Here is a 141179-nt window from a genome sequence, read left to right as displayed (position 1 = left end):
CCCGCTTGGAGGCAGGCTGTGCAGCATGGCCTTTCCCAGTTTGAAGAGACACTTTGCCAACAGTCTGAGGCTAAGAGGCAAAGAAGGAAGGCCCATAGCCAGGGAGACAGACCAGGGACAGACTGCACTTGCTCCCGGTGTGGAAGGGATTGTCACTCCCGGATTGGCCTTTTCAGCCACACTAGACGCTGTGCCAGAACCACCTTTCAGAGCGCGATACCATAGTCTTTCGAGACTGAAGGTTGCCAATACAATACTAGGAGATGCACAGCTCAAGCCTATGCATGTCTACGCAATAGAGTCAGTGGGGCTTACTCCCAGGAAAGTGTGGATAGGATTGGGCAGGTAATCACTTCATCAATGGCTGAAAAGTAATAGCAAGATTCATCACTTTAAAAATACAGCCTCTGCTCTCCAGTCAAACAACAAGATTAAAAAATCACTTTGAAAACAGTCCCCTTTTTCTGCTCCTGGCCAAGTAAAGTGTGTGCTTGTCTCTCCCCTCCCCCTTTGCCAACTGCATGGAAACAACTTTAAGACCCCTGGGAAGTGTTTTATTTGGGGAGGGGGAGGAAAGCAGGAAGGTTTGGAGATTGAAAGGGGGGGTTGGAAGAGGGAGGGGGTTGAAAAGAGAGATTTCACTTTGATGAGAAGCAATCACAGGCTGGGAACTGGAAACCAACCAGACATGGATCAGCGAGGGTTAAGGACTGCAAGCTGAGCATGCTCAGTACTTGCCAGATGGGGGTTGGAGTCAAAGAGATTTGGAAACCACATGCAGCGAAGGTGCATGTGCCACAGAAGGTGCCACAGAAGGTGGCAGCCTTGGAGTGGAGGGAGACTGGAGTGGGCGGGCAGCAGCCGCCACTCTGGCAGTCACTCTTGGAGGAAGCAGCTGAGCAACTCCAGTTTCTTCTGCTTTAAAAAAAAAGCAAAGACGACCAGTAGAAGATGGGCTGGTATTCTGCCCAGGGTTGAGAGGACATCCCTCACCTCCCCTTTGAGTTCCTGGTGCCTCCCTAAGGAGCCAAACCTCACAGTTTGAATAACACTGTCAGATGGTAATGAATTTCATGAATTCATCAAGTATGCTGTGCAGCCTCTAAACCCACAGACAATGATGAACTTGCATTCAGACCTTTAAATGTGACAGTCCTGCATCTGGCTGCTGGGCTCTGGGTTCCTGCTTTGGGAATTTTTTGTGTCTTCCCAGCACATAATGCACAATCATCCAAATATAAGGGGCTAACTATGGGGAGGATGGAAAGGCTTCACTTTTCCTTGTCCTTCCATTTCTACTGCAAATCCCCCACAGCTGCCTCCCTTCACAGGATTCCAAAAGCATGTTTGTCTTGGAGGAGAGTAGCAGCCATGGGGAAAAGGGGTTCAAGCCCCCTTCCCATTTCCCCATGGAAACATCCCAGTCCCCCAATGGAAAGTTGCATTCCATTCACTACCACCACCACCCCACATATTGCAGCTTCATTGCACACAGAACCTGTGTGGGGTAGTGGATGGTGTATTGGGTTTATATGGGCGAGGCAGGGTTCAAATAGGATGTTTGAGCACACTGGCCTGATCCAGTATCACTCTTCTTATGTCACCACCATTTGTTGTAACTACTGAGTGACCACTGTTACTACCATCACAGCATAGGCTAAGCTTGTAGGTACATATATGGCTCAAGCACAGACCCCTTGGTAAGCTCCCATCCTATACACCCTTACCTGGAAGTTAGTCCTCTAGGACTCAATGAGATTTACTTCTGAGCAGTTATGCACAGGATTGCACTGTAAAATAAAGATATGCTTGTACACTTCTTCCAGACACCAATGTTCACTGAACAGCTCTGCTCCCCCTCCCCCAACCACCAGTAATAAACTTTGCTTAAGAAGGATCCTATTCTGCCAGTGACAATTCAGTCCTGGTTTCTGAAGCAGGCCTCAGGTGCTAATTGGTTCATTTTGTGCAAATTAAGACTTTTTAATTGAATTTTAATCTTGCATGGGCTCTGGTTGTGCCTGGCCAATTTATTCTTTTGCTGGTTAATAGTCCTTAGTGGTCAGTTGATGTCTGTTTATGGAAGCCAATTTCTCGGATACACAGCACTGAGATCTACCTGAGTGTCTTGCATGGCAACGACATCAGAGCCTATGGAAGATGATACATCCCACCCGTACAACTAAAGGCATGTGTGTGAGTCTGAGTGACATAGCTAAAGGATCTGCCCCCGGGGGCAACAAAATTTTTTAACACCCCCCATAGCATCCCTGGGACCAGATGCTCAAAACACCCCCAGGCCTCTCCGGGCTCAGAGTCCTGCCAGAGGCCTTAAAAAGGCACTTCCAGTTTTCAGTAAAATGGGAGCACATGTGACAGTTCATGCTGTGCTGTAAACACTGCTGTAGTTATCAGAAGCTTTAAAAATGAACCACAACAAATGCTTTTGAAATATTCTGCTTTCCAGCAGTTTAATCTTGACTGTATCTGAGGGCAGGCCTTGAACCTTACCATGACTTAAAGGGTTCACCAGCAGAGCCCTCCCAAAGATCCATCTAGTCCAACCCCCCCCCCCAATTTTTATCATCAGTGACCATCCAGGTCCATCCAGAAGCACGCAAGCAGGACCGGACAGCAGGAGGCCTTCCCTGCCATTTGCTCTCAGGACCTGGAATTCAGAGGTAGACTGTCTCTGAATCTGGAGGTTCTATTTAGCTATTGGAATGAACTGCTGTTACCATCGATCTTCTCTATTATTCTTGTCCCCTGCCCTCAAATAGTGTCCCTTGGAATTCTGGCTCCTACTACTCCTACTCCTACACCTACTAATGGAACTTGTTCCTCCTCCTCCTCTGCTAGGCTGTTTCCTCAAGTAAAAGTTGTCTTTGCACAGAAGGCTGCATGGCAGGCAGAGAAACACCAATTAGCATGATAATTAAACAAATATAGAATATATCTGCATAGCAATGGACTCCATTTGCAAGGGAAGAGGCCTCAGGCTTTTGTGCATGATTAAAAAAAATGCCTCAACCATATTTAATTCTTAGAGCTATGTTCATATCTAGCACATCCTAATTCTGTCAGGTACCACTCCTCACAGAATGTGGGGAAGAAGTAGATTCTATGGGGGATAGCCTCTTGTCCACCCCTTGCTAAAAATATGTAAAGTTGGGTTACAGTGCCTTTGCACTGGCTAGCCAACTGACCAGAAGAAAGTCCAGTCTGACTGCTCTTGTGCTACTTTTAACAGTAGCTTAATGTGCTAAGATTAACAGGTGGAATCTTTTCACAGCACAATATCACCTACTAATGCTAACAACTGCATATCTCGCAGCCGTTTAACGGCACAGCTACTAGTTAAAAAGTTGACCACCTACTTCATTGGCTACTGCTTCTGTAAAGTGGGAGGGGATGGACACTGCCATGATGATGTCATGATGATATCATAACTACCATAATGATGTCATATCCTCATCAGAGAGGGGATGACATGGCTCAAAAGCCATATATCTCTCTGAAATGTGTACTCTGAGCATTCACATTCAAAGTATTTCATACACATTATCTTGGTAACTAACCCTTACCACTCTCTGTAATGCAGAGTTGTATTATTACCCCCATATTGCAGATTGTGGGTGGAAGAGGTGTGTGAGCTGAGGCTGAGAAAGTGTTGTTTGATGAAGCCAGCAATTTTCAACCAGTGTGCTGTGGCACATTCCTGAGCCACAAAAGGTTCACAAGCGTTTTGTGGGAGTTTGGAGGACTGGTTGACAATGGCTGAAAAACTCCTCTGGGTTCTGCAGCTCTGGTCCTAGGGCAACCATTTGCTCTGCTGGTGGAGGAAGAGGGACAGACAATTTGCTACTATGGACAGTTGTCCTAGAAACAGAACCCCAGAACCTGGAAGAGTCTCCTGGAAGCCGGAAGTGACATCATAAGAGGCAGACTTATGCGCTCTGTGCTCTGCGCTCTGTGCCTGGGTTAAGTGTGCTTGAGCACCTCCCATGGTGGTGGTGCTTTTCAAGGGACTCCAGCAGTGAGGCTCTGCCTCACCTGCCTCCCCAGCCACTGCACATCCCTTTAAAGAAGACCATAGTGGTCAGTGCGCCATGAGGAAAAAAAAATGTTGAAAATGGCTGGACTAAGCTAAGGTAATCCAAGGAGTTTATGTAACAATGTTTTAAAGACTGAAGCATTGCAAAGAGTCTTACAGCACCTTAAAAACCTGCCAACTGTCATTTCAGTTCTGGTACTGAAAAACGCTTCCTGGGCTGAGAAGAACCAGCTGCTGGCTTCAAACCCCCCCCCCCATTTAAAATGAAGGCATTTACATCCCACCCACCAACCCATGGGAGGGCAGAAAGTTCAAACTGCCCCTAGTCAGTGGTGTAGCTAGAGTGGGTGCAAAGCACTAAGTTTTGCAGGGAACCTCACTGCGGCGTTCAAGTGGCCCCTCCCTGTCCCTTTTAGAGCCATTCTAGGCTGCTGGAGCAAAACAGAGGCTTGCATGCCATGCTGAGGCTCCCTACAAAACTTAGTGCTTTGCGCGCGCACACACACAAACCCAGCAATGCTACTGCCCCTAATCACTTGGCTGGAATGATTGGGATCATTATCCCCCCAGCCATGTCAGTTTACATAGCAAAATGGTCTTTTGGGTTGCAGGAGGGGGCATGGGGGCAAGATTGTATTTTTAATCATGTGATGGGTGGGCAGAGAACTGTGTCCTCTGGACCAGCTCATCCTGGTCCTTGATTCCAAGTTCGTTCCACCTCCTGCATTAGTGGACCTTGGGGGACGGAGGTCTAATAAACAACAACATGGATTCCACAAGCTTCATGTCTGCCCATCAGTGAGCAAGAGGATGTCATGCATACCACAGGAAGCAACAAACTGAGCATGCCAGCAACCACTATTAAACCCAATGAGGCAAATAAGTGTGTGGCTATTATCTCAGCAGCATAACTGCCAATGGCTGTGTCTCCTGCTGCCCTGGAAGGGTGCAGAGCCATCCTGAAGGGGCCTCAGAACTCACCTTCTCTCTTGCCCCCCCCCCCCACTTCTCACACACACACTATTGCCAATTGTGGCCTAGGCCCCTGCATCCCCTTTGCAACTCTTGTTGCCACGGAAACTGCCTCCACAGGATTAGGCACTGTGATAGCCCATCACTCCGCCCGGCAGCCAATCGGCACCACCCCTGAGCCGACATCCTCGCAGTCGCCCAGGCGACCAATAAGCATCTTACCTGCTCCGGGGAAGTCCTCAGCCACTGGAGCAGCCAATGAGCATCCACACCTGCCCCAGGAAGCTCCCAGTCACTCAGGCAACATCGCCTGCGCACCTTTTCCCCTCTGTGCACTTGGCTCTTCCTGCAGCAAGCAGGCTGGGCTGGAAACAAACGACCAAAGGGGGAACTCTTTTAAGTTGCAAGTGATTAATGTTCACACATCTGTCAGCCCCAGCAGTGCGCTCTCCACACTCAGCAATCTCTGCCTCTTGTCTCCATCTGAACAGAGCCAATGCCACCTCTGGATGATGGTTAGAATAATACTGGATGAGAACAATACTGATGAGCCCTTCTTCCCTTCTGTCTGGGCCTTTGCCTAAGCAGAGTCTCTTTGCCTTCCTCTAAGGAGCTCCGTTGCAGCCCTCTTTTTAGAATGATGTTATAACAGGGATATGTGATGGGTGGGGAGGCAGGTGAGGCAGAGCCTCCCCACCGGAGCCCTTCAAAAAGTGCTGCCGCAGGCTGTGGGTGCTTGGGTGCCTCACACGGCGGCCGCACTTTTCGAAGGACTCCAGTGGGGAGGCTCTGCCTCACCTGCCTCCCCACCCATTGCATATCCCTGTGTTATAATTGTCTGAGAAATCACAGGCTCTAAATTGGGAAGTGATTTTCAAAACGATGTGACTGAATTTGGTAAAGAAGAAGAGAAATGCAAATCCAAGGCATCCATCTTTTGTTAGGAGCTGGAAGTGTGGGACTTGCGATCAGTGGAAGAGGCACCTTCCCTGACTCAAAACATGGCTATGGGCCAGCGTTTGGGATGTTGTGCTACTGACGAGCTGAATGCATCAGTAATGGGTATCAGAAAGGAGACAGAAAGAAGATGTTTGGATTTTTAGGAGCAAGAACTACACCTACCCAATGGGGGTTGTGTAGGGGAGGTAATAGAAAATAAGGAAGTCAAGCAATACTGAAATCTACATTGAATACCAACTGAAGTTTTCTAGATGTGACATGGAACCTGTGAAGAATATCTTCAAGCTCCCATCACTTTTAAAAACATTCATAGCAACTGTGGGGGGGGGGGAAGAATTAATTTCCCACCCTGTAGTTTCCTATTAAAAACACCACTGTCATCCCCCCCAATGCTATTTGCCCCACAAATCAAAACACGAGTACCTGTAGGAACATCGGTCATAGAGAACTGTGAAGTTGCAGAGCACATGGCAATCTTGATGGTGTATGGCTTATTGAATCTGGGAGGATGGCAGCTTACACCAGGCTCCTTCTAATGATTCAACTGGTTTTTTCTTACAACTCACTGGGAAGACCCAGGGCAAGAAAGCCTGAGCTGGACAGACAGCAGGTACAACTTACCTGAAGACTGTCCCTGGCAGGGATGTGCAGAGTGGGGCAGCAGGTGAGGCAGAGTCGCCAACCAGAGTCCTTTGAAAACTACTGCCGCCGCTTTCGCGGTGTGAGATGCGCAAGCAAGCACTCGGTCTACACGTGCTGCAATGTACTAAGTGATGCATAGATTTCTGCCTCAGGCCTTCTACTTATTGTGGCATTGTACAAATCGATGGTGGTAGCAGCACCTGGCCTAGATAGCTTTAAAAAGGGATTGGACAGATTTATGGAGGAAAAGTTCATTATAAGTTGCAGGGCAGAATGACTGCATGCAGCCTCCAGGTTTTAGAGGTAGCCTATCTCTGAATCTCTGCCAAGATTTTGGACTGACAATCAGCCTGAAGAAAACACAGGTCATGGTTCAGGATGTGGACTCACCTCCCTGCATTACAATCTCTGAGCATGAACTGGAGGTTGTCCATGACTTTGTGTACCTTGGCTCAACGATCTCCGACACTCTTTCTCTCGATACCGAGCTAAACAAACGCATCGGTAAAGCAGCTACCACATTTTCCAGACTCACAAAGAGAGTCTGGTCCAACAGGAAGCTGACGGAACATATCAAGATCCAGGTCTACAGAGCTTGCGTCCTGAGTACACTTCTGTACTGCAGCGAGTCATGGACTCTTCACTCACAACAGGAGAGGAAACTGAACGCTTTCCACGTGCGCTGCCTCCGATGCATCCTCGGCATCACCTGGCAGGACAAAGTTCCAAACAACACAGTCCTGGAACGTGCTGGAATCCCTAGCATGTATGCACTGCTGAAACAGAGACGCCTGCGTTGGCTCGGTCATGTCGTGAGAATGGGCGATGGCCGGATCCGAAAGGATCTCCTCTATGGAGAACTCGTGCAAGGAAAGCGCCCTACAGGTAGACCACAGCTGCGATACAAGGACATCTGCAAGAGGGATCTGAAGGCCTTAGGAGTGGACCTCAACAAGTGGGAAACCCTGGCCTCTGAGCGTCCCGCTTGGAGGCAGGCTGTGCAGCATGGCCTTTCCCAGTTTGAAGAGACACTTAGCCAACAGACTGAGGCAAAGAGGCAAAGAAGGAAGGCCCATAGCCAGGGAGACAGACCAGGGTCAGACTGCACTTACTCCCGGTGTGGAAGGGATTGTCACTCCTGAATTGGCCTTTTCAGCCACACTAGACGCTGTTCCAGAACCACCTTTTAGAGCGCGACACCAGTCTTTCGAGACTGAAGGCTGCCAACAGTACAGTATCTCTGAATGCCAGCGTGGCATCAGAAAATGGGTACCTTGTTGTCTTGAGTGCTTCCTGAAGCCTCTGGTGGGCAGCTGTGAGATCCAGGAAGCTGGACCAGGTTGGGCCCTTGGACTGATCCAGCAGGGCTCCTGTTCTTATGCTTTTCAGTAGCTGCTGCAATATTGAAACTAAGAGCCCAATCCTAAGCATGTCTACTCAGAAGAAAGTCCCATTATACTCAATGGGAATTACTCCCAGGAAATTGTGGGTAGGACTGTAGCCTAAATCAGAAACCAAACAAAACCACTAGACAGCAGGTGTGAAGTTGTGCTGCTTCTTCCTCTTTAGTGGAAAGGGACACACACCAAAATTAGAAGGGCTCATCATGTAACAGAATGTTCCTCCGCTTGGTGCCTGGCCCCTTAAGCGTACAAGGAAAGGAGCACTCTGGAATTGCATGTGCTCTGCAGGGACTTCCTGGTTGTTTTTAATTTCTGTCATTTATGATTCTGTTTAATTGTTCTTATATACTTTGTTGTTTCTAAAATGTTAAAATTGTTTTGAAATTTTATTTTATTTTAAAAGTGAGGTATAAGTACGTACATTTCTGCAGATCAAGCTGCTCTTAAAAGTATAGGAGCAGGTCAGACAGACTCTTCAGGTCAGCTGGTAATCCTAGTCGGAGAAGGGATGGGAGAAAGATTCCTGAAGAAAGAGACAAAGGGGGTGGGGAGGGAGCTACCTTGAGCTGAAATGAACTGGAACAAAGGATGTATTCAAGTCTTTCCTCCAAGTCTCAAGACAAGTCTCAAATTCTTGCAAGATAGTTTCAAGTCGAATCTCAGGTCGAGTATAAAGTCTGGGAGCCAACTTTAACCAAAAAAAGATGGTGGGGGGTGTGTGTGTGTATGTGTAAGTGAGAGAGAGAGAGAGAATTTCAATAACTTGAAAATAAAGAAGACATGCACAAAGTTAGGTAAAAAATCAAATTATCACAAGCAAATTCAGCAAGGCTTTATTTAAACCAGTGGTTCCCAACCTCATGGACTACTGAAGCAAAAATTGTAATTGTTGTGGACCACATGCAGTTGTGGATGGTCTGGCCTCTGCCCTTTCTGGTAGTCTTGTCTCCCAAGCATTTCCCTACAGACTGCACAGGCCAACACACATTTTGCTTCCTTAAACCTTGCACCAATTCCTGGGTATATTTGGGGTACTGATTCCAAAAATTGCATCCATTTTGCCCTATCATGTCTAGTTTTGGAGACGTGGCATAGCCTCTTTAGTAAATGGTTCAAGCAGCTTCCTCATGAGGAAGCCTACACCATGGCTTCCTCATGAGGAAGCTGCTTGAACAATTCACTGATGAGGCTATACTATATCTCCAAAACTAGACGTGATAGGGCAAAACAGATGCCATTTTTGGAGTCAGCAGCCCAAATTCATATCAAACCACCATAAAGTTTGGGAAAAACTTTTCAGACCCTCAATTTGTAGGCCTGTGCTATCAGAGAGAACAGAGAATGGACTGCCCACAGCCACAGCTGACACTCAAGTGGTTGTGGCTGTGGGCCATCTCCACCTTCTTTGGTGATCTATGAGAGACTGCTTGCTTGGCAAGACACTGGAAGTGATCAAAGTGATTTTTTTTTCCTGACACCTCGTGAACTACTTCTCAGGGTCTCATGGATCTCCTGTGGTCCAAGGACCACAGTTTGGGAACCAGTTATTTAATCAAAGCTGTGCTGTTAATCAAATTGATCAATATGGCATTTTAGAGCCCCAGACAATGATCAAGGCCAGATCATGATCTTACTTACCAAGGCCAGAAAGTCAGTTGTAAAAAAATATACAAGTCAGTATGCAGAGTCAAGTCCAAGTCAAGTCACTGAAGCGAATCGAGTCTGACTTGTGTCTGAGTCAGTCGACTTGAGTCTACATCACTAATTAGAATTGAGTAAGATGGATGGCAGACAGAAGTTACAGAAAGGATTGCTGCCTGCCAAGTAAGACATTTGCTGGAGATCTTCCAAGCAATCCAAAGATAGGGATGGGCAAGGCTGAGTTCATAACTTGGCATTCTATTGAGAAACACACACAGTGTGTAAAACTAACAAATACAGCAGAGCAACAGATTCAGCATAATCAGCTCTGACGTGAAACCCAACTGAAGAATCATTTACAGCACAAGCCTATGCATGTCTACTCAGTAGTAAGTCCCAGAAGCAAGTAAGTCAAACCGTAGCCAATGGGGCTTACTCTAAGGAAAGTGTGCATAGGATTGCAGCTTTACGACCCAGTCCTATTGTTTATGGTCTAGAGATGGAACGTGCATCCCATCAGTGGAAGCACCACTGATTTGCAGAATTGCCTGGATCCGGCACACATTGCATGATGTTGTCATGTTCTCCTTGGCTGCAGCATGGTTGGTGCACACACAAGCTGGAACAGGTTGAGAAAGTGAACAGTTTCCATCTCTATCTCAGGCTTGTCGTCAGCTGCTACGCTTTTAATATGCATAACAGCCTAGGACATCAAACACAGATTGTGAGCCCAATCCTATCTGCTGCCATTGGTACCCACACCAAAGAGGCACATGCTGCCTCCATCAGTGGTGGGGCAATCACAACAGCAGCCCAGCTTTCGCACTGCTGTGAAGGGCCTAGAACACACTGCCGGAACACGTTCCAGCAAAGCAAGGTTGGATTTGACCATGTGCATGTTATTAACCACCTTTCAGAGCGCGATACCATAGTCTTTCGAGACTGAAGGTTGCCAACAACAGTTATTAAGCTCCCCGGAAGCCACAAAACCACCCCTGGTGGGCTGCATTGGTTAGTTACAAATTGTATAGAATGCCCGGTATGGCAGACCTGCTTGTGCTTTCACTGAGCAGCAGATTGTGAACCCCAAGGCTGACCACTTCAGCTCATTTAAAAACTGTCCCCACTTCATGAGTGGTGTACGACAGAACTGTTACGATTAACAAACAAAACAATAAAGCAGAAACATAAAATCAGCTTATTGACGTATATACATTATTTATGTGCACACTTTATTGACCTGTTATACAACTAATAACATTGTGCTGGTCAGCTCTGGGCAGTTACACCTGTAGTGCTACAGAATTAATAAAATGGAGGCATCCTCTGTGATGACCTGAATACTGGCCAAAAAAGGCAGGTCTGCAATAGATGAACCTGCCAGGAGATCAATGAAAGCCCTTTGCAAGAACCCCTGTTGCTTCCATCAAGGCAATGAAAAAAGAATAACAAAAGCTGTTTGTGCGTTAAAGGCTGGTTGAATGCCTTGCAGGACACAAATTCCTGTGCACACCAATTACAACGAGCTTTCTCCAGTGAAGTTGCAGGATAAAAGCAAACCTCTTTGCACAAGACCATAACTCCTTCATGTTCAGCAGGACATGACTTGCAAAAGGTCACTTGCAAATCAACTACAATTAGCAAGGAGTCTCAGTTACAATCCAACACACACTTTCCGGTGTTCCATTAAATATAGTGAAGCTCACATCAGAATAAGCACACATACAATTACGCCGTTCAATTACCATCCAGTTCAACTCTAAGATATAACAGTAGGGAGCAGCTTCACATTTTTGGTTTTGTTTCTTAGTAATGCCCCACTGTAACGAAGCCCCGGTACTTATATTTGGATTAAATACATGTTCTCCCCCTGCCTCCATCTCTATCCCCTTCCTCTCTTGTCTTCCCTGTGTCAAATTTTAGACTGTAATCTCCCCAGAGCAACCTTTCTCTTTTCTGCACCGCTTCACACACTTCACTTGTGTGTGTAAGGGTGGGTGGGTAGGGGCAGCTCCCATGACTGAATGCATGCAAATTCCCCGCACACTGAAATGTAGCATGTCAAGGAGAAAGATAGGTTAGAACCCTCTCCCCAATATCTATCGGTAGTTTTTGTTCCCTCTTGCAGCCCTCTTGCAATTTGTGTCATGCATATTGATGGAACAATATAAATAAATAACTGATAAAAATTCAACAGTAATAATAACTAGAGTGACAACACTGATAGACTTGAATTGATACAGATATTACAATTTGATATTTTAATCTTTTCATGACCTTGGTTTTATTATTCTTGTTATTTTTATTAGTTCTTATGCTTTTGGTTAGCTTCGTTTCCATCAGCCCCACCAAGAGAAATGTAGACCTACAGCCAAGAATGGTGGTCCACTGAGGATCAGAGAAATCTGTTTTTGCTGTTGGGCTGACACAGCAAAAGCAGGGGTAAGTACTAGTGTGAGGCTTCTGGCATCCCATAAATTGTATGGCTGGCTGACCACCAGCTACCTAGGCTGCTCCTATCAAGGGTTAAGTGGTGGGGGCAGGGCATGGGGACTCAAGGGGGAGGAGCAGGAACCCTTCTCTGCAAGGAGCAAAGAGAAACTGAAAAGAGTGATTCTCAAGGTTTATGTGGGTGGAAGATGCTTGCTGGGATTCTTCTGGTACCTTCCACCTTAATATCAATCAAGGGACTCCTAGTTGACTTGGAGAGCGCTGGGCTTAGGTGCAGCTGCAAGGTAAGGGAAGGCATGTTTATCATTGTTGGCTAGAAAGATCTGGGGACTGGAGGAGGAACAGAGCCACCAGATCAGGGGGGCAAAGTGCGGAAAGGTGGGAAGGCGAAGAACTGTGCAAAATGCAAGGTGGAAACCAGCACCATCTTGGAAGTCTGGAAATCATCTAGGACTCACCAGACCAAAACTGTTTGCAGTGCAGTTATCAATGGAATGGGACCTACAATGGAAAGAGATGTCTTGGTGGGTTGTGCCATAGAATAACATCTGTTGGTGAGCCAGTGTGCGTATGTCACTTTATTTCAAAACATTTTCATCCCGTCTTTCTTCCAAGGGGCAACCCAAGGCAGCTTGCAATCAAATAAAAAAAAAAGCACCACAACAATTTCATAAAACAAAAGAATTTAAACTATTTAAAAAGAAGCAAAAACATACCAAACTCCATAACTGGAAGAAAATGACAATATTACTCACCCACCACCACTCACTGCTAGACATCACCCCATCCCAAAGCAGAATGGAAAAGCCAGGTTTTTACAGCTAGGATAAGGGCTGACTAGGCTTCCAGGAAGTGGGGATGCCACAAGATTAGTGCTGCCACTGAAAAGACCCTGCAAAGGCAAGGGCACCCAGAGCAAGGCCTCAAAGTACGGCCAAGGAGTACAGGAAGGTGGCTAAGGGAGGAAGCAATCCTGATGGTGTCCAGGTCCCAAACAGTGTAGGTTTTTAAAGGTGACATAACCAGCACCTTGAGCTGAACATGGAAATGAATTGATAAGTACTCACCAAGCAGCCCAAATTTAAAGCCTGGCTCCTGCATTTTGCACCAATGGAGGTTTCCAAATACTTTTCATGGGCAACCCAAGCAGAGACAACAGTCCAACTGGGGATGATCAGAGCATGGATACCTGTAGGACTCCTCTAGGAAATACCAAAGCTGTCAAATCAACTGGTGATAAAAGGATGGCCTATTGGGCCTCCACGAGAAGCCCTGGATCAAGTAGCATCCTCAGACCGTGAACCTGAATATAAGAAGAGCCCCACTGAGTCAGGCCAAAGACCCATCTAGTCCAGCTTCCTGTATTTCACAGTAGCCCACCAAATGCTTCAGGGAGCACACAAGACAACAGACACAACCTGTGGCCTGGTGCCCTCCCCTGCATCTGGCAATCAAAGGAGCTTGCCTCTAAAAAGAGCTTGCACATACCTACTATGACTTGTAACCTGTAATGAACTTTTCCTCCAGAAATTTGTCCAATCCCCTCTTAAAGACATCTAGGCAGGATGTCATCACTACTTGCTGTGGCAAGGAGTTCCACAGACTAATCACACAGTGGTTAAAGAAATATTTTCTTTTGTCTGTCCTAACTCTCCCAACACTCAACTTTACTGGATGTCCCCTGGTTCTGGTGTTATGTGAGAAGGAAGAGAGTGTCTCTCTATCCACTCTGTCCATCCCCTGCATAATTTTGTATGTCTCAATCAAGTCCCCTCTCAGGTGCCTCTTTTCTAGGCTGAAGAGCCCCAAACGCTGTAGCCTTTCCTTATAAGGAAGGTGCCCCAGCCCAGTAATCATTTTGGTTGCTCTCTTCTGCACCGTTTCCATTTCCACTATATCCTTTTTGAGATGCGGTGACCAGAACTGGACACAGTACTCTAGATGTGGCCTTACCATTGATTGTATAACGGCATTATAATATTAGCTGTCTTATTCTCAATACCTTTTCTCCCAAGCATGGAATTAGCCTTCTTCACCACCGCTGCACATTGGGTCAACACTTTCATCGAGCTATCCACAAGCACCCCAAGATCTCTGTCCTGATCTGTCACAGACAGCTAGCCTATATGTAAAGTTATGTCTATGTCTACACAAAGACAGATTGCCTATATGTAAAGTTTTGATTCTTTGTCCCTATGTGCATGACTTTACATTTACTTACACTGAAAACACATGTGCTATTTTGCTGCTCAGTCTCCCAGTTTGGAGAGATCCTTCTGGAGCTCTTCACAATCTCGTCTGGTCTTCACCACTCGGAAACGTTTGGTGTCATTTTTTCCTTTGTTCTAACTCTCCTGCCAGTCAATTTTAGTAGATATCTCCTGGTTCTGGTGTGGTGTGAGAGGGAAAAGAACACCCCCTCTATCCACTATCCATTTCCATGCATAATTTTGTACATCTCATCCAGTCCCATACAGCTGCCAGGGTCTCCAAAGTGAGACAGAGCTGGTTGTCATCAGTCTACTGATGACTCTATCATCCAGCTTTCCAGATGACTTTACTCAGTGGCTTCACGCAGGTGAAATGCCACCAGAGATGGAAGCTGAGCTTTTCTGCATGCAAAGCCATGCTCTGTCATTGAGCTGGACCCCCACAAGAGCAGAGCTAAGAAACAAGAATGGGACTCACTAGCAAGCAACTAAATTTTGGTGCATAAACCTGTCTCCAGTCACATCTCAGGACCAGGAGGAAAGATAGTGCTGTAAAAACAACCTAATATAGTCAACAGTGAGTCACCTGCTGAAAAATAAATGCTCTTTATTATATTGTCAAACAAAACACCCAATATTGGTTGATTAATTAATGAGCCCACACAGGAAAATTGTGCAGCATTTCTGGAAAAGGTTTAGGTCCAGCCTTTGGCAAACCTACATATGAAGAGAGACGTGGAGTTTTGTTATATTCCCCCATCTCCGCTCCATTTTCACAGATGAGTTGTCAACAGTTCAGTGCTGGGGTCTTGGACTGATGTGGCCGGGCTCTTTCTAGACCAGTGATTTTCAATTGGTGTGCCATAAAAGGTTCACAGGTGTGTTGTGGGAGTTGTAACCCAGCGTTGAAAATGGTTGAATAACTCTTCCAGGTTCTGTGGCTCTGTTTGCAGGGCAGCTGTCTGCAGTAACTGGATTCCATTTTAGCCTGTTCTCCACCATCCATTCCCACACAGCTACCAGGTATTGGTTCAGGGTTCAGAGCGACTAAGATGATTACTGGGCTGGGGCACCTTCCTTATGAGGAAAGGCTACGGTGTTTGGGCCTCTTCAGCCTAGAAAAGAGACGCTTGAGGGGGGACATGATTGAGACATACAAAATTATGCAGGGAATGGACAGAGTGGATAGGGAGATGCTCTTTACACTCTCACATAATACCAGAACCAGGGGACATCCACTAAAATTGAGTGTTGGGCGGGTTAGGACAGACAAAAGAAAATATTTCTTTACTCAGCGTGTGGTTGGTCTGTGGAACTCCTTGCCATAGGATGTGGTGCTGGCGTCTAGCCTAGACGCATTTAAAAGGGGATTGGACAGGTTTCTGGAGGAAAAATCCATTATGGGGTACAAGCCATGATGTGTATGCGCAACCTCCTGATTTTAGAAATGGGTTATGTCAGAATGCCAGATGCAGGGGAGGGCACCAGGATGAGGTCTCTTGTTATCTGGTGTGCTCCCTGGGGCATTTGGAGGGCGGCTGTGAGATACAGGAAGCTGGACTAGATGGGCCTATGGCCTGATCCAGTGGGGCTGTTCTTATGTTCTTAGGGTCTCCCAAGTGAGATAGAGCTGGGTGTCAATCAGCTGCTCTGTTGGCAGAGGAAGAGGGAAAGACAATTCATTACTAGAGTCAGCTGTCCTAGAAACAGAGCCACAGAACCCAAACAAGTCTCCTGGAAGAAGCCATCAGTGACATCACAAGAGACAAAGACCACAGAGAAGATCCTAGAGGTCAGTAGGTCGTGAGAAGAAAAATGTGGAAAATTGCTGTTCTTGACCAGTGTTTCTCAACCAGTGGTACTTGTACCACTGGTGGTACTTGAGGTGATTTCCAGTGGTACTCACAGGATCCCCAGACGCTGCAACAAGACCAGTAATGCAATGTGACAAGCTGCAGCAGGAGGCTCAGCTCAGCAGGTAGAACTCCAGGATGCGCTGTTCTCATGCTTGAAAAGCCCTCCCATCTGCCCTGAGCCTCTCACTGGTGTTTGTCCTGTTGTGTCTGGCCTCCCATCTGGAAGTAACTGGCGATGACATAATCACCGGGTGGTACTTACTATAGGTAGACCGTGTGAAGCGGTACAGCGGGGGACAAACGTTGAGAAGTGCTGGTCTAGACCCCAGATGCTCCAGAAGTTCCTGTGCCTTGGGGGAGAAGGATGTTGTACTTACAGAGATCCCTGCAGTGAGAGCAAAACATGTTCTCTTTCCCCCTAGCCACAATCCCTGCTATACAAAACATGCTGACATAGAACGATGCATGCAGCATGAGCACCCAGTCCCTGCTTCACCCATTCATCATCGCTGATACCTTACATAAGAACAGCCCCACTGGATCAGGCCATAGGCCCATCTAGTCCAGCTTCCTGTATTGCACAGCAGCCCACCAAATGCCCCAGGGAGCACACCAGATAACAAGAGACCTCATTCTGGTGCCCTCCCTTGCATCTGGCATTCTGACATAGCCCATTTCTAAAATCAGGAGGTTGCGCATACACATCATGGCTTGTACCCCATAATGGATTTTTCCTCCAGAAACTTGTCCAATCCCCTTTTAAAGGCATCTAGGCCAGATGCCGCCATCACATCCTGTGGCAAGGAGTTCCACAGAACAACCACACACTGAGTAAAGAAATATTTTCTTTTGTTTGTCCTAACTCTCCCAACATTCAATTTTAGTGGATGTCCCCAGGTTCTGGTGTTATGTAAGAGTGTAAAGAGCATCTCTCTATCTACTCTATCCTTCCCATGCATAATTTTGTATGTCTCAATCATGCCCCCCCTCAGGCGCCCTTTTTCTAGGCTGAAGAGGCCCAAACACCGTAGCCTTTCCTCATAAGGAAGGCGCCCCAGCCCAGTAATCATCTTAGCCTTGCTAAGATGATCATCATTGGCATCTTTCAGTCTCGGGAGACTATGGTATCGCGCTCTGAAAAGCAGTTCTGGCACAGCGTCTAGTGTGGCTGAAGAGGCCAATTCGAGAGTGACAATCCCTTCCACACTGGGAGCAAGTGTAGTGTGTCCCTGGTGTGTCTCCCTGGCTGTGGGCCTTCTTTCTTTGCCTCTTTGCCTCAGTCTATTGGGCAAGTGCCTCTTCAAACTGGGAAAGGCCATGCTGCACAGCCTGCCTCCAAGCAGGACACTCAGAGGCCAGGGTTTCCCACCTGTTGAGGTCCATTCCCAAGGCCTTCAGATCCCTCTTGCAGATGTCCTTGTATTGCAGCTGTGGTCTACCTGTAGGGCGCTTTCCTTGCACAAGTTCTCCATAGAGGAGATCCTTTGAGATCTGGCCATCATCCATTCTCATGACATGACCAAGCCAACACAGGCATCTTTGTTTCAGCAGTGCATACATGCTAGGGATTCCAGCACGTTCCAGGACTGTGTTGTTTGGTACTTTGTCCTGCTAGGTGATGCCGAGGATGCGTCAGAGGCAGCGCATGTGGAAAGTGTTCAGTTTCCTCCCCTGTTGTGAGGGAAGAGTCCATGACTCGCTGCAGTACAGAAGTGTACTCAGGACGCAAGCTCTGTAGACCTGGATCTTGGTATGTTCCGTCAGCTTCTTGTTGGACCAGACTCTCTTTGCGAGTCTGGAAAACGTGGTAGCTGCTTTACCAATGCGTTTGTTTAGCTCGGTATCGAGAGAAAGCGTGTCGGAGATCGTTGAGCCAAGGTACACAAAGTCATGGACAACCTCCAGTTCATGTGCAGAGATTGTAATGCAGGGAGGTGAGTCCACATCCTGAACCATGACCTGTGTTTTCTTCAGGCTGATTGTCAGTCCAAAATCTTGGCAGGCCTTGCTGAAACGATCCATGAGCTGCTGGAGATCTTTGGCAGAGTGGGTAGTGACAGCTGCATCGTCGGCAAAGAGGAAGTCACGCAGACATTTCAGCTGGACTTTGGACCTTGATAATACTATATATCTTGCTAGTGTAGTATTGAAAAATACAATCTTACTGTATCTTCGAAAAAGCTAAACGTCTGTTGAACCTCAACTACTGCCTGCCGGCTCAAACGAGACAAGTCTTACATTACTTTGCAAACACAGGCAGCTTAGCGCCACGTTAAATAGGATGTGGCTCCGCCTCCTGCCTGCGTGTTTTTAGTAGTAGGGGCGGCAGCAGCAGGACTGAAAGGCAGCCTTGGGTACTGGGAGCACTGCAAGTTTGGTCTCAGCAGTAACTCAGGCAGAGGGCCTGCTTCCGCTCCCTTGGGATCCGAGTGGCTTCCTCGGAAGCGGCTTTCATTTATTTAATGTGCCGATTTAAAATATTTTTTATCCCAGCTTTTTCTAAAATATTTCAAAGGCAGCAAGCAAGCAAACAAACCATGCACATTAACAGGATTCTTCTGAAAAAGAGAGAGAAAAGTCCACCAGAAAAGATGCCAGCAGAGCCCTGAGAGCACAGAGAAGTTTTTCCCTTGGCAGGCCCTGCAGCTCTGCCTGGTGCACACACCTGGGTGGGGGGGGGCATTCCAGAACTAGAATGCCATTTACCTGCAGGAGGAGGACTACAGGAATTAGTTCCCTTCTCCCCAGTGCCTCTGCTGCTGACACATTCTCAGCCTTGCCAAAATGACAACTGGGAGAACAACCATGGACCTTGCGCATATCATGCCTGCCCTGGGAAATGCGCCAAAGGCACACAAAGCAGCCAGCCACCTTGCTGACATGGAGCAGGTCTGGGTCCAGCTGCTGCCTTGGCAAGAGACTGCCAGGAACCTTGTGTCTATCATCTTGAGCTCCCGCATGGGAGAAAGGTGAAAGAACATAAGAAGAGCCCCGCTGCATCAGGCCGAAGGCTTATCTAGTCCAGCTTCCTGTGTCTCACAGCGGCCCACCAAATGCCCCAGGGAGCACACCAGACAACAAGAAAACCTGCAAGGCCTCCTGGGAATTGTAGTTTAAGAACATAAGAACAGCCCCACTGGATCAGGCCATAGGCCCATCTAGTCCAGCTTCCTGTATCTCACAGCGGCCCACCAAATGCCCCAGGGAGCACACCAGATAACAGACACAACCTGCGTCCCGGTGCCCTCCCCTGCATCTGGCAATCAGAGGCAGCCTGCCTCTAAAACCAAGAGCTTGCACAGACCTACCATGACTTGTAACCCGTAATGAACTTTATAAGAACAACTTTATAAGGTGGGGTGAAAGCAGAATGCAAGGCAACCAACTCCAGTTCTGTAGGCCAGTAGCATAGCTACAGCTTGGTGGTGCAGCAAGTATTGCAGGTGCCTCCATGCACTCTATAACCGGCTCGTTCCACTCGCCATTAGAGCCATTCCAGGCAGCAACACAGCAGTGCTGTGTGTTGCCACCGCTGCCCCAAATGCCTCCAGTGGTGAGTGGGAGTGGCTGGTTACATGGCGTGTTGCATCACCTGCAATACTTGCTGCACCTCCAACCCCCCCACCCCCCCCCGGTATCTATGCTACTGCTGTAGGTTGACCAACATGTTGCGTGGTGGCTCCCAGTCTGTTTCTTCCTTCAAGAAAGCAGCTGGGGGGCATCCAGCCCTTCTCCACCGAGCTAATAATGCTTCGTACCTTGCTGTGAAGGATTATTTAGGGTGCAGTCCTAACCAGCTTTCCAGCACTGGCCTAGCCGCAATGCAGCCCCAGTGTAAGGTAATGAACATGCCCTTACCTTGAGGAGGCCTCCTTGACTGCCTCCCTACTGTGCATGCCACATTGGCACAGCTGTGTCAATGCTGGAAAGTTGGTTAGGGTTGTACCCTTAGGGCCCAATCCTATCCAGTTTTACATTGCCGGTGTAGCCGTACCAATGGGGCATGCGCTGCATTCTGTGCTGGGGACACAGTCTCAGAGGTCTCCTCAAGGTATGGTAACATTTGTTCTCTTACCTCAGGGCTGCATTGCGGTTGCACCGGTACTGGAAAGTTGGATAGGATTGGGCCCTTAGTTAGTTAAACAATTTATATTCTGCCTTTTTCCCAGTGAGGGCAATCAAGGTGCCTTGCAATATTAAAACAACAATACAGGTGTGCCCCACTATCTGCTGGGGTTCCATTCCCCAGCCCCCCTCACCTCTGGAGGGTGGGAGGGGGTCTCAGGAGGCCCTCCCATATGCGCAGTTAAATGAAATATGGGATCTGTGGATACAGGGGTTCCCTGTAATAACAATAATAAATGATTAAAAACAATAAAACCAAAACAACCTCAACGGATCACATAAACTGTTAAAATTTCATTTTATTAGAATACCAGCCCATCATGTTGGCTATTGAATGCCGTTCTAAATGAATAGGCCTTCAGGCCCCGAGGAGAACTGTTCTTAATTCCAGGAGGAGGAATTCCACAATTGGATGCCACCACTGAGAAGGCCGTTTCTCGCTGCTTCCCTCTCACCTCTGTCTGTCTGTGGTGGCAGAATGAAAAGGTCAACCTCTGATGATCTCAGAGGACCAGTTGAATTATATGGAAAGAGGCGGAACTTCCAATACCCTGGTCCGGATCTGTAAAAGGCTTTACAAGTCAAAACTAGCACCTTAAGAACATAAGAAGAGCCTCGCTGGATCAGGCCATAGGCCCATCTGGTCCAGCTTCCTGTACGTCACAGTGGCCCACCAAATGCCCCAGGAAGCACACAAGACAACAGGCACAACCTGTGTCCTGGTGACCTCCCCTGCATCTGGCACTCTGAGGTAGCCTGCCTCTAAAACCAAGAGCTTGCACATACCTACTATGACTTGTAACCCGTAATGAACTTCTCCAGAAATTTGTCCAATCCCCTCTTATAGACATCCAGGCAAGATGCCATCACTACTTCTTGTGGCAAAGAGTTCCACAAACTAATTACACACTGGGTAAAACAATACTTTCTTTTGTGTCCTAACTCTCCAAATACTCAGCTTTAGTGGATATCCCCTAGTTCAGGTGTTATGTGAGAGGGAAAAGAGCATCTCTATCCACTCTGTCCATCCCCTGCATAATTTTGTCTCAATCATGTCTCCCCTCAAGCACCTCTTTTTTTAGACTGAAGAGGCCCAAACACTGTAGCCTTTCCTCATAGGGAAGGTGCTCCAGCCCAATAATCATTTTGGTTGCTCTCTTCTGCACCTTTTCCATTTTCACAATATCCTTTTTGAGATGTGGAGACCAGAACCGAATATAATACTCCAGGTGTGGCCTTACCATCGATTGGTACAACAGCATTATAATACTAGCCGTCTTATTCTTAATATCTTTCCTAATGATCCCAAGCATAGAATTGGCCTTCTTCACTGCCGCTGCACATGGGGTCAATACTTTCATCAAGCTGTCCACCACCACCCCAAGATCTCTGTCCTGATCTGTCACAGATAGCTGAGGACCCATTAGCCCAGTGTTTCTCAAACTTCCCGGGAGATTTACTCCCGGGGTAAGTCTTTGTGGGGGCAGGGGCAGCAAAGCGATCCCCAGGAACTCCACCAGGAACTCCAGAAGTGGAACTCCAGGAGTGGAACACCAGGAACTCCAGAAGTGGAACACCAGGAGATCCCAGGAACTCCAGAAGTGGAACTTCTGGTTACGTCCTGCTTGGAACTTTCACTGTTTAGAAGCTGCGGGGAACCTTACAAGTGCTCCGCAGGGCTCCCCACAACCCCTGGACCCTGGGAGCACATAAGGTTAGTTGAAAAATAGCCCCCCCTTCCCCCGCAGGGGTGCGATCCTGGGGATCACTTTGCTGCCGCTGCCCCCTGCCCCCACCCCTTAAAGGGAACGGGGCATTGTTACACGAACTGGTGGGTCGCGACCCACCAGTTTGAGAACCACTGCATTAGCCTATATGCATTGTGCCTGGAAATGAACCGGCAGCCAACGTAGTGGACTGACTGAGTCAAACTAAAGAGCCCCCACAACCACACGGGTGGCCACATTCTGCACTAATTGCAGTTTCCAGACAGTCTTCAAAGACAGCCAAATGTAGAGCACATTGCAGTAGTCTAATCTAGATGTCACTAGGGGATGGGTCACCTAAGATGGATTACAAGAAGTTATTGTGGGGAATATGCTGCTGTGTACGCAGTGATTCATGTCAGTGTAAAATCCTACCTTAGCCAGGTCAGAGGCTGGCTAAAAAATGCCGTATACCTTTTGCTCTCCATGCCACTTCAACATTTGTCTCTGACCAAAAAAAAAAAAAAAGCAGTGCATGAGCAAGGTCCACCGAGTGGCATAGCTAGAGGGGGGGCAAAACACTAAGTCTTGTAGGGAGCGTCACCATGGTGTGTGAGTGGCCCCTCCTCTTCCCTTTTGGAGCCATTCTGGGCAGGGGGAGCCAAATGGAGGCATTTGCCTCTTCACTGGGTCTTCTCTGGTATTTGCCTCCATTTTGCTCTCCCTGCCCACAGTGGTTCTGAAAGGGAAGCGGAAGGGCCACTTGCGCACCATGTTGACGCTCCCTACAAGACTTAGTGTTTTGGACCCCCTCTAGCTATGCCAGTGAATCCACCTGTATTTTTCATGCCTCCTGGGAAAATGCCCAGAGCGAGCCATGCTGTTGTCTGGACTGAGAGGTTTCTGGTTGGATGGTGGGAAGAGGACTGGAGCCATGGACCTTTTGGGTCCCCTTTTGATGGTTTCATTGCCTCAGAATGATAGAAATAAATTGGTTTGGGGCATGCATTTGAATTCAAGTGGGGAGGGTAGAGGGGGCCTGGCCCCTTTGCTGTTTGTCTTGAGCTGCTGTTTTCGAAGGTACGTTTTGTGACCGACCCATACTGTTGGGATGACTCACAAGTGGAACTCGTGTTCTGGTGGTAGTTGACACTTTGCAGCATCATAAAGTGCCTTCCAGAAGTCTGTGGAGCTGCGCACTCCCAGGCCGCCGCCACCACTCCCTCCCAGATGGCAGGGAGGTCCCTGTGTGTGGTGGAGGCCCAGAGGAGCCCTTTCGATGTCAAGTCAGCCTGGTGGGCAGAACAGGGTAAGGGAGTGGGAGGAAGAGGGTGGGCAGGGCGACTGGGGTCATGTCAGAGGTGGGAGAGGGCGACACCCATTGTGGGCGACTTGCACCGGATGCTCTCCCTTCTGGAGCCAGCTGACATGCCCCCTTTGTCTCCTTGGATTGGTGCAAGCTAAAGAGCTGGTTCAGGCCTGAGGAGACACATTGGTGGTCAAGGAGTTTATGGAGGTATAAGGGGAAATATTTTCTCTTTCCCAATCCGCCCCTCCCCCCGCCACCATAGCACGAAGTACAACCTTTTTTGGCACAGTTGCATGCCGTGGTGGGGGAACGGATACTATTGGGCTGTGTAATTGGCAGTGTGAGGCTTGTGAATTTCAATGATACACACATGCACTGATGTAGCTAGAGGGGGTGCAAAGTACTGAGTTTTGCAGGGAGCCTCCCCACAGCATGCAAGGGGCCCCTCCCTCTCCTCTTTGGAGCCATTCCAGGTGGTGGGAGTGCATGCTCTGTTTTGCTCCCACTGCCTGGAATGGCTCTGAAGGGGAAGGGGAGGAGCCCTTTGCAGGCTGTGTGAGGCTGCCTTCAAAAGTTAGTGCTTGCACCCCCTCTAGCTACTCCACTGCAAACACACCCCTTTCCCTGCAAGTCAAGCACTGGGCCCCTGCACCTTTGGGGGCCAGAAGGAATCCCTGGCCTGGCTGCTGAATCTCAAGTGGCCTCTTTGGCGCATGAAAAGTCTGGAAAAATCTCAGGTGTCCCGCGCCAAGGGGCGTCAGCTTCTCCACTGGTTTCTGCACCTCTGCATTTCACCCAAGCGTGACACATAGAAATGATTTCACTGCAGGAAGAGGAACTTTATCCCCTGCAGACCAGGCTGTGGTTGAAGGCTTAGCTGCAGTGGCTGGCTGAACAAGTTGGCAGCCCTACCAGTGCTTGGCCATCTAAGCAGTGGCGTAGCTGGAGGGGGGCGGAGTACCTGGTCTGGCGGGGAGCCTCAGCGCGGTGGGCAAGCAACCCTTCCCTTCGGAGCCATTCCCAGTGGGGGGGGCAAAACAGAGCCGTGTGGCTCCCGTTTTGCCCCCCTACCGGGAATGGCTCCAAAGGGAAGGGCCGCTTGCCCACTGCGCTGAGGCTCCCCACCAGACCAGGTGCCTTGCCCCCCCTCCAGCTACGCCACCACATCTAAGCACCTAAAACCCAGAGGCTGGTGTGCTGGGAACCAGAATGTTCCTTCAGCCATTTGGCCCTAAGTTATTTTTCTCCTGCTGATGCTCAGGAATGTGAAGTCTTTTCCCAGCCCTGCCTCAGCATTAAATGCCAGCAAGAGCATCTTTCTCCTGGCTTTGCCTGTGAACTTGATGGGGCTATAAAATCAGACAGGAGCACAAAGAGGGCAGCAGCCGGTCTGGACAGCATGGGTCAGTCCAGCATGGGGAGGGGGAGACGAAGGGGTCATATTTCAGGTAGCAGATGTAGCAGGGCGGGATGGTGGGGGTGTGGGATCAGCGACAGGGGAAAATCAGAGAAAGTTTTTGACATCCTCTCTGGCAACTCCATCCACGGTGTGACCCTATTGGGGGATGCAAATGTTCCATTCCTGCCCCGCAACCAATGACGTCCCCAGGTGGGAGGAGCCTCCCATTGACAGAATAAGCACCTTGGTGTTTACTCTGAGCAGCAATGTGTGCAGCCCCCAGACTGTACAGAAGGGGAGGGGCGGAGTGTGTCTGGGAGGAGGAGGAGGGGGCTGTCAGCAAGGATGGGCTATAAGAGAAGGCAGCAAAGAGGAGAGAGGGAGGTGGGCGTGAACAGGCTGTGCAAGGAAAGCAGGCAGGGGAGCAAAGAGGCGTGGAGGGCACCGGAGGGGCAGCGAGACTCTGCTCTGACCCTTCGCTCGCTCGCTCACTCATCCATTCATTCGTTCTCAGGTCTTTGCCTACCCCAAGGACTGAGCATCCGCGGCAGAGAGAAGGCGTGACTCCTCAGTCGTCCCTGGGCAATGCAGCGCCCAGCGGGTTCCCTTGCCTGGAGCTGACACCCACCTCTCCTGCCTCCAGGACATTTGCCAACGGCCTCTCCTCCTGCAAGCCCTCGTCCGTTTGGCTGTCCGGCTGTTTGCCTGGGGTCTCCGGGAGGCACAGAGATTGCGCTGCGAAGGTGCCACAACCACTTCTGTCAATTTGCCAGCCAGCTGCTTCGGAGACTGAGTTAAAAGGGGGGCGTGGACGAGAGAAGCTTTTGCCGGCAGCCGGAGAGGCTCGCCCACCCACCCACCGGACCAGCAGCAGATCCCTCTTCCACCAGACGATGGAAAAATAACCCTGGCTTCAATTTAGCATCTGGAGCGGTTTTTGAGGAGTGGTGGCAGGAGAGGCAGCAGCATGGTCCAGCAGAGGAACGTGAGGAACAGGGGGGCGGAAGCCAAGAGGGAGGTGTGTCCCAAAGACGCCTTGCTCTTGAAGGATGCCAAAGGTGAGCCGGGCTGGTGCAAGACACCTAGTGGGCACATCAAGCGCCCCATGAATGCCTTCATGGTGTGGTCCCAGAATGAGCGTCGGAAGATCATGGACCAGTGGCCGGACATGCACAACGCCGAGATCTCCAAGCGCCTGGGCAGGCGCTGGCAGCTCTTGCAGGACTCTGAGAAAATCCCCTTTGTCAAGGAGGCAGAGCGGCTGCGCCTGAAGCACATGGCTGACTACCCTGACTACAAGTACCGGCCCAGGAAGAAAGGGAAGATGGGCAGTGCCAAGTCCCGCCCGAGAGTCCCTGTGAAGATCAAGCCCTCTGTCCTCGGCCGGGTGACCTCCACCAGAAGGCAGCCTCCAAAGCAAGACACCGATGCCAGTGGCCAGGTGGGACGCTCGACCCCCGAGATGGACGATGACCCCCTGGAAGCACGACTCCTGGAGACGTCCTTCGATGATGGTACAAAACCTCCCAGCAAGGACTTCTGGCACGTGCTCCCAGCAACTAGTGAGAAAGGAGGGTGGACAGCTAACTCTGGTGAGCCAAAGGACCACGAAGCTGCCACACTGACCAAGCCCTTCTTAGAAGAGGCCAGGTCCTCCGAGGTTCCTTCCCCAGCACCCACCAGGTCCCCTCCCTCCTCCCTCGCCTCTTCGGATGAAGAACTGGAGGAAGAGCTCTTGAGTTTCCTGCCGAGCCGAGCCCAGCCGAATACACCTTGTGGGACCCCCGACTGGTCCCTCTTCGACAAAGACCTTGACCTCTTCCCCCTGGGTACCACGTCTCACTTTGAGTTCCCGGATTATTGTACCCCAGAAGTGACTGAGATGATAGCCGGGGACTGGCTGATGTCCAGTATTTCGGACTTGGTCTTTACATACTGAGTTCTGCCAGATAACTCTCTCATGTCTCCGCAATCAGGTTGTATCAAAAAAGAAAAAAGGAAAGGAAAAGAAACCCAGCTGTTTACATGCAGGAATCAGGTATCTCCATTTTCTTGCCTTGGCTGCATTCAAAGGCAAGCTTTCCATCTGCCCATCCCCCCCTCGGCACACACCCACTTTGCTGGCATCTGCCGGCTTGGCGTGGCGTGGCGTGGCGGGGCTGGGCTTCTCGTCACCTCTCGCCCTCGCGAGCAAGCCGGGGAGAGCTCCTGGCTTGACACAGTGTTTATTTACCCATGAAATTTGACTGTCTAATCAGGTTTTTCATTGTAACCCTCTCCAGACGTCTCACTCCCGTCCCCCATTCCCCCTCCTCTTCGTTGCAGCTGCTTCCCGGCTCTGCTGCCATCCGTGGTGGAGCAACTCCCCCTCCATCTCAGCTTCCACCCCACATCATTCCTCTTCAGTCCTCCGCTGCCCACGTCCCCTCCCTTGGGGTCCTGCTCTCCACACCTTCCCCTCCTGGCTCCTTGGCGTCTACCGCTTCGTTCAGCTTTGATTTCGGTGCCATTTCGATGCTTGTCTCGGGTGCTCCAGTTTTTTCCTCCTCTCCCTTCTGCTCCATTTTAAATAGCTCCCGGGGAAAAGATTCCAGTTGGATCGCATCATGTTCGTAGATGTTGAGGAACATTTCATAGCGCGCCAGTCTCCAGCACACCATGTGGGTAGGGCTTCCGGGTCCTCGTTTAACAGGATTTTCGTGTCGCAAACGCACGAAAACACATTCCTGTATTGGGGTGGGAAGCACTTGCTTTGGGGGAAAGCAAAGTTGCGCACACGTGGTGCGCACGTGGATCCGAGACACACACCCGCTTCTCTTGTGTACAGCAGTTTCTCCTCCGCCCCCAAAATGGACCCTTTTTTCCAGAGGTGTGCCACAGGCAGGGAAAAAAGCCCATGGGGTCCTTCTCTCCCCACCCTTGCATGCTGCATTAAAAGCTGGTAAACAATTGCAATGTCACTGGCATCCTCCCTCTGCTGCCATGTTCCAGCTTCTCTAGGGCTTGGCCACCTTCTTTCGCCCTGTCGCAAGGAAGTGGTCAGCCCATGGGTTGGTAATAAACTGCAAAAGGGCAGCTCTGAACATCTCTGGGGAGGGGAGAGAGCTTTTTCAGGCCCACCTGGAAATGACTGAGCACTTCATGCATCTCAGAGGGCTGTGACTTTCAGTGAAGGTCATATCCAGCTGCCCTGCTTCCTGTCAGAAGATGCTTGTCGGCAGCTTTCTTTGGCGGTGCTGAGCATCGGAGACATCGGCCAAGCGGCTTACGGGGAGAGTGCTGCTGTTACAGCGCTGGGCTCCCCCATTCAGGTCTGCCTGTGATTCCTCCCACAACCTGGAGGCAAATCATGCGCTAGTGGGCATGAATCTCGTGGCATGGCATGCTGTTGTGGAGAAGGCACCGTGGGAATTGGTGCTGAGCAGTGGCCATGGAAACACTGCCACGCAAAATGCAGTGATCAGAGGCCACTAGACACAAGTGGTCCTCGTGGAAGCAGCAAAGTGAAGCCATGCTGAGTTTTCTCCAGTCTGGCTCCTGCTGTCCAGAGACGTGGAATGGAGAAAGCAGGTTCCTTCCCTCCCCCCCAATGATCCCTCTTTGGTGCTTAGAGAATCTTCAGGTGGCATTTGATCTTCCTTGTTACTAAGTGATCAGGTTTCTTCCAGAGTTGCTGGGAATTAAAGGGCATGCAGGTTTGAAACCGGCTTAATTTTTGTGGCTCCCCCCCCCCCAAAATAAGAACCTTGGAAATTTTTGTTGCATGAGGAAATGAAGAATTTGCTATTAGATTTCTCTAGGCGCCTTGCGGAACTTCGGTTCCCAGGATTCTGCGCAGGGACATCATGACAGTTAACAGGTTTAATCTTGTCATGCAGACAAGCTTTCACTTTGCCTGCACAAAGGGTCTTATTTCTGGAAACCCCAGCAGCTCCTTCGTTCTCCTTCCCCAAAGCCTGTGCTTCAAATTTAAGATAGGGACAGAAAGTTTCTCACCTCTGCAAGAAATTTTGGGAACTATCGTTCTACTCTAGAAACTGTTTTGGACCTCTTAGTGCTCTTCCCAAGATTCCTTGAAGGAAGCCATGACCATTTAAAAATGCTTTATCCTTGTAAGGTTTCTCAACATTTTCCCCTGCTGTACCACTTAACATAGTCCACCTATTGGAAGTGCCACCAGCGATGATGCTGGTGATGATGTCATCGCCAGGTACTTGCAGATTTGGAGGCCAGATGCAGTGTGACAAACACAGTAAGAGGCTCAGGGCAGACAGGAGGGCTTTTTCAGGAGCATGAAAAGTTCACACTGAAGCTCTGCCCACCCAGTCAGACCTTCTACTGCTGCTTGTCATGTTGCGCTGCTGGTCTTGCTGCCAGACGGCAGGGTCTCGGGGTCCTGCGCATACCACCGGCCAGCACCTTAAGTGCCGGTGGTGGTACGAGTACCACTTGTTGAGAAGCACTCTTGTAAGGCATTTTACACATGAGGCTTAAATTGTTTTTGGGTCTGAGATTTTTGTTGAACATGTGGTCATTTTTAATGTGCAATAGAACATGGGGAGAAGGTACTTGGCCTCTGTAAGTTTTACACTTGCACTGCAAACTGGTTTAAGCAAAAACCAGTTTGAACTGCATTTGTGACAACACACACAGCACAGCTCTGTCCACAGGAGTGGGGAAAGATGCACAAATCCAACTGATTAGCTGAGGATTGGCAAGAGATATGCTCCTGGGGGATGGGGGCAGAGTCCATCTGCACAAGTTCCCTCAACATTTTCCACTACTGGGTGGCTACCTGGGTATGAGAGAAGTTCCCCTCTTGCCTGGAGTCAGACTGTGCCTCTTCCTGGACCTTGGGCTCCCCTTTCACCATTTTGTTAATTTGCAGCCAATGCAGCCTTAGCTATCATCTCCAGGAGTGGTGATGGCTGCCAAGGGCCCATGACCATCAGAGAACCCACTGGCCTGGCCTGACCTGGCCTGGCCCCTGAGCCCATGGTACCACTGTTAGTGATAGTGCTCAGTGCACCATCAGGGAGTGAGCAGGGGGCCACTTTGCCATGGAGCTCACAGCAACCTGGCATCAGCACCAGCAAACTCAAGCTATTGGGGAGGGAGGTAAATGTTTTTGTCTCTGCCCAGTTCATTATTTGTGGTTGTCCTGAAGCTGGATTCACGTGGGGGGAGGGGGGGAGCTACATGTGTATGTGTAGCATTTTGCAGCATTTTCTTGACAATCATTTCCAGCCTTGCTCATATCTTTTGGGTTTGGAAAGAGAACATAAGACAGTCCTGTTATCAAGGCATTTGCATATTCAGGTTATTGTGGAGCTGGTAGTTATTCAAATTTTCCCAGAAATGCCAACTTTTCATTAACAGCCCAAGGATGGAAGATGAGAATGAAACCAAGCCTTTACAGCAAGAAACGGGAACCTTTTCAGTAAGGGGGCCGGATGTTCAGCGAGGACATCATTACATCATCACCAGAATTCAAGGTTGCCAAGCTCCTGAAAATTAGCCTGAGAGGCTTTGCCTCTCACCCAATTTGCTGCATGCCAGACAGGGAATGGCAGAGCCGTCTGCCTGGGCTCGCGGAGTCCCTGTGCGCAGCCAAACCAAGCTTTGCATGGGCTGGATGAGCTTGGCCCCATCATTTGGCCCCATGCAGCTAGCCCCATTAGGCCAAATGTGAAGTTCTAACCCTAGTGGGATGTGGGAGTGGCTGTTGGTTTCTACACTCTTGTTGAGTGTATCTCATGTGCAGGGCCTGTAGTGTGAACTGAAGGCTCCTCTCACTGGCATAGAAGCAGTGCTGGGCTAGTGACCTGTCATTGGAAGATTCTGGTTGCCATCATGCAGCTTCACTTGGAAGCCTGATGAACATGTCTTCTTGGTTAGTTGTCTATGAAAGGATTGTGCCCCGTAGGTCAAAACTCTCAGCTCCCACTCTTAATGGTACCTGAGGTGACTTCATTGATAGGGCGTTGACAAGCGTTGTCATCATGTTGGCAACCTTCAGTCTCGAAAGACTATGGTATCGCACTCTGAAAGGTGGTTCTGGAACAGCGTCTAGTGTGGCTGAAAAGGCCAATCCGGGAGTGACAATCCCTTCCACACCGGGAGCAAGTGCAGTCTGTCCCTGGTCTGTCTCCCTGGCTGTGGGCCTTCCTTCTTTGCCTCTTAGCCTCAGACTGTTGGCCAAGTGTCTCTTCAAACTGGGAAAGGCCATGCTGCACAGCCTGCCTCCAAGCGGGCCGCTCAGAGGCCAGGGTTTCCCACAGGGAAACATAAAGCAGCCTAAGTGGAAAAGACCCAGCACCATCACACCTCTCACGTGCCACACCCCCTAGATCTGAGTTGGAAGCCCCAAGATTCAGGTTGACTTCTCTCCCATGAGAATTTTTTTCCTTCCTCATTCCTTGATCTCAGCCTGTGGGAGGTGGCAAGGAACATTTCCCTATCCAGCCCTGAAAATGTTGGTTGCCCCCTTTCTTCACTAGTCCTGCGCCTGTGCTTTGAAGAGCATCCTGAGGCCTGGTCTACATAAGCAGGATTCAGCTGCTGAGTTTCTGCATGCCACAGTTAAAGCAAAAGAGCAGGGCCAGTAAAAAAAGAAGGGGAGACTGGCTTAGGTTGATCCAGTTAACTGACTTAATGCCTGAGTCACCTGCTGGTTTGGGACAGAGTTTTTTCAGACAGTTTGTACGGTGTGGGTAGGGGGAGGCCTCAGAGCAGTGGCCTGCCTGGAAGCCAAACGCTAGTGCTGGAGTGAGAGGACTGTGGCTAAAAAAATATACTCTGTGTGTGTTTGAGTCCAGCCGCCTGCTTTAAAATCCAGACTCCTTCGATTCCAGACACTGGCACTGGAACAGATTTAGGGTCTTAGCAATGGTTAGGATTAGGCCCTGCACATTTGCCTCCAGGTGGTACCATCTTCAGGCCTGATGCTGCCCATTTTCACCCTTCAAAGCAGCTGACCCTTGGTTTTGAATTCCTTCCCTGGAGCATTCTCCATTCCCAGCTTATTTTAGGGACAGCGTTTCTGCTAATTATACTTGCTAATCTTAGCATCCCCACTGCATTTTCAAATCTCCAGGAACTCTCAGACTCACTGATGTGCTCAGGATGGTCCTGACAGCTGTGGTGAATGCCAGGGGTCCCTTCTCTAGCTCAAAAGCTTGAGATTTTGGCACCGGGCTTTGGCCTGTTGCCCCCATGTGGCGGGGTTGAGCTCTCTAGCGCATGAATTGACTTTGAAACACAGGAATGATGTGTGGGAAATGGAAGAGGATGTGGGGAGGGGGGCTGACCCTGCAGGCAGCATCTCTGCATGTTGTATGAAGTGCTTCTACAGTCACTCAACACATAAGAGTAGAACTTGCTCTCTAATGCAGCATTCAATAGCTTTAATATCTCAGGTTTCAGGAAAGAAAGAAGAGAAAATTCTAGTCCACGTAGGAGCTTGCAAAGGGAAGTGCTTGATAATGAAACCTCAGAACCCTGAGCCAGCAGGGGCTGGGGTGAAATTCAGTCACTCTACATAGGTGACCCCAACTCCATTTTGAAACCAAATAAGTGCATATATGCAGATATTGGAAAAGGCATGCAAATGTGTTTAATTTGCAGATCAGGTTGCCAACTTTTCAAGGGGTACTTGGCAGCTGTACCTTTAACAACAGTTTGAGCTGCAGGACATTAGCAAGTGGTGCTTTCTCTCCCATGGAGATAACCATCACCACCCGATGACTGCTGCAGCTCAAGCTGCTGAAGGCAGAATTCGAGGAGGGGGCAGGTGTGTTGAAAAACCAACAACTTGCTCAGCTTTGTCAGGTTGCAGGGTTTGAATTTCTTGGTGCAGAATGGAGTGGGGGGTTCTGCATTGCTGCTGAAAGGAAGAGTGTACCCTTCCCTTATTGTGGGGATATGTGAGAGGCAGTTTGGGGGTGCCTGCTTTTAGCTAGGACTCAGCCTTTCACTGGTAATCATGTAGGGCGATCTATTAAAATCCTTTTTAAAGAAACATGAAGGCATCCTAATTAGTTGGGCAGCAATCATTTTAGTATCTGTTACTTCTAAAAACTGAAAGTGGCAGACACCACCATAGAAGAGGCATTCCTGCTTCATTTGCACATAGGAGAGAATGCCTCTTCTAAGCACTTCTAAGAGTGCACACTTCTAAGAGTGTGAATGTGGCCCTGCCATCCATCCTGCCTATAGCTGTAGCTTGAGCTGGAGAAAATCAGTGAGTACTCTTATGGATTTTCACCTGCTAATAAAAGTGTGACCCGTTGAAAAGTTGGCACCCCTAGTTTGGCTGTGCAAAGCCAAGCATCTACCACATGTATGCCACCTTTGCAGCTCTCTGGGAAGGGATGTGGAGTATGGAGCCCTTTTCTGTCTTTCTGAGGTGGAGCCTCATGGACAGCTGCTCTTGTCTTCGCCCATTTGCATTAGAAGGCAGTTCCCTTGAACCCTTTTTCCAGCACTGCACTCTTGTCCTCTTGGGTTTCAAATCCTGGGTTTGAGGACAGTTCTGAAATTCTGAAATGAAACCCACCAGGGTGAATGCCTGCCTAGAAACCACGTGCTCGGATCTGGAAGCCCTACGCCCCCCAAACCTGTGTTTGTCGGTGTTGTGCCAAGGCAGTGCTCTGCACATGCTCTAAGGTACTCTTGTCTTTTGTTATGATTTCTCCACGTATCTCAGGGCAAAGCCCTAGCTGTGAAACAAGGTTCTGGGGTCCCAGTACTCTTTTGGAGAAGGCCGCAAGCTTAAGGAACCCCAGTGCAGAAAGCAGGGAAGGATGGAACTCAAGCCCCCCTTCCACGTGGGCATGGAAACTCTGTGTGGATCACGTGTGACCACTGCCCAAACCTGCACAGCTAAGCCCTCGGCAATGCCAGCAGCTCAGCTCCTCTGAAGTCTATGCCAGAGTCTGTTTCCTTCCTCCAGTCCAGTTTTGGACAGGTGTCGCCCGCCTTGCCCGTAGGGGCCATTTCCCTCCCCCGTGTCCGTGGGGACCAGTCTGGCCTCAAGTGCTACTCAGAGTTTACAAACTATCAGGCAAAGCTTTCCTCAGGACCCAGAGCCGGGCAGGATCAAACCTACCGCGGCCTGACTAGAACCACGGAGAGGGGGCTGCCCTCTCCTGGCCTCGCCCCTCCTTCTGACTTCCAAGCACAATCTTCACAATGCTTCCTCTCACCCTGACTTTCTCTCCGAGCAGTTTATATATTTTTTTCCGGGTGGGGAGGGAGGGCTGTGTTTGTACAGGGTGCTCAGTGGTGAATTCACATGAAAAAAGTGTGCGGTATTAGTGCATTAGCGGTGTATGGAGCTTCCCTTTTCCCACTCCCTTCTGCTGTGAATAACCCCCCTGCGCATTCCTGCCACCCTGTACTTTGCTTCTGTGTGTGTGCGTGGGTGGATGTGTGACTTGTTGACGACTTAAAATGAAATATAATAAAAAAGACTCTTTCTCAGGTACAAACTCCACAGATTGTGGCCAGCAGGGGTCTGGGGGCCGCGCCCCCCACCCGTCTCTCCTAAACCTCTCCCAACGCTTGACAGTTTTTCCGCAGGTGCCAGCTAGCAGCAACAATAAGGAATAAGCCTCTTTGTGCCCACCTGCAAAATGGTGCTATAAGCGCTCTGGGTTTCCTTCTTGGTAAATGTTGTGTTAGTCGTGACCGTGGTCTTGGAAGAAAATAGGCTTGTAGAAAAAAGGGAAGTTGACGGCACTCGATCCATCCGTGTGGTGATGTGACTAGCTCGGGAAATGGTGGTTGTAACCCTGGAATAAAGTGTGTTCTTGGTCTGGAAGGCTGGTCTCGCTTTGCGCTCATTGGGACTGCACTTTTCTATCCACCCTGTTCACGTTGGTGCTCCAGATCAGGCCAAAGGCCTTTGGGATCATCACTTGGTGGGGACCAATAGTGGTCATCCCTGTCCAAAGGTCTGACTGGCTGAGTTTTCCTCACCTTTCCTTGCTAAGGACAAGCACGAGCAATAAAACACTATGCAGCAAAAAGCCGGTCTAGAAAGGAGGGAATGCCAAATGCTTAAAATCAGTACCAATGCAAGAGTCACGAACAGGCCACAGGTCCACTGATCCAAAAATGTTTTCCACGTGAGCAGTGCTTGAAAACAGTGAAAGAAGGATCCTGACATGCATCTCCCTCTGGCAAACTCACAAGTGGGGCATCACAGAGACACGTGCCTGGCCTCTATTGTTTGTCCCCAAAGGCTAGTGCACAGGTTGGGGCGCCCGGGTTTGCCTGCTCCCTGTGCCTTTAAGAGCAGCCTGCCCAACACATCCTGCTGGCCACTGCCCCATTTTATTCTTGCCACTCTCCTTGTAGAATGAGTGAGAGGAGGATGGGGGGGCTTATTTCCACCTCTGGCAGAACTTGGGGGTGGAGGGGTGGTCACTGTAATCCTGTTCCCAGTACAGGGAAGATCAGATTCATCTCATGTCTTCTCTGATCAAGCAGAGAGGAACTTGGAGCAGGCTGAGGAGGGGCAGTCATTAGTGGCCAAAAAGCAAGAAACGGGGTGGAATTGGAGTACCCCTTCCACTCTGACTAGGCCTGCTGGGGATCCTTTGAGCGGAGATGCCAGGGACAAAACCTGTGACCTCCCCTCATGCAGGGCAGGTGTTCTACCACTTGGTTATGGGCTCTCTTCTCCCCCTTCCTGCTGCACTTCACATACATCCATGTAGTAGTCAGTACAACAATCCTATAAAGTAGGCCCACATTATTACCCTTCTATACCAGCAAATACAAAGTGCAAGCGACTGTGGCAGATGTTGCCAAAAGGCAGCACAGAAGGCGGAGAAAGATGAAAATGGAAAGGCTTCCACAATTCAGATGCCTGCACCAAGAAGGTGCTGCTTCTCATAGCCGTACACCTAAACTCTGAAGGCACATGAAGAAAGACCTCTGAAAAAGTAGCCTAAACATTAGGAACATTCATATGGGAGAAGACAGTCCTTTTCAAGAATCAAGAGGTAAATTAGGAACCAGTGGTAAATCACTGGGTGATCTACTAGATCAGCACAAGGTTTCCAACATCCGATAGTTTCGCAATGGGCAACTTGTCCTCTGAGCCTCAGTTTCCCAGCTGTAAAACAGGAATCCATGCTTAAATGTGATGACACAACTGCTATTCCTTAAAGACTAGAACTAAAAAATGGTTTCTTGCACTCATATCCAATTTTTTATTCCCATCATGGAAATCAAGATGGCTTCCATGAGGTGCCCAGGCAGTTAGCTGACCAGGCTGTATCACATGCCCTCCAACCATGCCCTGGCATTCTTTGCCAGCTGCTGAAGTAGTGTATCGGTCGCTGCTGAGAATGGCTCCAATGGCAAGTGGGGGGGCCGGTTACACAGTGTATTGCAGCACCTGTAATACTTACTGCGCTGCCTCTCAGTAGCTATGCTACTGAGCTGCTGCCCTTAATTGGCTGCCTTTGACTGATATGCAACAGCCTAGGCAGAGATTTCTGCTTGTATCTTCAGATTATCCCAGTGTCTGGCTCGGGGGTTCAGCTGGCATCTTCCCACTATTTTGCTCCGGACTCCAGTTGGTGGACCTCCAGCAAGAAGCAACACAGATTCCACAAGCCTGAAGTCTACCCACCTCTGGCTGTAGGTGCCCCAGATGAGGACAGAGCTCCCAGTTTACCCACTGACACACACACCCAAGAGCAGTGGTTGTCCCAGGCCTTATTGTCTAAGGGAGGAGGAGCCAGGAAGTCACACCTCTTACAAAGGGGAAGCTCAGTTTGTCAGCATCAGAGGTCTGGAAGAGAAAGGCCATTCACACAGCTGAGCCAGGACAGTTTTTCAGAGATTACATCAAGCGGGGGGGGGGGGGGGGCTGCAACATGCCAGTATCCACCACTGGAGACTGCCCATGTTGATGGGTGGAAGTACTTTGTTCTTCCTGGTCAAAAGTATTCTTCTTCCACCCTACCTGCATGCATGCAGGGAAGTCTCATCACAACAGTTGCATGACATGGATATCTTTACTTTGTTCTAGAGAACCCTGGTGCTAAAGAAGTGCCAAGACTAAACCTTCATTTCAGTGCAGCCAAGCAATCTTTTGCATCACCTGCTGGCTGGACACTGAGAAGGAGGGGTGGGGAAAAGACCTAATGAGCCTTACTGCTTGGTACAACATCTTGCAAGGACACCAGCAGTTACTCTGCAAAGTCATGTGAAGTTGCCTTCTATGGAGCCCATCTAATTCAGTGCAGTGGTGGCAGCTTTCCAGGGCTTCAGGAGAGCCCCCCCCCCCCATTTCCTGCTACCAGATCTCCTTTAGCTAGGGATGCCAGCAACTGAGTCTGAAACCTCCTGAGTGCGGGCAAGTGCAAGAGGATCACATCGCAGCCACAGCTCACTCTTCTGCCTTTGGCGGGAGATGAACCCTGACCCCAGAGAGCCTTTGTATACTCATAAGATAAGAGCCTATGCCAAGGGTGAGAAATCGGGGGGGGGGGAAGGGATCCATTCACACCAAGGTGGCCCTGCCAGGAGGCAGCAGTTCTTGGTTACCATCAAGGGCAGCAGAGTTCAAAACAAACAGGTTTGATTCTGGGGCACACCTAGCCATGAAGATCTGCACAAGCCCCAATGAAATGAACACAGGCTACCCAAGAGCACAAGAAATCTACACGATTCTCCATGGTAAGCAGTGGAAGAGGCATGAAGCCTCAATTTGTCACCTTGGGCACCCAAATGTTTGTGCCAGCCCTGAATTCAACAGTGATGGAGCTGCAATGATTCAAAGCAAAGACCTGGATAGACTTTTCCAATGAAGGAGTCCAGTTAGGAGGGGGTGGCTTGCACAATAAAAATCTGGTTTGTCACATGGGGGGCTCACAGCCCAGTCGTCTTTGTCTGAGGTCTTCCAGCCGAGGTATTCCATTTTCTGGGTGTTAGCGTGTAATAGGATGAGTCATCCATATTTATCTGTGGAACTCACTGCCAGGAGACATTGTGCTAGCTACTAGCTGTGGACTTTAAAAGAGGATTAGACAAGTTAATGGAGGAGGAGGAGGAGGAGGAGGAGAGGTGTAACTATGGATATTTGGCATGATGCCTAAATGGATCCTCCAAGCTCAGAGGCAGTATACCCCTGCGCAATAGATGCTGGAGACATATAATAATGGAGGAAGGCTATTGTTCCCTGCTTTCAGTCTTCCTGGGGGCACCTGGTGAGCCACTATGGGAGGCAGGAGGCTGGACTAGATGGACCCTTAGTTTGATCTGGCAGAGCTCTTCTGACCCTGTTAAGACTTTGACCTGGCAAGATGCATCCTCTCCCTGGATAGTGCAGCGATTGCCATGGTGGAAAGATGGTTGACTATCACATGATATTCACCATGACACAATGATGAACTTAGCAAAATGTTATACACAAGGCCACTCTCCCCCCCACCAAGGTCCTGCCGTTTCCTTTCTTCCTATTTTATTTTATCTTTTTTAAATCGGTGAGAGCTGTGTAATCACTTCTCCTGCTCTGGAGTGCACAAATGGGGAGGGAGGGAACAGCAGAGCACAGGGATTCCCCACACCAAACCTATCCTTTACTCCCACATGCAAATACTATGGGATCAGGCCTGGGCAGAATCACTTGTCTGCAAGAGAACAATTTTAATTCATGAACTGCGTGTGAATGCAGCCTGAACTCCAAGAAGTCGGGGTCTACTCAGCAGCCATGTGAGAGATGCTAGGCTGAGAGGCAGGGATACACTCAAGGTCATTGCTGAGCAGGGACTGGAACCCAGTTCTTCCCTAGCCTAAAACCAACATTCTCCCACTCTTTGAAAAATGTCTGGGGGGCAGAGGTAGAACAGAGACAGAGGTCTAGGGAATTAAGTATGGTGAAGAGAGATAAATGCTAATACTTTGGTTAACCACTGAAATTGGCAGGCAGTAGATCCAGGACTGACAAAAGGAAGTCCTTCTTAATTAATGATGGAATGTGCTGCCACAAGATACAGTGCTGAAAGGTGGTCCACTTGCCCACTTGGCCCACTTGGCTGATGCTTGAGGTCCCAGCAGTGCCCATGGGGGGTGGATTGGGCCAATGACTGGACTTTGTCTCCCCCACCGCTCACAGCAACCTCACACCAGTGTGGGCTCTTCTTACATGAAAATGGTTGTGGGATCTATATGCCTTTATCAGATGACAACCGCCTATAAGGGTGCAGTGCCAGCTAGCACATCTGTGCAAAGGAGGGAGTGGGCTTGCTTCCTACACAAACCAGGCATGGTTTTTAGCAGGAGGAGGATATTGTCCATCCCGAGGCAGTGGGGACACCTTGTGGCTAGCGCCTTAATGGACCGAACACACTTTTGGAGAAGCTCTCCACAGTCAAAACAGAGGCTTCTTTTCATGAGTGGCTCAGCACATGGCATCTGTGGGAGAAAAGCAGCTGTAGTAAGGTAGTCGCTTGCATGCCAAGGGCACACACTGGGTCTGGCTTGGCTTGGCAGGCTGCACACCGGGTCTGACTTGGCCTGGTAGGCTGCCAATGCAAACAATCCTAAAATAGCAGGTTAGGTGGATTGAGGTTGGTAATGCCTAAATTTGCAGGCTGGTGGATTGAGGTTAGTAGTGCTAAGTCGGAAACTGACCTGGGGAGGGGTTGTAGCTTGTGGTGGAGCACCAGCGTAGCACCTTGAAGGTCCCAGTGTCAGTCCTCAGCATCACCAGTTGAGGGTTCTCAAGGGGCAGAGCTTGGAATGGCCTCCAACTGCACCCCTGGAGAGTCACCTCTGCCAGTCAGAATGAACAACACACGGACTGGCAGGCCGATGCTCTGGTCTAGAACAGTGTATGTGTTCTGTGTGTTCCCCACTTCCCATGAGAAGCTCCAGGGGGCAGGGGCCAGGCTGACCAGATTTTGGCTTCTTTTGGTGGAGGGATCACTGGAGCCTCCAAGTACCTTGGTGATATTTGCTTCATTACATATTTCCTGGTAGAGCACTGGAGGCAGACAGCTGAGCCCTCCTTACAAGGCTGCCAGCAGATCCCCACAGAGGCCTTCCGCCCCACCCCCAGGTGCTTCACCACACTGACTTGTCCTCTGCAGCTTCTCTTTCCTGTGTGTGCGTCTCTCTCTCTCCAACTCAGACCAAATCTGTCTCATCCAGAAGCGGCTAGAAAAAAGCATCTTTTGTTACACTCTCATGTCTTCCTGCTGAGAGTGCGGAGGAAGGGTTAGTCACCTTCTATCGCTCTCCCCACCATGGCTTTGCCATCTTCCAGGGAGATCTCATCAAGGGAACATCCAAGATTATTGACAGATATCTATTTACAGATGCCCGTACTTTTGTCAAATTCCAGGCACGCAGGCTGGGCATTGCCATAGGTCCTGCCTCATTCACAACATCAGATTCCAAATCAGTAGCATAGCCAGAGGGGGGTGCATGGTAAGTACTGCAGGAGCCACAATGCACCATGTAAGTGGCCCCTCCTACTCACTGTAGGAGCCTGCGTGTTGCCATCGCTGCCCCGAATGGCTTTGATGAGGCATGGGAGGAGCTGCTTACATGGTGTGTTTTGGTGCCTGTGCACCCCCTCTGGCTACACTACTCTTCCAAATGCAAAGCACTATGATCTGGGGCAAGTAACAAAAGCAGGTCAAAACCACATGAAAATCAAATAAGGTTCAGTCTATAACTGGGAGGTAAAATGGACAGTCCAGCTGCAGGTGGGTAAGCATGTTTTGGGATCCTGGGGTACTTTTCTAGGTATTTGAATACTCTTGAACTCAAGAGTGAAGGCTGGAGGAAGCTCCATCATGGGAAAGCAGTCTCAGGTTTATGCTGTCTGGAGTTGGTAGAGGTCAGCCTTGGTTGACTGAGATTGCACAGGGATGCACGGTGAGATAACAGCCTCCCTCCAAAAACATTTTTTTTAAAATCTCCATGGAACATTGAAATGAAAAGGGGCTTCAGTGAACACAGCACTCCCTCTCTTTGCTTGATCAGATGAAGCTGCCTTCTGCGGAGCAGCCACAGTGGCATAGCTAGAGGGGGTGCAGGGGTAGCAATGGCACTGGGCTTCAGGTTGCCTGGGGGCAACGGTCTGGCCACCCACTTGTACAATTGCGCCCCTCCCCACAATTGCTGCCCATGCCTCATGCAAAAAGTGCCAGAAAAATTGGCACTCTACAAAAGAGGCAGCAGGGATTGCAATCTCTGGCTGCTTGCTCCAAGTGGATTATTTTACATGGAGATAAGGAACTGAACCCTCCTAAGTAGTAATTTCCTAGTGGGAAAAAAGAAGGTGCCCCCCTTTGCATTTTACCCTTCAGATTTTTGGGGGTGAGCAGTATTTTGTTCTGTTTTCCAGTCAGCTTTGTTTTCCACTCCCTCAGGAAGGCTATCATACTCCTGTAAAATGTTTCGTACAACAGGAATGAATCGACCTATCTTCCCAATATCAACAGGCAAAATACACAGCCAGCCAGTTATAACCCACTTCTAAAGGTAAAGTAACTCCCAATAAATAAATAAAACTCTTGACTCCTGGCAGTGAAAAGTTTCGCTCTTCTTTTCTGTTGTTCTTACTTGATATATGAAACAATCATGAAGTTAACACAGTGCAAAACCAGGCTTAAGGATACAGCCAGAAGGGCAAAACTCAGGTTTCTCTGATCTCATCTCAGGGTTGCACTAGCCACAAAACAGATAAAAAGACCACATTCTTATTGCCAGTTCTTCACGAAATGATATGGTGATATTGTTTTTATTTCCCCAGGAAATCCAGGGAAACATGGAGATTTCACATCCAAAGTTTTCACATCCAAAGTTTAGGATTTCACATCCTAAACAGATTTCACATCCAAAGTTGAAGATTTCCCCTAGAAAATGGTTGCCACAGTCCAAGCATCCTCTCTGGGCTCAGCTAACCGCATCCCAGTGACATCATCAGCATCCCAAGAGGAAGCTGTCTCCACGGCAACAGGATGGTGGCATCAGCCTATTGACTCATGAAAACAGAGCCACTCCTGAGCAAACAGGCACGAGGCACCCTGGGAAGAGGAGAGAATCCTGGCTCCCTGACTCTGCAGCCAAATCCCATGTGGGAATAATGGAGCCAGCCCAATCCCCTTAGAGTTTCCCACAAGCCCAGCAGCGGATTAGGCTGGGCAGCTGGTCTCTGACTTATTGCCATCATCACACCTGGCAGAGCAGACTGGATTGGGTGAACTCCAGAGCATCTCACAACCATGAGACCCAACACTAATCCCACAGCCCTGATTGTGTTACAAAAGTAAATAACAGAGAAACCAACAACACCACTGAACCCCGGATCCAGACAAACCTCTGTCTTGTCTCCAGGGCTCTCTGTGCCCAGAGGAGTTCCCTCCACACTCTGGATGTCATCATCTTCCACCAATGTTTGTTGCCAGGGTGGCAACTGTCACCTCAGCTCCCAATTGGACTGAACCGATCCCTGCTTGATTTCTGAGGAACTGAGCTGCTACTCCTAACAGGTGTCCCAAAAGTCCAACCCACTGATCCTTATTACCTGTTTCTCCTTCTTCTCCCCACATTCAAAATTAAAGTCTGGGGCAGAAGTGTAGCTAAAGGGGGTGCAAAACACTATAAGGAGGGAGTCTTGCAGGGAGTCCCACCACAGCATGTAAGGGGCTCTCCCCCTCCCCTTTGGAGCCAGGAGTTTGCCAGTCTGGAATGACTCTGAAGGGGAGGGGCTGCTTGCACAGCACAGTGAGGTGCTTGCAAAACTTAGTGCTCTGCACCCCTCTAGCTACGCCACTGATCTGGGGCAAGCCCTCCTGCCCTCTCTTATCCAGCTCCATCATGATTTTGCCAAAGAGGAAGCTGAATCGGTTTCTGTCCGTTTGCACAAAAGCCAAGGCTGCAATCCTATATTGTACAGACTTTTCTGAAAGTAGGTCCCATTGAACTTCATGGGACTTACTTCTGAGTAGACATGTCTAGGATTTGGTCATTTAACTGCTTAGATCTAGGAACAATGCATTCAAGAGTTTTCTGGGGTTTTCTAAGAACTTATGGCCCAGCAAAATTTACCATTCAGACTATTACAAGCCCCATGAGATGCTTTTCCTAGACAAAAATGTTTCCACGGTGGAAAAATTTACTGATGGCTACAAGCCATGATAGCTCAGTGGAATCTCTGATCCGAGGCATAAGTCTTACTCTAGAAAAACAAGGTGTGGGGGATAAATGACAAGGGATGGCAGCCACCTTCTCCATCAAGCTCTGCCTGTGCTTTCCCAGGGCCAGCCCATCTGTGAGGTTGCCTGAGGCAGGTGCCTACCTTCATCTACCCACTTGCCTCCACTGCTGCTGTGTCTCCTCCACTCAGTAGCATAGCTACAGGGTGTGTGTGCGTGTGGCATGGTAAGTATTGCAGGTTGTGCAATGCACCGTGTAACTGGCCCTTCTCGTTCACAATCGGAACCCTTCTGGGTTGCTGTTGCTGCCCCAAATGGCTCAGATGACGAGTGCGAGGGGCTGGTTACGCAGTGCAGAGCTATGGTACTGTAACCCACATCCTGGATTGGGAAAGAAAGACGGGGGCAGAGCACAAGAGGAAGTGTGTAGGAGAGGGGAGTGATGGGCCTCTTCCTTTTCGATCTAGAGAGTGAGAAGAGCAGAGGGTGGCATATCACCAGGTTGGTGAGGCAGCATTTGGCACAATGCCCAGGCACCAGGAGGTCTCAGGCTGGCCCTGTGATCTCTACAGGGGTTCAAGAACAAAAGGTCAGATTAGATGGATCTCAAGGTGGTTCTTATGCTCTTATGACACAGCAACACCACATGGCAGCCCTGTGGGCGACAGCTGACAGAGTTCCAAGGAGATCTGGTGAGCATCGGAGGCCTAATTACAAAACGCACAGATGCTCATGTTTGTGATGGCGGATGCACCATGTGTAATGCGTGGGTGTTCCCTTCAAAATATTTGCAAGCGTCCAGTGGGAAAGATTGTGCCCTGCCCCTCCCCGGCTGCAAGGATTCTGAAGGCAAAAGCCACACATTTGACAGACTTGTTGCACCCTTCATGGAACTGATGTGAGGGTAATGTGTTCTCTGCTTGAGTGGTCCCTTTAAAACAAGAGGAAAAATCTTCCAGACCCCACTGTGCAAATGTAGGGGACATTTCATGACGCCCTGCTGCAGATCACAAACTCCCCTACCTGGAGTCTTTCAAGACCCTACAAACATGCCTGGCCAGATGTCCACAGATGGCAGCAGCACCCATTCGCCTCATTTCTGAACATTCCCCATCTGATTTCAGCCAGCCCCAGCAAGGCTTGTCAGGCCACTTTCCAAGGCAAGACCATACGATAGAGGGTACTGTGCTATAGGTGTACTGTACATACTTTTGTCATACTTCACAACATGTTGGCATACTAGTGATGTTGGACTTAGAACAACACAACGTTACCACAGACCTAGAGGAGAAGCTCTGCTGGATGAGACCACAGTGGGCCATCAAGTCCCAGAAGCCTCTAGGAAGGCCACAAGCAGGCCTCGAAGGCAAGAGTCTTCCCCTGCTTTTGCCTCCCCAGCAACAGGCAATCAGAGGTAGACTGTGCCTGAATACTGAGGTTCAACATAACCATCATGACAGCCAATAACAGATTCATCCTCCATGAATGTGTGCAAACTCCTTTTGAAGCCATCTAAGATAATAATGACCAGTGCCACACCCAGTTAGTGCCAGGTTTCTGGGGGCCCTGGGGCAAAGACCTGCACTGGGCTCCCCATGTGCCTTTAGATGGCACATGTGGTGGTTGTTATTCACATTTATATAACACCGTACCTTCTTCTACCTTCTCCTTTTATCCTCACAACCACCCTACTAGTTGGCAACCTTCAGTCTCGAGAGTCTATGGTATTGCGCTCTGAAAGGTGGTTCTGGAACAGCGTCTAGTGTGGCTGAAAAGGCCGATTTGGGAGTGACAATCCCTTCCACACCGGGAGCAAGTGCAGTCTGTCACTGGTCTGTCTCCCTGACTATGGGCCTTCCTTCTTTGCCTCTTAGCCTCAGTCTGTTGGCCAAGTGTCTCTTCAAACTGGGAAAGGCCATGCTGCACAGCCTGCCTCCACGCGGGCCGCTCAGAGGCCAGGGTTTCCCACTTGTTGAGGTCCATTCCTAAGGCCTTCAGATCCCTCTTGCAGATGTCCTTGTATCGCAGCTGTGGTCTACCTGTAGGGTGCTTTCCTTGCACGAGTTCTTCATAGAGGAGATCCTTTGGGATCTGGCCATCATCCATTCTCACGACATGACCGAGCCAACGCAGGCATCTCTGTTTCAGCAGTGCATACATGCTAGGGATTCCAGCACATTCCAGGGCTGTGTTGTTTGGAACTTTGTCCTGCCAGGTGAGGCCGATGCATCGGAGGCAGCGCATGTGGAAAGCATTCAGTTTCCTCTCCTGTTGTGAGCGAAGAGTCCATGACTCGCTGCAGTACAGAAGTGTACTCAGGACGCAAGCTCTGTAGACCTGGACCTTGGTATGTTCCGTCAGCTTCTTGTTGGACCAGGCTCTCTTTGTGAGTCTGGAAAACGTGGTAGCTGCTTTACCGATGCGCTTGTTTAGCTCGGTATCGAGAGAAAGAGTGTCGGAGATCGTTGAGCCAAGGTACACAAAGTCATGGACAGCCTCTGGTTCATGCGCAGAGATTGAAATGCTGGGAGGTGAGTCCACATCCTGAACCATGACCTGTGTTTTCTTCAGGCTGATTGTCAGTCCAAAATCTTGGCAGGCCTTGCTAAAACGATCCATGAGCTGCTGGAGATCTTTGGCAGAGTGGGTAGTGACAGCTGCATCGTCGGCAAAGAGGAAGTCACGCAGACATTTCAGCTGGACTTTGGATTTTGCTCTCAGTCTGGAGAGGTTGAAGAGCTTTCCGTCTGATCTGGTCCGGAGATAGATGCCTTCTGTTGCAGTTCCAAAGGCATGCTTCAGCAGGACAGCAAAGAAAATCCCAAACAAGGTTTGGAACAAGGGTGCAACAACCACCCCATGAGGTGTTTTAGATTGAGTGGGCCTTCTAATGGGTATAGACCCTTGGCCAGTGTCCAGTATTGCTGGCCCAGGATGCCACCCCAACCATCCCATGGCAGCAATTCCATAAGAACTTAAGAACATGAGAAGATCCCTGATGGGCCAAAGGGGACCCACCTAGTTCAGCTTCCTGTATCTCACAGTGGCCCACCAGAGGCCTCAGGGAACACTCAGGACAACAAGAGACCTGCATCCTATTGCCACTCCCTTGCACCTGGCATTCCGAGGTAGCCTATTTTTAGAACCAGGAGGTCACACATATTAATCATAGCTTGTAACCCGTGATGGCCTTTTTTCTAGAAATCTGTCCAATCCCCTTTTAAAGGCATCTAGGCCTGATGCCATCACCACATCCTGTGACAAGGAGTTCCACAGACTAATCACACCCTGGGTAAGGCACATTTCCTTTTGTCTGTTCTAAACTCCCTGGCCAGTCAATTTTGGTGGATGTCCCCCCTTAGGTGCCTTTATTTAGACCGAAGAGCCTCAAACGCTGTAGCCTTTCCTCATTAAAGAGGCGCCCCAGCCCAGTTATCATTTTGGTTGCTCTCTTCTGCACCTTTTCCAGTTCCACTATGTCCTTTTTGAGATGTGGTGACTGGGACGTTCTTCTGTCAGTCCTGACTCTCCTGTGCATCAAAAGCCCTGGATGACCCTGAGTGTTTGTATGATGAGACAGGAGGAAACATACTACTCCGATTTATCCACACGGTGCATAATTTCATAAACTTCTATAATGCTCCCCCCCCCCCGGCTGCAATCCTAGATGCGCTTCCCTACTGAACCCAATGGTGCTTACTCCTGAGCAGGCAAGCATAGGATTGTGCTGTCCCTCCTAAATTGAAAAACTTTAGCCTTCCCTTCTAGGGCAGGTCCTTCAGCCAACCCACTTGTTTTGCTGGCCATTTGGAGTACAGGGAATAGGGGGGGTAGAGTTCCCCTTTCTCTTGGGCAAGGCAAAGAGGCAACCTCAGTAGAAGAGCCAGGAAGGGTGGGGGCATTCATAGGTGGTCCAAGACATTTTGGTGCTTGAGGCAGAAACCTCACATGGCATCCCCAAGAACATTAAACAATTTTTTTTCAATGATTAAAAACAAAACAAAACACAGTTTTATTCTCTGTAATGATACCCCCCCAATCTAAGCCCCGAGGCAGGACCTCTGCCTATCGGTAAGGCTACCCTGTAAAGTCCAAACATTAAGGGGAAGGGGAAGAGTCTGGACATGGGGGTCAGGTTCCCATGGAATCTGTCTGGAATCCCATGGCAACTGTCGCCGGGTGACCTGGCCTGAATCAATGGAATGTGCAATGGGAAGGGCAGACCCAGTGAGAGGCCAGCATCTCTTGCACTGGTGCTATGACTAGTATTTCCAAGCCCCTGGCTTCGCCAAGGCGCCTCGGCAACAGGCCACACCTTCCCTCTCTCCTGACAACAGGAGTATCCTGGCAACAGGGAACCCAGCTCTCTCCTTTCTCCCTCCCTCCAGCATCAGCAGCATCCCAGCAACAGAGCATCACAGCCGCCACCAGCTGCACCATTTCCTAGCAACAAAAAACCAGTCTCCAAACCCACTGTTGACCTGTTCAGCCGCTGTCCAGATTGGCTGAAAGCCCCGGAAGCCCTCAATTCACAAGTGGGATCAGAGCAGCCCCCAAACCGTCAAGGGGTGTGTGTGGGGACTGCACGTTTGTGTGTGGTGGTGGTGACGGTATTCTTCAAGGTCTTTCCCAGATCATGACATGGTTAAGCAGAAGTGCTCTTTGGGGGGCACCTAAACCTTAGGAGCCAGCTAGATTTTGTAAGAGCCAGAGCTGGGAGGGCCTGAGACCGAGACCCATTCCTGTTTCCTAGAGCAGGTTGTGTCTTACAGCATGCTGCCACAAGCAGATCACTTCCCTTCTTGAGGCAGAAATATGGAGGTGTGACATCCAGGGGGATGTAGCCAAGACAGAGAGACTGAATGCCTTCATTCAGTTTAAAATGTGAGGCAATGCAGCAACCAAAGCTTTTTCAGTGCTACAGCTGGGAGGAGGGGTGGCTCAAGGACCTGCCCCCTCCAGCATCTTCCAGTTCTGCTCTCTGAATGTTTCCCTATCACAAAAACATCACAATGAAGTGGCAACCTTTCCTTTCCACACAGGAAGTTGCTGTTGCAAAAAATATGACCTGCCCTTTAGAGACCTTTAGAGGCAGAGAGAATCAACCAGATCTCTGAATATGGTCAAGTTGGGCCTTAGTGCCAGAACTGGGTTTCAGTGCCTGATACAAAAAGGGGAGTAGGTGTCAAAGTGCAGAGGAAATAATTTGTTGCTCATTTCAAGTATTGTCATTTATCGTTAGGGGTGACTCTCTCTGAGTTCTTTCTAGCAGTAGCACAAGGGGGGGTGCAGTAAATATTGCAGGTGCCACAATGCACAGTGTAAGTGGCCCCTCCCACTCACTATCGGAACGATTGGGGCAGTGACGCTGAGGCCAGAATGGTCTTCACCATCATCTCAACATGATTTTGCAGCACAGTTCCAGCCAGGGCTGGCCCTTCCATTGGAAAAGGGGCACCACCACCTCCTGCCATCATGGGCGCCACCCCACTTGCCTGCTTGCCTGCCTAACTACCCACCACCACTGTTACCAAAAGGGCTGTTTTGTTTAGGGGGAATTATTACACTACCCTTTTTGGAACCTCAGGATCGCAGGCTGGATAACAAGATGGCGTAATGTAGAGAAATTCCCTTTAGCTTAAAGGGCCCATCTAGTCCAGCTTCCTGTATCTCACAGTGGCCCACCAGGTGCCTCAGGGAGCACACACAAGACCACAAGATACTTGCATCTTGCTACCACCTTCCTGCATCTAGCATGCTATTTATGCTTACACTTCCCAGCAAAGACACTAGGTTGCAATTGGGTTTACTTGTGCTACTTACCTGCCCATCACCACTCACACTGCTGCAGCACCTCTTTCTCATAAGAACCCCACTGGATCAGGCCCAGGGCCCATCTAGTCCAGCTTCCTGAATCTCACAGTGGCCCACCAGATGCCTCAGGGAGCATGCAAGACAACAAGAGACCTGCATCCTGGTGACCTCCTACCATTCTGACATAGCCCACTTCTAAAATCAGGAGCTTGCACAGACCCATCATGGCTTGTAACGTGTGATGGACTTTCCCTCCAGAAATCTGTCCAATCGCCTTTTAAAGGCATCTAGGCCAGATGCCATTACCACATACTGTGGCAAGGAGTTCCACAGACGAATTACATGCCGGGTAAGGAAATGTTTTCTTTTTTCTGTTCTACCTCTCCCAGCACTCAATTGGAGTGGCTGTCCCCTGGTTCTGCTGTTGTGTGAGAGGGGAAAAAACATTCCTCTATCCACTTTATCCATCCCCTGCATAATTTTGTACCTCTCTGCTTTCCTCCTCCTTTGAGAAGAGGAAGTGGTTGAGAAGAGGGAGGAGGCAGTCCAAAACACCTCTCCACCTTATTCCTCACCCCCACTTTGGTTTCCAGATGGAGGAGAAAATTAGAGGTGAAGTTGCAAGTCCCTTGAAAGAACTGGGAGCCACTCCTTCTGGAGAGTTAAAATGCTTGAAATGTGTTTGGCAATGAATGATTTTTGCTGGGTGCCTCCTCCTTTTTTGTTCTTGTACTTGGGGAATACTTCTCTGCCTCCCTTTTCACTGCCCTGAGTCATGGGAGGAACTTTTAGTCTGGTTAACCTTTTTGTTGTTAGTTTGAAAACAACTCTCCAAAGTTGCTTTGTTCTTCAAGGCTCTTGGTGGTCCCTTTTGGAGGCATTTGTTTTAGCTGTTGCTTTTTGATCTTCAGCTGTAATCTCGTGTTGATTATTAATGTATATTTTTCTAATTTAATTTCTAATGTACAGACTTCAATGTTTTCCTTAGGCAAAAAAAGGCGGTATAGCCTTATCTCTTGGATGTGAACACCTGAATATTGGCATCCAAAGCTGCCTGCCCTGTGTTGGATCACCAGGCTGTCTAGCTCAGGGCTATCCACATACTGTCCCTCTCTGGGGCTATGGTCTGGGCTTAACCCCTGCATTACCTGCAGACATATATGGCTTATTTGAACATATGAAGAACACCTTTCTTAACCACTGAGTAGCTACATTGAGTAGTAACCATTGAGGATCTTCTTATGTTCACTCTTCCCTCAATACCCACACCTAATTCATTCTAGAAAAAAGCATAGTGAAAATCCAAATAATGAGTATAATTATTACATTAATTTAAATGAGAAATATTCTAACCTGTTCCAAAGCCATTCCAAGTTCATTCCCAAATCACCCCAAATACCTAAAGGCATAAGGATAAATTTGTGCGGCATGATAAAATAGAACAAGCAACTTTTCATAACATTATTCAGCATCAATAAAATGTTAAAAGTTCATCATGAGAAAATGTTTCAGAAATTCTAGGATCACATCATGAGGTTTAGCATCTCAAGGTTTAGTTGCAAACAATGAGCAACTACTCTTACATTTCATCCACTTTTCACTTTTCCTGTGAGTTGTCATCTTTTTCAGGACCCACCTTCACATTAATTTGTAGAAAAACAACACAAAAACATATACAGTACACTGAAAAAGGGAACAGTGTACATGCCTTGAAAGTGTAGGGAGGCACTACCCATTAGGCAGTACGTCTCACACAAAGGCATTTGACACGGTCCCTCACCAAAGGCTACTGAAAAAACTCCACAGTCAGGGAATTAGAGGACAGGTCCTCTCATGGATTGAGAACTGGTTGGAGGCCAGGAAGCAGAGAGTGGGTGTCAATGGGCAATTTTAACAATGGAGAGAGGTGAAAAGCGGTGTGCCCCAAGGATCTGTCCTGGGACCGGTGCTTTTCAACCTCTTCATAAATGACCTGGAGACAGGGTTGAGCAGTGAGGTGGCTACATTTGCAGACGACACCAAACTTTTCCAAGTGGTGAAGACCAGAAGTGATTGTGAGGAGCTCCAGAAGGATCTCTCCAGACTGGCAGAATGGGCAGCAAAATGGCAGATGCACTTCAATGTCAGTAAGTGTAAAGTCATGCACATTGGGGCAAAAAATCAAAACTTTAGATATAGGCTGATGGGTTCTGAGCTGTCTGTGACAGATCAGGAGAGAGATCTTGGGGTGGTGGTGGACAGGTCGATGAAAGTGTCGACCCAATGTGCGGCGGCAGTGAAGAAGGCCAATTCTATGCTTGGGATCATTAGGAAGGGTATTGAGAACAAAACGGCTAGTATTATAATGCCGTTGTACAAATCGATGGTAAGGCCACACCTGGAGTATTGTGTCCAGTTCTGGTCGCCGCATCTCAAAAAAGACATAGTGGAAATGGAAAAGGTGCAAAAGAGAGCGACTAAGATGATTACGGGGCTGGGGCACCTTCCTTATGAGGAAAGGCTACGGCGTTTGGGCCTCTTCAGCCTAGAAAAGAGACGCCTGAGGGGGGACATGATTGAGACATACAAAATTATGCACGGGATGGACAGAGTGGATAGGGAGATGCTCTTTACACTCTCACATAATACCAGAACCAGGGGACATCCACTAAAATTGAGTGTTGGGCGGGTTAGGACAGATAAAAGAAAATATTTCTTTACTCAGCGTGTGGTCGGTCTGTGGAACTCCTTGCTACAGGATGTGGTGCTGGTGTCTAGCCTATATATATATATAGCCTTCAAGTGGGCCTTCCTTCTTTGCCTCTTTGCCTCAGACTGTTGGCAAAGTGTCTCTTCAAACTGGGAAAGGCCATGCTGCACAGCCTGCCTCCAAGCGGGCCGCTCAGAGGCCAGGGTTTCCCACTTGTTGAGGTCCATTCCTAAGGCCTTCAGATCCCTCTTGCAGATGTCCTTGTATCGCAGCTGTGGTCTACCTGTAGGGCGCTTTCCTTGCACGAGTTCTCCATAGAGGAGATCCTTTGGGATCCGGCCATCATCCATTCTCACGACATGACCGAGCCAACGCAGGCGTCTCTGTTTCAGCAGTGAATACATGCTAGGGATTCCAGCATGTTCCAGGACTGTGTTGTTAGGAACTTTGTCCTGCCAGGTGATGCCGAGAATGCGTCATGTGGCATGCGTCATGTGGCATGCGTCATGGAGGCAGCGCATGTGGAAAGTGTTCAGTTTCCTCTCCTGTTGTGAGTGGAGAGTCCATGACTCGCTGCAGTACAGAAGTGTACTCAGGACGCAAGCTCTGTAGACCTGGATCTTGGTATGTTCCGTCAGCTTCTTGTTGGACCAGACTCTCTTTGTGAGTCTGGAAAACGTGGTAGCTGCTTTACCGATGCGTTTGTTTAGCTCGGTATCGAGAGAAAGAGTGTCGGAGATCGTTGAGCCAAGGTACTCAAAGTTATGGACAACCTCCAGTTCATGCACAGAGATTGTAATGCAGGGAGGTGAGTCCACATCCTGAACCATGACCTGTGTTTTCTTTAAGCTGATCGTCCAAAATCTTGGCAGGCCTTGCTAAAACGATCCATGAGCTGCTGGAGATCTTTGGCACAGTGGGTAGTGACAGCTGCATCTTCAGCAAAGAGGAAGTCACGCAGACATTTCAGCTGGACTTTGGACTTTGCTCTCAGTCTGGAGAGGTTGAAGAGCTTTTCCCAGATACAGATAGCAGCTGACACCGGCAACATCAAGGGGATGTATGATGGTATCAAGCAGGCCCTAGGTCCAACACAGAAGAAAATTGCCCCTCTGAAGTCTGCAACAGGCGAGGTCATCCAGGATCGGGCACAGCAGATGGAACGCTGGGTGCAGCACTACTCTGAGCTATATTCCAGAGAAAATGTAGTCACCGAAGAAGCGCTGAACAACATTGAGTGCCTGCCTGTGTTGGAGGAGCTTGACAATTAACCAACCCTAGAAGAACTTCACATGGCCCTGGACTCCCTTGCCTTTGGCAAGGCACCTGGAAAAGACAACATCCCTGCTGAAGTCCTAAAGTGATGCAAAGAGATCATTGTCACTGAGCTGCATGAAATCCTCTGTCTCTGCTGGAGAGAAGGTGGAGTACCTCAAGACATGAGGAATGCAAACATCATCACGCTGTACAAGAACAAAGGTGACAGGGGTGACTGCAACAACTACCGTGGCATCTCTCTCCTTAGCGCTGTAGGAAAGTTGTTTGCCCGAGTTGCACTAAAGAGGCTCCAGGTACTTGCAGAGAGCGTCTATCCAGAATCGCAGTGTGGATTCCGAGCCAACAGGTCCACCACTGATATGGTATTCTCCCTTAGACAACTGCAGGAGAAATGCAGGGAACAATGACAGCCATTCTTTATAGCCTTCATAGATCTCACGAAGGCTTTCGACCTGGTCAGCAGGGACGGCCTCTTCAAGATTCTCCCCAAGATCGGATGTCCACCCAGGCTCCTCAGCATCATCAGATCCTTCCACAAGGACATGAAGGGCACTGTTGTCTTCAATGGCTCCACATCAGACCCCTTTGACATCCGAAGTGGCGTGAAGCAGGGCTGTGTTCTTGCACCAACCTTGTTTGGGATTTTCTTCGCTGTCATGCTGAAGCAGGCCTTTGGAACTGCAACAGAAGGCATCTATCTCTGGACCAGATCTGACGGCGTCTAGCCTAGACGCCTTTAAAAGGGGATTGGACAAGTTTCTGGAGGAAAAATCCATTACTGGTTCCAAGCCATGATGTGTATGCGCAACCTCCTGATTTTAGAAATGGGTTATGTCAGAATGCCAGATGCAAGGGAGGGCACCAGGATGAGGTCTCTTGTTATCTGGTGTGCTCCCTGGGGCATTTGGTGGGCCTCTGTGAGATACAGGAAGCTGGACTAGATGGGCCTATGGCCTGATCCAGTGGGGCTGTTCTTATGTTCTTATGTTCTTATGAGGGCATCTCTTCCCGTGTCAAGCAAGATCCGTCCTCTGAGAGTCCTGAAGAGCACTTCACTTAAAGCCTGCAGGAGCACACCCAAGAAAGGGGTACTTCTGAACTTCTGTCCTGCCAGGGGGAGAAATCCAAAATTCCATCTGTCTGACTGGAACTCCTTCCTGAGCATGCAAGCCAAATTTATCCCCTTCTCTGTCGCCAGAGCTCAAAGTGAAGGGAGAGTTTAAACATTTGGTAAAATAGGAGGTAGATCAGTAATGTGGTTCTTTTCCTCCCCACCATTTCCAGGCCTTATATCGAAAATCTTGGTGTGGATAAAGAGACATGGTCTTAATATGAGTGGTATGGGTATGTGAAAATCCTTCCAAACACACTGATAAAGAGGGAAGAGTGTACCTCCTGGTAGCAGGCAGAAGGGATTCAAGAAAAGACTTCCTGAATCCGAGAGAAAGGGATGGTTTTACATGAGACCTGATGTCTCTGTTTTTAAAATGAAGGACTAAGGGCACAAGCCTAATGCGCTCTTGGGCCACAGCGCAAGTCCCTTTTGCTGGCCCAGGAGGGTCACAAACGTGCTGTAAGGCAGGTATGCGCCTGCTCAAGAGTCAACTGGACCAGCGCAGGGATGTGTGACGGCCCACAGAGGCCGTATCCAGCTTCTTCGCCAACCTCGACAGGAGGCTTTTCTGGGCTGAGCTTAGCTGATGCAAGGGTCTGCGGAAGGCAGGGAGGAGGCGGGGAGGAGGTGGAAGGGAGGTGTTCCAGGGTGGGGGGAGAGCGGGCAGAGGATGGTCCTGGGGGCAGGTGGGCAGGGAGTGGGAGGCAGGGCTGGGATCTGGAGGATATGCCAGATACTAGCCCCCCTGTTCCAGATCAGCGCAGAGCGACTGCAAGCCGCTCTGCTCTACTCGGACTTATGCCAGCTCCTGAGGTGGCGCAAGTCTGAGACCCTTTGGGGCTGCAGTGGCTTGTCCGGTGGCAAGGGGAAGAGTTTCCCCTTACCTCTGGCTGAGCTGCTTTGGGCCCCTAAGTTGCACTGGATTCAGCGCCGGCCTCCTCTCCTCCACAAGATAGGATTGCTCTGCACAAAGCACAGTGTCCTTGGAAGTTCTCCTGCGCAACCTTCTTGAAAGGGACAGGCTCTGTACAAGAGTGTGGCTGTCCTCTTCCTCTTGCGCACACCCTGTTCATTTCAGTGAGGTTTGCCTAGGAGATCCTCGTGCCCTGGGTGGCTACTGTGGATCTTAAGCTGTTGAGCTTTTTGCATCTTAAACTTGCTCCTTCATTAGCAAGGGCAGCTAAATCCCTTCCTGCCAAATTGCATTACCCGCCTCTTGAAGGCTGGGCCTGAGTTAGCAAGATAATTGGATTCCGAACAAGCTGGTCCGTTCATCCTCAGGAGAAAGTGAAGTGGGTCTCAGCTCCATGGCCTGGTTAAGGATGCTTGTGCCTACCAGAGGTGGGCAGCAGGTAGGTCTCCATGACGCTGCCGGGAGCAGGTGGAAGCCACGCTATTCAGGCAGCTCTCATCCTTGTGGAGCCACTAACAGGCAAAAAGACGCTCCGCTTCTGACAGTGACTCAGACAGAGCTCAGTACTCTGGCGCTGCGCTTGCAGCTGGTGGGGGTGAGCTGCATCTGGCTGCGAGTCCCTGCCCACCTTGCCATGAAGCTCCACTGTGCACCCTGCCTGGCTTGCTATACTACGCTGAAACTGGGGAACCTTTGACTGATTGCTGCCCAGGGCCAATGACGGCCTGCGTCCTTCTGGAGCCGGTGGCAGTCCCAGCTACTCCGACACAGCCAGTGACCAGGGCCACCTGTCAGCTGCCCCAACTGGTGAGAAGTGGAAGGATGCACTAGGGATTGTCTGGAGCCCAAAAACAGGTAAGAACATTGATGAACTAGGTCCAGTGGGCCACAGGTGGCTTTGACAGACCATGGCTCTTGCCTGGCCTCAAGGATGGTCAAAGGGGGTGAGGAGAGATTCCCCAAACCAGGGCATTTAGCAGAGAGCAGGAAGGAGGCCGAAGGAAGGCAGCAGAGCCTCAACAGCCCAGCTTCAGGTTAGCCAGAGGTGCACAGAGTGGGAGAGAGGTGGGATTTGTTCGTTCCTGCTTGCTGTATGCCTCTCCTCTGCCCCCTGCAGCAGAGCAGGGAGTGACCGGGAGCGGACCCTGATCTGGAGGACACAACTAGGCAGGATGGCAGCAGAACCCACCCCCAGTCCTGCTGCCCCCCCTCCGGTGAAAGCAGGGCAAATGACAACACAGCATGGGGAAGCGGGAGGGGGGGGCTATTAGACCAACTGGCACTTCCACTGGTCAGTCCAGAGTGGCTTCTTTTCCAAGCTCACCTCTGACCACAAAGTCCCCCTTGGAGAAAAATGGCTTTTAAAACAGCATTTCCCCCCACATTTCAGTGGGGGGAGCACAGGTGGAGGAGGGTTTAGAGTCTTCCTCCTGCCCATGCTTCACTTTAAATTGCACTGCTCTGCATGTGGCTGTTGCTGCCAGCATACCTGACCTGGCCCTGAGTGTCTCCCGGCTAAGAGCAAAGGAGTTGTGAGGCTTGATCCAAGGAGCTGTGCAAGGTCAAAGGCAGTCCAGGCTCTTTGCTGCCTTTCCTTGGGAGCAAGAAGAAATGGGGACAGAGTGACCAGATGCTGAAACTGCAAAAGAGGACAAGGCACCCCAAAATGTAGGGCATCCAAGAAAAATGTAGGACATGACGAAAGCTGAAAACACTCGTATATTGATTTCATGTGGTTAAAATTTAAACACTATATTACTTATTATTAAATTTAAAACTGTATTACATATAATTTATTAATTACAAGAAGACTATGCACTGCCTGCAGAGGACCACTCACAGGGAAAAGGAGGACATTTAAGTTTTTTCCCTGGACATGAAGCTAAAAAAGAGGACATGTCCTGGAAAAATACGACACTTGGTCACCCTGAACTGGGATGTTTAAAGGCAAGCAATGACTCTTTAAAGTAATGGACCTGGGCAACCCTACTTGGGGCGATCAGGGAGCAACCATCAGGGAGCAAAGGTTAGGACCCCAAACCAGATAGGGGGATCTGCCTGTCCCTTGGAAGGAGGCTCTTCTCTCCGACACAGCAAGTGAATGATGGTGGGGGGCAGGATTGTGACTTGGGTAGAAACACTGCTGCGACCTCATTCTGCTGGTACCAAAAGGGGGGTTGGGGAACTTCCGATGCCCAGACCTTTGGGTTTCCCCCAGGGTGATATCACAAGCCTAGAGCATCTGAAGTGAGACCTTTTGTGTGTGCATATTGGGGGGGGGGGGAGAAGTATCCTGTGATCACTGAAGATGTGTAGAAATGTTATCATTTAAGGAAGACGGGCTGGATACCCAAAGGAATCTGCCGGGTTCTGAGAAGGAGAACCGGTGCTCTCCTGGGGATGTCAGCAGGTGTCCCTGAGCCATGATGGGCCCTTCCTGACTCATTCACAGAAGGCTTCGTAGCGTGCTGATCAACCTGCGTGACTTTTCCCTGAAGTTCTATCCAAGCCTCTGTCTCCCAAACCATTCACCTCTTCTGCTTTTGTACATGATGCCCTTCCTTAAGTCCCTCTCCTGTCCTGGCTTCCTTTCCACTCAATGCAGACTGCTCAAAGTCTCACAACTGCAGCCTTCCCTTGTGTCTCCATCCTCTCACCCCACCTACATGCCTGCCCACGCCCTTCTTACCACCAGCTCCTTTGCCCTCAGGCCCCCTGCTCCCTCGAAAGTCTTTGCCCTTGCCCCCTTGCTGCCTAGAACCATCTCCCACAACACCTGCATGGTAGCACTTCCTTCCTTCCAATCCCTCTCAAAACTCACCCTTGCACTCCTTCTAACTACACCACTGCCCTTTCCCGTCCGCTTTAGTATTCCCCCTCTATAGAAATGCATTTGTGCATATTTTCTGCTGCTTCCATAGGATTTGGTCTTCTCCCCTCCCATCCTTCTGTTGTCTTCCTCTTTGTTGAAATGTGTATTGTAAGCTCCTCGGGACAGGGACCTACCCTTTTGCGTGTTATTCTGTAAAGTACCATTTTCATTGCTGGTACTATATAACTTGGAATAATAAAAACTCATTTTTCCTTTCCCAGAAGCAAGCAATTTTTCCTCCAGAAAGATTTTAAGGCCCTGGCCAGAGGTGGACACCTGTTCCTTCCTAAGCAGGAAACTCCATGGCTTCCCTGGACCCTGCTCAACAGAGTGCTTCTCCTCTTCCCAAGGCATTAATATCACGGCCAGCCCTTGCAACTGGTTCTCCCTCTCAGCATGGCTGCTTTTGCTCCCATCCTCCAGCATCTCTGTGTGAGGCAGTTCCCATAGCAACAGCCAATCAGCAAAGTGGGAGGCAGGCAGCCATGGCCAGGCAGGCTGAACTGATGGGTGTGTCGAAGAGCAGGCAGGCAGGCAGGAAGGGGGGAAGGGAGCAGAGCTCTGTGCACATGGCTTGAAAGAGGAAACGCCTCTCCTGCCTGCCTCATGTGCATGCAGGACACGCGAACCGCCTCTCCTTCTCTCTGCTCCAGTCTCAGGCACCCAATGAAGTTCCTCTGATGCCATGTATGGGAGGGGGAAGCCGTTGGAGGTCCCATTGATAAGACACCATCCCATCACATGCTCAGGGCAGGCCATAGCTCTATAGCGGACAAATGCGCTGCTCCAAATGTCCCGGTTTCCGTTGTCACCACTTAAAAGGATCTCAGAGAGCAAAGCTGGGAAAGCAGCACCTCTGTTGGAGTTCTTGGAAAGCCAGACAGTCCTGGACTAGAAGTCCCCAGGCTTCTGCCCAGCTGCCTTCTGGCTCCTGCTCCCTCTCCCAACAGCTCAGCTCTCTCCTCCTGGCTCAGGCCTTCTTCCTTCTCGCAGTTATCATGTTTCGCCACCCAGGGTTGCTTCCCTTCCCTTCATTTGCACACAGATGGTGCATGGTGACACAAGCCAATGTGGTGTGTGGCCATAGTCAGTGGTGCATTTGAACTCAGGTTCAAAGCTCCACTTGGCATAAATTACACTCTGCATGCAAACACACATGTAGCCAAGTCCCAAACAAAGCCATTGTTTATTTTCATGAAATGCAGCTGGGGGGGGGTCTGTTTTAAGTGGCAGTTCTTGGAGGGGGGGGTGCTTAAACCTTTCTTCCCAGTCATTTGTCACCAGTGAGGAAAAGAGATGCTCATTCTTTCCACATTGACTGCTTTTCCCGCTGCTACAATCAGATAATGCCTTCTCTCCCTTAACAGGGTTCCATGTGAGTTTTTACCAGCTGGTTAGGAAAGGGTTAAGAAGCACCCTCTTCTCTCTTTCTCCCCCTGCCGACTTTTCTGCTCAGAATGGTTTGCTTTTTGATTAAAAAAATTTCAGTTTTTAAAACCCAGATGTTCCTACCTCTGAGGGCTATTGTGAGAACAAGGGGAGTGAAATGAGACAAACTGCACACAGTCCACCCTGAACTTGCAGGAAGGGCAGGATATTTTTATTTATTTAAAAATTTTCTGCTGTCTGTTCAGTAGCTGAAGCAAATGCACAAGGTAAATATTTATTTATTTTTATGTATTTTTATCCCCTCTTTCTCCCACACCAAAGGGGTCTCAACAAGGCTAATCATAAAATCAATACATAAAATCAACACAGTATTAAAAGAATCAAAACATTAAAAACAATTGGAACAATAAAACACCCCCAGGATCAGGACAATTAAAAATCATTAAAAAGCGCCAGCCCTGAGCGTCAATTAAAAGCCTTCATAAATAAGGTCTTGAGGCCCTGCCGAAAGGTCTCCAGAGAAAGGCGCTGTTCTTAATTCCAGGGGACCACCACTGAGAAGACCCTATTCCTAGCTACCACCCCTCTCACCTCCACAGGTGGTGACACAGTCAGAAAGGCCTCCTCAGATGACCTGAGAGGACGGGTAAGATTATATGGACGAAGGCACTCCCTCAAATATCCTGGTTCCGAACCGTATAGGGTTTTGAAAGTCAAAACTAGCACTTTGAATTCAGTGCAGAAATGAACCTCAGCCAGTTAGCTGCCTAAGCAGTGGCCCGAGTCAGATCGATGAGCCCCAGCAACCACACGGGCAGCTGTGTTCTGCACTAGTTGCAGTTTCCGAACTAAGAACATAAGAACAGCCCCACTGGATCAGGCCAAAGGCCCATCTAGTCCAGCTTCCTGCAACTCACAGCAGCCCACCAAATGCCCCAGGGAGCACACCAGATAACAAGAGACCTCATCCTGGTGCCTTGCATCTGGCATTCTGACGTAGCCCATTTCTAAAATCAGGAGGTTGCACATACACATCATGGCTTGGAACCTGTAAAGGATTTTTCCTCCAGAAACTTGTCCAATCCCCTTTTAAAGGCATCCAGGCCAGATGCCATCACCACATCCTGTGGCAAGGAGTTCCACAGACCAACCACACGCTGAGTAAAGAAATATTTTCTTTTATCTGTTCTAACTCTCCCAACACTCAATTTTAGCGGATGTCCCCTGGTTCTGGTGTTATGTGAGAGTGTAAAAAGCATCTCTCTATCCACTCTGTTCATCCCCTGCATAATTTTGTATGTCTCAATCATGTCCCCCCTCAGGTGCCTCTTTTCTAGGCTGAAGAGGCCCAAACGCCGTAGCCTTTCCTCATAAGGAAGGTGCCCCAGCCTCGTAATCATCTTAGTCGCTCTCTTTTGCACCTTTTCCATTTCCACGATGTCTTTTTTGAGATGTGGCGACCAGAACTGGACACAATACTCCAGGTGTGGCCTTATCATTGATTTGTACAACGGCATTATAATATTAGCCGTTTTGATCTCAATACCTTTTCTAATGATCCCAAGCATAGAATTGGCCTTCTTTACTGCCGCCGCATATTGAGTCGACACTTTCATCGACCTGTCCACCACCACCCCAAGATCTCTCTCCTGATCTGTCACAGACAGCTCAGAACCCATGAGACTATATGTAAAGTTTTGATTTTTTGCCCCAATTTTTCCATCTTCAGAGGCAGCCCCACATAGAGCACATTATTGTAATCTAACCCAGTGTTTCTCAAACTGTGGGTCTGGACCCACTAGGTGGGACACAAGTCAATTTCAGGTGGGTCCCCACTCATTTCAATATTTTATTTTTAATATATTAGACTTGATGCTAGCATGGTTTGTGACTACATTTGGGGAAATGCTACATAGCTGGGGTTTAACAGGCTACTATGTATATCCTTTTAATAATGATAGTAAACAGGACTTACTCCTGGATAAGTGTGGGTACAATTGCAGCCCAGGATTGTTAAAAATTTTCCAGCTTGGTGATGTCACTTCCAGTCATGACATCACTTCTGGTGGGTCCTGACAGATTCTCATTCTAAAAAGTGGGTCCCAGTGCTAAAAGTTTGAGAATTACTGATCTAATCTACAGTAATCTAAATATGGGTGTGATCTAACTACAAAAGGAGACCCTGCAAATACATTGTCAGTTGACTGATGGTTGATATTGGAGGGGATGGACTCCTTCAGATACCCATCTGGGGTTAGCCCATAGCTAACTTCTGGCCCATAGCAACTAATTCATGAGTCTCTCTGTTTTTCTGACCAGAGCCAAAGGGACAGGTCTCCTGATAGATTACTACAGGGGCCCTCAGTGGCCAAGACCCATTCATCAGGTCTTCTTCATCTCACTGCAGCCATTCTGGGTATGACTAGATGGCCCAGGCAGCAGCTGTTCCACATTCTGGGACAACCTGTTTGACCATAACAATAGAAGCCAGAGGTTTCCTAAGATTTTCTGTGTGTATTGTGTACTGCTGCTGCTCTGCTGATCGCACACAGATCTTGTATGAAGTTTGTTGTTGATGCTCTTTCTTTTACATTTTAAAGCTCTGACTTGTTTATTGTCTCTGCCTGTTGCTGGTTTCATGTTGTTTTCATGACTGTTTCTGCATTTCTTATAGGCGCTTTCTTGCAACAGAAAAGCAACACAGAAATATTTCAACCTATAAGTAGGCAAAGTCAGTGGTGTAGCTAGAGGCATTCCAAAGCACTAAGTTTTGCAGGGAGTCTCCCTGTGGCATACAACGGTCCCTCCCCCCCTTCAGAGCCATTCTGGGTGAGGAGAGCAAAATGGAGGTGAATGCCTGGCTCCAGAGGAGAGGGGCTGCTTGCACAGCATAGGGAGGCTCCCTGCAAAACTTAGTACTTTGCACCCCCTCTAGCTACACCACTGGGCGAAGAGACGTGTGGGTGCATTAAGCTATTACTACAGCTTCGGTTTCATAAAACAATAAATAATTGCATAATGGGGGGATCTGATACCTCATAAGTCAGTTCCCACATGCAAAGTAGTTCCCATGTCCTAGGAAGTTGTTGACAAAAATATGTGGTGGTATTTCACAAATATCTGGAGAACTAGAAGGTGAGCTGCAGAAGGACTTTGTGCGCTTTTAGTTACCCTGCACATGCCTGATCTCGTCAGATCTCGGAAGCTAAGCAGGGTCAGGCCTGGTTAGTACTTGGATGGGAGACCGCCTGGGAATACCGGGTGCTGTAGGCTTCTACCATGATCTCGGAAGCTAAGCAGGGTCAGGCCTGGTTAGTCCTTGGATGGGAGACCGCCTGGGAATACCGGGTGCTGTAGGCTTCTACCATGATCTCGGAAGCTAAGCAGGGTCAGGCCTGGTCAGTACTTGGATGGGAGACCGCCTGGGAATACCGGGTGCTGTAGGCTTATACCATGATCTCGGAAGCTAAGCAGGGTCAGGCCTGGTTAGTACTTGGATGGGAGTCAGCCTGGGAATACCGGGTGCTGTAGGCCTTATACCATAGTCTTTTGAGACTGAAGGTTGCTAACCAGTTGTTCCTAATGAAGGCCCTACCAGGCTGTGGGACAAAAATATTTATAACTTTCCTTATACTACCCAACAATTCATGTCCTTGATAAGCAGCCCAGTCTTAACTCCTGCCACGATGTAGCCTGCAGCTGTGCCAATTGAGTGTGCACCACATTCTGTGGGGGGAGGGGGGTAACCAGGAGGCCCACAAAATGTATGTACACAGCTCATCCCTCAGTAGACCTTCTAGTGGCCTGTGGGTGTCCTCAGACCTATGCCAGCTATGTAGATGGTGTAATAATAATAATAATAATAAACTTTATTTTTATCCCGCCCTTCTCCCCAAAGGGACCCAGGGCGGCTTACAACATATTAAAAAACAAATTAAAACATAATTTAACAGATCAAAAACATATTAAAAACACATTAAGAGAAACCATAAAAACAGTAATCAGATAAAAGTCAGTATAAAAAGAGCATAAAACAGCAGTTCAAGGAGGAATCACGCCTGTAAAAAACTAAAAGATGTATAAAAGATGTTAAAAAGGCCATAGAGTCAGAAGGCTTGTGTAAACAACAAGGTCTTCAGGCCTCGCTGAAAGGTCTCGAGGGAGGGAGCCATTCTCAAGTCAAGGGGAAGGGAGTTCCATAACATTGGTGCCACTACTGAGAAGGCCCTATTTCTTGCCGCCGCCCCACGTACCTCTTTAGGCAGCGGCACATGTAAAAAGGCCTTCTCTGATGACCTGAGAGGACGAGCCGGATTGTACGAGAGTAGGCGATCTCTAAGATAGCCTGGCCCAGAGCACTATAGGGCTTTAAAGGTCAAGACCAGCACCTTGAATTGGGCCCGGAAACGAATGGGCAGCCAATGTAGCCCCCGGAGAAGCAGACTGACCCAGTCAAACTGCCTAGCTCCAGTGACCACACGGGCCGCCGTAAGTCTGAGGAGAGGAAGGGCGGAGGGTTGACTGAAAAATCAGGTATAGGATCCTGGTGCAAGTTGCTGCCGCCAGGATCCATCCCCTCCCTCCCCTGAACTACTCTCTGTCTTCCCCCAAACCATTGCACACCTCCCCCAAATCTTCCCCAACCTGCCCCCTCTACCAACTTGCCTGGTTCGGCAAAGGCTGGGCTCTGTGGTTGGGCACATGCAGCCTCCAGTCATTTGTGCAGGCCGCTCTGGAGCACCTGATGGTCAGTCAAAAATGGATTTATGGCAGCAGGCCATGGGATCCACCTGAGATCCCATGTAAATTGAGGTTAGGATTGGGTCATAGATCTATTTTACTGGGATAAATATGCCAGATACCATCACACACAAGAGGAGAGCTTGACCTTCCTCTGTGTGCCCCCATCCAGGTCCAATGCACACAGCCGGCGAGGACTCCTGTGGCTGCTGCCGGGGCCCAAACGTGGAACAGGGCAAGTGGTATGGCGTGCGTTCCTACCTGCACCTCTTCTATGAGGACTGCACTGGTGCAAGCCCAGACAATGATCTTAGCAAGTCGCCATCCTCTCTGGCTTGCAGGAGGTGGACCTCAGTCCTCTGGAAGGTAAGGGCTGTAACAGAGTGTCAAATACCAGCCTGGACTGCTAGACTTTATTTGCTGGCACCTTGATATGAGTACCTCTGAGCATATACAGAATTCCTTTCTCTCCTATTAAGTAACAAAATATTTTTGTTTTTCAAAAGAATTGAAAAAGGTGTCCCTGGCCATGTGCAGACTGCCTTTGCTTTTGGAAGGGAATGTCCTCTGGAGTTGTCTCTGCTGAAATTGTAAGGCACCTTGATGGCCCTGCAGTTGAAGGAGAAAGGCTGCCTATTCTTAATTGCATAAATAACAGCCCAATCCTATCCACACTTTCTTGGGAGTAAGTCCCATTGACTCTAATGGGACTTACTTCTAAGTAGACATGCCTAGGATTGGGCTGTAAATAAATAAAGGGGAGGGGTGAGAACTTATCCCTGCATCAGTCAGGCCTCATTTGTGTTTTACCCTAATAGTCCAACCTAAGGCATGTTGACAGAGAACATGACATTGAGTTCAATGGGACATTTTCTCCCCAGTAAGCAAGCCTGGCCTTCTGGGCCTTGTCAGCCTGGCTAGGACAGCAGCAACCCTATATTTGCTGTGCCAGCTACGAGTGACTTGGGAGGGGCAGCTGGGCAGCCCTTGTTGCCTTGCGGTTCTGACTGGCCCTGCTCCTATGCCTTCAGCAGCAGCTTGGCATTCATTTTTCTGGTAACGAGATCATTGATGTGAACAGCTCAGGACCACTCACCAAGCCAGCCCATCAGCAAAGGCTGGGATGGATGGAGCATTTTTCCTCCTAGCTTTGCATTCTCTGATTGGCCAATCCTGTAATAATGTTCACTTGGTTCCAAATCCCCAAAGCTCAGCCCAGTACAGGCAAGCTCACCTGCTGCTGAGATGGAAGGCTGGAGAAAGACCAGATGACCTCTCATAGTGCTGGAGCTCGGGGATCACCCAAGAAAATTGGCTGGCAGCAGGTTCAGGGCACGCCAAAGAAAGTCATCCTCCCTTCCTATGCAACACATAAGGTCCGGCATTTCCAACAACAAGATGGCCACTTGCACCAATGGCTTTTAAAGGCATTGGACAAATTCATGGAGGGGGAGAGGTTGCCTAATAGCTGTAGTAGCTTATTAGAACCTCCAGGTTTTGGAGCAGTGTGTCTCTGACTGCCAGGTACTAGGGACAACAAGGGAACACTATTGGCTTCATGCCCTCTTTGTCAGCTGCTGGGAAACATCTTTGTGGCTGTTACTGGACAAGATTCTGGACTGTTGGTCTGGTTCAGCCAGGGCTTGTCTTGTATTCTTCAATGCTTATGTTCTGATGAGTTCACTGGATATTTGCAAGGCTCTGAACAGCAGGAAGGTTGGCTGAGTAGGGCAGGAATGGAAGCTGTGAGGTCCAGGCAGGATCGCCACTCCAGAATCCACTTCACTGAGCTGAGGCGTTAACGGGACTGATGGGGAGCAGGGTCTGGGGACACTGGTCCAAAGAATGAGGAGGCCAGAAACAGGGAACGGGCCCAAGGAGGGAAAGAAGCAGTAACTGCAGGAATATGGTCTCCCAATGCCTTGCTGCAGAGGGCAAGAGAGACAAGTGTCTCCCCCAGTCACATTCAGAGCTGCCTAGGTCAGCAAGGTCCAGGCAGCTTCTGAGATGACTCTGGCGCCACCTGCAGACCACTGGAGTATCCTGGAGCTACCCTGAAGGTAGGCAGACTTTGCAGTTCAAGTTTTGCCATTCCTCATGCCCTTTGAGCACTGTCATGGCCACAGCTATGGCTTGCCACTGGGTGACCTGAGAGTTGCTCTCAGCATTCTCTGCCCCACTCTCAGGGATCCTCTGGCACAACCTTGCAGCTGCCTGGCCTGCCTGGCACTCCACCTTTCATACTACAAATCCTGGCAAATTCATTTGACACCCCCCAATCCATTTTTTTCTCCACAACTGGAGATAGAACTTCTGCAAGTCCCTGGACATTAGCACAGTTTTGTTTGCTTCTCAGTGAATTTCCTCCCTCTCCAATGGCCAGGCCAAGAATCCTGGCCCACTAGTTGTGTTTCTGCCTTCAGGGCTCAGCTAGAAGGTGGGTGTTCCCCTCCAGTCACCTTGGCAGTCCAGAGTCTGGGACTGATGAACTATTCCTTGGTTTGGGTGGAGAAGGATGGGAAGGAAGAGTCATCACTTGCTTCAAGCAGAAGTGGGGACTTGACCAACGGAGAGTGCTTTCCCTCCATTTCAAATGTCTACTAACTGGTTGTAGCTACTGAGTAGTGGGGAAAGACACTCTGCATAAGAACAGCCCCACTGGATCAGGCCATAGGCCCATCTAGTCCAGCTTCCTGTATCGCACAGCAGCCCACCAAATGCCCCAGGGAGCACACCAGATAACAAGAGACCTCATCCTGGTGCCCTCCCCTGCATCTAGCCTTCTGACATAGCCCATTTCTAAAATCAGGAGGTTGTGCATACACATCATGGCTTGTACCCCGTAATGGATTTTTCCTCCAGTCCTCCAGTCCAATCCCCTTTTAAAGGCGTACAGGCCAGATGCTGTCACCACATCCTGTGGCAAGGAGTTCCACAGACCAACCACACGCTGAGTAAAGAAATATTTTCTTTTGTCTGTTCTAACTCTCCCAACACTCAATTTTAGTGGCTGTCCCCTGGGTCTGGTGTTATGTGAGAGTGTAAAGAGCTTCTCCCTATCCACTCTGTCCATCCCCTGCATAATTTTGTATGTCTCAATCATGTCCCCCCCTCAGGCGTCTCTTTTCTAGGCTGAAGAGGCCCAAACGCCATAGCCTTTCCTCGTAAGGAAGGTGCCCCAGCCCCGTAACCATCTTAGTCGCTCTCTTTTGCACCTTTTCCATTTCCACGATGTCTTTTTTGAGATGCGGCGACCAGAGCTGGACACAATACTCCAGGTGTGGCCTTACCATCGATTTGTACAACGGCATTATAATACCAGCCGTTTTGTTCTCAATACCTTTCCTAATGATCCCAAGCATAGAATTGGCCTTCTTAACTTGTGTTTCTTAGCACAAATGCTAGGGTAGAATCCTGGCACCAACCGATACAGATTCCCAATCTGTGGGGTCTTTTTTTGTGCAGCAAAGATCCTTGTATAAAAGAAGCATGAACAAGTTATGTTGCCCATCCGCTGACAGCTTCTCTCCTCCTCCTCTCTCCCAAGGTGACCTTCTCCACTGGGACCCTGCTGTTGCTCATTGGAGCTGCAGCCCTGGCCACGGGGTACCTCTTGCCCCCCAAGCTGGAAGGAATTGGTGAAGAAGAGTTCATGGTGCTTGACCAGCAAGCTGTAGAGTACAACCATGCGCTGGGGATTTGCCGGGCAGTGGGCACAGTCTTGTGTGCCATTGCTGGGGCTCTGCTGGTCAGCTGTATTCTGTCCTCAGGGCTGGACAGGGTGAACAGAGGTGGGAGGTGGGGAGACAATGAAGAGGGCAAGGAAGAGCAGCTGTCTCCAATCTTGCAAGAGTGCCCCCCTGGGCAGTGGGGCACTATTGTCACTGCAACACCTGTGCCCTTCAAAGCCTCATGGGTGCAGAACATCCAGCCAAAGAGAGAGAGCTAATGCCAAGCTTGCTGAGGTTTCCTCAAAAGCACTAGAATCTCCCTGTAATCTCAGCATTGGTGCTCATAACTAGGACACCTCTGAGTTATCATTTCGCACACAAAGTTCTGCTTTTTATACAAGCCTAGATTCCTGCTGGTGTTGGTCTTGTCCATAGTGATTACTCAGGACAACTTGGAATAGAATCTCCATGCAGTGGCATAGCTAAGGGGGTGCAGGGGATAGCAATTGCGGGGGGGGGGCAACAACCTCAGCTTGACACTAGTGGCCAAAATCGTGAAAACTTAGTATTTTCAAATAATACCATCGTGCTGGGGGGAGGAGATGGATTTTTCCCCATTTTCACTTTTTTAAAAACCTGGGCATGACGTCTCTTCTGGTGCATCATTTTGAGCATTGGGCTACACAATCTTTAGCTACGCCACTGCCTCCATGTTCAAAGGCAGCCTACTCTGCAAACTTGCATACAGCTGGGCGCAAAGTTTTTCCTGGAAGTGAGAGGAAAGCTACACTTTTGTATGCCAAGCTGCTGTCATAAAGGCACTGGAGCAGTGCCTTTATACAGGCACTGTGGTTTTTTTGTTGTTGTTTTTTGTTTTTTGTTTAAATTTTATTGATATTTAATTTTTTAAAGTATACATTCCACTTATATTTACATACTCATAGATCAACAATCTTTCCCCCCCTTTTTTCCCTCCCCCCATGAACAGTGACCATTAACATTAAGTATTTATATCTGCAGCCATAAGCACACCTTTTGGATTTTATCCATTATAACAGTATTGGCTCCCCCTTCCCTTACCCATCTTATATATCTCAACCTTTCTTTTTTATCGCGGTTTTCTTATCTTCCCATGTCTTATCCTGTTTCAGTATTGATACTATGTCTGATTGTATCCATTCATATAAATACCAATTCCATTTTTCCACAGTCCATTTTCCATCCATATGCTATAACTGCATGGATAGCTAGAATCATAGCTTTAAATAAATCCTGATTATGTTTTTTTTACTTTATTATTTCCCAAAATACAGGCACTGTGTTACTTCCTCAGTAATACAGATGGCAATCCTACTCCCCATCCTGTGGACCATACTTGTTTCCTAAAAATTGCTTTGCTAGTACAAGCCAAAGGGCCACATGGTCTATCATTCCACTTCCAACACATGCCTCCGGAAGCTCATGCTAGAGTTGTAAGGGGTCCTTGGAGACAATCTAGTCCAACCACCTGCTCAGTGCAGATTTGGCCCCAGCAGTGGTAGGATTAGGTAGACAGCCTCTGTACATGGAAGTTCTATTCCTCACTGCCCTGGCTAATCACTGTGCAGAGACCCACACCATCTGGAAGTGCCAGAAAGCAGCTCCATGCCCCCTTGCTGGAGGAGCTCTATTTTTTCAGATCTGACAGTAACCAAGCAGAGAGAGACAGATGACTGTAGATAAGTTGTCTCACACTGCATTGTCAAAAACAGCCAAACACTGAGCTGAAAGCTGTGCATGCAGGTTTTGTCTGAAATGCTCCACATTTTTTAATGCTAAATTTCAAATACTTAGAAGCTTAAAATTGGTTCCTTGATATTTGGAAAGTGGGGAGGGGGAGAGTATAAACATGAATATGATGTCTTGCCACCAAGAACCTAAAAACATGCAGCTGAAATCCACTCCCCAAACTGAAAATTCAGCTGGAATTTTGTGCTCAAAATCCAATCTCAGATCCGTTATTGGGTCATGATCCTGAAATGACAATTGCATGTGGGGCACTGAGGTTGGTAGATTGTGACTTGCCTAAGGGCACCCAGTGAGTCTGGGGCAGTGGTGTAACTAGAGGGGGTGAGAAGCACTAAGTTTTGCAGGGTGCTTCACTGCAGCATGCAAGAAACCCCTCCCCCTACTCTTTGGAGCCATTCTGGGCAGGGGGAGCAAAATGGAGGCAAACGCCTGGCTCAGAAGGGGAGGGGCCACTAGCACACCTTGGGGAGGCTCCCTGCAAGACTTAGTGCTTTGCACCTGCTCTAACTATGCTACCGTGGGGGGGGGGGAGGCAAGATTCAGCAGAGAGGCTCCTGATTCCCTCTTAGCTACTCTATCAGTTGTCTTCATGAAAGAGAATTTCAGTTCCCCCCTCCCCCTATTTGCTTCAATTCTGCTGACTTCACTGTGGCTCAAGAGAAGGTCTGCCCATTTTCTGACAGAGCTTTGTGCTCACTTCACAGCAGAGTCTTCAGCCTTATTGCACTCCTCTGTATAACTGAAAGGGAAAACAGAAGCATAGTGTCTGAATGGCAGCCATCCCCTTTCCTGGTTCAATAAAGATCAAAGGATGGGGGCTTGGTGTGATTTGTTCTGCATGATTTGTGCCAGCTATATACTCAGAGTTTAGGAAAATATCTCTCCTTACTGTCAGGAGACCTCCAGCCACTTCCTAACCTCTGCTGGATACAGCATGGGCCATGCGACCTGGCTGTGTAGGTTAGGATAGGATTCACAGATACTTAATATATTATATATATTGGCAACCTTCAGTCTCGAAAGACTATGGTATCGCGCTCTGAAAGGTGGTTCTGGCACAGCGTCTAGTGTGGCTGAAAAGGCCAATTCGGGAGTGACAATCCCTTCCACAACGGGAGCAAGTGCAGTCTTTCCCTGGTCTGTCTCCCTGGCTATGGGCCTTCCTTCTTTGCCTCTTTGCCTCAGCCTGTTGGCCAAGTGTCTTTTCAAACTGGGAAAGGCCATGCTGCACAGCCTGCCTCCAAGCAGGCCACTCAGAGGCCAGGGTTTCCCACTTGTTGAGGTCCATTCCTAAGGCCTTCAGATCCCTCTTGCAGATGTCCTTGTATCACAGCTGTGGTCTACCTGTAGGGCGCTTTCCTTGCACGAGTTCTCCATAGAGGAGATCCTTTGGGATCCGGCCATCATCCATTCTCACGACATGACCGAGCCAACGCAGGCGTCTCTGTTTCAGCAGTGCATACATGCTAGGCATTCCAGCACGTTCCAGGACTGTGTTGTTTGGAACTTTGTCCTGCCAGGTGATGCCGAGAATGCGTCGGAGGCAGCGCATGTGGAAAGCGTTCAGTTTCCTCTCCTGTTGTGAGCGGAGAGTCCATGACACGCTGCAGTACAGAAGTGTACTCAGGACGAAAGCTCTGTAGACCTGGATCTTGGTATGTTCCGTCAGCTTCTTGTTGGACCAGACTCTCTTTGTGAGTCTGGAAAACGTGGTACTTAATATGGAGACAGAAAAACAGCATTTTTTTTCTTTTTCTTACTTTTTTCTTTTTTGGCAATGCTGCATTTTCCCACAGGAAGGGAGAAGTTTAGACAAACACTTCCACGGAATGGTCAAAAAGTTTCCTAGGGATCTTTTTGTTCTTAAAAAAATCTCGGGGAAAAAAATGGAATTCTACATGTTTAGAATATTTCAGCTCAAGTGCCTTTTGCTCTGACCCCTTAGACCTGTTTTCCTGTTATGCACTCAGTCCAGACAAGGAAGGCGGCATCACGAGGCAAAGCACAATCAAGTCATAGGAGGAGATGGTAAGGTAAGGCTGCCAACCCCCACTGCTGCCCTGGAGTCTTCAGGAAACTGCATCAACTTCTAGGTGGCAAGTGAAAGCAACCCGGAAGACTTTGCCTAGGCTTCTTTGGCTCAGTGACAGAACATCCTGTTTGTACAAGCCTTAGGCAGTGTTGGCAGCCCTAGGTGTGTGTAGGGGGCAGTAGCATAGCTACAGGGGGTGGTGTGGTAAGTACTGCAGGCGCTGCAATGGCTGTGCAAGCGGCCCCTCCCACTTGCTGTCGAAGCTATTCTGGGCAGAATGGCTCCAACGGAGTGGGAGGAGCTGCTCACACAGTACATTGTCACGCCTGCAACACTTACTGCACAGCCCCCCTGTAACTATGCTACAACACTAATATAGCCCCCATTTTACCATGAGGACCTGCGCTCCCACTCTTTCCTCCCTTAGAAGCTCTGATAGGTGTGGGTGATTGCCAGAGCAGCAGATGGAGCTTGCTTGCTTTCCCTTCACTGTCACACTGCAGTGCTCCTGCAGGCCCTTTCCACAACCGCTCATGCAAGAGCCCTCACACAACCCTGCGCAGTTGTTCCATAAGTACATTTAGTTAACGTGTGGGAGGGCATCTGCATGATGGTGGCAGGCTCTGCCCCTCCTCTCCTGGTGTGTTTTTGTTGGGACCCCTGAATGGGCTGTGCACTGCAAGGCCAGCTCCAGGCTTCAGGGGGTCTTTGGCAAGCTGCTCTCCACCACCTACCTGGGTGGGTCCAGAAACAGCCACTCTGTCACCACCAAGCAAAGGCTCTGGTACAGGGGTCTGCATCCCCCAATAATGCTGACCCCCATTGCCATTCCTGCCCACCTGTGCGCTCTTCCAGTAAATGGGAGCCCCGTGCAACCAGGGTGCCCAATCAAGCCTATGCTGGTCCACATGCAGAGTTTTGTTTACAGCCTCTGCTGAGTGCATGGAGTTGGCAAAATTCTGCTCCTTTTTCACACGTTCTGTTGACATCTGTGAAGGTGAGAAAAGAGTTCAGGAGTATCTAGATTCCTTCATTCAAAGTGCATATTACGGCCCAACTCTATGCATGTTTATTCAGAAATAAGCTCCACTAAACTGAACATGATTTATTCCCACATAAATGTGCCTAGAGGGCTGCAGCCCTACTGGTGGCACTATCGCCATAAGCCATCAGATGGCGCTGTTGCTTTATGTCACTTTGCTGTATGGCACCCACAGGTAAAGGGTACCCGAGTACCCTTGAGTACTGAGGCAACCCTGGGAGGGGTGATAGGGAAATGAGAGGAGGGTATTGTGTACATGCGCCCTGCACAACATGGTCAGTCCCAAGCCTCAGCACCACCCAATTGCTTGCAGGGAGCAACAGCTCCTTGGTTCACAGCTCCCCTTTCCCCCTCTGACTCTGATGTGCAAATATAGACATTGAACTCATCAACAAAGTATTGCATTTCAACATCCCTTGTTATGAATGGGGCTGCCTTCACATTCCATGGGTGACATTCTGTCTACCACCCTGTGACATGGACTGAGAGAGAATGGATGAGTCATTGCTTCATTGCATAGTACAAACACCTCCACAGAAAGGAAGTTCAGCCCTGAGCACACCAAACACCTCACAGTTTTAATCTTGCACAACAAAACAGAAACAGACCTAACAATTAGGAGCTACTGTACTGCTGGAATCCACATACATCCTAAGTAGGCCACCAGCCTCTAAGCAACAGCCGTGATCAACCCTTGAGTAAGGACAGCACAATGCTTATCAGGACACTCAACGAGAAGCTCTGTAAGGATGGATATGTTTCCCTGAAGGATAGCTGAAGTTGCCAACACTTTATTGGCCGTCGCTCCTGTGTCTTGAACACCAGTATGATCAGCAGACATTTGCAGGTGATTGGGCTTATCTCCATGTGGTGAAAAGTTTCCTTTGCTGATTTCTGCAGGTCCTTGTAATAAAGGCATAAGTAGACATGAACTCCTGGTGAGCCCTTGCCTGGTGATGCACCCTCTTCTGCTCTTCCCAGTGCCTGAACTGGAAAAGAGGAGGACAGTCCTCCACACACAGGACTCCTACTGTGCAAAGTAAGGCAGATTGGTGGGCTCCAGCTTCTCTGAACAGGGAGTGGACAGAGGTGGATGCCCCCCACTAATCTGAGCTGAGTCAGCCTCAAGGATGGGCTGGTCCTGGGCACATGAGCAAGCAAGCCTATCTGTTTCTCTCTGGTCAGTTGGCAAGATTACCAAATAAGAGTGTGCCTGTTTAGAGACTCTGGTTCATTGCCTTCACTCAGTGCTGGATTTGAGAGTCAAACTGAGTTCATGAATCACAGCTGGGCAACATCTTATGCCAATTGCCCTTTAGCATGTTTGCAAAGAGCCTTGACGGACAAGACCAAAGGAGGTCTCACCTCTTGCTACCAATAATGGCCAACTAGATGACACACAAGCAAAGCAGGAAGGCAGTGCCCCCCTGAGAGATTATTCTTGGTTATCCTTGGGGGGGGGGGGCCTTAGGACAGCATCTGTGATGCAAATCTCATGCCTGCCATGAACTTGTTAGGTGCACCTGTCTTCCTCTCAGCCTCAGCTGCAATATGGAGAAACATAAGAAACATGAGAACAGCCCCACTGGATCAGGCCATAGGCCCATCTAGTCCAGCTTCCCGTATCTCACAGCGGCCCACCAAATGCCGCAGGGAGCACACCAGATAACAAGAAGACCTGCAAGGCTTCCTGGGAATTGTAGTTAAGAACATAAGAACAGCCCCACTGGATCAGGCCATAGGCCCATCTAGTCCAGCTTCCTGTATCTCACAGCGGCCCACCAAATGCCCCAGGGAGCACACCAGATAACCAGAGACCTGCATCCTGGTGTCCTTCCTTGCATCTGACATAGCCCATTTCTATGAGAAGTGCTAAAGAGAAGTGCCAATTGTCTGCTCCTGTATTTGAGAAAAAGAGTGCAACCAAAAGCCCAGTTCTAGGCATGTCTGCTCAGAAGTAAGTCCCACAGGCACATTCCCCCCCAATGTCCCTCCCTAGTCTTTGGCTGCAATCCTAACCACACTTTCCTGAGAGTAAGCCCCACTGAACAAAATAGGACTTACTGCTGAGTAGTCCTGGTTAGGATTGTGCCCTTTGTCATGTAATGATTTAATTGTATTAATTATATTAATTGAAAATTAATTGTATTGTAGTAATTTAATGTAAGTAAAAAAACTAGGAGTCTGCCTTGACCATTTTAGTGCCTTGACAGTGTGCCCTGAGCTGGGAAAGGTTGAAAATGCTGCACTCTGCAGATGTGATTGTCACCACCACAGCCCTGTGAGGCGGATTAATCAGGAAGAGAGAGGACCTGGTCCTAACGCATTCACAGCCCATTCCTATCCTGCACTGGAACGGGCAGGCTGAGTGGCCTGAACTGTATCCAACACAAGAGAGGTACCAGCTGGAGGGCAACTTGGGGTAAGGAATATTTTTCCCCTTTCCCCGTGGTGCCCCATTCACCCCTATGAGGCTACTCAGATCTGTGCCAGCAAATTCGAGCAGCCCATGCAGGGCCTGGAAGTGGGGGTTAGGTTTCAGCCTGTGCTGCTGCACCTGATGCCACCCCCCTCCTGGGCATGATCTGCCTCCCTTCCCCTTCTCTCCACCCTTCCCCACTCGAAAATGTTCCCTCGCCACCTCTGTTTGCCTTCCTGCCATCCTCTCTCACCCCCCAACCCCCAGCCTATCCAGGTCAGCATCCAAATTCATCCTCTAGGGGCTGGCATGAACCTCAGTGCTAGCCTAGCCAGCTGGAGAGTAGAAACAAACATGCTTTATGGCAAGTTCATGACACGTGTGGTCTGGTGCAGGGGCCTCAGAAGTGGACTTCGGATTGTGCTCTCAATGACCCTCGTGACTGCACAGGATTTGAAGCCCAGTCTCCCTGGTTCAGTTCTGAGTCCAACTTTTATCCATTTGTGGACTCACCTCCCTGCATTACAATCTCTGCACATGAACTGGAGGTTGTCCATGACTTGGTGTACCTTGGCTCAACGATCTCCGACACTCTTTCTCTCGATACCGAGCTAAACAAGCGCATTGGTAAAGCAGCTACCACGTTTTCCAGACTCACAAAGAGAGTCTGGTCCAACAAGAAGCTGACGGAACATACCAAGATCCAGGTCTACAGAGCTTGCATCCTGAGTACACTTCGGTACTGCAGCGAGTCATGGACTCTTCGCTCACAACAGGAGAGGAAACTGAAAGCTTTCCACATGCGCTGCCTCCGATGCATCCTCGGCATCACCTGGCAGGACAAAGTTCCAAACAACACAGTCCTGGAACGAGCTGGAATCCCTAGCATGTATGCACTGCTGAAACAGAGACGCCTGCGTTGGCTCGGTCATGTCGTGAGAATGGATGATGGGCGGATCCCAAAGGATCTCCTCTATGGAGAACTTGTGCAAGGAAAGCGCCCTACAGGTAGACCACAGCTGCGATACAAGGACATCTGCAAGAGAGATCTGAAGGCCTTAGGAGTGGACCTCAACAGGTGGGAAACCCTGGCCTCTGAGCGGCCTGCTTGGAGGCAGGCTGTGCAGCATGGCCTCTCCCAGTTTGAAGAGACACTTTGCCAACAGTCTGAGGCTAAGAGGCAAAGAAGGAAGGCCCATAGCCAGGGAGACAGGCCAGGGACAGACTGCACTTGCTCCCGGTGTGGAAGGGATTGTCACTCCCGGATTGGCCTTTTCAGCCACACTAGACGCTGTTCCAGAACCACCTTTCAGAGCGCGATACCAGAGTCTTTCGAGACTGAAGGTTGCCAACTAACTGACTGGCAGGCTATCCCTATGATCCACCATTCTGAGGTACACTGCGTCTGAACATGGAGGTTCCATTTAGACATCATGGCTAATAGCTATTGATAACCTCCCCTTCCTCCTCCCTGAGTATAGAATCAAAGCCCAGGGCCAGCCTGGGGTGACCACCAGAAGCAAGGCAGAATGAGGCCCTTTCAGCTTGAATCACTGGGGAGAGGAAGGAATTTCCGGGATGGTGGCTTCTCTCCTGCTCCATTTTTAAATGCCCAGGAGCCCCCTCCCCCGCATCCTTTGCACTTGGTCCCTGGCAGCCCCCTCGCCTTATTCCCAGGAGTCCTGCTGGCAGAAGGCCCGGTGCTTGGACAGGAAGAATTGTGCAAAGGCCATGCCCTGGGCTGAGCTGCTGACCTCAGGCGTGTGGGAAAGCGAGCACCCCTGGAGGGGCCTTTCGGGAAGCGGATGTCAGCTGAGGGGGGAGAGGGGGAGCTTCCTTCGGCAGCAGGGAGGAGGGCATTCCAGCCACAGCAAAGTCTCCCAAGGAATGTGCTCTGCTCTTCCCACCCTGGCCCTGCTGATCTAAAGCGGCCAGATTCAGGTTCCCAGGCCTTTAGCAGCTGCGCAGAAAACCGGCAGTCGCTTGGATTGCCAATGAGTGTATTGTGTGTCTATCAGCCTCAGAACCTCTATTGGCATATTTAAAAAAATGTATGCATCTGGGACAAAGGAACAAGTCAAGTCGGGCAGTTAATCAGGAGGGGTTACACTCCCCATTCCTGCAAATAGAACTACAGCATCTCATTAAAAGCTTTAAAAAGACCCCCATGGCCAGACATGCTCTCTTAAGACAAGGACACAGCTGGCATGCCAGCCAAAGCTGGGGAAGGTGCTCCTGTTCACCACTGCACCTGATTCTCCAGGGTCAGGCTGGATCCAGACTGATCTCAGAGATTGCCAACTATTTCGCTGACCCTCTGCTCCCCTGCCTTTAATAGCACCTGGATGTGCAGAAAATAGCTTGGCAGCTTCAGTAGATGCAGCAGTGAAAGGAGAAGGTGCACCAGCCAAAATTCACTTAGCAGTGCAAGTTAAGCTTGGGTAACAGTAACGTAAAACACATGTTAATAAAATAGATGAAAAGGATTTTTAAAATAAAAGAATGTTCAGACAACATACCAGCCCACAAGACTGTGACATGTAGTTCCATGATTGATTTGGGGGAGGGGCTTTACCATAAAAAAGCAGCTGCTGCGGGGGAGGGGAGCTTCAGGTTGAACAAAGGAGGGTGCAGGTGGAAAGAAGCTGTTTAACCCTTTCATCATCATCATCATCATCACACAAAATTGTCCCCTGCCCCAGGGATGTGCGGCGGGTGGGGAAGCAGGTGAGGCAGAGCCTCCCCACTGGAGTCCTTCAGCCATGGAAGGTATGCATACACAAGAGTTGAGAGTGCTCGTGTGTCTCCCATGGCTGCAGTACTTTTGGAAGGACTCCAGTGGGGAGGCTCTGCCCCACCCGCCTCCCCACCCGCCGCACATCCCTGCCCTATATACTGTTCTCTCACTACGGGAGGAGGAAGGGCTGGCCTAAAGAGCTTAAGGCATCGATTTTCAACTGGTGTGCCACAAAAGGTCCACAGGTGTGCCATGGGAGTTTGGAGCACAGCATTAAAAATTGCTGAAAAACTCCTCAGGGTTATGCAGATTTGTTTCTAGGGCAACTAGAACACTGGTGGAGGGACAAACAATTTGTTACTATGGACAGTTGCCCCAAAAACAGAGCCACAGAGCCCAGAAGAGTCTCCTGGAAGCTGGTAGTGACATCACATGAGGGGAAGACCATAAAAAAGAGGTCAGGGTGCTGTGAGAAGGAAAATATTGGCAATTGCTGGTTTAAGAAATAATTACTGGTTTAAATCAGTGATTTAAACCCAGGTCATTCTATCTACTGTGCCTCAGGCAAAAAACCTGAATGACACACCACACAAGCAGACCCGGAAACTAATTGACTACTAGTTCCAGAGGGCTGGTAACACCAGACTGTTGGTCCTTTCCTTCACAAATAGGAAGCCATTATTCCTCCTGCCTCAATACTGCCATTAACTTAACAAAGCCAAGGAGTTTTAATTACTGTCTTAATTGTTGCTGTTCAGAATCCAAGATAATGATCACTGACTGTACCTTTATGGGCTATCAACACCCTTTTACCCCACCTTTCCCCCCCTATACCTGTGTACACAGATGTATGTTTATCTCCTCCTCCTCATTAAAGGCAGGGCCAGTCCTGCAAAATGGGCACTGAATGTAGCACCCCCCCACCCTCACCCAGTGCTGTTGCCCCTTCTGGGCACAGGTGTAGCTGAAGGAGGCCAATTCTATTCCATGAAAGCTGCAACAGTTTCTGCTAGTCTAATTCGGAACCCGATTCCACTTCCTGGCAGCCTGGGTGCATCTCTGGTGTGGCTTATATAGTGGGGTGCAGTGGTTAGAGTCTTTGGGCCACTGAGACCCGGGTTCAGATCCCTGCTTGGCTGGGGAGCGCACTAGCTGACTATGGTCCAGTCACTCTCTTCCAATCCTCTCTCACAGGGCTCTTTGGAGGATAAAATGGCTTCACAATGTCACATTTGTGAATTCACAGGAGGACAGGGAGAGAGGCTGAGAGTGTTGCAATGGGTGCCCCATTCTGCTCCAGTATGCCTCCAGAACAAGACTTCGACTAGCCAGGAGCTCTGGGGGGAAGCAAGTTCCCAACCCCCACCCCAGCCTGCAGGACCTGCACTCCCAGAGAGGGAGGCTGAGCAATCTTTGCTCCTTTCCAAAGTGCTCCTCAACTGATGCAATTCACAGACTTCTGGCAGAAGGGTAGGGAGGGGCCACCAGTATCCACCAGAGGCCAGGCTCAGTGGAGGCTGTGGAGGGAGGCAGCACCAGGAGGGGAGGGGAGGGGAGGGGAGCTGCTGTTGGGGAGGCCACTGGGAGCACCTGAGTTCTTGCCTAAGAACCCTTTCTGGGGCCCACACTTAAACCCTGGGCATAGAAAAGGGTGACAGAGCATGTGCAGAAGACCTTCTGGGATCATGTTTTTTGAACACCAAGTGCTTGATAACATCCAGTTCCAAAGCAGCATCTGTTTCCCCCGTTCAAATGCTATCTGTCTGCTGCCCTGAAATCCGTCCTGTGTGCTCTGCCCTCTACCACCCTTTCCTCCCACAGCCCTCCCAGCAGCAAGACAACAGGGGAGTGCACTGGCAGCCAGCCCTGCCATCATCAGCTGCCCCCACCCTTCCCTTTCCTTCCTGGAGTTCTTGGCCAGGATGTCCAAACAGAAGCTGCAAAGCAGGAGTCAGCGGCCCAGGCAGGAAGGGGATTCGGTCATCTCTGGCTGGGCCCCTCCTGGCTCTTCAGGTATCCTGTGTCATCATCCTACAGAGAGGAGTCTGATCACCACATCTCTGCATGCCTTGCTGTTCTGGCTTTGCCTCTTTCCAATCAGGCAAAGGATGAGTAATGAGTATCTCTGCAAGGACAAACTTGTGTTTTGAATCTGTCCAGGGGGTGGGATTCAGGACTAGAAGTGGAGAAACAGCAGGCAGAGGAGGGAAATTACTGAGCACATCTCCCTCCCAGACACTTCTCTGTTCAGAATTCCTCCCTCCAGAAAGCAGCTTCGCTTTGCAGAAAGGGCATCATTGTGACACAGCTGTGCACATGAGTGGGGCATGTCGTTCGCCCCTAAGGCAATCCCTCCTGGGTGCAAGAGTGAAGCAGCTGACTCAGTCTTTCATTCCATTTTCTGAAACGCATGGGGAAAACTGGCGTAGGGAACTGGCTCATTCATCAATGCCAGTTGCAGCGATGGCCTTCATAGAGAGCCCTGGGAAAGCCCTCTACGCAGGAGCAACAACCCCTACCTGAAGATGTGACGTGCCCCCCAAGCAGTTAACCCCTTTTCTCACAGCTCAGGCTGGTTGTGACTTCGGGGACTTTATTTGCCTCTCCTGTGGTGTGTAGCTTGGCCCATCTGTGAGCTGCCATCAGAATGAGTTTGAACTGCAGCACACTTGTGCTTCAGTTGTGGTCTACCTAGGCTGGTTTGTAGAGAGGGGCTGGTCAGTGTGATGCAAGGAGATGAATGTGATAGCTGTCTGGTCCCTTGGCAGGCTTCCATGCAAGGGAGGCTGGGAGTTGTGGTGTCACACATTCTTAAAGGTGAATTGTGATCCTTGTCACTTGCTCTTGTGGAGCTCCCATCCATGTTAATGAGGCCAGTGCAGGAGAACTTCCTGGCAGGTTGAGCCTCACATCAGTGGAAACTGGAGATGCATGAAGAGGCATTCCCAGAATGTATTGCTTCTGCACACCTTAATCCCTCTCATTTGTTCATTGCACACGGATGGATCTTGACTGTTGAGTTTATAGGGTTGCATCAAGCTGACATTTATTTATTCATTTCAAAACATTTATAGTCTGCTTTTCCTGCCTATGGAGGGCAACTCAAAGTACTTTGCAATCCAAAAAAATACACCATGATCAAAAATAAAGCAAAAGCAGTAAACAGAACAAGCAGTTCAAAGTCTTTCTTTCTTAACTATTCTTGATGATTAATGGCCCAATCCTGTCCTAGACAAGTGCACAGGGCCAGTAGCATAGCCAGAGAGGGTGCAAAGTGCTGAGTTTTGCAGGCGCCTGAAGTGCCTGAGGTGCCATGCAAGGAGCCCCTCCCCCTCCCCTTCGGAGCCATTCCCAGTGGAGAGAGCAAAACAGAGGCATTTGCCTTGCACCTTGGATTCTTTTGGGAATGGCTCCAAAGAGGAGGGGGACGGACCTCTTGCACAGTGCATTTAGGTGCCTGCAAAACTCAGCACTTTGCACTCCCTCTAGCTATGCTACTACACAAGTGCATCATCAACAGTATCCTGATCAGGGACCAGGCCAGCCAGGAGAGGCATGAAATTAAAAAAAAACACCATGACTTTGTTCTTGACCGCCGCATGGTCCCTGAGAGGACTCCTTAGAGCAGGGGTGTCCAAAGTTTTTGGCAGGAGGGCCACATCAGCTCTCTGACACTGTGTCAGGGGCCGGGGGAGGGGGAGAATTAATTTACATGTAAAATTTGAATAAATTTACATAAGTTTACATAAATGAATATATTAAAGATGAGCTTATATGAATGAATGAAGGTCTTGCAATAGCTCAATGCCTATAAAAGGCCTTGCACACAGCAAGGCTGGCCTTTCCTTTGCTGCCGCTGCTGAGTCACATATGTGAAAGAGCAAGCAGTGGAGGGAGCTCTCATCCTACAGCTCACACAGGAGATCAAACAGTCGCCCTCATTCTTAGAGAAATTGCATTGGGCCAGTGCAGGCTTCAACAAATCTCTGGAGGGCTAGAGGCTCACTGGACATTGGGGGCTCCCTGAGGGCTGCATTGAGAGGCCTCAAGGGCCGCAAGTGGCCCCCGGGCCGGGGTTTGGGCACCCCTGCCTTAGAGTGACACCAGCTCTTTAGCTGGCAGAGCTCTGAGGAGGCTGCTGGGGTATGTCAGGCCCAGAACTGGGGTACAGATGTGGCAGATTCCAGTTCCGCTGCAATCTGCCCTGTCGCATCCCAATCCCCACCCTAATCAACCCTGATTCCTGCCCCTTTCTTATCTCTCTGCTGGCAGAACTGCATCAGCGGTGTTGGTACCAGAGATATGTGGCTTTCCAACTGCTGCACTGCTGGCCATCAGCAGTAGGTAGCAGAATGGCTGCCACGACAGCAGGGCCATCATTGCACTGGAGTACCTGGCAGTACACTGGCACAACCAGGGATAGGATTGGGCTGTAAATCTCTCACTGTGCATGTCTTCTTGGAGGTAGCCCACTGAACAATGGGACGTACTCCCAGGTAAAGGTGGTAGGATTGCAGCATCAGCCTATACCAGTGGTATTCAATCAGGGGCGTCGCGACGCCCCAGCCTGTGGGTCCTGGCCTCTGCCCCTTTAAGGGGCGGGGGCAGCCAGGAGACATGGGGAAGGCAGCGGCGCAATCCTGCGGATTGCGCCGCTCAGGGGGGCTACAGGGGCTTGGGTGCACTTGCCCAAGCCTCCTGCAGCCTCCCGGGGGTGCGGGGAGCCCTGTGCAACCTTTGGCAGGGCTCCCCAGGTCAGGAAAAGGGAAAGTGGAGCGATTGCACTCCACTTCGCAAAACTGGAAGCGGAGCACGATCGCTCCGCTTTCCCTTCTGAGGGGGCTGCAGGGACTGGGGTGCACCCTCCAGTCCCTGCAGCAGCCGTCCCTGTGTGCAGGGAGCCCTGTGCGAACACCTGCAGGGTGCCCCAGGTCAGGGAAAGGGAGAGTGGGGCGATTGCACTCTGCTTCCGCTTTTGCAGAGGCAGAGCAGATTGCTCCACTCTCCCTTTCCCTGACCTGGAATGCCCTGCAGGTGCTCGCGCAGGCTCCCCGCACACAGGGATGGCTGCTGCAGGGACTGGTGAGTGCATCCCAGTCCCTGCAGCCCCGAGCGAAGCAATCGTGGGGATCGCGTCGCTGCCTTCACCCTGCCCCTGCTGCCTCCCTCCCACCCCCACAAAGATTTACTGTGGGTTTCAAACTTCCAGAAAACTCCCCCCAAACCGCAGGCCTATACATTCTTGATATTGATACCTTGGCAACTTGACATTGAACTGTAACAGCCAGAGCAGTCCTTGCAAAAGGAATTTCTTAATTGTGCTCTGGGAATGAGACACTGTCAGTTACAGAAGGTCTACCTTGTGACCAGCAAAGAGGGGTCTATTCACCAGGAAGCTCTGCACCTTGGATTCTTCTGAAATGGGTGGAAGGACTTGGAGAGAGATGGACTCTCTCAGGGCCTTTAATGCTAATTAATGTGTAACACCAATTTGTTATTGATCAATGAACCATTTTGTGTCTGGTTTTTTGAGGTCATGATCTGGGCTGTGTTGTGCCGCTATTCTACAAGAGCACAGAAAAAGCACAAAATCTGGTCCTGGAGACAAAATTCACTGTCCTGTGCATTTTAGCTTCCATTCTTTTTAAAGTCAAGTTTTTGGCCCTTATGGTGGTACTGGGATGCTTTATGCCTCCTAGCAGCAACTCACTTACGTAGGAGGAATGAAAGGGGCTTCTTTCCTCATTCCACAGCCCCCAACTAGGATGTGAACAAGACCTGCCCTCCCCTCCAGCAATGCCAGTGTCTGGGACAAGAAGTTTTGTCTGGGGGGTCATGCAGGGATCTGTTTCATGCTGGTTTTTAAATTACTACTTTAAGGGGGGGGGCTGAGTTTGATGCCCTCAGAAACTCACCTGAGCTGCAAGAGTGATGAGAGGGGTGAAATGTGCCTCCATTTATTTTTTAAAGTGTGCTGGGAGCTGCCAGAAGTTTGGGAAACATGGAGATGAGCTAAGCAAGGTGCTTTGGCCAAGAACACAGCCAGGAATCTTTGCAAGCTTGTGAGCGGATGGTTGGCACTGAGCTGGGTTGCTCAGATCTAGCCAGCTCCTCATCTCTTGGGGGCTGTCACCTTCCATAACGCAGTAAATTTTTGAGGATGGTAATGGATGATGAGAATGGATGATGGCCAGATCCCAAAGGATCTCCTCTATGGAGAACTCGTGCAAGGAAAGCGCCCTACAGGTAGACCACAGCTGCGATACACGGACATCTGCAAGAGGGATCTGAAGGCCTTAGGAGTGGACCTCAACAAGTGGGAAACCCTGGCCTCTGAGCGGCCTGCTTGGAGGCAGGCTGTGCAGCATGGCCTTTCCCAGTTTGAAGAGACACTTTGCCAGCAGTCTGAGGCAAAGAGGCAAAGAAGGAAGGCCCATAGCCAGGGAGACAGACCAGGGACTGACTGCACTTGCTCCTGGTGTGGAAGGGATTGTCACTCCCGAATCGGCCTTTTCAGCCACACCAGACGCTGTTCCAGAACCACCTTTCAGAGCGCAATACCATAGTCTTTCGAGACTGAAGGTTGCCAACAACAAAACAGGATCAGGAGAATGGTGAAGGGGAATCAGAGTTCAAAACGGTGGGGGGCTGAGTTGTACCAGCCCAAAGGCATCAGCCAGCCAAGCTGGTGCTTTGAACAGTGACATTGTAAGAACAGATGAAGCTGCCTTCTCTGGGGTCAGGCCACTGGGATGCTCTATTCTACACTGACTGGCAGCAATTCTGCAGGGGCTCAGGCCTCCTATTTGTGATCCTACCAAATGGAGATGCCAGGGACTGAACCTGGGGCCTTCTGCATGCAAAGCACTGTTAGAAGTTAGAAGCAGGTGCCCCCTCCATCAGCCTCACGAACTGGCCGGCCCAGGACAGATCTGGTAGAGCATAGCGGCTAAGGCTGAGCTGAGAATCAGGACTAGTGTCAAAGCTAGAAAGGGTGCAAAGCACTAAGTTTTGCAGGCACCTGAACTTTGGAGCCATTCTGGGTGGCGGGGAGCAAAATGGAGCAGCATGCCTGGCTCCGAAGGAGAGCGGGAGGGACTGCATGTTCAGGTAACTACAAAACTTAATGCTTTGCACCCCACTAGCTATGCCACTGATCAGGACTTCCCCAGTTTGAGTCTTGCACCTGCCACGAATTTTCACTAGGTGGCCTCAGGCAAGCTCTGTCTCAGTCTTCCTCATCTGCAATATGAGGATAATTCTCACCCTTACCAGTTGTCCTAAAGACAACATCAAGACAATCCATGTGGCCTGCTGGGTGCGCTCAGAAAGCACTATGTAAATGATAATGTGAAGAGTTAAAGGTTGGCATTGTCTCCCACTATCCCACACCTTGTGACTCCAGGTCTGACTGCAGTGCCACTTCTGGGAGTCACATGAACAAAGTAATACTCCTCCACAATAAAAAAAAAATCCCCTCACATGGAAACCTAGTGTGTCAGGGAAAAGATAAGGCTAGAGCCCTCCTTCCTGAACTCACATGTTCTGTGTGGAGGTTGTGGTTGTTCTGAACATGGAGGAGTCCTGTGAGTCTCTCCCCAGTAGAGGTGTACACCTCAGTGGTGTGGTCAGTGAGGACTCGGTCCTGGGATCAGATCCAGGCATTTCCTGGAGTTCTCTTCCCTTTGCCATGCGTGGCTGGCAATGAAGTAGGGGAAACCATCTGTTTCCAGAAGCGGAGAGCTGTCTGGGACGGGTCATCTACCCCACCCCTGCTGCCCTGCTGGGTGTGTGCATTTTGCCAGGAGCGGAATTGCCTTGTGCCAGATGTCGGCTGGAGAAGGGCAACTACAGACACATAACCTCAGCGCTTGTGGAGCAGATGGGAGGAGGAGGGAGGCCTCTTTCCCACTCACTGGTTCCTGACTGCAGCCTTTTGCCCCATCTCCTCCAGCCCGCCCCACCTTTCCCTGAACAGTGGCAGAAAGCGCAAGGAGGGGTCTCTGCAGAATGAGGTGTTCCAAAGCATCAAGATCCCCATTCACTGAGCCCTCAGCACGGCCCTGATCCTCATCCGGATCTCCTGCACCTCTAGGGACCCACTGCCCTGGCTCTGCAGGAGCTCTTTCTCTTGGAGGAGCATGCTGGGGGAAAAACCCACCACCACTAATATGACGGGCCAGAGTTCAAGCAGGACATGTCGCCAAGTGCTAGAGGAGGGCCCCTTAGAAAACCAAGTAGACAACTCTCCTGAAGCACTGGGGGGAGGCAGGGCAGACCCATCCGTGAGGCCAACTGAAGTTCTTGCCTCAGGCAGCAGATGGAGGGCTTGCCCATCTCTGTCCACCTACCTGCCTCCACTCCTCCACCTTCTTCTTCCACTCCTTGGACTGGAGATCAAAGAGAAAGACAGAGAGGAAGAGGAAATGTGAAGGGGAGGAGAATGCTGAGCGACAGCACTGGAGAGTGGAAGGAGCAGAGGTTGGAGAGGGGGGCAGTGTTGGCCAGGGCCTAGGAGAGGGGGGTAAAGAGGGGAATTTGTACCTGGGCCCAGGGTCAGAAAGGGGGCCCAGAGCCAAAGGAGGGGGCCCAGAAAGTTCCTGGGATGTGACACATTTTCCTATCTCACCTGAATAATAATAATAATAATAATACAGGTATTTATATACTGCCTTTCTTGGCTGTCAGATTTCTCCTCAGACTTTAATTCAAGGTTGTTTACATAGACAGGCTGTCCTAAATCCCCGTAGGGATTTTTACAATTGAAGAAAGGTTCTGTCTTTCAAGACAGAACATTTCAGATGGATCTTTTCTGGTCTGGTATCACTTCTGGCCTCCAGATTCTTCCCACGCAGGCTGACAAGCAGCTCCTTCATCTCTCACATAGAGGGCAGCCAAGACGCTTCTTCGCTCACACCAAAGAGCAGGTGGAATAACTCAGCTCGGCTTATCAGCTGCTTCAAGGTCTCACCATTCAGGGTGCCGATGGCCTTGAACTGGCGACCTTCGGATGTTATCTTCAGGCAAACAGAGGAGGCTCTACCCTCTAGACCAGGGGTGCCCAAACCCCGGCCCTGGGGCCACTTGCGGCCCTCGAGGACTCCCAATGCGGCCCTCAGGGAGCCCCCAGTCTCCAATGAGCTTCTGGCTCTCAGGAGACTTGCTGGAGCCCGCACTGCAACTGTTTGACCTCTCGTGTAAGCTGTGGGATGAGGGCGCCCTCCACTGCTTGCTGTTTCACGTTTGTGATGTAGCAGCAACAGCAGCAAAGGAAAGGCCAGTCTTGCTTCCTGCAAAGCCTTTTAGAGGCCTTGAGCTATTGCAAGACCTTCATTCATTCATATAAGTTCATCTTTAATATATTCATTTATGTAAACGTAAATTTATTCAAATTTTAAATTTAAATTAATTTTTTTCCCCCAGCCCCTGAAACAGTGTCAGAGAGAGGATGTGACACTCCTGCCAAAAACTTTGGACACTCCTGCTCTAGACCAGACCTCCTGCCCTACCTGAACTCACTGCCTATGCATGATGCTGGGGGTACAACAACAGCAAGCAGTGCTAACTGCTGCTGCAAGTCATACACGCTAGGCTTAGGAATCCATCCATGACCCTTCTGAACGCAGTGTCCAATCTGGGAGGAAACTGGCTTGCTACAGTAGCTCTCTGGCTTAAGAACATAAGAACAGCCCCACTGGATCAGGCCATAGGCCCATCTAGTCCAGCTTCCTGTATCTCACAGCAGCCCACCAAATGCCCCAAGGAGCACACCAGATAACAAGAGACCTGCATCCTGGTGCCCTCCCTTGCATCTGGCATTCTGACATAGCCCATTTCTAAAATCAGGAGGTTGCGCATACACATCATGGCTTGTACCCCGTAATGGATTTTTCCTCCAGAAACTTGTCCAATCCCCTTTTAAAGGCATCCAGGCCAGTCGCCATCACCACATCCTGTGGCAAAGAGTTCCACAGACCAACCACACGCTGAGTAAAGAAATATTTTCTTTTGTCTGTCCTAACTCTCCCAACACTCAATTTCAGTGGATGTCCCCTGGTTCTGGTGTCATGTGAGAGTGTAAAGGGCATCTCCCTATCCACTCTGTCCATCCCCTGCATCATTTTGTATGTCTCAATCATGTCCCCCCTCAGGCGCCTCTTTTCTAGGCTGAAGAGGCCCAAATGCCATAGCCTTTCCTCATAAGGAAGGTGCCCCAGCCCCGTAATCATCTTAGTCGATCTCTTTTGCACCTTTCATATGTGATCATATGTGATTTTCACCTGCTTATCAGGAGAGTGTCTCATTCAGAGATGCATCTTTGTGCTTCTTGGATAATCAGCCAGCAAACTATCTCTAGTTCCCTCTCCCCCCAAAAAAATCTGGGGAGGGGGGCTGTAGAGCAGGCAAGTGAATAAAGCTGAGTCAAATAATAGAAGGACTAAGAAGGTGTCCCACCACCCACTTAGAATGTCAAAATGGAGCACAGGCTAGCCAATTATATCTCTTTTAGTACCTTATCCAGCTTTTAAACATTGTTTATTTTGCTTGGTTTGACTGTATTATTTTACTCCAATGTCAACCTCTTTGGATGTTCTGGATCAGAAAAATGGGATACAAGCAAATAGTCACCATCTTTTCCAAGCCATCGAAGAAGACAGCTGGGTCAACTGAGCAGGTCCAGTTGCCAAAAGAGTTCCAGTTTGAGGCACAAGGTTAGTCCACTCCAGTGACCTGAGCACACCCTGAGCAAAAGTGCTTCTTCAGTGATGCAGCCGGAGGGTTGGTGCAGGGTTCCTTCCACCACTTTTGCTCCCTTCCTGGGCAGATCTGGGGCAATGTGATTTCCCAGGAACCTTCTCCAGGGCTGGCATCAGAATGGGCCAACAGCACACAAGAAAACAAGCAGCCACCCTAATTAAACTCTTCCTGTTCAAGAGGCGCAGTTATCCGTAGGCGCTGGGGGAATGACGTCTCTCTCCCAAGGCAGCTGGAGCCCATGGCAACCAGAATCAAGAGCAGGCTCAGGAGAGGGAGAAAGAGAAAGCCCGTGTGCCATGGATGGATTCTGGGGGGCTTGCCAGGTTCAGCAGGCCCTTGTATGGGTGCAACGTGTTACCCTGGCGACTGCAGTTTCTAAACACAAACCTGCCAGTTCACGCTAATGCAGGGGCATTGAGAGGGCAGAACTGACAGGTGGGAAGGAGGTGCTTGACACCTTCTCATCAGGCATTTCCATGCCCCCACAGGCATGTGTCTGGTGTTGGGGCTGGAAAACAGCGAATTGGGGGGCAGGAGAAAGATTAAGCACTTCCCTCCTGCCCACTGATGCTCTCTAGTAAACAACCCCCCTCCCCCAACACATTAGCGTTACAAGGCAAAGTCAGGGTTGGGAGCCTCCTAATTTTCTTATAACATGTAGTTCTGCTCTGACACAGAGGAAAGGAAAAGGGGATACACATTCTTCCAGTAAGTGTGTTGAAGACTCTGCCTGAGCTTTCTGGAGTTAGATGACGACCCTCACCATCAGGTCCAAAGCGGCCCCCTCATGCTTAGAGCCTCTAAGTGCTGCTCTGCCCTTTCAGTTTGGGAACACCCCAAAGCAGCAAAGCAGTGCAGGAAAGTAACTGGAAGGTGGAAATGTGATTTCGCAATCTGTGCTCTGAAGGTCTGAAGGTCACACTCTCCTGAGCAGTCATGTGTCATTATGAAACTCGAAGCAAGACCAAAAGCACCTCTATGGAGTCAGCAGGAAGGCAGCTTGTCTCCTGGGCCACGGCCCTGTGAATCTTTCTTGAGTTTCAAGGACAAAAAGTTAGAACAGAGAGGAAACAGGCCTGCAGCAGTGGTGTAGATAGAGGGGGTGCAAAGCACTAAGTTTTGCAGGCACCTAAACATGCCCTATAAGCGGCCCCTCCTCTTCAGAGCCAGGCATTTGCCTCCATTTTGCTCCCACCTCCCAGAATGGCTCTGAAGGGGAGGGGGAGTGGCTGCTTGCACTGTGCATTCAGGCACCTGCAAAATTTAGTGCTTTGCACCCCCTTTAGCTATGCCACTGCTGTACAATGCTGCTGGTGCACGCAGTGAAAGACAGACATAGGATCTGCTTGCAGGTTAAGACAAAGCCAAGGGGCAGGAGAAAGTCCCAAGTTAACAGGAATTTGCACCCAGTTGCAGAGAGGCTGATCTTTCTTGGCTGGGATGGAGATGATGCAACTTCAGGAGAACATATGAAGCTGCTTTATAGATCATTGCTCTATCCAGCCCAGAATTTATTACAGGTATTTCTTTTGGCAATTCATACCCCACCTTTCTATTGAAGGATCGATTCTCAAGGTGGCTCACAACAGCTTGCGATAATACAAAACCCCCACTATTTCACCTCACATTTACCCCCATCATCCAGCAGCCTCACTCCTCCAGCTAATGGCAGAATGTGCTCCTTCAGTTGGAATGCTCTTCAGGAGTCTTTCCTAGCCCAGATAGCCAGAAACGTTGGGGAGGGAGCCTGGGACCTCTGGCATGCTTCACCAAGACTGAGCAATGGCACCGACTTCTTTGGCTGGTGAAAGGTGCCAGAACCCCTTTTTCCACCCACCCCCACATCACGTGGCAACTCACAGTCAGAAAGACGTTCATGCTGGGAAGTAAGGGTGGTTGCGACCTTGCTGGTGTGCTTCCTTGGAGAGAGGGGGCGTCCCTTCCCATTGGCCCCTCTGCAGGCAGGGGAATAAGGCTGGAGCATCCTCTCCTCAAGCTCTGCAGATATAGGGCAACTGACACTTGAGCAGAGTTCTGTCCAGTAGGGAAGGGCACAGCAAGTGGAAGGTCCACTCTACAAGGAAGGCCTCTTGTGCAAACCCCGAAAGACCTGAAGGACCATTTCAAGAGCCCAGTTATGGAAAGGGCCGTCCCCAGAGTGCTGCCATGAGTCTCATGAGCAAAGGTGTGGCGCATGGGAAAGGAAGAGGCCCAGCGAAAGGAGGTGTGCAAATGAGCAACTTGTTTGTCTAACACCTAATTACCTAATTTGCATAAATACAGTAATTTGTACCCAGGCCCAGGGTCATAAAGGGGGCCCAGGAGCCAAGAGAGGGGCCCACAAATTTCCTGGGATCTGACATTTTCCAAACTTACCTGGACTCACTTCCCATGTGCGATACTGGGGTCTGTGAAAGCCATATGTGCTGGGCCAAGGAATGCGCACCTGACCCTCCTTGACACAGTGTCAAATTTGGGAGGAAACTGGCCTGATGCAGTAGCTCTTTGGCTTGTGGATCCTCTTGCCATGAAGGAGCGTAGAGGAGCTCAGGGACTCAGCTGTGAGGCCACAGCTGCTGCACAAGTAAGGCTGCAGGAGTACCAGGTGTGCATTCCTTGGTCCTGTGCATAAGGCTTGTGGCAGGCAGTGAGTCCAAGGGAGACTGGAAAATGTAAAATCCCAGGAAATTTCCAGGTCCAATTTCTTTGGTTCCTGGGCCATAAAACATCAGAAGAGTCCCACTGGATCAGGCCAAAGGCCATCTAGTCCAGCTTCCTGCATCTCACCGTGGCCCACCAAGTGCCTTGGGAGTGCCCAAGACCACAAGAGACCTGCATCCAGGTGCCCTCTCTCGCGCCTGGCATTCTGAGGCAGCCTACTTCTCAAGCCAGGAGGCTGCACACCCCCACCACGGCTTGCAACCCGGGATGGACTTTTCCTCCATCAACTCATCCAGCCTCCTCTTAGAGGCACCCAGGCCAGATGCCAGGTGGCAGGGAGTTCCGCGGACCAACGACCCGCTGGGGGCTGCTTTCGTCTCCCCGCGCTCGGTTTTAGAGGACGGAGAGTCGGCCCACGGGGGCGCTGCGAGCGGGCGGGCGGCCGTGGTGCAATCGGGCTGCAACCCGAGCCGGGGCGCGGCGCGTGTCATCAGCGGGGAGGAGCCGGGCGGCGCTGCTGGTGCAATCCGCGCTGCGCGCAGCATCAGCCGGGCGGGCGGGCGCTGCTGCCGGTTACATCATCCGCGACGGCGCGGCAGGAGGCGCCGGACAAAGGCTCGCTCGGCTCTGCGCGGCAGTCCCCGCAGGATCGAGCCCTCGCCGGGAAGGGAAGGGGAGAGGCACCGCAGCCGGAGAGCGGCCTTGGGCTCCGTCCCCGAAGGTACGGCTGGGACCGGGCTGGGGGCTCGCGGTGGCGTCGCTGGGGGGGGCAGAGCGCGGGGGCTGCGCTCAGGCTCCGCGCTCCCCCCAGCCAGCCACGCCGCTGCATCGCGCGCAGAATCCAGGCGCTTCCTGCCGGCGCCCCGCGGCCCCTCCGCTTTCAGCACCTGCGAGCCGCCGCCGCCCCCCCCCCCCCGCCTCTCACAGAAGGGGAGGCCGCGGTCGTGAAGCCCTGGAGGCACAGAGCCTTTGTGCGGTTCCAGAGACAAGTGGAAGTGCCCTCTGTCCATGCTCAGAGGCACCCTTGTTGAGCGGTGTCTTTCCGCTCTGCACTGTTTAGCTCCCGGACCCCCCCCCCCCACACACACACGGGAGCCTAGTGTGTAACTTCTGAGGAGGGGGAAATGTGTCTGGCGAGTCCTGGCCCTTGGGGCTGAAGAGCCAGAGGCTGTGCGGTTTGCAGGGGGCCAGTCCATCAGGATCAGCTCTCCTGCGCCAGTCTCAGTGAAACAGAGCAGAGGTGTGTGCCCCAGAGCTGTCCCACCTGTTGTGCCCCCCTGCCCGCCTCAGTGACGCTTATCCCTGGCAGAGGGTGCCTCGCAGAGCCCACCTGGGCAGTCACTTCTGCCTCCGGATTCTATAAATAAGATGCAGAAGCCACCCAGGGGCTGATTAATCCTGGCCCCACATCACTCAATATCACATCACTGAATGACTAGCGGGTGACTCCACAGACTTCCTCCACTGCAAACAATTTCGGTTGTGGCCAAGGTGATGTGAGGTGCCTGTGGGGGCTGACCTGGGATCCTTGCTTCACACATGCAAGTCACTGCCTGATGACTGCAGAGGTGAGAGTGTGGTGGAAATCCAGGATGGGGCACCTTGAAATGAGAGGCATCCAGGTTAACACACGGCATAATGGAGGGGAAGAGGTATTTATACCACCCGTGCAAATTATGTCTTCAAAAATGAATAGCCATAAACCTTTTCAGTTGTATTCCTGGTTGAGTCATGAAAGGCCCACCGACAGCCTGGAAGGAAAAGAAGACCAGGCTCTTGCCCTACACCAAAAAGTGTGTGGTCCCCATCCCCCCCAAAAGCTTCAGGTCCTCTAGTCACCTGAACGGATTTTTAACTTGCCACAGATAAGCAGACTATCACAAGCCTGGTTTAAACACTTTGTTCACCATGCATGCAGTAGTGTAGCTTGTTGTTGTTGTTCAGTCATGTCCAACTCTTCCTGACCCCATGAACCACAGCACACCAGGCCCCCCTGTCTACTACTAACTTCTGGAGTTGGTGGTAGTTAGTAGTATAGCTAAAGGGAGACAAATGTTTTGCAGACGGCCCCCCTCTCCCCTTTGGAGCCACTCTGGGCCACTAAAGCATTCGGAATGGCTCTGAAAGTGGGGGAGGGGCAGCTTTCATGCCGCAGTGAAGCACCATGCAAAACTTGCTTTGCACCCCCTCTAATTACGCTACTGCTTAATTACTGCTTTTCCTCACTGTCTGCCTCCATCGGGCCGAGCGCCCATTGGAGATGGGGGGCTTCCTGGGGGCCGAATTGCCCCGAGGGCCAGGGTTTGGGCAGCCCTGCTCCAGGGCTTTGCTTAAGCTTGTGCTCTGTATGGCTGAGCTCCAGAAACTGTTCTTTAGTGTGGAAACTTAGTCCCAGAAACAAGGAATTAGTGTGTTTCTCCTTCAGTCAGTGAGTAACCCTGTCTGTTCCTTGGAAATCCAGGGTTCTGAATTGAAAGGTGATGCTTTCATTGGCAGAGGTGTGACTAGGTAACCTTTCACCCTGACACAGAGCAAGCCTGTGGAGAAGGTCACAAAGTTTGCCTACCTTTGCATCATCCACTGACTGTGCCTGCTGGTGACAGCAAGTGAAAGAGGAGACAAATGGCAAGCTCCTCCCCTCACATTTGGACTGCAGTGCCAGCCATTGGCATCCCCCCCCCCCCCGGCAGAGATCAGGCTGGCGATCTTTCCCACTTGGTGGCTGTATCGGAGCAGAGGGACTCGTGCTGTCTTTGCTACACTGTATTTCCAGGCGGTGCTTGCTGCCAGCTTGTGGCGGAGCAAAGGCAGCCTGCACCACACCATCTCCTGGGCCCAGATGGGCTTTAGAAGGCATCTGGGCTGCGAGAGCTGTGCCAGGATGCCCTCCAGCTTTTGCACATCCTACAGAGCCTTTCTACCTCACCAGGATGTGACAGGTGGGCAGCACTTTGACCACACACATATACTCTTCCTTCAGCAGTGAGACTGGGGTACAACAACATTATGTAGTACATGTACACAGATGCCTGTATACCCTTTTTCACACTAATAACTGCACATGTGCTCCTTTTCCACGTTGGCACAGAGCCAGGATCTTTTGAAAAGATTGCAGGTACTGCTGTGAACATAGCATGTGAATGGTTGTACTCATGTGCAACTCAGCAGTCGTGTGTGCACAGATCGTATGTGCATTGACTATAATGTGTGAGCAGGCCTTCTGTCAGAGAAGGAGAGAAGCCCCTTCTGCCCCATTCTCCAGGGGCACAGTTCCCCACTCTGTCTGCTGCTCTTCACAGAAACTTCAGGTCACCCAAGTGTCTCTCAGTCCCAGCCCTCATAATTGCCAGACAGCATGCAGGATACCATTCATCCCCATCCCTTTCACCTCTAGCCTTCCCAGCAGCTTTGGATTGTGCATGAGAAGCTACTGCCTGCCTGTGGGAGTGCAGAGCTCCTCCAAAGCCCTGGATGGCAAGCATCTTCTCTCTAGGTTGGAGTTTGGGCTCTTTCCCCTTGCTCTCTCAAAACCTATGTGCGGGCATCCATTTCATCACCTTCAGAACTCATTGCCACAGGATATTGTTATGGTCAATCATTCATACAGGGTTGTGCAGTGTGTGTGTTCAGCCATCTGGGGCTCAGTAGCATTTTCAGTGTTCTGGGGTCAGGCTCCTGGGCCCTTCCTATGACAAATGGATATTTTTTTGCTAATGTTGGGGAGTGTGTTTTTACACTGGGGTTCCTTCAGTCAGAGAAGCTGCCCCAAGTTGCTGAGATCAAAAGAACACTTTTTAAAAAAATTAGCTCTGCAAAGACGAGGGCATCTAGTACCAGGGTCTGACATTGGGTGTCCCTGCATTTTGTGGGGACCTGAACCAGGCTGTTCTTTGGTGCAACAGTCCCCTTTAGAGAAGCCTTGCCTTGCAGCCTCTCTGTCCTGGGATAATAAGAGATTAGAAAAAATATATCTCTTTGGATGCTGTTTGAAAATGATGCCTTAGAATTAATATTAAGTTGGCCCTCTAACTCTGTGGCTTTTAAAAATAGCACATGGGCGGGGCCTTAATTATGTTGGGGTAGGAGAGTTTTAATACTTTACTGACACCCCGTTGATTCCAGTTCTGATTGCATGGACTCCCTGCACTGTTTGTAATAGTAAGTAAACTTTCACTGAAATCAAGAACTTGGGGTGGTTAGACAATACTACCACACTTATTTTAATGCAGAAAAGGTCTGTGCAGGGACCCTGACCTGCTACTCTACATAAGAAGAAGCCCCACTGGATCAGGCCATAGGCCCATCTAGTCCAGCTTCCTGTCCACAGCCCTTATTTTTAGTGCCTGTGGGTCACTGATTACCATGTGCTGTGGATTACAACATGAATTGGAATGGAGGTGTCCACCTGGTTCTGTATCTTGCAGAGGAACAGGTGATCTTGCTCTTTGAGGGGTCTGACTGTGCCCCTCCTGTTGCTACCTGCTGACTCCAGTCTGATTTGGCCCTTTGCTCTCTCTCTCTCTCTCCTTTTCATAGATGAGTCTTCTGGCAGGAGAGTGTTGTGAGGTGGCTGTTCCACAGAAGAAACAGCTGGACGTAGATGATGTGTCTGAAGCTGCCTTCCCAGAGCCCAAGCGCCCACGTTTCAGCCCGCTGCCTGTCCTTGCCCCCTGCCTCCAGCCTCTTGCCTGCTCTCCACCTCCCACTGCCCAAGATACCAGGGTCTCTCGGCTTGGCCCATACATCCTTCTGGAGGCCATGGAGGGGGGCTGCTGCTATAGGGCTGTGCACAGACACACAGAGGCAGAATACACTTGCAAGGTAAGAGACCCATGGAATCTCCCCCCCCCCCCGAAAAGGATATGTGAGTTTTGCTTTGTTTCATGCATTAAGTCACCTGCTGATTCCTAACCTGGCTGACAGTAATGCAGAATTTGTTTTTTTTTAATTTCCCCTAATTGAATCCAGGCCAGTCACATTTTAGAGCAGATAGTCCTTGTGGCTTGCAGGACAATTCCCAATTTGCCAAAGAAATTCAAGACAGGGAGACCAGGTGACAAGCCCCCTTCTTTCTTCCACCTTGTGCTTTCCAGCAGTGGTGTAGCTAGAGGGAGGGCAAAGCACTGTGTTTTGCAGGAAGCCTCACTGCAGTGTGCAAGGGGCCCCTCCCCTTTGGAGCCATTGTAGGCAGAGGGAGTAAAATGAAGGTGCCTCTGTTTTGCTCCCTCTGCCTGGAATGACTCGGAAGGGGAGGGGCCCCTTGCACACTGCATTGAGGCTCCCTGCAAAACTTAGTGCTTTGCCCTCCCTAGCCCACTTTCCCTTTTCTCTGTATCTTCCTGCTTTCCTTATGAATTTGTTGGTGGAACTTTCAGTTTTTGTCGGGTGCTGACACCTGCTGGCTGGAGATGGAGTTACATACACTTCCAAGCCAACAGAACAGGGCTTTCTGAAAGCACTGTGGAAGAACAACTTCAGTCTTGCACCCCCAAATGTTACATTTTGTAGTGTGAAAAAGTAAGAGTGGTGTGTTGTCAAGTCCTCCTGCCCCCTCTCTCCTGGAATTCTCTCCCAGGTCACCTGCATGATGTTCCTTGCTTATTACCTTCAAATCTCTTCTTGAGACCTCCCCCTTTCCCATGAAATCCTTGGCACAACTTAGTCTAGCCCCTTTCCTGTACTGCAGTAAAACCCAAGTATGCATGCATATGATCACTGCATATCCCCCCCATCTGCGCCCTCCTTTGTGTCTCTTTCTGGGAGCAGTAATCTGGCCTCTCTGTGTTCTCATCTGCTACTAAGCCCTTGGCATCGTTAGCCGGAAAGGCAAGGAAAAACATTTTAAATAAATGAGTACAGATTTGGTCTTGATCCAGATGTAGGCCAATAACATAGATAACAGTAAAAGGTTTTCTGTAACCAGACCTGAAAACAACAACGACATCACAGTCACAGCCCTGCAAGTCTCTGTAGGTGTAGACGCTGTGCCAGAACCACCATTCAGAGCGTGATGCCAGAGTCTTTCGAGACTAAAGGTTGCCAACAGTATTTAGATAGAAGGAACTGCACTGCGTTCCCATCTGAGATCTGTGCTGGGCTTGTGTGAACAACAGAGGGCACAATCCTAAGCAGGTCTACTCAGAAGTAAGTCCTGTTGTGTTCAGTGGACTTACGCCCAGGAAAGTGAGGATAGGATTGCAACCAAAGTTGTATTTATGGAAATCGAAGCTCACATAAATTCGGGGTTCCTCTGTCTTGTGTACAGGGTTTGTTTGGGGTGTGCCTGGCTACTTTTGCTCATTCTTAATTTGGTCCTTTCAAGGTTTACCCGGCCAAGAGTTACCCAGAAGTGATGGCCCCTTACGGGGCCCTCCCCTCGCACCCCAGTGTTGCCCGTGTGGCTGAGGTGATCATCGGGGATCAGAACGTCTACCTCTTCTTCCAACCCAGCTGGGGCGACATGCACAATTACGTGCGGCAGCGCAAGCGCCTGCCTGAACCTGAGGCAGCCGCACTCTTCCGACAGATGGCAGAAGCGGTCGCTCATTGTCATCAGCATGGCGTTGTCCTCCGGGACCTCAAACTGAGGAAGTTTGTCTTTGCCAACCAAGAAAGGTGAGGGGCTGAGAAGGCCTGCCCTTTACCCAGCACCTCCCTAGTTCTTGCATTTCTTAATACTTTGTGACCTCATGCTTCGTTGCTACACAGCTGAGCTGCATGAGTTGTGTGGTCCTGGCACACTCTGTTTTTTATTATCTATAGTTATTTTAGTAATTATCCATGCTACATGGTCTTCTATGCAGACTTGAAAAGAAAGGGCACAGGCCCTTGTCCTCAGGGAGCTTTCAGTTAAATTTCAACAGGAAAAGAGGCAGGGGGAAGAGGATGCCATTATTTTCAGTTCCATGTACTTAGGCTTACACTTCAGTGGGGGATGAGGGCTAAGGGGCTGTAGTCAAGGCTCCACGGGGAAGATGGAGTGTGAGGATGGGGGAGAGAGGAGGCTTTGTCTTGGTTTTCAAGGAAGATCTCCAGGACTGGGGAGCTGCACAGGAGAAAGGGTGGAGTCATTGAAGGGAGTAGAACAGTGTTTGTCCTCCGCCATACCACTTCACATGGTCCACTTATTCAAAGTACCACTAGAAGTAACTGGCAATGGTTTCACCGTCTGTTCCTTCTGTTGGGAAGCCAGATGTGATGCAACAGACACCAGTAAGACTCAGGGTGGATGGGAGGGTTTATTTGAGCTCAGAAAAGCATGCTTTGGAGCTCTGCCTGATGAGCCAAGCCTCCTACCACTGTTTGTTGTGTCACGTTCCTGGTCCTGCTGCCAGGCAACAGGTGTCCAGGGGTTCCACGAGTACCACCAGGCACCACCTCAAGTACCACTGGTGGTACCTGTGCCATTGGTTGAGAAACACTGGAGTAGAAGACCTGGGGATGGTGGAAGTTGGCAGAAACAGCTTTGGGATATAAGAAGGGGAGGGGCACGGCGGTTTTCCCAGTACCCTTTCAATGCAGATGTGTGTGTAGATGTGGGTGATGAGCCTATATTCCAGTTGCAAAATGCAACTGTCATTGTTGCAGGATCAGGGACACCTTTTGTTCAGAAGCAAATTGCTTCTTCCTCACAACCAGTCTTCAGAGGTTAATCACTGGCTCTTGACTTTCCCCCCTTTCACACAGATCTCACTTGCTTCTGGAGAATTTGGAGGACTCCTGCGTGCTGAATGGCCCTGATGACTCCTTGGAGGACAAGCATGGCTGCCCAGCTTACGTGGGGCCCGAGATCCTTAGCTCCAAGAGCTCCTATTCTGGGAAGGCAGCTGATGTTTGGAGCCTGGGTGTGGTGCTCTACACGCTGCTAGTGGGATGCTACCCTTTCCAGGACACCAAGCCAGCCTCCCTTTTTGGCAAGATCCGTCGAGGGCGCTTTGCTGTGCCAGAGGACCTCTCGCCCAAGGCTCGCTGCCTCATCCGCTGCCTGCTGAGAAAAGACCCAGCGGAGAGGCTGACAGCCAGTGGGATACTGTTGCACCCGTGGCTGGCTGCCGGGAGCATCTCCGAGGGTTTGTGGAGCAGCACCTTTGGAGAGCAGGGGCTGGAGCAGACAGTGCCAGAAGTTGGGAACTTGAGGGACGTTGAGGATGACCAGCAGGAGGACGAAGGCCTGTACAGCTGAGCTGGCAATGAGAGAGTGGAGGAAGGAGAGGGCTGACCTGAGTGTGCTTCATGCAGCTGCGTCCAGTCCCTTCCCACCCTGGCTTCCACTGCTGGGACTAACTTCAGAAGTTCCTTTGAGAACAGACAGGGCCACTGCTTTTGCCACCAGATGATCGTCTCAAACTGAAGGTGCTTTTGCATCCAAATCAGGGAAGCAGGGAGGTGGCACCTTCCCACAGTGCTCTGTTCTATGGGGCAGTCACTGGCATGTGCCAAAGAAATGTCTTTGAACTCTGTTATCACCAGCAAACTCTCCTGCATCCAGAAGAGGGGGCCTTGCACATGGCCACCCCTTCTCAACTCCTACAGTGAGCATCCAAGCTCCAGGCTGCTGGCCCGTGGAAAAGTGCATGAGGGGCTTGGGACTGCTGGAGACGGAGGCTCTGGTTGCAAGTCCTCCATCTCCAAAGACTGAACCAACCAATGGTTTCCATCAAGGTGATGGACTTCCTGGCGGAGCTTTTGAGCAAGAGGTTGGAAGCTGCCCTCTCACAGCTGGACTGGAGTGGCCCACAGTGCCAGGGGATGTGTTCCCTTTCTCTGGGGGCCAGCAGAAGGCCAGCAGTGCATGCTGGGAACTGGTGTATTATGCTGGAGAGAGGACAAGGTTGCAACTCTGGAAGGGAGAGGCTACAGTGGTGGTGGGGGGGGCAGCTGTGCTTGGTCTCTTCTCCCTCCCCCTGTCTTTGACAACTTCTGATACTTGTATGGTCTTAAACTTTCTACTTTGCTGTTTTCAGAGCATCTCTGTCTCCTAACCCCCACCTTTGGTCACCTCTAGAGTGCCTCCAGTTCCTGCTTTGCCTTAAAAGGAGCCTTCTAGTGAACAGAGCTAGTGGGGCCTGCCAGTCTTTACTTGAATTCACCTCAGTACTTGACACGTTTTGGGGTCTGGGCTGTGCTGCGGCTCCCAACTCTGAGGCATCCTCCATTGTGCCTTCCTGAACCCCCCGCCTTCCTGCTGCCCCCTCCACGGCTGCTGGCTGTGCCAGCTGGGTTGGAGCTTCCAATGGTCTTATGCAGTGATGGGATCAGATACTGTTTTTGGCAGAGTTCCCATAATGTTATACTGCATTCCTAGCCTCAAGAAGTTTCATCTGCATTATTGCCACACACCTTCCTTATTCCATGCTCTCTCCACTTCTGCTCATTGTAACCACCAATCTCGTGTGAAGCTGTGGCACAAAGAGGCCGTGGCGCTTCATGATCAGATTTGGCTACCACCACCTTTGGGGCAAAGCACAGTTTCTCTGGGGGTCCAGAGGGGCTGCTGCAGCCCTTAATAGTTGTCCCCTTGCCCTGAAAGCAGTGCCAGCTCTTCTCTCCCAATGTGGAGGGAAACCCAGATTCTTCCTCCCCTGGAGTTCCCTGGGGATGCCAGCTGTGTTTTGTTCCCTCGCCACTCCCTGTGCTTGGGAGTGCAATTCCTTTGGGTGCAACTCCGGGAATAGCTACACCTACCTGTTGTGTCCTGAAGCAGGGCCCACAGTCACTTCCTCTCCCCAAGGAAATGTAGGGCTGTGAGAAGAGCTGGGGCTCTCTGGCAGCCAACCCTTGGCACCCTTTTGTCTGACCACAGTTGCCTGGATTTGTTGGGGAGGTGCCTTGACAATTCAGTCTGCTGTGCCCTTGGGGCTGGTTCTGATTTGCAAAGAAGAGCTGTGTGGGGGTCCATGCAGGCAAGGTGGCCTGCCTGGCCTGAGGCCAACCTCTGATGGGACCCTTCCCATTTTGTGGTCAGCCTTCATAGATGCAGGTTCAAGGTGAGGTGTTGTCCTCTTGATGCATTCGGAAGAGGCACCAGCACACTACATGGGTGGGCTCCCACAAAGTCTTTGCCTCCTACAGAAACCTGTCTGGTGAAAGGTTCTCTCAGGGTGTCACAAGCCAGGCAAGCACTCAGCAGCTGCAGCCTGGCGTGCCAACGTTTGTGCTGCTGCTGCTTGGCTCTGTGTGGACATTGCATCCATGTGCCTTCCAGACCAGACCAAATATTGACTTGACCCTGCAAGGCCAGGACTTGCTTCCTCTTGCTCTCTCTTTGTACAGAGTGGATTTCCTAATTTTTTTCTGTGTGTTGGAAAATAAAAGAGTTCTTGATTTGCTCTTGGAGTGTCGCTCGTGGTTCCAGGTGTCACAGTAGTGCCCAAGCCAAGCCTTTCCTTTCCTCCCTGCAAAAGTGGCACCAGCTCTTGCAAACCTTCCTTGAGGGGAATGTGGAAAGCTGCCTCAGGTGGAGGTGCTTCCGCTGGCCCAGTGCCTGCTCTGGCTAGCAGCTGCTCATCAGGGTTCCAGGCCAGGAGAGGCCTGTCTGCAGTGGCGCAGCCAAAGGCCGTGTAAAGCACTAAGTTTTGCAGGGAGCTGCACCACCATGTGCAAGCAGCTCCTCTCCTTTGGGGCCATTCCTGGTGGTGGGAGTAAAACACCCACCACCAGAAATGAACACCTGTTTTGCTCCCACTGCCTGGAATGGCTCTGAGGGGGAGGAGCCGCTTGCATGGCTCCCTGCAAAACTTTGTGCTTTGCACCCCCTCTAGCTATGTCACTGCAAAGTGCTCCTACCCAGAGAGCTGCCTTTTCCTGGACAGGTCAAAGAGGCCCTTCCTTCATCAGACGCATGTGCAGAGCCCCCTGAACTCAGGCCCTGCCTAATGCCCCTCTTCTCTCTCCCCACCTCCTGCCATTTGGTCATAAGGTCATAAGAAGAGCCCTGTTGGATCAGGCCAAAGGCCCATCTAGTCCAGCTTCCTGTATCTCACAGTGGTCCACCAAATGCTTCAGGGAACATACTAGACAACAGACACAACCTGTGTCCTGGTGCCCATCTGGCAATCAGAGGCAGCCTAACTCTACCTTGCACATATCTACCATGACTTGTAACCCATGATGAACTTTTCCTCCAGAAATTTGTCCAGTCCCCTCTTAAAGGCATCTAGGCAAGATGCTGTCACTACTTCCTGTGGCAAGGAGTTGCACAGATTAGTTACGTGCTGGGTAAAGAAATATTTTCTTTTGTCTGTCCTAACTCTCCCAACACTCAACTTTAGTGGTTGCCCCCTGGTTCTGGTGTAATGTGAGAGGGGAAACAGTGTTTCTCTAGCCACTCTATCTAGCCCTGCATAATTTTGTATGTCTCAATCATGTCCCCCCTCAGGTGCCTCTTTTCTAGGCTGAAGAGGCCCAACGTTGTAGCCTTTTCTCATAGGGAAGGTGCCCCAGCCCAGTAATCATCTTTTTTTATTTACATCACAGTTTTACACCTGTGATGCAGCAGTGGTAGCGAAGGAAAGGCCGGCCTTACTTTGAGCAAGACCTTTTGTAGGCCTTGAGCTACTGCAAGATCATTCATTCATATAAGTTCCATCTCTAAGAACATAAGAACAGCGCCACTGGATCAGGCCATAGGCCCATCTAGTCCAGCTTCCTGTATCTCACAGCGGCCCACCAAATGCCCCAAGGAGCACACCAGATAACGAGACCTCATTCTGGTGCCCTCCCTTGCATCTGGCATTCTGACATAACCCATTTCTAAAATCAGGAGGTTGCCCATTCACATCATGGCTTGTAACCCGTAATGGATTTTTCCTCCAGAAACTTGTCCAATCCCCTTTTAAAAGTGTCCAGGCCAGATGCTGTCACCACATCCTGTGGCAAAGAGTTCCACAGACCAACCACACGCTGAGTAAAGAAGTATTTTCTTTTGTCTGTCCTAACCCTCCCAACACTCAATTTTAGTGGATGTCCCCTGGTTCTGGTGTTATGTGAGTGTAAAGAGCATCTCCCTATCCACTCTGTCCATCCCCTGCATAATTTTGTATGTCTCAATCATGTCCCCCCTCAGGTGCCTCTTTTCTAGGCTGAAGAGGCCCAAACGCCGTAGCCTTTCCTCATAAAGAAGGTGCCCCAGCCCCGTAATCCTCTTAGTCGCTCTCTTTTGCACCTTTTCCATTTCCACTACGTCTTTTTTGCCTCTGAGCGGCCTGCTTGGAGGCAGGCTGTGCAGCATGGCCTTTCCCAGTTTGAAGAGACACTTTGCCAACAGTCTGAGGCTAAGAGGCAAAGAAGGAAGGCCCGTAGCCAGGGAGACAGACCAGGGACAGACTGCACTTGCTCCCGGTGTGGAAGGGATTGTCGCTCCCGGATTGGCCTTTTCAGCCACACTAGACGCTGTGCCAGAACCACCTTTCAGAGCGCGATACCAGAGTCTTTCGAGACTGAAGGTTGCCAATACAATACGTCTTTTTTGAGATGTGGCGACCAGAACTGGACACAATACTCCAGGTGTGGTTAATATATTCATTTATGTAAATTTATTCAAATTTGAAATGTAAATTCTTTTTTTCCCAGCCCTACTCAGTGTGAGAGAGATGTGGCCCTCCTGCCAAAAAGACAGGAGACGCCCCTGGCATTGGGGGAAAAACAAGATCTTAAATATAAGATGTTAAATAAAATAGCACAGGCATTCCCCATCACCTGCAGAGAATATGTTCTTGGTCCCCCCCTCACCATGGATACCAGCGGTTTGCAGACCACTGTGCCACTGTTTGGGAACCACTGCTAGCCAGCAACTGGAGACAAGATCTTGCAGCCTAATCCTAAGTGGGTCTACTCAAAAGTGAGTCCATTATGTTCAACAGGGCTTGCTCCCAGGAAACTGTGCTTAGGATAGTAGTTAGGATAGCTTAGGATAGCTTATTCAAGCCACAGAGTCTAAGCAAATTCTGGGTGAGATAGTGAGCAATCTGGGTTCTATTTTGAATTACCTTCATCTGCATCCAGCTGGGCCTCTTGGTCAAAATTATTCAGCAGACAAAATTCACACCCTCCCAGGCTCCAAAGGGGAAGTTCCTGCCTTGATCTGCCCCCAGCCAGGAACCCGCTAGACAGACAGGTCCCTCTTCTCTCTCACTTCTCCACATCTGGACTGTAGTGTGGGGCTGATGACAGTGGCCTTCCTCGCAGGGCTGTTGTGCAGCAGTGCAGGGCTAATGGCACTGGCCTTCCTCGCGGGGCTGTTGTGCAGCCCTCGGAGTTCCGGAGAGTGCCGGGAGGGGCCCCTCTGCGCCCAGCCCACCTGCAGCCCCACCCCTCTCGAAGGCTGCACAGCGGGAGCGCCCCGCCCACAGCAGCGCCCGTGACGTCACTGGGCGGGAACCTCCGGGGATTCCCCCGCGGGGAGGGGGCGAGTCCGCAGTCGCCTTCGCTTTCGCTTCGCCCGCAGGGAGGACAGCCCGCCCCGCCCGCGAGGAGGTGCTGCCTGGCCGGGCGGGCGCGCACCTTGGAGGCCGGTTTACTCGCAAGTAAGTGTGTCCAGCGCGCTCCCCGCCGGCCTCGGGCCGGAGCGGCTGTCGGGCAAGCCCCGCGCGGAGCCTCTCTGGAGCAGTGGCGTAGCCGGAGGGGGGGCGGAGCAGTAAGTCTTGCAGGGAGCGCCCCTTCGGAGCCAGGCGCGCGCCTCCGCTTTGCTTGCCCGCCCGGAGGGGCGATGGGGCTCCCGGCAAGACTTGGTGCGTTGCCTCCCTCCGCAGTCCCTGCAGTGCCCCCGATCCAAACGGGGGGCCTCCGTCTCAGTCCCCCTCCGCTCAGAATGGAACCGAGGGGGAGGGGGCCCCGCATGCCGTGGCGCGGGGAGGCTCCCCGCAAGACTTAGTGCTTGCCCCCCCCGCTACGCCACTGTGCTCTCAGCCCTGGAGAGCCAAGACCACTGGGGTGCTATATGTGGGGGCAGGACAGGTATTTTGGGGGGAAGGAGTCAACTGACAGCCCAATCCTATCAACCCTTTCCTGGAAGTAAACCCCATTGACTCTAATGGGACTTACTTCTGAGTAGACATGCATGGAATTGGGCTGTGAGTTGAGTACAGAAATTTCCCTTTTCTTATTGTAACAACTTTTCTTATTATACAACTGCATGAAATGCACATTGTTTCTCTTCTGTGTTTTAAACAGCCTGTGAGCCCTGTAGTTCTGGAGGAGACAGCGCTTATGGAGGAGGCATCAAGAAAAGGTGGGATTGCATGGGGGTCGTGCCCAAGGTTAGAGGAATTGGAACTGTTGCTTTGGGATTGGATTCTCAAGCTGTGTTAGGGCACAAGAGCAGATGCCAACAGGTCCAGTAGAGGAGATCCTGGCAAGCATTCCATTTGCAAGGAGACTGCTGAAGACCCCTGGATTTCAGAAAGTCTCCTTACTGTGAAATAGCTGCTGATGTGATTCTAGTGATCAGAATGGGATGCTTGCTGGGTGATCAATTGTTGGTTGGTTGTTGTTTGTAGTTCATATTTTGCAATATGGTGCATTTTAATCTGGAAAACTGTCCTCTTAGTGAGCAATTTTGGTGGGATTGAAATGTTAATATTAAACAAATAATTTTGCTAGTGCTGCTAAAATCCCAGTTTAGTCTCTGAAATGGAAGGTGCTGAAAAAATTGGGAGTCCATCACCTCATCTTGTGGCAATGAATGTCATACATGAATTATGTGTTGTTTGAACAAGTCCTTTCTTCTGTAGGTGACTCCCATCTTCTGTCTTGTCCACTCCCCCCACCCAGTTCTGGTTTTAAGTCAGAGGAAGTAATCCGATGACCAGAAAGGCAGTATATAAATACTAGCATTTATTATTATTATTATTATTATTATTATTATTATTATTATTACAGGAGAGGAGAAAGTCTCCCTCTCCACACAGTGCATCGTGTCATGTCTCTGTCATGTCAACTCTGTCATGTCTTTGCTGAGTTGTCCTTTTTTAAACTGAAACATTCTAAATGTTTTAATATGTCATCATCTGTAGTAAGTTTTATTCCATTAGGTCTCTTGAGGACACACTTTTTAAAAAGTTTAAAAGGAGATGGACTCCTTTCAAGTGTGGTTGTGTTCTTCCTGTGAAGTGTGTTTTCCATGGCAGGATGGGATGGTGAGGGCACGGAACAAGCAGGGCCTTGTCTGCAGTGGTGCCACAAGTATAGAATGCCCCCCACTCCCAAGTCCCATTGTGCCTAATTTCTGCTGACCTTTTAAAAGGCCAGTGAAAATCCACTTGCTTTAGTCAATTTGTGGTTGTTGCTGCTTTTCAGCCACACTAGACGCTGTCCCAGAACCACCTTTCAGAGCGTGATACCAGTCTTTCGAGACTGAAGGTTGCCAATACAATACAAGGTTGTTGCTGCTGCTCTGTGTGTCTGTGGGCATGCGTGTGTGTTTGAGGTTGCAATCTTGTGCACACAACTGGGGTAAGTTCCATTGAATTTGGTGGAGTTTACTTCTGAGTAGGTGTGCCAAAGATTGTAGAGTGAGTAGGTCTACTGAACAGGTTTTATTGTAGCATTTCATGTTCTGTTGCTTTGCAAAAATTGCACTTTTTCTATAGGAGTGCCTCACTTTGATCACTGGCAGTAAAGCAACAAATAAATCATTCAAGCACAATCAATACATTTTGCAGTAGTGGTTTTCCCAATGACTGGTGACAGTGAGTTCTGTCGGTGAGCTGGCTACCCAGAGTTCTTGTTGCCTGCAGAGCAGCAGGCCCTGAGGCTGGCAGAGGCCATCAAAGGAGGGGACGAAGAAGCTGCCCGCAGGTGTGCCATCTGGCTGACCGAGCGCCGGGTCCCAGTCACTGTGCAGGTGAAGCAGGAGGCTGACCCTGAGCAAGACATCAGGTGATTCCACGGTTGCTGGTGAATAACCCAAGAGTTTGTTTTCCATGGCCAGTCCTTGTGGGAGGAGAGCCCCTGCATTCTGCCTGATCTCTGACCTGGTGCTCCAGAGAATCCCTGGAAGTAGAAAGGGGTGAAGAGAATCTGCAGTCAACTCATTGCCCTTTCAGCCCAGACTAAAGCAAGACTAAAGTTCACCATTCTGGAGAGGAAGCACAGTGGCCAAGATAAACAACCACATGGAGGTGGAGTGATGACTATCTGGGGACTATACCCAGAGATGCCCTTGATGCTGTTTGAGAAAGCCCAGCACTTAAAGAGCCGGGCTGTTTTCCTCCAGGAAGGAAAGAGCTCTCCCTGAAGAGGGACCTACGTAGGGGGGGTGAGCAAAACCCCTAATGGCGTGTTTCCCTTCTTTCTTTAGGTTATGGGTGGGTGTGGAAGATGCCCAGATGAGCACGGTCCCCATTTACCTGAAGGTGCAACCTTGCATGACCTTGGCTTCTCTCAAAGACATGGTATGGGCTTTGCTGAATGGAGGTTCCACCCTCCTCCCCCGCCTCAGGGCAAGCCTCAGGGTAACACAGGTAGCTTTGAAAGGGAAGATTTTTTGTGCCCAGGAGCCTAGATAAGAACCAGAGTTTATTGCCTGATCCTGAAGCATGTGAGCCGCACACCAGACTGGCACCTGCAGAGTGGTGGGGTGAGCAGGGCTCTTGCCTAGGGGCACCTGGACTGTAGGGTAAATTGAAGGGAAGGTAGAGACTTGCTTTGGGATCAATCTTGAAACTGTTGGTGCAGAGAGGAGCATAAAACACAGCGGCATTTTACTGGGCCACTCAATTGGTTAATTAAAAATAAATACATTAATTACAAAAAAAAAAAAAAGCCTGAGCTATTGAGCAGCACAGGAGTCATCTTAATCCATGTTTCACACATTATTATTCCATGTAGAAAGGAGAAGAAACCAGAAACTCAGGCATTCCTGATGCTCTAGGAACACCATAGATTTCCGACTGTCCCCTTTCTCCTGGCCCAGGTGTTCCTCCACTATGGGTTCCCTCCCAGTGTACAGCAGTGGGTGGTGGGCAAGAGACTGCCTCGAGACCACGAGACCCTTTACTATCATGGCATCCAGAGAGATGGTGACGCCGCTTATCTCTACCTCCGGTCTGCCAGGGCAGCCCAGCTTTGCAGAGACTCTTGCCAGCAGGACCACGAACGCAGGCAGCTGGAAGGTGAGCTGTTAGCTGGCACCTGTTTTGGGGGGCTAGTAGGCTGTTTTCACAGAAAGATTATTTATTATATTATTATTATTATTATTATTATTATTATTATTATTATTAACAGTATTTATAAACCGCTTTTCAACTAAAGTTCACAAAGCGGTTTACAGAGAAAAATCAAATAACTAAATGGCTCCCTGTCCCAAAAGGGCTCACAATCTAAAAAGATGCAAAGGAATACCAGCAGACAGCCAGAGTATATTTGGTGGGTCCCTGTCTGAAGATTCCCAAGGGTCATAAGAACATAAGAGCCCTGCTGGATCAGGCCAAAGGCCCAACTAGTCCACCTACCAGCATCTCACAGTGGCCCACCAGATGTCTCAGGGATCATGAAAGACAACAAGACACCTGCATCCTGCTGTCACTGCCTTGTATCTGGCATTCAGAGGCACCCTACTTCTAAAATCACAAGGTTGAACATACCCATTATGGCTTGTAACCTGTGATGGAATTTTTATCCATAAATTTGTCCAATCCCCTTTGAAAGGCACGTAGGCCAGATGCCATCACCACATCTTGTGGCAAGGAGTTCCCCAGTTAATTGCACATTGGGTTAAGAATTATTTTGAAGCAGGTGCACTGCCTTGGCAGAGCTACATTCTGTGGTCCAGACACTGTGGTGATATGCTGGTTCATGCACCTCACCTATTTGCATTGCTGACTTTCCATGGTGAGCACAGAGTTCCAAGGGGAATGAATTGCCATGATCCAGAACCTTTACCTACCTTGCTTACTTGATTTAGTCAACATATGGCACACTCAGCTAGAAGGTTCTCCTCCGTAAGCCCAGTTGGAATGAATGAAAGCATAGCACAAAGTGCTCCTGTGCTTAGTTAGTGGTTGTAACTAATATGAATAACATGTGCAGCAGGGTGGAGCTCCAGTGCTCTCTTGCTCTCTCTCTCTCTCTCTCATTCTCACACAGGGGCAGGTGTGGCAGCAACAGAGGAGATTGCTTTAAAAAACCCAGGGAGTGTTTGCCAATTCCCCCCCCCCATTGAGATGGTGCAGGCAATCATCTACACAAGCAACTCCCCCCCACATGGTGCAGGCTATCATGGACACAAGCAAGCCTTCCCACCAAGTAAAGCATGAGATTCAGCCTACAATCCTCTCCACACTTTCCTGGGAGTAAGCCCCATTGACTACATTGACTACAATGGGGCTTACTTCTGAGTAGAAATGCATAGGGCTGGACTCTTAAAAGATCAGCATCCCAACTGTGAAACAAGCCGGGCAGCTGGCAACAGGGAGGGCTGAGTATGGAGGGGAGGGGATTGATAACAGCTGCCTTAGTTTCCTTCCATCCGGAAGTGTCAGGCTGCAGTGTATTTGCGTAACTCTATGGAATTTAGCACAACAAGTTTTTAGTTAATTGCTCCGAGTGGAACTAACTTGGATAAATAGGCTCTGCCTGTATCCTGAGTTTGGTTAATTAAAGTGATGGAAAATGTGTGCAGGTAACAGCCTTTGATGCCCAGGTTGCATCAGAGGGCCTTGATTAATCCTGCTGTGTTACTCTTGGGCATAGCAGGATACAACCTCTCGCCCAGGCTTTCTTTTCCTCCCCTGCACTTTGTCAGAGTTAGGTATTGAAGAGGACATCCTGCTGGCCCGGGGGACGACAAATGCAGCAGCCTCAACTCCAGGGGGACCCTCAGAAAGTCTTGAGGAGAAGAGTGACCCAGGTAGCCCCCCCTCTGAGCAGCCCCCAAAGGTAAGGGGCTGTGCAGGGGCCAGGCATGGCTCAGAATGCCCTCCTTCTTTCTCTAACCTTGCTCTTCCTTTCTGCCTTGGGGCTGCTTTCCAGGTTGGCTGGGAGTGTCCACGTTGCACATACGTCAACAAGCCCACGTGGCCAGGCTGTGAGATGTGCTGTGCCGAGCGCCCCCAGGGCTACGTCGTGCCAGAGGCCTACCAGCCGGATGAAGAGGAGCTGGTGCGGCTGGAGAGGGAGGAGGAATCCATGCGCCAGTATGAGCAGGTGAGACTGAAAAGTGAGCGCATGGAGTGTGGGCCACCCTCCTGCATTCCAACAAGGGAGGCTGCAGAGCTCAGGGCTGGGTCAGTGTGACATGAACGCACCTTTCGCTTAATCAGTCCATTGGTCAGTTATGCCCCGTAGCATCTGCCACCCCAGTGTCAGCAGGGCTCAAGCAGAAAGAGTCTTGCCCCTCCTCCGCAACCTGGTCCTTCTACTGGAGGATCCCGGGGACGGCCTTCTGTGTGGAAATGAACCGTGCCCTCCCTGCATGTTTTTCTTGGCTGCGCACATGTGCAGTGCTTGCTAGCTGCAAAGCACCACAGGAGGCTTGTAGGAGGACCATGTGCTTTCCACTCTGGAGCAGCCCATCCTCCAGCTGGCAGTGGCTCTCTTAAGGCCTCAAGCAGCAGCCATTCTAGGTCTGCTTCCTTTGGTTAGTTTAACTGCAAGGCATGTGCAAGTGCGTGCTCTGCCACTGAGCTATGGCCCTGCCACAGAGCCAAGGCTGTGCTTGGAAGGCTCATTCTGCCGTTGCCTTGCAGAAGAGATAAGCAGGTTGGGCTTGGCCTGTGCCTTCTTAGGAGGATCTCCTGCAAAGTGCCTGGTTTGGGTGGCAGTCTCTTCGTTCGTGGAACACCAAAGGTCAAAAGAGTCCAACGCTGTGTTGTCTGTAGAGGCTGCTGCTCTGTTTCTAGAAAGAGATCAGGTGCGGAGGTGGCCTGGTTTTCTGTGTGGGGACTGACACCTGTATAGAAACCATGGAACTCATGGGGCAAAAGGTAATGTGAAAACAGTGTTCTAGGGTGTGCCCTGCCAGGTGACCATGCATCATTTCACACCCTGTCTTGTTCTAGGCGAAGGAGCACCAGAAGCAGAAGAACTACCAGCAGCTCCTCCAGCTGGATGGACAGAGCCTGGTGCCTGCTGATGAGGCCGTGGAATGTCCCATCTGCTTTGTGGCTCTGGACCCTGGGGAGGGGGTGACTTTGCGGGAATGTCTGCACTCCTTCTGCAGGTAAGTTGAACCACAGCCCTGCTCCTCACTCAGGATTAGCTGACTCTCATTGGGAGAGCCACAAGTGCCCATGTCTGGGATCTGTAGTTCATGTTGGGTGCTCACACTCCCACTCTCGACGCTGAAACAGCTTTTATGCTGTGGCCAGAGCTCTTTGTGACCCAGAGTTGAAACGGGCAACCTAAACGTGCAGGGAACCCTACATTATCTGTAGGTAGGGGCTTCATTGTAAAAGGAGTCTGCTGCCCACATCTCTCTTCCCTGTCACGGTTGTTTCTTTTCCTAGGGACTGCCTGAGAGGGACCATTCTCAACAGCCAGGAGCCAGAAGTGCATTGCCCCTACATCGATGAGAAGTACTCCTGCCCAGGGCAGCTGCTGGAACGGGAGATCAAGGCAGTAGGTGTCTCAATGGGAGCAGGCAGAGGGCCAGCTTGGGTGCATTGCAGAGCTTGGAATGAGGAAGCACTGAGGGGTGGGCAGTTCACTACATGGGGTGGTGGTGGGAATGGGAGGTTTCAACCCAACATCACAATATATCAAGCACCATCAAGATACAGGGCATTTTGCACAGAGTGAGAGGGTAGGTCCCTGATCCCAGGGGGCTTACAGTGTAAGTAGATCCAGAGGAAACGACAGAAAGGGGAGGGAAATGGAAGTGGGGAAGGCAGGGAGGACTAAGCTGCTGCTCAAGCTACGTGCACTGAAGATGGCCTTGCACCTACTCTTGAAACTCTCTCTCCGTGGCACGCTGCAGTTGCTGCGAGAGAGGCAGTGGGCTCTTTCTCCCCAGTAAGAGCAGCAACAGAGGCTTTGGTAGAGCTGCCATTTAGGCACCAGTGCCTCATTTTTGTTGGTTTCAGTCCTGGAGTCGTGCAGGAAATAGGAGTCAACAGCTGCAACTGCGGTGCAGGAGAGGGCTTTGCCCCAGAGCCTCTGTTGTCTTTCACACTAAAGTCTCCTTCCTTGTAGGTTTCCTTCCAAGTCACAGGGCAGAGTTCATCCTGCTGGCCTTTACTCGGCTCCAGATGGATCCTTTGGGCAATTGAAATTGCTGAGTGGCTGGTGCCAGGGGGGCTGATGGGCCAGTCACCAGGACGGCAGGCTGTGCTTGGGCAGATCAGGTGTCCTGTGGTTGCCTTTGGTCTTGGGATTGCCAGTGCTGCTGAGGATCACGAGTGCCTCAGTCTGGTTCCGAGCAGGGCATGGCAGTTGTGCTGCCATCCATGATTGGCAGGGCACCAGCTTTAATCGGTGGGTATGGGAGTCTTGTGACAGTAGTAATGTCCTGGGGAAATGGCTGCCACGTGGACTGTCATTCCCATGAGAAACTTCTGCGGACGGATCCCCCACTGAGCAGCGCTGTTGGGCAGTTGAGGCAACGCAGCTCCCTTCCTGAGCTCTCCTCTCAGCTGCTCTGCACCTGATCCACAGCTCCTGAGCGATGGTGAGTACCAGCATTTCCTGGACCTTGGCGTCTCTGTTGCCGAGAGCCGCAGCCGCTCCAGCTACCACTGCAAGACCACAGACTGCCGGGGATGGTGTTTCTTTGAGGACGACGTCAATGAGTTTCCATGTCCCGTGTGCCAGAAGGTGAACTGCCTGCTCTGCCAGGTGAGACATTGGAGGTCCATCTAGCCGGTGCAGTGGTGGTGGGGGGTGCTGGAACTGTACCCCACAAAGTGTAGCCTGGGGAGTGGAGGCCAGTCTTTTGGTGGCAGTGGGTAGGCTTGTGTGTATTCCAAATACACTCCAAGGTGACCTTCCCCCTCCCAAGCCCAACACTGTGATGTGGACCCTCAAGGTGGACCTTTGATTTTCTGCCACATGAGTGGCACATTTGTTGTAGATGTTGTAGAACATTTTATATGAACGTTGTTGTAGAACATTTTAGAACATCATTAATATGTAGAATGTTGGTATGTTGCTTCTCAGCAAAAAGTTAACAAAGCAGTTCACATAGCACAATCAAGGGTTCCCAGTCTGAAAAACAGACACATAAGAGACACCTCTCTGGGATGAATGTTCTCCTGGGCTGTATAGTCTGCCTGCCAAATCTCACTGCCACTTCAAAAGGTCTCCAGTTAACAGGAGTCTGCTTTTGTTGTTTGCTTGTGATGTTTTGATTGTCCTTTACAGTGGTCAGCTGCTTTGTGGCCCAGCAGTGGTGGAAAGGGCAGTTATGAATGCATTAAAATAAGCTTCCTGCTGAAATATGAACCTTGGCCCCCATTTTGCATGAAGCACCAAGAGTCTTGTTCTCTGTGGCCGTGGAGAGAGTGACCAACTTTTTCAAAAATTTGCTATCGTAAATGCAGAAGAAATCTGCAACCATGCAATAAAACCACACAATAAAACCATGCAATAAAACCATTGCAATAAAAGAAAAACCATGCAATAAAAACCATGCAATAAAAGCACACATTAGTAAGGTAGGAGAGACATTAACTGCCCAACCCCATCATCATATTTACAGCAGCAGGACACTGCTGTTTTTAAAATCACCCCACCCCTTATCTTGAACATACAGCACCAAAATGGCTGGCATGTCTGAGGAGACCCATAGGTGATCAGGCAGCCTACTAGGAGGTAAGTGAAAATATTTTTACTTACCTCCTGCAAGTTGTCCAATACTCCCCCGCAACATGCAGCACAGTCTCTTTTGGCACGGCTGCATGTTTTAATGTGGCAGGGGACAGGATTAGGGTCTAAGAGCACACGTTTCATAAACTCAGAATAGTATCAGAGCCTGAAAGAGAGTGATGTCAGTTTTGTAAGCTGACAAAACAAGCAATTCAGACTGTGTCTTGTCCACAGGCTATTCATGAAAATATGAACTGCAAAGAGTACCAGGATGACCTCAGGATCCGTGCTCAGAATGACAAAGCTGCGCAGCAAACCACAACTATGTTACTGGTGAGAAAAGATAAGGGAGAAGCAGCAGGAGCCCTGCTGGCTCAGGCCTCGGAGTACTATTAGCAGGGACCTTGGCTGACTAAACTGACTGAGAGCTGTTCACATGTGTAGGTCTGTCCCTTGCTGACTGTGGGGACAGTGGATGGGTGTGCTGGGAATTGAACCAGGAAGATCTGGGTTCAGATCACCCAATGATGAAATGCACTAAGTGATCTCAGGCTAGTCACCGTTTCTCAGCTTTACCTACCTTGTGGTGAGGGAAATCTGGGATAACCTTCTGTGGGGTTCTGAGCTCTTAATACTGCAGCCTGGCTTTGTGGGGGTATTCAAGGTGATGCTGGCCAGGAGGGATGGGAGGGATGCTGACAATGGCAGGTGGCAAAAACCAAGTAAGAGGAAGAAACGAATGAATATGAATGGGATTTTGAAAATCAATTCTATCCCCATGTTACTTTGTGTATTGGACACATGAAAATCAAACCGAACAAGCTTGATTAGGTTCGGTTTCTGTTCATTGGCAAAACAGATGCACACCCTCCTAAGTGGTATGTCCAGGCCAGCAGTTCTCAAACTTTTAGCACCAGGACCCACTTCTTAGAATGAGAATCTGTCAGGACCCACCAGAAGTGATGCTGTGACTGGAAGTGACATCATCAGGCAGGAAGAGTTTTAACAATCCTTGGTTGCAATCCTACCCACACTTACCCAGGAGTAAGTCCCCTTTACTACCATTATAAAAAGCATATATGTAGTAGCCTGTTCAAAACACAGATGTGTAACATTTCCCCAAATGTAGTCACATACCATGAAATGACTGACATGAAATTGGCTCGCGACCCACTTAGTGGGTCCCAACCCACAGTTTGAGAAACACTGGTCCAGGCCATTGGGTTGTTGATGCTCCGTTACCTGATTGAATGAGACAAACTGAGAATGTTTCATTCTCACAGCTCTCTTCCTTTCCTTTCAGACCATGGTGCAGAAAGGGGACGCCATGTACTGTCCAGCCTGCAGGATCATTATCCAGAAGAAAGACGGCTGTGACTGGATCCGGTGCACTGTCTGCCACACAGAAATCTGCTGGGCAACCAAAGGCCCACGCTGGGGACCAGCAGTACGTGCTGACTGAGTGCACAAGCTATAGCACCAGGTGTCTCGTGTCACTGTCTCTGAACAGGGGGCTGCAGCACAAACTGCCCTCCAGTCTTGCTCCTCTTCAGAGAAACTTTGGGGGGGGGGGGAAGAGAAGACTTTCTGCAAGTGATGGGCTGCAGATAAATGTGGACTAAGGGCAGTAGTAATGACAGAAGCACATCTCTTCCACCCACACTCCATCCCAGCTGCTGTCAAAATGACCAATCTAAGAAGCATGGTTTCCCCTCCCACTGGCTTTTCCTACGAACAGAGGCGTACGCTGATTTTTCCTGCCTCCTGCTTAAAAGTGCTGTAAGATTGTTGACACGCTCCTTCCCCCCTGCGTTGCCCCCTTTTTTGTTTTGTTCCTGCTGACTTTTTCTTGTTTTCTGCAGGGCTCTGGCGATACAAGCGGGGGCTGCCGCTGCAAGCTGAATGGAACTCCTTGCCACCCCAACTGCCATGGCTGTCACTGATCAAGAAGAAAGGAGAAAAACCAACTTGCTTTATAGGTCAACAGCCAGGATCACAGCAAGTGGAATGCCAGGTGGACCCCTGGCCTCATTGGCATTCATGACCTTGAAGTCTTTGGATTGGGCAAAAGTTCCTGGCTGTTTGCAGATCAGCACCCACAAATTCATCCGCCATAGAAAGACTACTTAAATTCTCTACATGTAGGTATATAAGGACTGGATAAGGGGAGAATCTGCCCCCCACCACCACCGCTGCCCAGCCTGGGTGTACATATACTGTACATTGCACTCTTTCTGTAAGTGTCCCTCCTTACACCAGCTTTCCCGTAGACAGATTTGTCCTGACTGTGGTGGAGATGTCCCTTTTTTCTACTCGCTTCCCTCCAACATCTCCATCCTTAGGTAAGCCTGGATGCTTACCTAAGTTGTCTGATCCCTATCACAGGGTTTGTATCGCCCTACAGTGCATTAGGCTGATGACTCTCGCATCACTACCAAATACTAGTTTTGTACCAATAAAGAACTATTTTTGAACAGCTGTTATTCTACTGTCTACAAAGTACCTTCAGCTGTACAGTATTGTTGAACTTAGACTGGCTCAGAATGCTGCTGAGAGACAATTGGAAGCACCTTTTGTTGAGTGAGCATCCATTCTCACTAGTTATGCATAGGCTGCTATTGCCTGGAGGGTTTCAGGAAAACAAGAAACCCCAAATAAGGTGTTAAGAGGCCCCCCTCTTTCGCCTAGCACGTTACTGCATTAATAAGCAATCTTGCTCTTATCTCACATTAGCTAACCTTTCCATGCTTGCTGCTGAAATGTTTGGTGCAACTTAAAACCTGAGAGAATGCTCCAATAAGCCCCTTTGCACAATGGATGATGGATTTAGGGCCCCCTGGGGGGGGAGAAAGGTGGGGATAGAAAACCAGTAAACAAATAAATTTTCAAAAAGCACCTTGGGGCAGGCAGGCTTTCCATTTTTTGCTACTTATCCAGTTTCAGAGAAGAAACTTTTGCTTGTCTGAAGTACTGCCTGGTGAGCCATGGAGGCTGCAGTGGCTGACCTTGCAGCAATACAGGAAGCAAGGGACACAGCTCATGCATTTGATCTTCCCATGACCTCTCAGGCAGCAGGGAACAGTCTCAAAAAGGGGGCAGTTGCTGCCACCAGTAAGGGAAAAGATAAAAGGTGGGACCCCCCCCCCACCATTATTCCACCTGGAAGCAACCCAAATTTTACTGGGGTCCCTTAGCAATCAACAGAAGTGAGGGAGAAGCCACTTAATTTGGCTCACTCATTTGTGCCATGTTGTTCTTTGTTTGCAGCGCCTTAGGAGTGGACCTCAACAAGTGGAAAACCCTGGCCTCTGAGCGGCCCGCTCAGAGGCAGGCTGTGAAGCATGGCCTTTCCCAGTTTGAAGAGACACTTGGCCAACAGTCTGAGGCTAAGAGGCAAAGAAGGAAGGCCCATAGCCAGGGAGACAGACCAGGGACAGACTGCACTTGCTCCCAGTGTGGAAGGGATTGTCACTCCCGGATTGGCCTTTTCAGCCACACTGGACGCTGTGCCAGAACCACCATTCAGAGCGCGATACCAGAGTCTTTCGAGACTGAAGGTTGCCAACAGGTAGCCTTGGGGACAGCCCTGGGAACCCCGATAGCAAATCTAAAGCAGTGTCTCCAACCTGCAGCCTGAGGGCCACATCTGGCCTACCACAAGATTTTATGTGGCCCACAGCAACTTTTTTTTTGTCAGAATGTTTGCTTATTTGGGGCATTTTTCCATATCATTTCTCAGTGTAAGTAGGGCCTTGTTTCTTTGCAGCTGTCACATTTCTCTTTCGTTCTGAATCATACCATGCCAATTACAAAAAAGATCAAAGTAAAACTTATTCATTCATTTAAATTTCATTCATTCATAAAACTGATTTTTTGGGGGCCACAAAAATATGTAAATATACAATGTGGCCCTTGTACTGAAAAGTTTGGAGACCCCTGCTCTAAAGCAACTACTTAAACATAAATCCCCTCTAGAGGTTAGTCCCTTCATGCAGTTCCTTTGTTCATCTCCCCTCATCAAGACTCGGGTCCTGCTAGGAAAAAATGTACCTTAGTTTGAAGTAGTCAGTTTCTTTAAAGGGAGCGGGGAATTGCAGCTTTACTTTTCTGCTGAGCTAATCCAAGGCAGTGAACCTGGGGTCATCCCCTTGAACCTCTACCTTTGCTCAGAAATGAGCAAAACCCCAGAGTGCTGGTGGTTTCCGGCAGCAGGGCCTCTGAAGAATTTTATCAGGAGGTACAAAGTTTCTTTTGCACCCTTTTGCAAAGGGGGAGAGATGAAGCAGAGCAGAGGAGGGTGGTGATGGGCAAGCAGACTGGGAGGGAGGGGCAAAGCAGGGTGAGGGGAGGGTAGGCACAGTTGGAAAAGTCTTTGGAGCCCAGGTTTACCCACCCATGTGGCCTCAGCAGTGTCCCCAGCATCCCATATGGGCAATGTCTGATAGGAAAATGTCACATCCCAGGAAATTTCTGGGCCCCCCTTTTGACCCTGGGCCTGGGTACAAATTACCCCCTTTACCCCCCTCTCCTAGACCCTGTCTGGCAGGCCCGTTTTTCAGCCCAGGCTTGGGCCAAGCGCTGTGGCATGCCCACATGCATCTGAGATTAAGCTTCTCTGATGGATACACAGATCATTAAAGTCAAAATGGAGAAGCTGTCCAAGAGAACTCATCCAAACCAGCAGCAGGTTTTACTCTTGGGTACAGGTCAGGGTGGAGGGTTCCCCTTCACTATGCCTCTCGGTAACCATCACTCAAAAAGAAGCATTAGCCAGATTGCTCCAAGCTGGAAGCACCTGCCTAGATGGAGCTTTGACTTGAGCCAGCAGGGCCTCTCTTTGCTTCTGAAGTTGGCAATAAGCACTACTCCAGGACACTTGTCTTCACACACAGCTCACTGCAGACAGCTTCTCCAAGAGGCAGGAACAACAGACATGACCTGTTCATCACACTAGAAGTCATGGACTTACCCTGTAATACACAAGTGGTTTCTAAGGCAGTGGAGACTAACGGGAAGTAAACGCCTTAAACAAGAACTTGGTAAAGGAAGAAGAAGAGGCCACAGACCACCTGGGCAGAGGGAAAGAAATGCCCCAGTCCTGAAGGAGGGCTGCAAACTTGTGCTAGTTAAGTAGGTATAGCATTTATTTTTACACAATTCCAGGCCCTGTACAAATCTGCATTTTACATGTGCATGTAGTAATCTTTATACAGAGTAGCTAAATCAAAGAACTCTTTATGGGTAAGGGGAGTAAATCCTGCAGTCACCCTCTGATGCTATTGGCCTCCCATAATAATGTTGACAGCCATTCCTTCTGCCAGAACCCCAAACTTTTCACCCCTTTGGCCACTGCAAGCCTCCTCTTGCACTATGGAGCACAATGTCTATTTGGGGCTGATTCCAGTCAGGTCTGGACAATCTACAACTTGTTGCCAAACCAAAACACAGCCAGCCAATACACAGTGAACCACCATGGACTCAGCAAAACCCAGGAGGCTCATTAGCTGTCTGGGGCTACAGAACCAGGGGAACTCTACATAGCTGGGAATCTGCATCCAGTTTGGTGTACCCAGACAACTGCAAGGGTCAATCCATTTGATGCCTCTGAGGGGAGGTGGATTACAGCAATTGTTCAATTCAAAAGCAAGGAAGCATGTGCTGGAGCCACTCCGGTGGCACTTATGGGAGTGCAGAACCCCTGGGAGGAAACCCAGGGGACACCTGACTTCAGCAGCCGCAAGGGCTGCCTAAGGTCTTACTTGTCACATGCACAAAACGAGGACTTGAAGCAAATGGGGCTCCTCTTCCATCTTCCCTCTTTTGTTTTCACCTGTATCATGATCTTCTTCCACGGCATTTGCTCATAAGAGCTTTCCCCAACTTTTCAGCAAATGCCACCAGCACTGGTTAAGCTAAGCTGGACTGAGTTTTCTTTTGGGTTAATAAGGGATTGAATCAACTGGTAAAGCGTCTCCTTGACATCAACCTTAGGAGAGGTGAGAGGCTATACATCCGACTTCTCCCCCCATGGTGTCTTCCTCTCCCCCCAGCTGCAAAAGTTTCACTTCCTTAGATCCTGCCAGCAAGACAGACCTGCTAGGATTTGTTTCTGTTGCAATGGCAGAGAATGTGGCAGGGGAGAAAACAATTCGCTTGCATATCGGCCATCGAAACCAGCACGGCTGAGGACTGCCACCATCAAGGGGAGTCTCCTTGCCTGAGCTATTTGCTGCTCATGGCACGAGACAAGTGCTGTGAGAGGTTCAGACCCAGGATGAGCCCACTCTTCAGCCAGACCGCCCACACGCCTGGCATGTCAGGAAGAGGAGCCTCAACTCTCACAAGGGACGGGGGATGGGGCAACTTCCTCTTTCGCGCAGATGTGCATAAAGTGCTTAATAAAGGGATGATTTTGTTTCTCCTTCCCCTAATGAAGGTGCTGCAGCCACCTCGGCTGTAGGGATCTGTAAGGATCTCCACGGTCCCTGCTCTTCAAGGAGGACCAGCTCATCTCTCTCCTCTTCCTCCTCTGATGTTCATGGGATGTTCCTCCTCTTCCCATTCCCATTGTCAGCTTATGAAAGAACAAGTTCTTCTGCACACGCAGCACCACTTTTAGCAACAGGTGTAAACAGTATCAGGCGACTCCTGGCGGAACAGGTTGAGCACGGTGGGCTGATCTGTCTCCACAGCACAGTCAACTGAACTGCTCCATTGCAGAACGAAAGGCTCCAAAGGAATGACTGGGGCTCGGTGGGTGGCAGAAGGGAGAAGACAGTATTTCTGGTTGCAATAAAACCAGAGGGACAGCAGTAGGTTCTTTCAGGGTCTGTTCCAGGCTTGGCAAGGAGAGGCCCAGCAAACAAAAAGGGAAGAGTTCTCTGTATTCCTGCTGCCATGTATGCAGACCCCCATGCACTAGTGTTCAGCGCTCTTAAAAGCAAGACAATTGTTTTAAAGAAATGCATGCACTGGTTAGCTGTACATCTTTCTACCACTCAGGTTATTATGGGCTCCAGGCACTGTGGCTTTCTCCGGAAGCTGTTTCTTTTGAACGGCAACATCTTCCTGTTCTCACCCTCCAGCCAAAGCGTATGGAAGGAATAATTAGAGCTTTGATTGCTGAAGGAATGAGCTCACTGCAGCCTGTGAAGGCCACAGCTCTTACGGGTTGGGCTGTCTAGTTCCTGGTGGAATTTAGGTGTCCACTCAGGGGGCTGCTTCGCCACTGCCAGTTTGTCTTGATTCTTGGTTCTGTCCTCAGCACACTCTCAGAGTTCCTAGCTATCTGAAGAGCTTGTTTTGGGTCAGAGATGGCCAAGACAGGTTTAGCTTCCGAGAAACATAGGTACAGGTTAGGCAAGGACACTTGTGAAAGGCAGGAAGGAGGTAGAGGTTTGTGTGTGTAGGTGGGTATGGGATCATCTCTAGACTGCTTGAGACTTTGGGTTTAATAAGCAGTTTCTGGCAGAATCCTTCACTCATGGTGATCAACAAAACCCTACAAAATCTGTTTCAGTTAGTGGGAGATTTTTTTAAAGAGCCATTTCCCCAACACCAAGTATTCTGGTCCAGCAGCGGATTAAATTTCACAATAGGAAATTTCTTAGGAAGGGAGCAACAGAAATAATGTTGGGAGCAGCAAGAGAACTCATTCCCAAGAGCAACAGCACACACTCCAGGCATAAGTCTTTCTGCTCAACCCTGGCTGAATCATGGCTACATGCTCTCCAGAACCAAAATATATAACATACTCCCAGCTCTTACTACAAGGTAACAAGAAGTAGAAACAAGAGGCTCGCAAGGTCTCAGGGCTCCGATCTGCCAGAAACGACCTGCTTTCTTCTATCATGAAAATGCAGGGAACTGATAACTTGTGAGAGAGAGAGGGAGGGAGGACACCTCCGAATGCGCCTTCCATCACTTCAGTTTATACCATAAAAGGAACCCTGTCCCTAAAAGTATTCACAGCTGTTTCCTCTCACCAAGCAGAGAGAGGGGAAAAGGACATTTTGGAGTGCCAACTTCCCAACCACTATTCAGACACGCAAGGCCAGCAACTGGCAGAAATCACTGCAACATGAAGGTTCTCCAATCTCACTGTGACATCAGGCAGCCACTTCCTTGTCCCCCAGGGGAAGGGGTTTCTAGGAGGTTTTAGGCTTTGAGGGAGGACAACAGAATGGTGGTCAATGCCTTCAGGCAACTTCACAGCAAGGCCAGGGCTGAGCTGCTTGAAGTAGTTAAGGCAGGTTGCATGAAGGGAGCAGGAAGGAGAGCAGACAATTAAAAAACCCATTGCCCTGCTGCAGGCACAAGGCCAACCATTCCTGCCACACACCCAGCAGGACATCACCAAGGGGAGCTTCCTCGTCGGTCACCCAGACTCTCAGGGAAACAGCTGCAGCTCGAACTTGGGTGCCCACTCCAGCGCACTTTTCACCACAGCCAGAGCGGCCGCACCCAGTGCCACTGTCAGCCCCATCACTGCCAACTTCATAAAGCGGTTGGTCCTTGGTTTTGTGGCCAAGATCAATTTTGTTCGCTCCTCGGCATGGAGCCGCTCCCTGAACCGCTGACGGAGGATCGTGTCAGGCCGCTGCTGGGCTGAAGCCAGCTCAAAATCTTTGAAGGTGGAGGCAGCAGTTCTGAAAGGGAATGAGGGGAAAAAGCAGACAGGTCATTCCAAATGCCCGTCAAGGAGAAGGCTTTCCAATAAGAGATACAGCTGCAAAGACAATAACCATATAGAGTACTCCAAAAACCGAAAGTTTCAAAGGCCACTCTGAAGAGAACCAGCAAGAAGGGAAAAGTCAGCTTAACATAGGACAAAACGGTCCTGGGAAGCAGGCTGTGCTTGTTTTTTAGAACTTGCAAACTGGTCGTTTTACCACATGGAGCCTTCAACAAGATTGATTTTCCTGTGTAAATACCAAGGAGGAAGAGTCACTTCCCCAGTAATGGACTTGGGAATTGTTCTCTGGGAAGAGGAGGTCACAGATTAACAGGTACTCCTGAGCACACCTTCTTTGCTCCAGATATGCCTAGCAAATTGCACATACAGGTGGCAGAGGCAGGGCAGGGAAGGTGTCACACATCAGCTAGAAAGCACCTGCGTTGCATGCAGAGGGTCCCATGTTCAATAGCTGGTAGCATCTCCTGGAAGGGCTGGGAAAGACCCCATCCGAAACCTTAGAGAACCAATGCTAGTCGGGACAGGTGGACTTGTGAGTTGGCTCATGGTAGGCTAGCCTCAAACAAAAGCAATTAAGCACCTGAGTTGTTCAGGACAGGTGAACAGGTTGTTCTGCAGCTCTATCCACACTAGGTAACAATTCCTGTAGAAATTTTGAGCACCTCCACGAGCCCCACCCAATATACGAAAATATTTGAGATGCTCAGAACAAGACCATTTAGTTCACAACATGCAGTGGCTCTGAGCACCAGTTCTCAACACAGTAAAGAGGATGTTTATTTGTGCCTGGCCTCTGGAAAGGCTTACAAATGAAAACTCATCAATTGTAGCTGCTTGTATGAGGAGCCATGCACTTTGCTGCTGTTTCAAGGTTAAACCAAGGACTGTCTCTTCAGTTTGTAAGAGATACATCTCTTTACCACTGATGGTTCTTGGAACAGTTTAAGAACCAGGGCTCCAGCACATTTATTTATGTAAGATTTATATTCCACCTTTTCCATGCCAAAGCAAATGCCCAAGAATAACAGTGGTGCCCAAGGTACCACTGATAACACAGAGCTGGTGTATCTTCCCCATGTCTACACCAGAGGATGTCAGGTGCTGCTCATAAAGAGAAAGACACTACTCACCTCTCAGCTTGCTGCTGAGCAGCTTCCCGGGCAAGTTCCGATGGCGGAAACTGGACAAAGAGGTCTCCAGCTCGACTGATCAAGGTCTCATATGGGAGATCTTGTGGGATCTGGGACAGGAGATGGTGGACGGAGGCCATGTCGCAGTCACAGGCCAGAACCTCCTGTGCTCGATACAGCACAATCTGCAGTGGGAGGGAGAGAACTGCTTCAGTGGTAGAACACATCACAACTTTCTGCCAATCAAGAGCCAAAACTAAAGCAGAGCAAAGAAAACCAAAAGACACAAGACTGCAAGATGGGAAGAGAGAAATGCAACTCTTTCAACACCACACACGAGTGCACCGCAGACACTTGCCCCATAAGTCGACCTCACAGATAAGTCGAGGGCAGGCTTTGAGCCAAAAATCATGGTATTTTCTATGACCCTCAGACAAGTCAGGGGTTAAACTTAGGGAGGTGTCTGACTATAGTTTTATCTGATTTTACCTGAGGCCAGATCCTGAAAAATAACCTAACAGTAAATGTTACCTAAGAACTATACAGTCTCTAATTTATTAAAAACATAGTAAGTATTAAAAACACAGTATACATACATAGTATATATAGTATGTATATCCAGCATAGCAAAAACTGTTTTTAATAAGTCTCTAATTTATTAAAATCTATGATCTATCTCATAGATCAGGTGTCTATGAGATACTGCTAACTGGGTAAGAGGCACTTTTTCAAGTGGGTGGTCCTCTTTTATTTAGCAGGGGGAGAGTAACTGGCCCAGTTGTCTGCTGGTATTCATTTGCATCTTTTCAGATTGTGAGCCCTTTTGGGACAGGGAGCCATTTAGTTATTTGATTTTTCTCTGTAAACCGCTTTGTGAACTTTTTGTTGAAAAGCGGTATATAAATACTGTTGTTGTTGTTGTTGTCTCCAAACGTTTTGGCAGAAGGGCCACATCATTACAGATATTCTTCTTTGATAAAAACACATGGGAGTGAAATAAACTGGAAAGAACACCTCTTGCCAGAGAAGACACTGCACAGTGGAGAGATTTAGATGCACATGGGGTTTCATTTCATCAAGCGGGGAGTCAGATCCAGAGGGGGGGGGAAGGGGAGTGAAAGAAACTGGAAAGCAGCACCTGATTTACTCAGATGTAGACACTCTTCAGGAGGAGGGGCAGCGGCGCCTCCTGGGGTCCTGTGCGGGGTTGTAGGATTCCTGGCAGCCTCACCTCTCACCTGTCCGGTCCCCCCATTGTGCAAGGAGCCTGAGAAACCCTGGGGGAGGCAGGGTGGTCGGGGGACAGCCTGCTGGCCCAGCGCTCCCCCACGCCCACTCAAAGCCGTTAAGTCCTGCCTAACACGGAGACAGGGAGCGGGGCAGGGGCGTCCTGGCTGCCACCACCACCGTCACCAGTGGAGGGCAGGGAGCATGCGGGGAGCGACCTGCGCTGCCCACTTCTGAGCGCACGGCTGCGTCTGTAGCGAGCACGGAGGCATGCTGCCCCTGCACAAGGCAACATCTGGCACGGAGCAGGCAGGACACCCTCATTCCGCTTGCTGCCTTTGCGGGAGGCAGGACTTAAGTGAATGCATGCAGTGGCTCCGAGTGGGCGTGGGGGAGCACCGGGCCAGCAGGCTGTCCCCCCACCGCACTGCCTCCTCCAGGGCTTCTCCGGTTCCTTGTGCAGTGGGGGGACTGGCTGGATGGAAGCAAGGCTGCCAGGAATCCCACAACCCCACAGAAGACCCCGGGAGGCGCCGCTGCCCCTCCTCCTGCAGAGTTCCTCCCTGACCCAGGCAGGGTGCAGATAGCACCCTTGCCCCCTCAGTCTGTCTGCATGACTGCGCAGATAAGACAAGGGAGCGATTCTCCCATCATTTCCAGGCGCAAATTTATCACCTTATAGGCGAGTATCTACAGTAGTCAGATCATTCAACGAAGATGTGCTAACACAGTATATGCTTTCCCATTGTAAGAAACAAGCACAAATACCCCACCACACTGGCAATACTTTGATGAGAGTCCAGATGATGCCGTGAGTGTACCAACAGCATCGAGATGGTTCTCACCACTGGAGCCACAAGAAATTCTCAGCCCCAGCTGCCTCCTGAAACACATCAGCACTGAAGCAATGCAGTGCCGGCACGGAACCCTGCGCCGGTTGACTTTTGAAACACTTACTTTTGAAAGGAAATATATCTGGGTGCTTGTCAAAGGATCACCAATGTGGTGTTTGCCTTGTCCTTACACTGGCAAAGTTGTATGGTGCGACACTGTGCAACACTCAGACGACAACATCTTTGTTGTTTTTACTATTTTCATGCATTTCTTAAGTGAAAACATCAGAGTTTGTATTCCTTTTTCCTATCTTGAAGTCTTGTGTTTTTCCCCTTGCTGGTTCATGCTGGTCCAAAAACCCCTTTTGGTTCTGCATTTCTGCTGAAGTATGCCGGGGGGCGGAGGATTCCTCTCTAAATTCTTAGGTGTGCCCACCCACTGAGCTCTTTAGCTAGGAAAAGGCACAATTTTCTGCATAAAGCATGTAGTCTACGTGCTGGTGGTGTGACTTCCCACCAGTTGATGGCTGGTGATCAGCGAGATGACTTGAAAAGTGGGCAAAACAAATTCACGGAGGATAAATCTGTCACAGGCTACCAGTCAGCTACCTCCAAGCTGAGCAGCAGGTCGATTCTGAATGCCAGTGGCAGGGGAGTAATGGTGGAAGAGAATGGTGGAAGCCTGCCTTTCTCTCCTGCTGGTGGGTTTCACGGAGGCAACTTGTGGGCCACCATAGGAAACAAGATGCCAAAAAATGACCCTTGGCCTGATCCAGTAGCTACACTTCTCTTATGTAATTTGGCACTTGGCCGGTAACCAATGGCAAGTAAATCATGTTCAGGCAACTAGATTGCCTTCTTAGCAATTCTCCCCCCCCCGCCCCCACGATGGGCACTTCTTCCCATGTGCACTCTTCTACCTATCTCCCCATTTAAACCACTGGTTAAGACTTTCTGCAAGGTCCCTCTACACTCAGCCACTCCCAACCCTATCTGGGCATAGCAAAGACATTCAAAGCACCAAAGAGAAGGGGAACACACCACTATGGTTCTTTTTGCATGAGGCCCAAGACCCAAATTCTGTGCAGAAGTCAGACAGCCAGTGGAGAACAAACCATCTCTCCCCCTCTAATCTCTTTTCACATCATAAAAACTCAGCATTCTGGTTTAATCCTTTTTTGGTACTCCAGTAAGCAAACCTTACCACAGCTGCAAAGTAGATTGGCATTAGTGGGTGGCACGCCAGAAAGAAGTCATGCAGCCGCACCACTTGTCGGAAGTCTGGGAGGACGTGGCCAAACCAGGTGATCAGCCAGCTGAGAGCAAAGATGGTCCCCACTTCAGCCCTGTGCAGAAAAAGGAACACACACCCACACTAAACACACATCCAGCTAGAGAGCCTGCCCACTCCAAACTGCAAAGCGCAGCCTTGACAATGACAGAGTCCTTCCCTTCAGGGTTCATCCTGGGGATGAAATGCAGCAGGTTATCCTATCTGAATAAACTCCCAACAACACATATTAAACTTCCCCCAACCCCTGATCCCAGTTGCAGTCAGTCTCCATTTTGGGGAAAGCTAAAAAGGATACTTAGAATGTCAGGAGTCTCTTCTAGCAGACTGACAAGCAGGGAAAGTTTTGGCCACCACAATTTAAGGACACAATTTAAGGATGACATTGATAAGTTGGAGTGGGGTCAGAGGAGGGCAGCAAAGACAGCAACAGACCTGGAAACCTTGATCTGTATTATTGATTAACATTATTAACAATATTTATATACCGCTTTTCAACTAAAAGTTCACAAAGCGGTTTACAGAGAAAAATCAAATAACTAAATGGCTCCCTGTCCCAAAAGGGCTCACAATCTAAAAAGATGCCAAGGAATACCAGCAGACAGCCACTAGAACAGACAGTGCTGGGGTGAGGTGGGCCAGTTACTCTCCCCCTGCTAAAAAAAGGAGCACCCACATCTGTAAAGAATGGTCAAAGAGTTTGGTAGGGTACACCTGAGAAAAGAAGGCTAAAGGGAGATATGATATCAGTCTTCAAGAATCTGAAGGGCTGTCCAGCAGAAAAAGGAGAAGACTTGCTGTCTGGGGTTCCTGAGGGAGGTCTAGAAGCAAAAGGTTAAAACTACAGGGAAGTAGTTTTAGTCTAGACACAAGGAAGAACCTCTTAACAGTAAGAACATTCTGGTATGGGGACAGTTTGCCTTGCATTGTTGTGGGCTCTTCCTTGGAGTTTTCCAAGCAGAGGCTAGATGGCATCCTGTTAAGAGACCTGTACTGAGCGGGGGTGGGGGGGTGTGAACAAGAAAACCTCCAAAGCCTCTTCCAACTCAATTCAAAGAAAACCGTACTGCCGCGTGCCAGATGAGGTGGGTGGATCTTCAAGTACTTAAGTCAATGTACTGGAAAGTCTTGCTGATGGGCTGAGAAAGCAGACAAGCCATAACGTTTATGCCATCTGCTCTGCTAGTTTGGTGAATCTGACCGGGATGCAAGAGACCCAGGTTCAGATTCATGCTCGGTCATTAGGGAGTCAGTGAGTTTTTACCATCTCTCCCATTTGAATTCCATGCTGCGTTTGTCAGAAGGAAGGTGGTAAAGACTTTCCCATGACAAGTTACACCCCTTCCACCCATACCAGGAGGACTCGCCAGAAAGACACAGTCACCCTATAAAGAGAACTCCCCCACTGATGGGTCCACCTAGCCAGGCAAGCCTGTGGATGGACTTGGGCCCCTGGCCAGTACCCAACCTCTGCCACAACCCCGTAGGCAGCAGCTGTACATACCTTTGCATGAAGTCATGCAATTCCGGATTCACCTGGTCTATAATGGGCATCAGGTAGTTTAAAATGTGCTTAGTGTTGTCCATTGTTGGGTCCATAAAATCCCTGCAAGAAAACACAGGTGGGATTAGCCAAGAAAGCTTACGACACAGATGAAGTCAGATGCGTGGCCAGCCACAGAGATGACAAACGCACTGTTCACAAACAATTTGAAGTGATGAGAAGTGAGGTCCCGCACACTCTGCACTTGTCCAGGGAACTGAGAACAGCCAAAGGTTGGTGAAACTGACCTCTTCCCAGTTCCCTTGGTCGGAGGCCTTCTTACAGCATGTGCAGCAAAAGACTTGCAAGCAGTGGTGCACTGCAGGGGAACAGAGCTCTGGGATTTCTCCTACCCCACAAGCAATGTCATCAGGTGGAACACTTTGAAATGCTGGTGGTGCTACCTTTGGCATGTTTTTGAAAGGACTCTAGCTAAAAAGCAGCAGCAGGAAGACCGAGAACTTTGTTTAGACTCCAGAAGAAACTGCAGGCTGTGAACAAAAGGGGGAAGGAATGCTAGTGTGAACCAATCTTGGAGAACCCTACAGGCCAGTCCCCAAAAGGAAGGAAGATTCACAGCCCTCAGAAGTAGAAGAGATCTGCACCCAGGAAAGAATACCAGCATATTTTCCTTCCTTCAGCTGTTCTGGAAGTTCCCCTTTTTGTTGCAGTTTCATCTTTCTGGTTTACTCATTTAAAAAAAACAAACACACATCACTTTAGAGCTGACACTGAAAGCAAAGCGGATCCTTGATTTGCTTTCAGATCAAGGCAGGGGCCCTACACTGCAACAGAGGGACTGGCATGGAGGCCGTCTCCTGACTCCATGGATCATGGCTACCCAGTAAGACTATTAGGAGTACCTGAGGTGATGGGTTGAAAGCTTTTCCACAAGGGCCGTTGCCATCCTCTCCCCAACAACGAGCAGAAACGTGACCACGATATCATGATAGCCTTGGTAGTAGTGCAGCTGTGGGTTGCGCTGCAAGACGTGCAGGATGCTGTCGATCAGCTCCTCCTGCAGTCCCTCCCTCTGCTCATCTGGCATCCCTGCAGGGAGAGATATGGCGGGAGGAGGCAGGAGACCGGCATGGAGGCAGAGGCAGCAGCTCAACCTCCAGCATCCCATCACTCACTCCAGCCTGCCCACAAAAAGCCACAATTCTTGTATCTCTCTGTTCTGGTCATTGATAGTTGCAGAATGAAGACAGGTCTCCAAGTCTGAAGTTCCTGCTCCATTCCCACCACCTCTCTTGCAAGGAAGCCCAATAATTGCCATTTGGCAGGACCCCATGTCTGAAGATGGACGTTCTTCAATTCAAGCTATGAACTCGATAGCTGATCGTGTGGGAAGCTATTTGCCTCTTCTTTAAATGAAGACACAATCTGAGAATCAGTAATAACATCTGAACATCACTGGTGGCGCCACAGCTCTGTAGCAGAGCACATGATGGCTGTGCAGAAATTCTAGGCCCTGGTCACTTCAATTAACAGATCTCAGGCAGCGAGGAAAAGAGCACTCTCTGCCTGGGATCTTGGAAAGTTACCGACAATGACCACCGGGCTCACTCTGCATATGGCAGCTTCCTAGATTCACAGGTCTAAGCTGACTCAAATCACAATTAAATTGTGACACAAGTGAATCAGCTAGTTGCTCTGGAATTTCACACGATATTCACATGGTAACATTCATCACATAGACACACCTTCTGGCAGCACACAAGATGTTTTCTTGCACAATGAAAAACAGCAGCACCACCCGATGGCATAGCTGGAGGGGGCGGAGCACCCATGGCAGGGAATCTCTGTGTGGCAGGCAAGTGGCTGCTCCCTTTGGAGCCATTCCCGGCAGGGGGAGCAAAATGGCTCCGTTTTGTCCCCCCCCCACTGGGAATGGCTCCGAAGGGAGGGGCCGCTTGCCCACCACGCTGAGCCTCCCTGCCATGGGTGCTCCGCCCCCTCCAGCTACACCACCTGCACCACCAGGTGCAATGCAAGGGACCTCTTTCTCTGTATGGAGAGTTTTTCTGTGCAGCAGACCTGCTCACAAAGTGCCTCACAAGCCCAAAGAAAAGACCAGCCTTTTCTTGCACTGTGGTCAGACCACACCACAATGCAAAGAACAGGGGCAGGAAGTCTGCCGCAGTGTCACAGCACCAAGACCCACTAATCACGAGCAATCAGTGCAGTAAAAACAGGAAGGGACCTCTCTGGGGACTCACTTGCTCTGGGCCACTGAGTGTTGCCATGGCCACCTATTGCAAGTGACACAACTCTAAGCTATAAACGCAAACCAGTTCAACTGTTCTAGCTTTCTACTAGGCAAACCTGGTTCTGTACAAGGGGTTAGTTCTGTATGATGGGTTCTGTACAAGGAGCTAGAACAGTCATTTTCAACCACTGTGCTGTGGCACACTGGTGTGCCGTGGATGGTATGCAGGCGTGCTGCGAGAGTTTCAGGGAGGATCATTTGTTACTAGGGCCACTGGGGGATGCCAGCACCTGATGTCAGTGCGGTGTGCCTTGACAAATTTTGCGCCTTCTTAGTGTGCCATGAGATGAAAAAGGTTGAAAATCGCTGAGTTAGACTATCACAGTGTCAGAGACCTTGCAAAACTACCATCGTTGAGGTCTTTGGTTTGGCAGAAGCTGCAACAAGTAAGTGAATTTGCAGCCAAGCTACTTTTGCAGAGACTTCCAAGTACTTCACTGCTTTGAACAGACAGGAGAGAGGGATGGCAGTACCTGGAGGGAAGCGGCGGAGGGATCGTCTCACGTCCAGCAAGACTTGCTGGTAGTCCTTGTTGTTCTGCCTGAGTTCTTCTCCTAGTAGAGGCAGAAAAGTGTTACAAATCCATTCTAGTCCCAAGGAATTGAGAGAGACCACTATAAAGGCTAAAGCTGCACCTTAATACAGGTATTAATCCGTGCTTAAAAGGATGGCTAAGGAAGGATGGTGGAAGGAAGAGGCCAGGAGGCAAGAAAAAAGAAGTTATGGAGGAAACCTACTATGCAAGGGCATCCTGGTAAGAGACGATGGGAGGAAGAGTGCAACAGCCCAAGAAAGAATGCTCTCTGCTCTGTTCTGAGGCCTAGTCGGCTTCAACTACCATGGGGATAAGAGGAATTCATTTGGGCAAGATACTGGAGTGCTGTGGTGCCTTTGCCTCTCAGAAATGAGAACTGTACCCCAAAGCTGGGCACCCACTAAACCTCTTGTGTAAAGCCTGGATATTTTCTTTACCGTTTGCAGTAAGCCTCATGGAGCTTCCTGCCAATGCTTTGGAATGTGGCACCTCAACAGACTAGGTTGCTCTTCACCAACTAACTGAAGCAGACAGCACCAAAGGCACTTCTGCATGGACTGTCTGCCATTCTTATGGCCCAAAGCAAGAGAGCTTCTGACTGGGCTCTAGACATTCAAAACACCAGATCAAGCTATTCCCGGCTCTGCTATTAATAGTGTTAAATCTGTACTAGAGGTGAAGCCAGGGAACAATTCCATAGGATTGCTAAAAACAAGGAAGGGAGGTTTCTTTGAGTAACTGGAGACCTCTCGTCTAATGCAAGTAGAAGCAACACTTCAGGCCCTGGGCTCCAGCCACATGCAAGAAGTTTCAGGGTTCTCCTCGGAGGACAAGAGATTTTACCTGGAGGAGGTGGCAGGTCCTCTGTGTTCACATTGAGTAGCTTTGGCCACACTTGACAGCGAATCTCATCCATCAGGAGCCCTCCTTCACTGATAGCCATGCGCCTGAGGGCAGCAACATCAACAGGGTCACTATTCAGGGCCTGGTAGATCTCAGTTTCCTTCCTTTTCTTCTTTGAATGGCAATCTGTAAGAAAACCAAAATACAGGTACAAATCAGTCTTAAGAACACACCCACACACACTGCAGCATGGACCCACACTAGAAGCATTACTTGTTCATATTTTCAAGATACGGGAGAGCTCAATTACAACAGGAGCTGGATAAATTGCTTCCGGGGCCACATTTGGCCCACCAGCCTTATGTTTGACACCCCTGAGCTATTCCCTAGAAGAACCTTATAAGTAAAAAATCAGGTCTTTATTTTATTTATTTACTTCATTTATATCCCATCTTTCTCCCTGAAGGGACCCAAGGCAGCTTACAACAATGATTAAAAAGAACACAATTACAACAAGATAAAAACACATTTACAGCATCTAGAAACAACTTGGAAACCAGTGAGCAGAGTGGATAAAAACTGAATAAAAGAATACAAAGAAATTTTTTAATCTATGTGTCAGCTATTAACTCTTTCTTTTTTGAAATAACTACTTTAAAACGAAACCTGAATGGAATGCAAATGTACAGATCTCTTAAAGTCAAACTTATGAAAGGCTGCTTTCCTTTGGAAAGAACAGGCAGTAAGGAAACCATCACACAGTGCAAAGACACCTGTGAATGGCTTTTTTCTACTAGGGATCAAGGACTAGCAAGTCACCACCCTGCTCTAGTAACTACTTGATCTCTACAACTGCTCCAGGTCAGAACTTTCATTATAAATCTGGAGACAGGGGTGAGCAGTGAGGTTGCAAAGTTTGCAGACGACACCAAACCCTTCCAAGTGGTGAAGACCAGAAGTGATTGTGAGGAGCTCCAGAAGGATCTCTCCAGACTGGCAGAATGGGCAACAAAATGGCAGATGCACTTCAATGTCAGTAAGTGTAAGGTCATGCACATTGGGGCAAAAAATCAAAACTTTAGATATAGGCTGATGGGTTCTGAACTGTCTGTGACAGATCAGGAGAGAGATCTTGGGGTGGTGGTGGTGGACAGGTCGATGAAAGTGTCAACCCAATGTGCAGCGGCAGTGAAGAAGGCCAATTCTATGCTTGGGATCATTAGGAAAGGTATTGAGAACAAAACAGCTAATATAATGCCGTTGTACAAATCTATGTTAAGGCCACACCTGAAGTATTGTGTCCAGTTCTGGTCGCCGCATCTCAAACAAGACATAGTGGAAATGGAAAAGGTACAAAAGAGAGCGACTAAGATGGTTACGGGGCTGGGGCACCTTCCTTACGAGGAAAGGCTACGGCGTTTGGGCCTCTTCAGCCTAGAAAAGAGATGCCTGAGGGGGGACATGATTGGGACATACAAAATTATGCAGGGGATGGACAGAGTGGATAGGGAGACGCTCTTTACACTCTCACATAACACCAGAACCAGGGGACATCCACCAAAATTGAGTGTTGGAAGAGTTAGAACAGACGAGAGAAAATATTTCTTCACTCAGCGTGTGGTTGGTCTGTGGAACTCCTTGCCACAGGATGTGGTGATGGCGACTGGCCTGGACCCCTTTAAAAGGGGATTGGACAAGTTTCTGGAGGAAAAATCCATTACGGGGTACAAGCCATGATGTGCATGCGCAACCTCCTGATTTTAGAAATGGGCTATGTCAGAAGGCCAGATGCAAGGGAGGGGACCAGGATGAGGTCTCTTGTTATCTGGTGTGCTCCCTGGGGCATTTTGTGGGCCGCTGTGAGATACAGGAAGCTGGACTAGATGGGCCTATGGCCTGATCCAGTAGGGCTGTTCTTATGTTCATCTACCCTCCTACTGAAGATTTTAACCCATTTCTGCCCAGCTCACAGGTATACACATTTGATTCCTGTTGCAAATATGCATCACTGGGCAGAAATGGCATTTAATGCCAGCAGGGTATGCCCTTTGTGGAACACTGTGATCAAAACTACAAACCTGAAAAGGGCAAGAAAAGGCTGGTGATAATCAGCTGTTTTCATTTTCACTTGCAGGAAGCTGCTGAAGAAAAGTACCAGCTTTGTTGAGAAAGTGAGAGCAGCTGGCATTTAAGGAACTCTTTCATAAAACCCTGTTTGTCCTCTTTGCATCCTAATGCCTTCTCTGACAAAGCAAACAGGAGGCATTCTGATTTGAAGGGCACTAACTTGGCAACGCTTCTTGTCATTCCAGTTGGGATTCTTGAAGATACCACTGAACTTTAAAAAAGAGCCTTATTCTCCATATTCTGGTTCACAATCATGTCTTAAATAGTACATAGTGAACTTTTACTCATTTCCAGCCATATGAAGCAGGGTTGTTTATTTGGAACGGTCATGAGCTTTTCCAGAAGACAACACTGGAGCATGGAAATTGAGCACAAAGCTACTGGACACACATACCAAAATAAGTAGGTGGAGCAAACAGGCAGAGAACTAAAGATCCAAATGCTAAAAATAAGGACACTGAAGCTAATGGGTTTCTTCCACAGTCCTTGGTCACTTTGATAGGCACTTTGCAATTTGGGGGTTGCCTTGTAGCAAGAAGCATCTGCAGGGGAGACTCCTGCACATTCCCCCCCCACCCCTGGCGTTTCTCCAGAAGGGAAACCCTGCACTGTGTCTTCTCCCAGCCATTTCTGATTTTACTGCTAGGAGGACAGGGAGGGAAGGGTGAGTGTATGCTGCTGTAACATGGATGGATCTCCCCAACTGTCTGATAGCCGTGACCAAGAAGGAAAGGCAAGGCACTGGCCCAGAACATTCACCCCATAAGAACAGCCCCACTGGATCCCCACCCCATGAAAGTGCCCTCGCAAACCTCCTTCTAAAATAAAAAACCTCAATTATGTAGAGCTTCAGATTCTAGCCCACTCTTGAAACATTGTTTTTCCCTCAAGTATTATGGCCTCAACCCCCCAGACTTCCTCATGTGAAAGTCAAAGCAATGTCAACGCTACCACAGCGGCAGCCCCAGAAATATGGGGGGTGGGGACAAAGACAGAAGGAGCAAAGTTTATGTCAGTTGTATGAGTTTGTCCCACATGTAAAATTTCAGAAAGAGAAACAGCTGCATATTTTGCATTAAGACTACCATCCTATACACAGTTGGTCTTAATTCACCTTCTTGGGTGATGGAATTAACTTTCAAGCAAACCTGCCTAGGATCACAACCTTACTCTAATTTCCAGTTTACAATTCAGTAACTGGTCCACCAATGGAGGGGATGGTGCATGTTTGTGAGTGAGGACTAGTTGTCCAGGGAGCACTCCCAGCCCCCTCTGGCACTGCCTACAGCAAACAAATTACTGTACAACAGCCCAAGCACATACTATATTTAAACAAAGTCAAATCATTATGTAGGGCTTACAACTTCAGTGTTGTGGCCCTACCCCCAAAGTGCTCAAAGCTTCTCGAGGAAAAAGTTATTTTCTCCTTTACAGCAACACCACAAGGCCAGCTAGTATTGTTACAGCTCTATAGGGAGGTTTGGGGCAGGGGAGGTAGCTGTCTGAGCAGCTTGCTTGAAGCTTCCCAGGGAACTTATGTCTGCAATGAGCTGTGAAGAAGGGACCTTCCAGCTCTTGGGGATCACATGGACTCTGGAATTAAGGAATAAGATCCCTAGAGGGAAAATCCATTGGCCATAGGAAATGCCTGTGCCACCAAACGCCGACATCATTCCGAGAGCCAGGATGGGATAGTTAGATTTGAAAGATCCAGGTTCAAAATCCCTGTTCAGCCATGAAGCTTCCTGGGTGACCTTGGGGCACTCACCATCTCTCAGATTCACCTACCTCACAGGGTTGCTGCAAGGACAAAAGGAGAGGAAGAACTACCTACACAACCTTGGACTTTGAACAATTGCTCAGAAACAGAAAGGGTAGCCAAAACAGAAACATGCAGGAAGATACTGAAGATATGATAATGTACCCAGCCCAGTCAACTCTTGCTAGTTAATCTGAAGAGATGAAACAATTTCAGAATAGTTTCTCTCACTTTCACCTAGACTGTGTGTCCTCATTCCACTGCTCCCATGGCACTCTGTATCTCACAGTGGCCCACTAGATGCCTCAGGTCTTATGTGCTCCTTGAGGCATCTGGTGGGCTGCTATCAGATATAGGAAGCTGGACTAGATGGGCCTTTGGCCTGATTCAGTGGAGCTCTTCTTAAGTTCTTATGGGTACTGCAACCAGCAGTTCAGGGACAGCTAAACCAGATGGACTTTCTGTGATACCTAACCCAACCCCAGCACTGTACACACACATCCTAAGATGGTACCAGGGCAGTACCTTCCTTCTCATGAGCGGTATCAGGGGTCAGCCAGGTACAGCATTGGTCAAAGGCTTATGCCAATCAGAGAGGCCATCTGGCTAAGTTGTTCTCTCAACCCCAAGTCCCAGTGGCAGTGCCCAATGCACCATCACAGGGCAGGTGGAGCACCGTGGGGGTCCCAGTGCATGGGGCCACCCCAGGGCTCAAGCAACTTGGCACCAGCACTGCCCCTTCTCCTGATCCAGAGGATAAGAAAGCATAGAAATAAGATGCCATTTTCCCCCTACAAGAATAAGAGGGGTCATTTACCCCCACAACTGCACAGGAATCCCTAGAGTAGATCACGTGGATGTGAGATGGCAGGAAAATCCTCAACCTAAGAACAGAATGGGTTTGATCTTAGACCCACAGCTTTTCAGCCACCACCCGTCCTAGGTTGTGTCTGCCTTCTCTGCAGTAGTGCTGCAGAGATCTAGAAGAACCTGCCCTGCTACTTCACAGTGACTTTTCTGCCATCTTCCTAAACGGTATCTGTTCCACTAGATCATTGGTGGTGCAAAGAGGACCGAATGCCACTTTTAACTTTCTGCTCCTTCTTTTTTCCCTGTTTTATAATATTTTTTCCCTGTTTTATAATATCTTTACCTGGTTTTAATATGCTATAAATGTTGCTGATGCTCTTTTTATTGTATCAGTGTTCAATTTCTGTTTTTAAAGACATTTTTAATTGTGATGGTTTTAATTTGTGTTAAAATTGTTATTTATGTTTTTGTACTTAAGCTATGCTGTCTTGGGTCCCTTCAGGGAGAAAAGCGGGATAGGAATATAGTAAATAAATAAATAAATAAAATAAATATACACATTGCCAGCCCAATTGTTACTCAATTCCCTTGTGGTGATGGAGTGGCACTGGCTATGCTAGAACCCTTAGGGTAGTGGTTCCCAAACTGTGAGCCTCGGCTCCCTGGAGAGCCACAAAAACCAACCAAAGGGAGCCGCAGAATGCTTGTGGAAAAACCTGCCGCCCTATAAAGGGTATTATATGGTAGCCCTAATGAGGAACCACAGCCAATAGCTCAGTTGGTCAAGGGAGCCACCAGTTGAAAAGGTTTGGGAACCACTGCCTTAGGGGAACTGTGGCCTCTGGAGGTCTCCTCAGCCCCAGGATAAGCCGGAGCAGCAGGTCAACCCAGACCTGCACCAGCAATATCACTGGTGCAAGACCATGTTGGTGGCTGAGGCCCAGGAAAGGGGGCAGGATGTGGTGCATGCAGGTGCTGCTGATCCTGCCCTCTTCTGGGGCCTGATTCCACCTGCCCCTATTGCCCCAGAGGCATTCACCTGTTTTGCTCCCCCTGCCCAGAAGGGCCCCGAACAGAAAGGGCCCCTTACACGCTGTGCACAAGGCAGTGAAGCTCCCTGCAAGACTGAGTGCTTTGCACGCCCTCTAGCTGTGCCACTGGGCAGGGCCAATGGTGGCCCTGGGCCTCACACTTACTGACTGACTGATGGGGGTCATGGCCCAAGAGGGCCGAGTCTCTGCCCACAGTTCTCTACAATAACTATGTGCATCTTTTACTGCTCAGAAGCAGCTGGAGAAGAGCTGCACCAGGCTTCACCAGCTGAACTCCTGCCTGCCTGCGGGGGTCCCCTCTGGTCCTGGCACCTGAGCACAGGAATACCTCAGTGGCTCCGCCCACTCCCACAAGGGCGCCTTTGATTGGGCGCTTGCAGCAAGGGGCGGGGCCGCCTGGAGCAACGCCCCTGGGGGCAGCCAGGCCGCGCGACCGGCAGAGGCCTCGACGTCCCCTCAAAACCTCGGCTGGCCTCAGGCCCAGCCCCGCCCAGGCCTCCGCAGGCCGCCGCGCACCTACCTCGCTTCCCGCTGTGGTCCGGCGGCGGCCTCCGCAGGGCCATGATCTCCGGGCGCCGAGGAGCATCCTGACCGGGCCTCCTTTGGCTTCGTTGTGGGCTGTTGCGGGTCTTCCCCCTTCCGCGCTGGCCCCGCCCACGCTGCCGGCCCCGCCCACGAACGCGTCACCACCGCCGCCTCCGAACGGGCACTGAAGCCGCCGCTCGCGCCGCGCTAGTGCGCATGCGCCTCCTCCTCGGGTGTACGGTTGCGTCACTCAGGGGCCAAGTTTGCCATAGAGACAGGGGGGCTAGAGCGGCCGTATGGAAAAGTAGATAGAGCTGCAGGAGACCTAGAGCGGAGTGCCTAGCTTACAGAGGGCCTAAGCCAGCACTCATGGTGGCTGTAGAGAGCCGGAAGTGACATCTCTGAGCAGAATGTGACGTCATTGCGCAGAAAAACGACGTCACTGAGCAGATGATGGCAGAAAGAAGAACTTTGTTCTCACCCAGAAACTCAAGAGCTGCGAATGTCTGAAGGCAAAATGTGTAAGCCTCATTCATAGTTTCAAACCATGAGGCTGCAATCCTTACCAAAGAATAAGCCCCATTGTCTATAATGGGGCATACTTCTGAGTAGGTATGCATTGGAGTGAGCTCTAAGAGAGCCCAATCCGGTGGCGTAGCTGGAGGGGGGGCAGAGCGCTCAAGCTGGCAGGGAGCCCCTGCGAGGCAGGCAAGCGGCCCCTCCCTTCGGAGCCATTCCGGGGGGGGCAAAACGGGCTCCGTTTGGCCCCCCCCGCCGGGAATGGCTCCGAAGGGAGGGGCCGCTTGCCCGCCTCGCAGGGGCTCCCTGCTAGCCTGAGCGCTCTGCCCCCCTCCAGCTACATCACTGGCCCAATCATCACACTGGGAGAGCCCAGTTATAATGGGGGCCTGCATCTAGTCCACGGTCCTTATCTCTGACACCTCTGGCCTAGAGTCACAAAGTGCTTGTGTGCCTCCTATGGCGGCGGCACTTTTTGGAGGACTCTGGTGGGGAGGCTCTACTTCACCTCCCTCCCCACCCACTACACCTCCCTGCTTGTAAGTCCTGTCTGTTAGAAGGAGTGCTAGGCCACCCCCAGCGCCTCCCCTGCATTCCGCTGAGCCTCAGGTAGAGCTGGGGCCCCAAAGTCTCTTTTGTGGACAGCTTTCATGCACCTTGGCATCACAAACAGCCACTAGTGGTGGAGGGGCACATACATGCAAATCCAATTTCCACTGCAAGTGCAGAGGGAACACCCTGGGGATGATGGCTCTCTTTATGTTTCTCTATATGTAGAACCATCTATCCATCTCTGCGTAGTTCCTGGAGAAAGAGAGCGCAGGTCCCTCCTGTAGTCTCAATCTCATCTCCCTCCCCCCACTCCTCAATAGTGACCCTTCAGTATTGTCACATGTGTCTTTGCTGTAATGAGGCCATTGTTGTCCTGAAGCCTTTGGTGCAGTCCACTGTGAGATACAGGGAGCTGGACTAGATGGGCTTTTGGCCTGATCCACTGGGGCTGTTCTTACATTCTTAAGGTTAACTGAAACAGTTTGCTCAGCTAGTCATTGACAGGAGACATTTGCCCATTTGCCTCCACTCCTCCTTGTGTATTGGAAAAGGAAGGGAGAGCTGAATGAAAGAAGATGTGTGGAGGAGACTGGGCTAGAGGACCAGGCTCTAGCCCCCCACTCCACACTTTTGCTTCCACTCTATCTCATCCTTTTGCAGTCCAAGTCTTGGGAGGGGCAAGGCTGGCAGATGGAGGGGGGGATTTAGGGCACCTTGGGCTCAGAATGATCTAGAGCAGGGGTGTCAAACATAAGGTCCACTTTTGTTTCCGAATGTGGCTCCCAGAAGCCCTCGTTATATTTGGGCTCTCCCAGTGTGTGATAAATATGATCAAGATTTTACAGATATGATATTGCCAGAGCCCTGCTTATTTGAAAGGCAATCAAAAGACAGAACAATCAATGCCGCGGGGCTGTTTCTAGCCAAATTCTGTATTACCTATGGCTTTATTTGGCTGAACGGCTTAGATGTACTGGGCAATAATGGAGAATTCACTCACATCTCATCTAGAGGTGCGAGTGTCATTGATTACATTTTGGTCCCCCCTCAACTCCTTCCACAGCTAGCTAACTTTTGTGTTGGATACCCTCATTCTACTGACCACCTACCTCTGATGTGTAATTTAGCATTTTCCAAATTGTTATCATAATACTAATATCCAGGAGGATGCTGGCTACTCAAGCATAACAAAAAGAATTAAATGGGACCCAGATTCTAAGGATTCATTTTGTGCATTGATACAAACAAAGGAAATCCCTCAGTTATCTACTTTGGATCAACCAGGGATTATCCTCTTTTTTGAGGACCTAATATCCACTCTTTTGAATATATTGTCAGATCCCTTCATCCCAAAGAGCTGAGGGTTGGAGAGATGATTCTACCAAGATTGATCAGATCCGCTTATCTCTGAAAACTGCCATTCACAGCATTTATAAAAAATTCAGAGATACTAATAGTAGACCACTTTTACACCAATATTTCCAGCTGACTGCCCACCTGAAGGATGCTGTTAGAGTTTCAGTCCATCGCATTGCAGCAGTAAGATGGTCACTCTTAATTAACACTGTTAGATCTAAAAATGTCAAGAGTTTTTGGCAAATAATATCAGGCTGTTTTCATAAAGAGCCAGTTGGTATTACCACAATTTCTGCTAATCTGTGGGAAACACATTTTAAATCAATTTTCTTTGATGAATCTAAATCTATCTCTGTTGTTAAGGCACATATCCTGCCAGACCTCCCAGACTGGCCCACAGTCTCAGTGGATGAGGTCATCTCAATTATTAACCAGCTGAAACAGGGTAAAGCAGCTGGCCCAGACGCAATTCCATCAGATATCTATAAAGCAGCGCTGGATTGATGGGCCTCAATCATTGTGGAATTATTTACA

At 49.8% G+C, this 141179-nt stretch overlaps 6 protein-coding genes and 1 pseudogene across 8 annotated transcripts in view; 5 read left to right on the top strand and 2 right to left on the bottom strand.

Moving 5' to 3' along the window:
- The window catches only part of LOC136648619 (bactericidal permeability-increasing protein-like), a 29555-nt gene extending 23715 nt beyond the window's left edge, over positions 1–5840 (bottom strand). Inside the window, exons 1-2 of the mRNA XM_066624740.1 lie at positions 5825–5840; positions 5249–5391 (exon numbers count right to left, since the gene is read on the bottom strand). Coding sequence (XP_066480837.1) covers positions 5249–5391; positions 5825–5840 — 159 coding nt within the window. The remainder of the gene's footprint in view (positions 1–5248; positions 5392–5824) is intronic.
- A 19855-nt stretch (positions 5841–25695) lies between these two features.
- Positions 25696–26667, top strand: SOX12 (SRY-box transcription factor 12). Its single transcript, XM_066625941.1, has one exon. It carries the CDS (start codon positions 25696–25698, stop codon positions 26665–26667), a length of 972 nt encoding a protein of 323 aa, XP_066482038.1.
- Positions 26668–37351: 10684 nt separating this feature from the next.
- Positions 37352–67677, top strand: NRSN2 (neurensin 2). Its single transcript, XM_066624739.1, has 3 exons — positions 37352–37427; positions 63901–64094; positions 67276–67677. Exons 1-3 carry the CDS (start codon positions 37352–37354, stop codon positions 67675–67677), a joined length of 672 nt encoding a protein of 223 aa, XP_066480836.1.
- Positions 62148–62261, top strand: LOC136650463 (5S ribosomal RNA; annotated as a pseudogene).
- Positions 67678–91395: 23718 nt separating the features above from the next.
- Positions 91396–101133, top strand: TRIB3 (tribbles pseudokinase 3). Its single transcript, XM_066623861.1, has 4 exons — positions 91396–91557; positions 95373–95657; positions 97159–97451; positions 98523–101133. The coding sequence occupies exons 2-4, from the start codon at positions 95373–95375 to the stop codon at positions 99016–99018; spliced, it is 1074 nt and encodes a 357-aa protein (XP_066479958.1). The 5' UTR covers positions 91396–91557; the 3' UTR covers positions 99019–101133.
- Positions 101134–104279: 3146 nt separating this feature from the next.
- RBCK1 (RANBP2-type and C3HC4-type zinc finger containing 1) lies at positions 104280–116048 on the top strand. 3 transcript variants are annotated; one of them, XM_066626039.1, is made up of 13 exons: positions 104280–104359; positions 105006–105063; positions 106571–106712; positions 107134–107227; positions 107749–107947; positions 109579–109712; positions 109806–109979; positions 110834–110994; positions 111281–111392; positions 112428–112607; positions 113811–113909; positions 114880–115023; positions 115439–116048. In XM_066626039.1, the coding sequence occupies exons 2-13, from the start codon at positions 105042–105044 to the stop codon at positions 115517–115519; spliced, it is 1542 nt and encodes a 513-aa protein (XP_066482136.1). In that variant the 5' UTR covers positions 104280–104359; positions 105006–105041; the 3' UTR covers positions 115520–116048. The 3 variants fall into 3 exon arrangements, with proteins under 3 accessions (XP_066482136.1, XP_066482135.1, XP_066482137.1); XM_066626038.1 differs by having other exon boundaries at positions 109549–109712; XM_066626040.1 differs by lacking the exon at positions 104280–104359 and having other exon boundaries at positions 105007–105063; positions 106576–106712; positions 109549–109712.
- Positions 116049–121361: 5313 nt separating this feature from the next.
- On the bottom strand, positions 121362–138341 carry TBC1D20 (TBC1 domain family member 20). Its single transcript, XM_066626149.1, has 8 exons — positions 138214–138341; positions 131946–132131; positions 131041–131121; positions 129159–129345; positions 128257–128358; positions 126666–126807; positions 123402–123586; positions 121362–122224 (listed from the first exon to the last, which is right to left on the bottom strand). The coding sequence occupies exons 1-8, from the start codon at positions 138254–138256 to the stop codon at positions 121966–121968; spliced, it is 1185 nt and encodes a 394-aa protein (XP_066482246.1). The 5' UTR covers positions 138257–138341; the 3' UTR covers positions 121362–121965.
- Between the last annotated feature and the right edge of the window lie 2838 nt (positions 138342–141179).

This window comes from Tiliqua scincoides, chromosome 4 (genome assembly GCF_035046505.1).
Source record: "Tiliqua scincoides isolate rTilSci1 chromosome 4, rTilSci1.hap2, whole genome shotgun sequence".
Classification (NCBI taxonomy): domain Eukaryota; kingdom Metazoa; phylum Chordata; class Lepidosauria; order Squamata; family Scincidae; genus Tiliqua; species Tiliqua scincoides.
The sequence above is the reverse complement of the archived record's forward strand: the minus strand, read 5'-3'. Positions and strand labels throughout refer to the sequence as shown.

Coding starts and splice junctions, on each gene's coding strand:
- SOX12 (XM_066625941.1), top strand. CDS start 25,696: ATGGTCCAGCAGAGGAACGTGAGGAACAGGGGGGCGGAAGCCAAGAGG.
- NRSN2 (XM_066624739.1), top strand. CDS start 37,352: ATGAAGATCTGCACAAGCCCCAATGAAATGAACACAGGCTACCCAAGA. Junction 37,428..63,900: donor AATCTACACGATTCTCCATG/GTAAGCAGTGGA, acceptor GCCCCCATCCAG/GTCCAATGCACACAGCCGGC. Junction 64,095..67,275: donor GGACCTCAGTCCTCTGGAAG/GTAAGGGCTGTA, acceptor CTCTCTCCCAAG/GTGACCTTCTCCACTGGGAC.
- TRIB3 (XM_066623861.1), top strand. CDS start 95,373: ATGAGTCTTCTGGCAGGAGAGTGTTGTGAGGTGGCTGTTCCACAGAAG. Junction 95,658..97,158: donor AGGCAGAATACACTTGCAAG/GTAAGAGACCCA, acceptor GGTCCTTTCAAG/GTTTACCCGGCCAAGAGTTA. Junction 97,452..98,522: donor GTCTTTGCCAACCAAGAAAG/GTGAGGGGCTGA, acceptor CCTTTCACACAG/ATCTCACTTGCTTCTGGAGA.
- RBCK1 (XM_066626038.1), top strand. CDS start 105,042: ATGGAGGAGGCATCAAGAAAAG. Junction 109,980..110,833: donor CCATGCGCCAGTATGAGCAG/GTGAGACTGAAA, acceptor GTCTTGTTCTAG/GCGAAGGAGCACCAGAAGCA. Junction 110,995..111,280: donor TGTCTGCACTCCTTCTGCAG/GTAAGTTGAACC, acceptor TTCTTTTCCTAG/GGACTGCCTGAGAGGGACCA.
- TBC1D20 (XM_066626149.1), bottom strand. CDS start 138,256: ATGGCCCTGCGGAGGCCGCCGCCGGACCACAGCGGGAAGCGAG. Junction 132,132..138,213: donor GGACCACAGCGGGAAGCGAG/GTAGGTGCGCGG, acceptor GTTTTCTTACAG/ATTGCCATTCAAAGAAGAAA. Junction 126,808..128,256: donor TTGCATGACTTCATGCAAAG/GTATGTACAGCT, acceptor TTTTCTGCACAG/GGCTGAAGTGGGGACCATCT.